This window comes from Microcaecilia unicolor, chromosome 8 (assembly GCF_901765095.1).
Source record: "Microcaecilia unicolor chromosome 8, aMicUni1.1, whole genome shotgun sequence".
NCBI lineage: Eukaryota > Metazoa > Chordata > Amphibia > Gymnophiona > Siphonopidae > Microcaecilia > Microcaecilia unicolor.
In genome coordinates this window covers 95736106-95867824 of record NC_044038.1, presented here as the reverse complement: position 1 = coordinate 95867824, position 131719 = coordinate 95736106, and the positions used below count along the sequence as shown (strand labels likewise).

Sequence of the window (131719 nt, the reverse complement as noted above, 5' to 3'; positions counted from 1 at the left end):
AGATTCTCCTTCCCTCCTTCTTGAGGGGCTGGTTTACAATTTTCTAGCTAGAATTACAATACAAAATACAGAATACATACCCGGCGTATGTTCTCCAGTCAGTTGGGTGCTGGGATTAATGCAGGATTCAGAATCCCACCGCTGCCACCAAGAATTGTTGCAGGAATTGAGATAGGAATTTGTGATACTTCAGGAGTCAGACAGCACACACCAGAATGAGGGAGAAATCTTCTTTATTTGCCAGCAAACAAAGCAGGACATCAGTTCTAGCTCTCTTCTTCTCTCTCTCAGCTCTCTGTGTCTTTGTCTCAGCTCTCTGTGTCTTTGTCTCAGCTCTCTGTGTCTTTGTCTCAGCTGCTTCTCTTCTTATGCTGTCTTCTCCTTCTTCTGTCTGTTCCTTCTGTCCTTCTCTTTCTTCTGAGCTCCTTCTGACGTAAACTGCTTCTGCTCCCACTTAAATAGGGTCCTAAGCCCTCCTCCTAGCCTAGCCTAGCCCAGCCCCCTTTACTCCCAATTGGTTAAGACATTGATTGGCTACCTTGCCTCAACCAATCATTACTTTTGAAATATCAGTTACATAGGTTCCAGACATCCTAAACTGACCTCTGACCTGGGGCCCCTCAAGCCAGACATTTGGTCTCCAGAACTCTTACATTTCTCATTATGATTGATGTCTCATCTATGGCTTAGACTGGATTCCCTTAGAGACCAAGAGGCCCCATCTAACATTGGTTATTCTCATATTCCTAGTCTGGTTCATACTAACTGCTAACTAAACTCTGGCATTCATTAAAGAGGTCAAAAGTCAGTCTTACTTAATTGCATACATATCAGGTTATTACTTCCAAGACCATTTCTGCATTTTACCTATAATTAATCAAGGAGAAGAGAGCTGACTAGTCCTGACCTTTTTCACCTCTCAGCTCCATACACAGAACTAGCTAAGACCATAGTTAATTCAAAACACATGTTGATCTCCTCACAGCAGTCTTTGCTTGAAATGTCAGACAAAGAGTAATACAGGATTTAACAGACATTCTACATAGACACAAAACTTATTAATTTACACAGAATACAGCATATTCTAAAATAAGCATAATCAGATATATCTATATCTAAGCTATCTACATATTAAGCACTTCTAAATAGTATTTCAGCCTATTCTTAAACTACAATATGTCATATGTCTGGCTCGTGCCTGCTTACAAAACTATTCAGTAAGCCTAATAATTTACAGATGTGCCAGCTAGCATTGGCAATTCACAAGGGACAGAGTTTCATTTCTCACTGACCTTTCCTAACCTTAGCTCGGCCAAACTAGACTCTAATTAATTCCAGCCTGCATTCCTTCACTACTTTGCTGGCAGAGTGAAAAGAATTCAAACTTCAAGCTTTTAATATCATTTCTTATATATATATAATTATTTCTCAGAGTTAACACTTTCTTTGCCCATGGCTGCCTCAATACAAATGCAGCAAATAAATAAATACAGTTGTAATTTCTGGCACAGAGAAAGAAAAAACTCAGGAGAATCAATATTTGGCACATAAATATTAACTAGAAGCATGGTGGTTTGACATAGGGAGACTTTCAGTATTAACCATCTGCCATGTACATCAGCATCTGGTTCTAATACCTGTAAAGGAATATCTTTGAGAAACAAAATAGATACTCCATGCTTCCTTCCATCCGAAGGAGCATCATAAGCATTAGCAATCCAACTGGCTTCTTTAATAAAGAAATCATAAGTACATAAGTACCGCCATACTGGGACAAGACCAAGGGTCCATCAAGCCCAGCATCCTGTCTCTGACAGCGGCCAATCCAGGCTTCAAGAACCTGGCAACCCCCCCCCCCCCCAAATTGATAATGTTCAATTGACTTTTCCCTCAGGAATCTCTCCAAACCCCCATTAAATTCCGTAAGGCCAGCTGCTGTCACATGTCTAACTACATGCTGAGTAAAGAAAAACTTTCTTCTGTTTGTTTTAAATCTACCATTTCCTTGTCATCAAGCAGATGAAACCATTACATATGGGTTGTGTCCATCAACCAGCAGGGGGAGATAGAGAGCACTCAACTTTTCACAGTGCCTCATGGCCAGCCAGCTCCACTGCCTCTTCAGTATTCTCTATCTCCCCAAGCAGGGTGGCTGCAGCTTCTTCGAGCTCCATCAAAAATCTGCCTGGGGTGGCTCCTGGCTTGCCAGTTGTTAGCCGGGGTGTTAGAGGCTATAGCAGCTTCACTTTCAAGGCACATAGGTTAGCCCTTTCCCTGCCTTACCCATGCCCCCGTGGATGTGGACATATTAGCTTGCTTTTCCCTGTCCATTCCCACTCAGTGGATGCAGGCACATTGGTTCGCCTTTCCCTGCCTTTCCCACTCATCTGAGCCTCCGGAGTTCTTATTACCTCTGCTTTCCTCACAGCGTTTAAAAAAAAAAAATGGAACAGAGTTTTTCCTTTCATTCTTCTATGGGACCGGAGCTGTGATACTCGGTCCGGTGAGGGAAGAGTGTTTTCTAACTCCTCCGGGGTGGGCCCGCGATCAGGGCGTTTTTGGCGCGAAACCGTTTGAATTTTCCCGCCGTTTTTGGCGATGGCTGCAGAGAATGTAAAGCGCTATTCCCAGTGTGGCAAGCGCAAATCAGCAGCGGGGCTCTGTAAATCATGCTCTACAGGTATAAGAGCCGGCCCGAGCATGGAGAGCGATGATTCTTCCCGCTCAGAGCTGGCAGTGGATGCCATTTTGAATTCTCCACATGGCACGGCCTCCGTAGAGACGGAGAGCCCTGAGCCCGGGGGGGGGGGGGGACCTCGAATTGAGGCTATTCAGGGAGCGGCTAGCCCCGGACAGGATCTGGGTGCCCAGGGCAAGTTTTTCTCCCCTGATTTTGTGTTATTATTGAATAAAGCATACATGCTGAAAAGAGCTCTCCCTCAAGAGTCGTCTGAGGCCCCTTCTATTGTCGTCCCTCCCCCCCCCCACCCCCGCTGAGGCTATTTTCCCTGATAATTGGCATAAAGAAAAGCGTAGAAGGGCTAATTCCCCTTCAGATTGTGGTGCACCTCCTTCCCCCCCCCCCCCCCCCCCCCCCCCCCCGTGGTCGGGCTGTGAGGATTCGGAGAGTTCTGGCAGGCCTTCGTGGTCTGAGGAGCCAGAGTCAGGTGCAGAATTACCACAGGATCTGGATGATCCCTCCGCGGTGAGGATTTTCCACCGTGATGAGCTGCCAGCGCTTATTTCAGATGCCCTACAGGTCCTTTCTGTTGAAGAGCCTGACAGTGGCACGGCCTCCTCTGTGAATCCTAGGATGGCTAGTACCAAAAAGCCTGCTCGAGCCTTTCCTTTGCATGACTCCATCCAAGAGCTTATTTCCGCTCAGTGGGCTGACCCCGAGGGACCTTTGAAAGTTTCCAGGGCTATGGGGCAATTATACCCTGTGCGTGAGGAGCATTTGGCTCGCTTTGCAAGGCCTAAAGTAGATGCCCTAGTCACTGCGGTGACAAAGAGAACTACCCTCCCTGTGGAAGGAGGAGTTGCCCTGAAGGATATACAAGACCGTAGGCTGGAAGCAGCACTTAAACGGTCCTTTGAAATTGCAGGTCTTGCTGTTCGGGCATCTGCATGCAGTTGTTATGCTGCTAGAGCCTGCCTGGCATGGTTGCAACTGGCAGTGGAACAGCCCGGAGATGGAGCGGAGCCCTTCTTGGATGTGGCACCGCGGCTGGAGTCGGCCTTGTCCTTTTTGGCTGATGCCCTTTATGATATTGTCAGAGCTTCGGCTAAACAAATGGCAGTAGCAGTGGCGGCTCGCCGTCTTATTTGGCTACGACATTGGGCAGCGGACATGGCCTCTAAGCAAAGGTTGGTGAAGTTGCCCTTTCAAGGCCTTCTCCTATTTGGTGAGGAGTTGGAAAAAAAAATTGTTAAAGGCCTGGGAGATCCTAAACCCCAGCGCTTGCCCGAAGATAGGCCAAGGCCTTCCTCCAAGGGCCAGGCGGTCCACTCCTCTTATAGACCTTGCTTCCGTGAAGCTAGAAGGTACCGCCCGGGGCGTTCTGCTGGGTTCACTTCTCGTGCCCGTTTTTCAGCAAGAGGAACTCCTTTCGCTCGGACAAGCGTTCCGCAGCCACCGGCTCTAGGCCTGGAGTTCAGGGGCGACCCTCTCAATGATGGTGCGCCGGCCCCCTCCTCGCTTCCTGTCATCGGAGGACGTCGTTCCCTCTTTGCCGAGGAGTGGGCCAATATTTACTCAGATCAGTGGGTTCTGGACCTGATCAGAGATGGCTACAGAATAGAATTCAACGCCCCAGTAAAAGACGTGTTTGTGGAGTCCCGATGCGGTTCTGCCGCCAAACGGGCAGCGGTAGAGGAGACTGCAAGGTCTGATTCAGTTAGGGGCCATGTCCCCGGTACCTCCCGCCGAACACGGCTACGGCCGATACCATCTACTTTGTGGTGCCGAGAAGAGGTGGGTCTTTTCGCCCTATTCTGGACTTAAAAGAATTAAACAAGTCCCTCAGAGTGCGGCATTTCCACATGGAAACCCTGCGCTCCGTCATTGCTGCGGTACAGCCACTAGAGTTTCTCACGTCTCTAGACCTGAAAGAAGCTTACTTGCACATACCAATTTGGCCTCCGCACCAGAAGTTTCTGAGGTTTGCGGCGTTGGGAAAACATTTCCAGTTCCGAGCCTTGCCTTTTGGCCTCGCCACAGCTCCCCGAACCTTTTCGAAGGTAATGGTGGTAGTAGCTGCTTTGCTCAGGCGAGAAGGTATTAGGGTTCACCCGTACCTAGATGACTGGCTCATCAGAGCAGACTCTGTAACAGAGAGCTATCAAACTACAGCCAGAGTGGTCTCAGTACTTCGATCTCTAGGCTGGGTCGTCAATATGGCCAAAAGTCACCTGACCCCCTCGCAATCTCCAGAATATTTGGGTGCCAGGTTCGACACAGACTCGGGCTATGTATACCTACCCGAGCTAAGGCGGTGCAAGCTTCAGAATCAGGTCTGTCTGCTCCTGAGGATGCCCCGCCCGCGAGCTTGGGACATTGTCCAGCTGCTGGGATCGATGACAGCCACATTAGAAGTGGTGCCCTGGGCGAGAGCGCACCTGAGACCTCTACAGTATTCCCTACTTCAAAGATGGTCTCCAGTTTCTCAGGATTATCAATGCAGACTTTCTTGGCTCCCTGCGGCCCGACTCAGCATGGAGTGGTGGCTCTCAGACAGCATGCTGCGGCGAGGAATGCTGCTGGCGCTCCCCGATTGGTGTCTAGTAGTGACAGATGCCAGCCTGAAGGGCTGGGGCGCACATTGCAAGGGGAAGCATGCCCAGGGTCTATGGACACCCGAGGAGTCGGAGTGGTCCATCAACCACCTGGAGTTGAAAGCGGTGTTTCAGGCGCTTCTGGCCTTTCAAGTGACCCTGGAAGGATTGGCTGTCAGAGTGATGTCGGACAACACGACAGCAGTGGCCTACATAAATCGACAAGGCGGCACTCAGTGCAGAGCACTGGCCGCGCAGGCCGAACAGATTTGCCACTGGGCCGAGCTGCATCTTCAGTTTCTGTCGGCAGCTCACATTGCAGGTCAGAGCAACGTGCAAGCCGATTATCTAAGCAGGCATCAGATCGATCCAGCAGAATGGGAACTAGCAGACGAAGTATTCCTGCAGATATGTGCCAAATGGGGCAAGCCCGTGATGGATCTTATGGCGACAAGTTGAAATGCCAAAGTCCCGTGCTTCTTCAGCAGACGGAGAGATCCTCGTTCAGCAGAGTTGGATGCCTTGACTCAGCCCTGGCCTCCGGGCCTACTATATGTGTTCCCTCCGTGGCCCTTGATAGGACGCGTGCTCCTGCGGATTCGGCTGCACCCAGGAGAAGTGGTCCTTATCGCCCCGGATTGGCCCAGGAGGCCTTGGTATGCGGACCTCCGACAGATGCTAGTGGAGGCTCCCCTTCCTTTACCTCTGGTACCGAACCTGTTGTCACAGGGCCCGGTAGCCATGGAGGATGCCTGCCACTTTGGTCTTATGGCATGGCGATTGAGAGGGCGCAATTGAGGGACAAAGGCTATTCAAACACAGTCCTTTCCACTCTCCTGCAGGCCCGCAAGCGTTCCACTTCCGTGGCTTATGCCAGGATTTGGCGCCAGTTTGAGTCTTGGTGTGCTTCAAAAGCGATCACACCCATGCAGGCTCCTGTCTCGCCGATTCTGGACTTTTTGCAGGATGGTGTACAAATAGGCTTGGCCTATAATTCCCTGCAGGTGCAAGTGGCAGCGTTGGCCTCCCTTCGTGGTAAGGTTGAAGGCGTGTCTTTAGCTGCTCATCCAGATGTGGCACGGTTTCTTAGTGGGGTGCTCCGGCCTTCCGTGCGAGCACCCTGTCCAGCTTGGAACCTGGGGCTAGTTTTGAAGGCCCTGCAGGCTTCTCCTTTTGAGCCACTTCAGCGAGCATCGGAGAAAGATTTGACACTAAAGGCTGTTTTTCTTGTGGCCATTACTTCGGCGAGACGGGTGTCAGAGCTCCAGGTGCTGTCCTGTAGAGACCCATTTCTGCAATTCTCAGAGTTCCGGGGTCATGGTTCGGACCGTGCCTTCCTTCATGCCTAAGGTGGTTTCAGCGTTTCACCTAAACCAGCCTATTTTCTTGCCCTCCTTTGATAAGGAGGAGTTTCCAGAATCTTTTGCGCAGTTGCACCTGTTGGATGTGCGCAGGACTCTGCTGCAGTATCTGCGAGTTACTATCTCTTTCAGGATCTATGATCATCTGTTTGTTTTGCTATCAGGTCCTTGCAGAGGGTCTCCAGTGTCTAAAGCCACTATTGCCTGCTGGCTCAAAGAAACTATCTTTTCAGCTTATCTGCTTGCCGGCCGGTCTCCGCCTGTAGCCTTTAAGGCGCATTCTACCAGAGCGATTTCTTCCTCTTGGGCTGAAACAGGAGCACTCTCTCATCAAGAGATATGCAGTGCAGCAACATGGGCTTCTAAGCTCTCTTTTGCCCGACATTACAAGCTGGATGTGGCTGCTAGGAGGGATGTGCGTTTTGGAGCACAAGTGCTAGCGCGTGGTGTGACCTGTTCCCACCCTCTATAGGGATTGCTTTGTTACATCCCATACGTAATGGCTTCAGCTGCTTGATGACAAGGAAGGGAAAATTAGGTTCTTACCTTGGTAATTTTCTTTCCTTTAGTCATAGCAGATGAAGCCATGAGCCCTCCCTGTATGATTGTCTGTATGCTGTGAATCTGTTTCAGGTTCTGTTCTTGTTTCCTGAAGTTCCTTCCTTGGGAGAAAGTTGGAAAACAGTCTTTTTCACTTATAGGAGGATGAGTCCATTCCCTCCAGTTTATGTTTTGGAGGATGAGTTTATTCCCTCCAGGAGGTTGTGTGTATCCCCTCCAGTTATACAATAAGGAGGACGAGTTTATTCCCTCCAGGAGAATGTGTTCATTCCCTTCTTTTGAGTTCATGCCCTTGTTAAGGGGCCATCGTTCGCTTTGAGGAAAGTTCATGTTATTCCCATTGCGGTTTGCCATACTGCTTTGGAAGCTTCAAATACTGAAGAGGCAGTGGAGCTGGCCGGCCATGAGGCACTGTGAAAAGTTGAGTGATCTCTATCTCCCCCTGCTGGTTGATAGACACAACCCATACGTAATGGCTTCATCTGGTATGACCAAAGGAAAGAAAATTACCAAGGTAAGAACCTAATTTTCCCATTCTAGCTTCATCTTGTGTCCCCTGGTTTTGTTGTTGTTTGAAAGTGTAAACAAACGCTTCACATCTGTCCGCTCTAATCCGCTCATTATCTTGTAGACTTCTGTCATATCACCCCTCAGCCGCCTTTTCTCCAAGCTAAAGAGCACTAACCTTCTCAGCCTTTCCTCATAGGGAAGTCGTTCCTTTCCCTTTATCATTTTCGTCGCCCTTCTCGGCACCTTTTCTAATTCCTTAATATCTTGTTTGAGATGCGGTGATCAGAATTGGACACAATACTCGAGGTGCAGTCGCACCATGGAGCGATACAACGGCATTATAACATCCTCGTGTTTGTTTTCCATCCGTTTCCTAATAATACTCAACATTCTGTGCGCTTTCTTAGCTGCCGCAGCACAATGAGCAGAAGTTTTTAACGTCTTATCCACGATGACTCTCAGATCCCTTTCTAGGTCCGTAACTCCTAACGCGGAACCTTGCATGACATAGCTGTAATTCGGGTTCCTCTTACCCACATGCATCACTTTGCAGTTGTCAACATTGAACTTCATCTGCCACTTGCACGCCCAATCCCCCAGTCTCGCGAGGTCCTCATGTAATCTTTCACACTTCTCCTGCGACTTGACGACCCTGAATAATTTTGTGTCTTCTGCGAATTTAATTACCTCACTAGTTACTCCCATCTCTAGGTCATTTATAAATATGTTAAAAAGCAGCGGTCCCAACACAGACCCCTGCGGGACCCCACTAACTACCCTTCTCCACTGAGAATACTGACCATTCAACCCTACTCTTTGCTTCCTATCTTTCAACCAGCTCTTAATCCATAGTAATACCCTACCTCCGATCCCATGACTCTCCAGTTTCCTCAGGAGTCTTTCATGAGGCACTTTGTCAAACGCCTTTTGAAAATCCAGATACACAATATCCACCGGCTCCCCATTGTCCACATGTTTGTTCACCCCCTCAAAAAAATGCAGTAGATTGGTGAGGCAAGACTTCCCTTCACTAAATCCGTGCTGACTTTGTCTCATCAGCCCATGTTTTTGTATGTGCTCTGTAATTTTATTCTTGATAATAGCCTCTACCATTTTGCCCGGTACCGACGTCAGACTCACTGGTCTGTAATTTCCCGGATCTCCTCTGGAACCTTTTTAAAAAATCGGCATAACATTGGCTACCCTCCAGTCTTCCGGTACCACATTTGATTTTAGGGATAGATTGCATATTACTAACAGTAGCTCTACAAGTTCATTTTTCAGTTCTATTAATACTCTGGGATGAATACCATCAGGTCCTGGTACATAAGTACATAAGTAATGCCACACTGGGAAAAGAACAAGGGTCCATCGAGCCCAGCATCCTGTCCATGACAACGGCCAATCCAGGCCAAGGGCACCTGGCATGCTTCCCAAACATACAAACATTCTATACATGTTATTCCTGGAATTGTGGATTTATCCCAAGTCTATTTACTAGTGGTTTATGGACTTGTCCTTTAGGAAACCGTCTAACCCCTTTTTGAACTCTGCTAAGCTCACCGCCTTCACCACGTTCTCCGGCAACGAATTCCAGAGTTTAATTATGCGTTGGGTGAAGAAATATTTTCTCATATTTGTTTTAAATTTACTACACTGTAGTTTCATCGCATGCCCCCTAGTCCTAGTATTTTTGGAAAGCGTGAACAGACGCTTCACATCCACCTGTTCCATTCCACTCATTATTTTATATACTTCTATCATGTCTCCCCTCAGCCATCTCTTCCCCAAGCTGAAAAGCCCTAGCCTCCTTAGTCTTTCTTCATAGGGTAGTCGTCCCATCCCTGCTATCATTTTAGTCGCCCTTAGCTGCACCTTTTCCAATTCTACTATATCTTTCTTGAGATGCGGCGACCAGAATTGAACACAATACTCAAGGTGCAGTCGCACCATGGAGCGATACAACAGCATTATAACATCCTCACACCTGTTTTCCATACCTTTCCTAATAATACCCAACATTCTATTCGCTTTCCTAGCTGCAGCAGCACACTGAGCAGAAGGTTTCAGTGTATTATCGACGACGACACCCAGATCCCTTTCTTGGTCCATAACTCCTAACGTGGAACCTTGCATGACGTAGCTATAATTCAGGTTCTTTTTTCCTACATGCATCACCTTGCACTTGTTCACATTAAACGTCATCTGCCATTTAGCCGCCCAGTCTCCCAGTCTCGTATGGTCCTCTTGTAATTTTTCACAATCCTGTCGCGAGTTAATGACTTTGAATAACTTTGTGTCATCAGCAAATTTAATTACCTCGCTAGTTACTCCCATCTCTAAATCATCTACTATAATAAAACTCACCCTCAACATTCTGAAGACAACGTTCTGAAGTCACTCAGTCACTCCCTGAAGGGTTCGTCAGTTCATGGTGGTGAAGCCACAACATTGACCATGTCTCTCTGCCCCGCCCTTGCATGACGGACCAATCAGAAAAAACACCCTCAACGTTCTGAAACACAAAGGACCATCACAAAACCGTTCCCAGGCAACGCTAGGCAACGTAAGACGGACCTATCAGAGGAAACTATGTGGCAATAAGGGAGGAGCATTCACCAGCAGAATGGCTCATTATCTGTGCAGCACGGAGAGAACAGAAGCACCGCTTGAACGAGAGAATATTCCAGCTGTGGGTATGTGCAAAAATAGACCGGGGGGGGAATTTTTAAATGCCTAATGGGGTACTGAAGAGTGCCGGAGGGCCTATAGCACAGACTATATTTGGGTTCGCTAGACGTGGAGTCGGTGGAGCCGGAGAATAGCGTGCCCCTCATCATCTGGGACGTGGGTGAACAGGACAAGCTGCGGCCCAGCTGGAAGGATTACCCGCGACCCAGCCAGCAGCAAACAGCGACCAAGGAAGGGGGAGGAGTAGGGAAACACACAGAGCGTGTTTCCCTACTCCTTCCCTGCCTAGGAATCGCTGGAGACTGGCTACCAAACTAACGAAACAACCGCACACCGACACACCACCTCCATCATTCGAAAGGCATCCACTCTTTCTTCAACAGAAATGCAAACTAATAATACAAAACAAACAAAGAATACCCGGTTTCTCACGCGGCTGCAGATAACTCCCCACCCCTTCCTCTTCCCCTTTTGCCGAAGCGGCCAAGGACGTGACCAACCATCCCCAGCCTCAGGCAAGCCGTCTCCCACCTCGGGGATTCCCCGAGCACCCCAAAAAAGACGGCGCTGCTTCCCGCAGCGCATAAATGTGCCAGCATTCCTCTGCAGCCGGCCTGAAATGGACTGAACATACCGGATCACCCCCCGATGACCCGAGACCGTGCTCCTCTCCCTTCCGCCAACTTAAAACAACCATCCCCGTCCTCAGGCAAGCCGTCTCCCACCGCCAGGATGCTCAGAACCCCAGCCCAACAGAAAAAGATGACGCTGCTTCCCACAGCACATATCTGTTCCAGCGTTCCCCTACAGCAGCCCTGAAACGGCCAAAAAATACCGACAGACCAAGAACGTGCTCCTCTACCTTCCACCCATCTAAAACAACACTGCTGCCTCAGCACAACACAAAAAAAAAACCCCGGAAAAAACAATCCACCACTCAGCAAAGGCTGACCCCCCTACAACCACATTTACATTTCACCAACAGAAAGACCCCCCTCCACAAACCTCCTTGACAGGCAAAACCACACACACACAATACAACACAACAGAAACACACCCTCAAAGCCACACACCAATCCATCCCACTTTGCCAGCACAGCATAGCACATCACCCAACCCCCCCAAGCAAAAAACAAAAGAAAAAAAAAGACACACATCAACAACCTGCACACACACCCCACCCTCACACACTCACACACACAAACAAAATAACTCTGTGACACATACACACACAAAAAAAGCCACTTGCTAGCGCCCGTTTCATTGGTTTCGGAAACGTACCTTCTTTACTAGTTTATAAATATATTAAAAAGCAGCGGTCCTAGCACAGACCCCTGAGGAACCCCACTAACTACCCTTCTCCATTGTGAATACTGCCCATTTAACCCCACTCTCTGTTTCCTATCCTTCAACCAGTTTTTAATCCACATTAGGACATTTCCTCCTATCCCATGACCCTCCAATTACCTGTGTAGCCTTTCATGGGGTACCTTGTCAAACGTCTTTTGAAAATCCAGATACACAATATCAACCGGCTCCCCTTTGTCCACATGTTTGTTTACTCCTTCAAAGAATTGAAGTAAATTGGTCAGGCAAGATTTTCCCACACAAAAGCCATGCTGGCTTGGTCTCAGTAATCCATGTCCTTGGATGTGCTCTGTAATTTTGTTTTTAATAATAGCCTCTACCATTTTCCACGGCACCAACATAAGACTCACCGGTCTATAATTTCCCGGATCTCCCCTGGAACCTTTTTTGAAAATTGGCGTTACATTGGCCACCCTCCAATCTTCCGGTACCACGCTCGATTTTAAGGATAAATTGCATATCACTAACAGTAGCTCCGCAAGCTCATTTTTCAGTTCTATCAGTACTCTAGGATGAATACCATCCGGTCCAGGAGATTTGCTACTCTTCAGTTTGCTGAACTGCCCCATTACGTCCTCCAGGTTTACCGTGAAGTCAGTAAGTTTCTCCGACTCTCCACTTGAAATACCATTTCCGACACTTGTACCCCACCCAAATTTTCCTCCGTGAAGACCGAAGCAAAGAATTCATTCAATCTCTCCGCTACGTCTTTGTCTTCCTATATTGCCCCTTTTACCCCTCGGTCATTCAGCGGCCCAAACGATTCTTTTGCCGACTTCCTGATTTTAATATATCGAAAAATATTTTTACTATGTTTTTTTGCCTCTAATGCTATCTTTTTTTCGTAATCCCTCTTGGCCTTCTTTATCTGCACCTTGCATTTGCTTTGACACTCCTTATGCTCCTTATGCTGCTTCTTGTTATTTTCAGACGGTTCCTTCTTCCATTTCTGAAGGTGATTTACTACTCTTCATTTAATTTCAGTTTGCAGAACTGACCCATTACATTCTCCAAGTTTACAGAGAATTCGTTTAGTTTCTCCGACTCGCCTGCTTCAAATATGCTTTCCGGCACCGGTGTCCCTCCCAAATCCTCCTCGGTGAAGACCGAGGCAAACAATTCATTTAATTTCTCCGCTACGGCTTGGTCTTCCCTGATCGCCCCTTTAACACCATTTTTGTCCAGTGGCCCAACCGATTCTTTAGCCGGCTTCCTGCTAAAAAATGTTTTACTATGTATTTTCGCTTCTAACGCTAACTTTTTTTCAAAGTCCTTTTTTGCCCTCCTTATCTCCGCTTTGCATTTGGCTTGGCATTCCCTATGTTTTATCTTGTTACCTTCAGTCGGTTCCTTCTCCACTTTCTGAATGATTGTTTTTTGGTTCTAATGACTTCCTTTACCTTACTGTTTAGCCACACCGGCTGACGTTTGGTCTTTTTTCCCCTTTTTCTAATAAGTGGAATATATTTGTCCTGTACCTCCAGGATGGTGTTTTTAAACAGCAACCACGCCTGATGCAAGTTTTTTACCCTGCGAGGTGCACCTTTCAGTCTTTTTTTCACCGTTTTTCTCATTTTGTCATAATCACCTTTTCTAAAGTTAAACGCTAGTGTATTTGATTTCCTAAGTTCACTTACTTCAATGCCAATATCAAAACTGATCATATTATGATCACTGTTATCGAGCGGCCCTCGCACCGTTACCCCCCCCCCTCCCCGCGCACCAGATCATGAGCTCCAGTAATGACTAAGTCAGTAGTAGCAACATGAGTTTCCTGTAAAAATATAATGTGTGGACATAGCTTTTTAAGATATAAGAGAATTTTTTTATGTTTAATTGGATTGCGTAAACCATTAACATTCCAGGAAGCTAGATTAACATTGTTATTAGTATTAAGTGACATAAAAAGTAATACTTAAACCATAATCACTGACTGATAAATGGAAATTGATCAAGAAAAAGACCAAAAAAAAAAGGTGTAGTATATTTGAGAGTGACTAAATTCAAAAGGCATAAAGAACGTAAACAGTTCAATCAGTCAATAGTCAAAAACGGGATTGTTAAGTGAGAACAAGAAGCCACTCATATCGTTTATCGTTTATTTATTTTCTATACCGTTACTTAATTGCATACACAAACCAGAACAGTTTACATTCTTTAAAAATATAAAAAAACTTTAAAATAACCTACAGGAACTCCATTTCTTTGATAGGAAAGCACAGCAAACCAAACCCACTCCTAAAAAAAAAGACAATATACAGAGGGGCATAATTGAACGAAAACGTCTATCTCCATGGGCGTTTATCTCCGAGAACGGGTCCGTGAAGAGTCGGACCGAACCGTATTTTCGGAAAAAATAGACGTCCATGTTTTATTCGACAATTTGTGAGCTGGGCGTTTTTGTTTTTCAGCGATAACGGAAAATGAAAGCACCCAGCTCAAAAACGAATAAATCCAAGGCATTTGTTTGTGGGAGGGGCCAGGATTCGTAGTGCACTGGTCCCCCTCACATGCCAGGACATCAACCGGGCACCCTAGGGGGCACTTTTACAAAACCAAAAAAACAGGTAAAAGAGCTCCCAGGTGCATAGCACCCTTCCCTTGTGTGTTGAGCCCCCCAAATCCCCCTCAAAACCCACTGCCCACAAGTCTACACCATTACTATAGCCCTAAGGGGTGAAGGGGGGCACCTACAAGTGGGTACAGTGGGGTTTGGGGGGGGTTGGACGACTAATAAGCATTAAGCAGCACAATTGTAACAGGTAGGGGGGATGGGCCTGGGTCCATCTGCCTGAAGTCCACTGCACCCCCTAACAACTCCTCCAGTGAGCTGCATACTGCTGCCAGGGAGCTGGGTATGACATTTGAGGGTGAAAATAAAAAGTTGTGAAACATCATTTTTTTGTGGTGGGAGGGGGTTAGTGACCACTGGGGGGAGTCAGGGGAGGTCATCCCCGATTCCCTCCAGTGGTCATCTGGTCATTTAGGGCACTTTTTGGGGCCTTATTCGTGAAAAAACAGGGTCCAGGAAAAGTGTCCTAAATTCTAGCTACAAACGCATACTTTTTTCCCATTATCGGTGAAATGCGCCCATCTTTGTTCGGCAGATAACCACGCCCCAGTTCCGCCTTCGCCACACCTCTGACACGCCCCCATCAACTTTGTCCGCATCCGCGATGGAGTGCAGTTGAAAACGTCCAAAAATCGGCTTTCGATTATACCGCTTTATTCGTTTTTGTGAGATAAACGTCCATCTCCCGATTTGGGTCGCAATATAGGCGTTTTTCTTTTTCAATTATAAGCAGGACAGTGTCTTAAGCACTCATAGCCAGTTAAAGTAGATCTACAGATCTACCCAATGACCTGTTTAAAAACTGAGAAAAATGTTAAAGTATGAAATATAGGCATTAACATCATACACTTTATAAAGTGAAATAAGCAACTGATAAATAAAACATATGTAAGGATCCCATGGAAGTTCAGTCAATGAATGAGTCAACTTAAGAGAATTATGAAGCCAAAGACGATAGTCAAGTGGACATTCTTTGTGACTGATACTGATCCAAATAATTTTGTAATTGTTCAGGAGAATCGAAAGATCTGGTAGAATTATTCAAGGTGATTGTCACGCATGCTGGATATTGCAAACCATATCTGGCTCCCATGGATTTTAAGCGTGCTCGCATTTCCAAAAAAAGACTTGCGTTTCCTTTCTCTGTATTTTGCTAAGTCAGGTACGATAAGAATTTTCTTCCCTTCAAACCGCAGTTCCATGGCAGAACGGGTTGTAGTTAAAATATGAAGTGCCTGAGGAAATCTGAGGAGTTTAGCTACAACAGGCCTCGGGTGTATCAGGCATGCCTTTAACTTTGAAGGAGTGCGGTGAGCTCGTTCAAATTCTAAGATAGGATTAACAGGGACATGGAGAATATTTGGGAGCCATGACAGCAGAAAGGTAATCATATCCGCACCTTCAGCGCCTTTTATTAAACCTAGAATTTGAATATTGTTCCAGTGATGTCTATTAGAAAGATCTTCTATTTCTTGCTCCATCTGCTTAAGTTGTTTTTGCATTTGCACATTTTGCTGCGCCACATGAAAATCTGCTTGATCCATTCTAGTTTCAAGTTTTTCAACTCGGAGCTGAAAGGCTGTCAGCGAATTATTAAGATTTGGTAAGTCCGATTTAAGCTCACATGAGGTGTCATAGTGTTTTGAAGTAAGTTCTCATAGAGCTCTTAGTTCTTCCACCAAGGCGTCTGATGATGAAGAAGCATTTTTCCCCATCGCCATCTTAATTGGGGATAGAGGATCTTGCTTAGTGTGTTTAGCGCCTCGTAAAATCACACTTGAGGCTTCTGATGTCCCCGATTTAGTCGATGTCATTGCAAGAGAAAGCTTAAGAGCAATGAATAGGGTTCCAGAACAACAAAATCAGTTGCTAATCGAGACGCTAAGACCGATTTTCAGCAAAGAAAGACGGATCAGATGATTCAAGCGGCCATCTTTGTGCACAGCTCAACAGCGCCCCAGTGCAAAGTATTCTTAATTCTCAACAGGGTGAAAAAAACATATGTCCATCCTCAGGAATGAATTTAAATATTGTCTATATATTCCAAAATCAGCAATATTTATAATCTATGCCCTGATGTGTCACCACCTCTTTGTAAATTTTGCCTCGTATCAAATGCGCATCTCTGGGTCTCAAGTGTGTCTCTTTTTTCACCCTGTTTGAAAATTAAGAACACTTCTTTGCACTGTATGATAAGTGGAGTTTTTTCCTGACCAATGGTGGAATGGTTTGTTTAAGCTTTTTCACGTTATAGGGTTGAGCAATTGTGCTGTCTTTTTTTCTCCACATTTTTAGTGTTGAAGTGAATATCTCTCATTTAGTGTGTATCCATATAAAAAGATCTTGTGGCCATTTTTAAAAATTACCACTGTACTTACTGCCTCCAAAATTGGTGGCAGTAATGGCTCCCATGCAGTAATGTAGAAGCACCGACTAGTCAGTGTAGGAATGCCCACTCCTCAGCCCCTGACATGCCCCCTAAAATATTCTCCCCAAATTTTATTGCATGCACATCCCAAAACTAATGTATGATATTTTAGCAAGTTTCATGTTAGATATGTATTAGCATCTAACACAGTTCAGTAAAAGGACCCCTAAGTGAGTTGCCTAAGATCACAAGGAGCTGTCGTGGGTTTTGAGCCAGGCTCCTCTGGTTCTCAGCCTGCTTTTTTACAAGGGCTTCTTGTTAGCGGTCAGGTGGTCTCGTTACGTGCCTAGACACCTGGTGACTTTCTTCATCACTGTTCACTTCTATTCACAAGGACTTCTTTTTTTAAAAGGACTTCTTGTCAGCGTTCTGGTGGTTTTGTTATGTGCTTATACACCTTCTTTGCACACCCCACACACTTTCTCCTTCTGCTCGGGTGTTTTTCCTTCTTCTGTATGTATTTTTGTTTCTCTTTTTATACATTGCACCCATTCTTTTTTTTTACAGTTTCATTGTCCTCAGTACTTTTTCCATTTTCCTTTTTTCTCTAGCATACCTTTGTTCTTTTTTTTTTTTTTATAACAACTTAATTTTACTAGCACTAAAATAACTTGCCAGAAATACAGAGAAAATAACACACAAGAATTATTTCAATCAGGTAATTCTATACTCTTCCTTAGACCACAAAATAGGGAGAGTGAAACAAGACAAGGAGATCAATTAAACAACAGTAAACAAAGAAAACGTGGCATTAACCTGATTATCCCCAGTTATTATTTATCTGAATCATTATTCCACATTGATCGTCTGGTTGGCTTCTTCAAACCCAAAATGGTGTATAGTCAATTTATTTAGTTGGAAACATACTTATTGTCCAATATTAGTGGAAATAATACACCTTTCATTTTTTTTCTCTTTTAAAACCAGAAATTATTTAACAATACAAACACTTGAGTCTCTAATCCAATTCCCACTGATTAAGGTAATCCTAGTTTCACAGGCTTCACTTCTTTTGAATTAATATACTAAGAGGAATCATTTCAGAGGAAAAAACTTTGTTGTTTTCCCAGAGTTCCAGGTTTGACTCCCAATCTCGATATTAATCATCTGTAATAATATTTGTTTTGTTCAAATGTTTCTGGTCTATTATCATTTTCAAAATCTTAACCGCTTCCTACTCCTGTAGAACTTCATTTGCTGCATCAAGTTTTCATTCTCAAAGGATTTGATTAGATTATCCATGTGGCTCACTAATAAGATTATATCTGAAGCAAAATTATTTACTAGCACCGTTAGGTCCTGGAGCGCCTTCCAGATGATATTCAATGTAACCTCCACAGGAGCCAACACGGGTTCAGCTGTAAACGACTTCCGTTTCAGCATACACTCCTAACTCACTCCACTGCTTTGGACATGGTGGTTAAATGATTCGGGAGCGATGAAGTTGTTTCCAGGTCCAAGAGCATCAACGCTCCTTCGCCGGCACTAATCAAAGGACTCACCAACCCAGTCATCTGTGGACAGCTCGTCGCGCAGCAGTCCCACACTTGCTGCACAGGGGACAAAACGCTGGCCATCGGCGGCTGACCCCCCATTGTCCCCTTCCTCTCAGTTAAGGTAACTGAAAATGCAGAGAGGAAATTTCAAGTAAACAAAGACAGAACTTCAGAGGTCAGCTGGGCCGTTGAGCGTATGAGCTTCAGGTTGCCATCTTTCCACTCTCCCTAGTTGGGACACTCTTTGTCTGGTTTCTCCTCAGAGGCCTGTCTGATATGAGTAACCCTTTAGCATAGCCTTCTGAGTCATTGAAACAGAGAAGCCCCTCCACCACTACAAGGTGGTGTCCCTTCGGAGGGGACCTTTGTTCTGCTTACTATCTGGTACACACACTTCTTGTTTATATCCCTTCTTATACACACTTTTTTTTCTCCTCCATTACAGACAGCAAGTGTTTTAAACTTTCAATCCTATACACATTGGCTATCCAAATTAAGGTGCGTTTTTTTTTTGTTGTTTGCTTTTTATTTATGATCATTGAAATATGTTCACTTTTTAACTCTTCATTAATATGGTGGTACCTTCCTTTTATATTATGTCACATCAGTTAAATGTACAAACCTTTTTTCATACCCATGTATATGTACCTTTTATGTGTGCTTTTTATCATTACTCACGTTATATATATATATATATATATTTTTTTTTTTTTTGTTATCTTTATATATACATGCATACGTTTTTTTTAATATATATTTTTATTAAGGTTAAGGACACCAAATATTTCAGTACATCACCAATATATCCAATGCAAGAGCAATAACACTGACAGGAACATTATATCAAAATGCATCTCCAGCATCTAGTCCTCCTGCGTGTGGCTTAGCTGACATCTCCTCCTCAATGTGCAACAATTTGAGAGAAATTTGTTTATCGCTTCTTTAGCCAACCCATGTATATAACACATAACAGTTCAGTGTCCCATCTAGCGTGTTTTATATTTATATTCCCCCACACAACCAGCACCCCCTGCTCCCTCCCCCCTTCCTACCCCCCCCCCCTTCCCGCCCACTCCTGGAGAAGTTTGTTTTCCTGGGTTCAATACTGCATAAAGCTGCCACAGCGATCTATATGCTTGGCCTCTTTGTCCAGCAGATTTAGTGCGTTCCTCCTCCCAGCGCACCATCTGTGCCATCCTACCCTTCCAATGTTGTACATTCGGTGGTTCTTCGGTGACCCAATTTGCTAATATAGTTTTCCTAGCCAGCAGTAGTGCCACGCAGGTAAAACGCACTTGCGAATGGGACAACCCCTGTTCACTTAAATGAGACTCATCTCCCAGCAATAGCACCCTGTAGGACTAGTCAACTTGGGCAGTTAGCATATTTTCCAGTATCTCCAACACCCCCGTCCAGAAGGCACCTAGCTTCGTGCACTCCAAGAAGGTATGAATAAGCATCCCCACTCTATGCTTACAGCGCACACAGGTATTATCTTCCCATAACCCCATTTGTTTGCCCTTCTCCCTGGTTATGAAAGCACCATGTAGAAGCTTAAACTGCACTTCTTGTAAGTTTGCACTGGAAGTCACTTTAAACATTCACTTAAAATAATTGGAAAGCATTTCCACTGTGACTTCCTTCCCCAATTGTCTCCCCCACCACCGTGCTAAGCCATCAAAAAAGGACGCCGCCTCCTGCTCCCTTCTTATGGCATACCACAGCGCCAGCTTATTGGCATTCTCTGGAACCTGACAAAAGATCTTGTCCAACTTAGAGACAATCGGCCCCCGCGTCTTTTCAGGGGTTAATGTCGCACAGTAATGTCTCCATTGTAAAAAGGGTAAAAAATCCGATTGCGACAAACTCCATTGCACCCGTGCCTGTTCAAAGGTAGGGAAAGATCCCCCCCCCCCCCAGGGGCTGTGAAATCCCACACGTATCGGCAGCCGTTTAGAGCCCAAGTTTTAAAGCGCGACACTCCCTACCGTGTCGGAAAATGAGGATTATCCACCTCTGCTAAGAATGGAGATGACCCCGACGATCCCCCTAAACTCCTTCTCTACCAAGTCCACGCCCATCTCAAAGGCTGAAGCAGAAAACATAAACCCCCCTTCTTTCTCACTCCCCCTTGCAAGAGGTTGAATGCCGAATGCGGGAGCGCCTCATCTTGCCAAATAGCCTGTGGAGCGAATTTAGATGTCACCGAGTGCAATTTGTAAATCCACCGCAGCATAACCGCCACATGATATAAACGTATGTCTAGTAGATTTAACCCTCCCCGTGCCCTATCCAGCATAAGTTTAGTAAAGCCTATGCTTGCCCTTCGCCCCGCCCATACAAAGATCCCAATGAACCCTTTATAGTACAATTTGTCTCTTTTCGTGATCCAGAGGAGTAACATCTGCAGAGAGTACAGTACCTTGGGCAGCATGATCATCTTAACTAACACTACTCTGCCCAGTAATGAAAGTGGTAAATCTCGCTAGCGATGACACAGCGCCTTGAGGTTATCTAGCTTGTTCTGAATGTTTCTGGGGTATATCACGCTCAAATCTCTATGAAGATACACCCCCAAGTATTTTAAAGTGCCCGATGACCAAGCAAGGGGGAAAGTAGGTAGCTGCCTGCACGCACAGGGCGAAGACACCGTTAGAGCCTTCAACTTGTCAAAATTTATCCGCAACCCTGAGAAAGATCCAAACTGCAAAAGCAAGGCTATCAAGCTGGGTACAGTCTCAGTGGCCTTGTCCAGATAAATAAGCATATCGTCAGCAAACAAATTGATTTTAAATTCCTGAGAACCCACCCTGATTCCCTTGATCTTATCAGACTGGCTTATTTTAATAGCGAAAGGCTTGAGCGACAACACAAATAACATGGGCGATAACGGGCACCCCTGTCTCATGCCACGTTCTAGTGAGAAGGTCTGCGACAATGCTCCATTGATCAAAATCTGGGCTGTAGGGTTGCTATACAAAGCTCTTATGCCCCCCCCCCCCCCCACCAGGAACTCTCCTATTATGCCAAATTGAGGAAGCACCCAAAACAAGTAATCCCACAGGATTTTATCGAAAGCTTTCTCAGTGTCTAAGCTTGTAATAATGGCATCTCCCGGCGTGCCTCCCAATTTCTGCAGCACCGTCAAGGCCCTAAGAACATTGGAAGATGCATATCTTCCCGGCACAAAGCCCGCTTGATCCGTGTGTATTAATGCAGGTAGGATTTTCCCCAGCCTGTGTGCCATGATGTTCGCAAAAAGCTTTATGTCTTGATTGAGAAGAGATATCGGACGGTAAGATCCCAACATTCCCATATCTCTCCCAGGCTTAGGAAGCATCACAATATGAGCATGGGTCAACCCTCCACCAGCCTCCCCAGCAGCACATAGATGATGACATAGCTCCTGGAAGGGAGGTCATACCTTCACACCCAAAATTTTGTAAAACTCGGGCCCAGGTGCCTTTGCTAATTTCAGACACTTAATCGCCTGGCAAACCTCCCTTCCCACAACCGGAGCATTCAGTGCATCCCGCTGCTCCTGCAGCAGCTGAGGGAGGGAAAGGCCCCAGAAGGAGGACTCCCTCTTCTCTCTATCTACCTCTCCTTTATTATATAATGCCTTGTAAAATTTCACGAACTCCTCCTGTCTGCCTTCTATCGATGCCACCACTCTCCCTTCGGACGAGCGGACTTTAGCTATAATCTGCTTTGCCCCTCTATTTCGCACCAACACAGCCAACAGCTTCCCTGCTTTATTGCCCCATCAACAAAGATTGTATTTGTACATATGGATGTCATGAGCTGCCCTTGCATTCAGAAGATCATTGATCTGCCTGTGTACAGCCCAGTATTCCCGCCTCGCTCCCTCCTCTCTGGTACGGATATGCTGCCCTCTCAACTGCGGCAGTTGGTTAGACAAAGTGATCAGTTGTCGGCTCTGCTGTCCTTTTGTTTTCGTTGTGTACGCCAAAATATGTCCACACAGCACTGCCTTCCCCACTTCCCAATAAGTTATGGGATCCACCGACTCAGGATCATTCTCTGCTAAATTGTCCCACCTCTGCAACAAAAAAGTTCTAAATTCAAGGTCTAAGTATAGAGTTGGATTTATGCGCCACTGTTGTGCCTCTCCACCTTGCCGCCAATGCACATCTAACCATATCAAGCAATGATCTGACACCGCTCCATCCACTATATCTGCCACCCCCACCCTCGAGAGAAGGGAGGGGTCTAAGAGCAAATAGTCTAATTGAGAATATACCCCGTGGACCTGTGAGAAAAAGGTATACTCATGGGATTCCGGATGCAAAATCCTCCAAATATCTAACAGCTCCAATTCACGCATCAAAAATTCACTCCCCTGTCTTTCCAGACATGCGATCTTGGTTTTGCTGGCTTACAGTCTATCGAGGGGTCCGCCGTGATATTAAAATCTCCTCCCATTATCAATTGATAACCACCAATCGAAACCAACTGTGCCAGGAGATTTGAAAAAAAAAGAATGAGAGTACACATTCAGTGCATATATAGAGCAAAGGGCAATCTTCTGCCCCGCTACTTCTTCCAGCCACAAAACAAACCGGCCCTCCGGGTCTTAAACCAATTTATGCATGCTAACATGGTGCTTCTTGTGAAATAAGATAACCACACCCCTTTGTCTGCTATTAAACAACGATGTGACCACCTCCCCTATCCAGCCTCCTTTTAGTTTTTGGTGTTCTGTCTGTGAGAGATGAGTCTCTTGCAAAAATAATACATCTATTTTCATCTTAGCACAATAGAACAGAATCTTGGTACGCTTGGCAGGGGAATGGATCCCATCCACATTCAATGACCCAAATCTCAGATTACTCATTGCATAGGATCACCCTAGGTATCAAGCAGACAATGAAATATCCTGAGATGATGTCCCAGCTCACCACCCCCCTCCTTCCCAGCTTTAAGGCGCTTTGCCGAACCCATTTACTCCTTCCCATCTTATTCTTCAATTCTCCAGGAGCAGTCCCCCCTCCCCCTGTCCCCCTCCCTCCCCTCTTCTCTCCCCCTCCACATCCACTCTCTGCAGGCCACTCATACATCTGGCGTCTTCCCCCTTATCCCCCTCCTCCCTCCTCTTCTTCCCTGTAGCCTCATCCAATCTATCCCCCCGCCTCCCCCTAGAACATCCAGTGTTACAACCCCTACTCAAGAAAGCTGCTCCTCCTCCTTATCCACCCCACTTAGGCTCCAGCACCCATTTCTTCTAGTAGTAAACAGTATAACTTTATAACTTTCAAGCCCCCAGGCATGAAGGCACCAATACAGCCAAAATGCCCCCCCCCCCCCCCAAGCTATAATAAACATGCACATGTATAAACGAGATTCTTCTGCCCTTTTAACTGTTTTTGGCCAAATGCAGAGGATTCAAACATGTAAGCATCTGTTAATACAGTAATATACAATCCTAATCCACAAAATTAACATCTTAAGACAACAACAAAACACCTGCTGGCCTCCAGTACTCTCTTCCCGAACTGGAGTATCAGTAACACTTTTTCCAGAAATCTTCCAGCAGGATCCAACTGTACTACCATGTCTCTCACCACAAAGTTTGCCTTTCTTCTCTCCAAAAGTCTCTTATGGTGTAGTTTACTGCCTCTCAGCAGATATCCCCTAGCTTAGAGGGCCACATGTCCACAAAAGTATCCATTGTCCGGTTTAGAACTACCAGGTACCTCGATACATCAACCATCATTAATCAGCAGTTGTCATTGTTGCTAGCACATATGCATTCCCCCATTGGGTCTGCTCCCCTGTGTCGCCTCTCACTTCAATCTGTCCATAAATGACTGGAGCTCCTCTAGATTCTAAATGCTAGGCCACCCTTCAGGAGTGGGGTGATCACTGAGGGACCCACCCCACAATAGCCAGGCCCCCTGCAACCAGTCACAGAATCTATGAAAAGGCAGAATTGGTGTGTAGAGCCTGAGCTCTTTCATTAAAACTTGGGTTCCATGGGTCAGTTTTAGCAGACAATGGAAAAGGTGCCGGTAGTCAGTACCTCCAAGTACCCCCTCAAAAAAAGCCCTGTTGAAAAGTGACAGCGAAAGATAATTTCACTGTTAGAACTCCAGCTGTGCTTCTACCAGGCCTAACCCCCTTTCTGATCATAGCCAGTTTTAGAGGTGGGAGGGGTTAGAGAGCAAGTGAGAAAAATACAGTGATATCACTGAGGCAGAGCTTCTGGGCACCTAGCACCTTTATTTCTGCCCTGGTTTCTAATGTCAGCTCTGCTCTTTCTGGAGCATTTTAAATTGCTTCTTTCCCCAGAGCAGAGAAGTAGCCTAATGGTTAGAGCAGCAGGCTCATGCCCTCTCCCAAATCGAGGTCTGTCTCGTGGCATCCCCCCCCCACTTAGATTGTTCTCATGTGGGGCAGATGAGACTCTCTTATCTAATTCCCTCTTCTGTTTCTAACCTCCTCCCACTACTCCATTTTGTCTCAGCAATGACAAACCTTCCCTCTAACTTCTGCAAAATGTCAGTAGATAGTAGAATCTCCTCCAGGCTTGCCAACCCAAGTGAACATAGCTCCTTGCTCGGGAGAACCTGGGACACTCCCATGGTGACTGTACCCCAACATCGGACTTAAGTATGCAGAGATCCATTGAAAAGTGCAAAGTTGACCCAAGAGGGTGTGAGCTCGATTGGGACACAGTATTTGTAGCCTAACAATTGGAATGATGCTGGGGAAACTAAAACTACAGACCCTTAAGGAGCCAGGGGTTACCATACTCCCCTTTCCTTCTCACGGGGACGAGACACACACGCTACTCGGAACTTTGCCCTTTGGATCACCCAGTTTGCTTTTGATCTGCAGTGTGGGATCTAGAATTGCAACACACAGACATACATGTATGGAAAGATACATGTCACATAGGAAGAAATAACATAAAGACTGGAAGTATATGTTATTTTATAAAGGCTGGCACTTTGTATTCCTCTTATCAGTTGAATGTATAAAGCCGAGAGGAATTAAAAGCAGAATCTGAACTGTGTTGCTACATGCTATGTTTATAGCTCTTGCTGAAGTGATTATGCACTATTCTGGTCTTTCATAGAGGCCTGCTTCATATTGTCTATAGAGACAATTCTTTCTTGGTCCTCTGTACACATAGATGACATGTTTATATACTGCTCTGGCCTGGACTTTCACATACAGTGAGAAGTGCTTCTATACAGCTCACCTGTCTGTGTGATTTTGCAGATTGTTTTCTGGGTGGGGAGGGTTTTTTTTTTTTTACCATGGTACTATCAGCAGATCTTTAAAAGTGAACTTTTCATGACTAGAAATTGTCATCAGAAGCAAAAAAAAAAAAAAAAGGTTTGGAGTGTTACATGGCCTAATACAAGTGCCAAGAGGGAGAAGGCATTTGAATTACCCGTCCTTCTGTATGTGGCCAGTTTGCTGGGTCCCCGGGTACATCATATGCTGGAAAGGGCACTCTGTACTGAAACAGAAGGGTGCGCTACATGCACTGCACAACCGCAAAGTTTACTGCTGGGATTCCCGCTGCTGCAGATTCTCGTCCTTTGATAAGGGAAACAGACTGACTAACCCCAAAGTAGTCAAATAGTTTAAGCAGATACAGCCCTTAGTCAAAGCCCCAATTTCTTCTGATCGACCAGTAACAAAACTACCTCTAGTGACTTTGGAACAGCTATTGCTCGGGCTCAGGGTGGGATCCTCCTTTAAGAAAGGCATGGCTGACTGGCACGCTCCCAAGCTCGTAAAGAGCCAGGCACTTATTCAGTCAGGGCAGGTGCAATTCCAGCCTGTGTAGTCTGGTGACCCTGTGATCTGATGATGGAAGGCTGTGTAGCTGGTCGGATTAGCAGCACACTGCACAGGACAGTGTGCACAGGCTTGATAACATTAAAAGATTTCACGGAGGATGGGTTCTGGCCGTTTAAGAGCTGCAGGTTAGCAAAAGTGTTCTAGTAGTTCACTAGAATGTTGTTATCTTGAGATAAGTTCCCCTGTTCCAATTGATAGGGAAACTGAGTGCTAGAACCTGGTGGAAGGTATCAGAACCTGCAAGAAACCATAGCAAAATCTAAGGCGACAAGAAATGCAGAGCAGTACACCCCAATGATCATTAGCATGAAAATGTGCTGTTTCTTTAGTCTCAGATTCAGTGAAGGATTGTCCTGGCCGAAGGCAGAGGTTTCCTGCTACTTGCCTCTCAGATGGGAGCACATTGGATACGTTTGGACTTGGTTAGTCAGTAGACTTTATTTTGTTAATTAGCACTGAGGCAGGAAATGGATTCCCTCAGCATAATCAATCAATCTCTCGACGTTTTCCTTTTGTGAAAGGGGCGGAGTGAACTGCAGTTCCTCTTCATTATAAACAGGGGATTACTCTCGCTGCAATTTTTAATACTACAGCAAGCTCCTCGGTATAATCTCCAGCCTTTCTCAGGATTAGAAAGACGAGCCCAGGAAGGGTGGCCAATCACAGTGGAGGCAAGCACAGCCGGCCAGGCACCCAGTCTGGTATGCACTTGCCAAAAGGTAAGTCCAGCTTCTACCTTGCCTTCACCTTCAGCCAACGGAGGGAAGGGTCATATTATTAACAGCGCCCAGGGCTCTGAATAGAGCTGTCTTGGCAGAACAACAAGACTAAAAATATTCTTTAACATACTAATTGTCGTTATAACGTTCTAAACAAAATCAGCGTAAATTTTCAAGGTTAGTAAACAGGGAATTTATAAGTATTTCTTAAGGCTGAAATTAATAAAGCCACTGTAGCATTTTTCTAGTGGTTAGGGTGGTGGACTTTGGTCCTGGGGAACTGAGGAACTGAGTTTGATTCTCACTTCTGACACAGCCAGCTCCTTGTGACTCTGGGCAAGTCACTTAACCCTCCATTGCCCTATGTAAGCCGCATTGAGCCTGCCATGAGTGGGAAAGTGCGGGGTTACGGGTACAAATGTAACAAAAAATCAATATTTGTTGTCTGCCAGCGAGGATGATACACTTGCTTTGTTACAGAACACTATATGATATGTGTACGAAGCAGTGTTCACTATGTATAGAGGACTAGGACAAAGAGGTCTGTATAGACAGGTGAGCTGTCTGAAAGCAGTTTTTTCACTAAATCAGGGACTAGGACCGAGATGTTTCTATAGACAGGTGAGCTGTATATTAATTGTCTTTCTGTGTATAAGGAGGGACCAGTACAGCGTGGTTTCCATAGACAGGTGTATATGAAACCAGTGTGTTTTTTCTAGCAAAAAAGGTGCCGGTACTCAAATGCCAGGCCACCCTTCAGGGCTGGGGGTAATCATTGAGAGACCCACCCCATAATAGCCAGGCCCCCTGCAACCAGTCACAGAATCTGTGACAAGGCAGAATTGGTGTGTAGAACCTGAGCTCTTTCATTTTAGCAGACCATGGGAAAGTTGCTGGTATTCAGTACCTCCAAGTACCCCCTCAAAAAAAGCCCTTTATGAAACTATCCATTGTTCATAAAGTGCTAGCACAAAGTGGTATCTATAAAGAAGTGAGCTGTAGGACGGCAGTTTTTTAACTCTATATAGAATGAGAATGAATTGGATCCTATAGATAGGTGAGTTATATACAGCACAGTATTTGAAGTACTTTTCACTGCATGTGATGAAAAAACAGAGTGACCTCTATAGACAGGTAAGCTGTATATGAGCAACATGTATAGAATAAGCCACTGAGATATATTGCAAGCTGCTTGTGGGTTCAATAGTGGAATAGCAGGGGCTGCTGCAGAGCAACAGTGAGGTGCATTGGCAGAGCTGTGGAGACTCAGTAGGGAACTAGCAGGACATGCTGCAATGCAGAACAGATCTATTAGATTGTAAGCTCTTTGAGCAGGGACTGTCTCTCTTTGTTAAATTGTACAGCGCTGCATAACCCTAGTAGCGCTCTAGAAATGTTAAGTAGTAGTAAATGGCTCAGTAAGAAAGTTCAGGAGGAATGAGGTGCATTGGCAGAACTACTTATGTAGGTTTGAGCAGTGGAATGAGATCATCAAAGTGTAGAGTGAAAATGATTTTTTAAAATTCAAACCAGGTGCCCAAGGAATGGTAGAAGCTAGTACAATGTTTCTTGGTGTCAGACATTTCTTTCAGTGGCTATGAAGAGCCATAACTGAGCTGTATAGAGGCAGGGTTGGCGTTTTTTTTTTTTGGGGGGGGGGGGGGGTTAGTGTATACAGAGGATTAGGGCAGTCAGGTGAGCTGTATAGAAGTACTTTTCATTGTATGCGAAAGTCCAGGACCGAGCAGTATATAAACGTGTCTGCTATCTAAAGGCAATTTGCTTTTCTATGTGTACAGAGGACCAAGAAAGAACAATCTCTATCTACAAAACACTTCATTCTCTATGAAAGACCAGAATAGTGTGGTACATAAACTGGCCAGCTATATAGAGGCAGTTTTTTTTTTTTTGGTGTATACCGAGGACCAGGACAGGGCAGTCTCTACGCAAGTGAGATATCTATGAAAGACCAGAACAGGGTGGCCTATAAACAGCTGTATAGAGGCAGACTTTGTACTCGGTGCTTTGTGGTGAGCCGTGTAAAGGCAGATTTTTCAGTGTGTAGAAAGGACCAGAGCAAAGCAGTCTCAATAACTATACATATGGCGGTGATATTCAGTTGCTATCCATATAGCTAAGCTGTTTAATATAAACTGGCAAAAGACTTTCCTAACTTGAACCACTTAGCTGTACAAATAGCAGATAAATACTGCTACTATTTAACTATCAGTGCTGCTGTGGTGCTGAATACATGTGTATTTTTAAACACTATGGTTGGTGTTTTTAAAATCTGATTGACCGCTGCAGCTGTATGTGAACCCAGATGTTCTCTGCAGGAGGTGCTACCTGTCATGGGCCAAAACTGAAGAATAATCCAGAGATGTAGGGTATATATGAGCTTTCAAGACCATGCTGATCCTATCCTTAGAGGCACATTGGAAGAAATGGCCTATCATATATCTCAGCACTGGGTCTATGTAGTCTCAAAACCTTTTGAATAATTCTTTCATTGCTCCAATAACAAGCATCATTATCCCCCTGGTGAACAGACAAGGATAGTAACATAATAGGTGACGGCAGAAAAAGACCTGTACAGTCCGTCCAGTCTGCCCAACAAGATAAACTCATATGCGCTACTTTATATGTATACCTGACCTTGATTTGTATCTACCATTTTCAGGGCACAGACTGTAGAAGTCTGCCCAGTACTAGCCCCGCCTCCCAACCACTGGTGCTGCCACCCAATCTCCGCTAAGCTTCTGAGGATCCATTCCTTCTGAACAGGATTCCTTTATGTTTATCCCATGCATTTTTGAATTCCGTTACCTTTTTCATTTCCACCACCTCCCATGGGAGGGCATTCCAAGTATCCACCACTCTCTCCGTGAAAAAATACTTCCTGGCATTTTTCATGAGTCTGCCCGCCTTCAACCTCATTTCTAGGTCTTGAATCCCAGAGAGGTAGGATGGTAAGAAATCTCACTGAACAGTTCTGCTGTAGTAACCTGTCTCTGATGGCTTGGAGGAGGTCTCTTGAATGATGTCACCTGAGGAGATATTAGGGGTTCCCCCATGGCTGACAGGGTCATTGAAGAGTCTGCACTGCAGCCACTAACTCATTTACATGCCCAGCTGGGGCTAGGTTATCCCCTTATTTGCATCTGCCAGCAGAGTCCTGATGGGATTCCCTCCTCCTACACAATCACTTTCTCTTTCCTCTTTCACTTCTGGACAGGCAGGGAGTTTTATTTCCTCTTTTACAGTTTTCTTTCATGTCATCTGGTATGAACAGAAGTGAAATGCATCTGTGGAACCTAATGCTATACTTAATGCCTTAATTTACTGAGAAAGAGTTTGAATTCTATTTGCAGCCTGTACTGTACCTGTTCTGGGGTCAGTGCATGTGACAGGAGCTGTCACTGCTGCAGCCTGTACTGTACCTGTCCTGGGGTAGGCACTATATGTGAGTGACAGATGCTTGGGTTGCTGCTGCCTCTGCTTGTTTTGAGGTGGCAGAGTGTAAATGAGAAACGTGTAGAAAGCTGTATTCTTGTTTCGAATTATTGTTGGTGTTTTTCATCAGAGTGATCACAGTCGTGTTTCCCATAACATGTCACGCAAGTGCTGTGGCTCTGTCTAGCATTTGCCATTCTTCTGGGAAAAAGTTATTGTATTGAATATTGTGAGATGATTTTTCACATAGTTTAGGTGTGCCGTTTAATCTGTGGCTCAGAGAATGTTACATTAGATCACCAGACAGTTCCAAGTGACGCAAGATGTCTCCTTCCTATGCGCTAAAGCCACCTCTGTGGAAGATATTGAAAAGCAGGAAGCCAGATGTGCCTCTGTCTGTCTGCCTTCCTCTGGCGCTCTTATTTCTGCACTTGTTTCCATAAGTCTTATCAGTCACTTCCTCCTTACAGTGTACCAGTGTTTGGCTTTTTGTTGAATTTCTTATCAAAAAGACAAGAACCTTTATTCAACTTACAAATTAATAATACTCTTGTCTTTAATATAATAAAAGGATGAAAATAACTTTATAAATATGCCAGATCCCTGAGCCCTCCTGTCCTAAAGGTCACAGGCCTTACAGTATGTCTGTATCCAGAGCTCTTTAGTCCTAAAGGTGCCCATCCCTTGAACCCTCCTTTCCTAAAGGTGATAAGCTCTGTACCCCTGAGACCTCCAAGCCTAGAGGTGAAAGACTCTGTATCCCCGTGTCTATCCCCTGAGCCCTCCAGTTATAGAGGTAACTCTGTATCATTGTTTGCCGATAGGTTTTAGGATTTTTGTAAATTAATGGTCCTTACATATTGGATTTATTATGAATGGATTCCGGCATCTTTGGCTACCCTGTTGTTGCCTTACATCCCTACAAGTAATTTGCATTCTTGCATTGCTCTTCTGTGGTTGAAATACAGATGGCGGTGACTAGAAAGGGGGCTTTTTTTTTTTTGCCTTGCCCATGTTCTATGGAATATGCTTTTGCAGTCTTTGCGAGTTACACAGTAAGTCTTTTTATTATGGAGTAAAGCAGTAGCCTAATGGTTAGTGGAGCGGGCTTTGATCCTGGCAAACTGGGTTCAGTTCCCACTGCAGCTCCCTGTGACCTCGGGCAAGTCACTTAACCAGCTCCCTGTGACCTCGGGCAAGTCACTTAACCCTCCATTGCCCCAGGTACAAAAAAAAACAAAACAACTTAATGTGAGCCAACTAGGGACAGAGAAAGTACCTGTATATAATGTGTACAACACTGTGTACATCTAGTAGCACTATAGAAATGATTAGTAGTAGTAGTAGTATGTTGCTGTTTTGGGGCTGCTCTTTCTGGGGGTTAGGGGATCTGTTCTGGAGAGACTTTTATGGATATGGTTTTTTTTAATTTTTTATTTTTATTTCAGCTATTGTGTCAATGTGCTTTGCTATTATATTGAAGTTCTATTTCTTTTTCCGCTAGATTTTAATGTTTTTGGATTGTACACTGTTGTGATTTCCTGTGACTTTTTAGTGGTATATCAAGCTTAATAAACTATAAAAACTTCAAAATCTCTGTTCCATTCTGTATAAAACTCTGTAAAGAGGTTGAGGGGCATAATCGAACGCGAACGCCCTTCTCCATTATGTCCGTGAAGGGGCGGGACAGACCGTATTTTCGAAAAAAAAAATGGGCATCCATCTTTTTTTTTCGATAATACGGTTTGTGCCCGGCAAATGCATCGGATTTGTGCGGATTTGAACTGGGTGGTTTCATTTTTCAGCGATAATGGAAACCAAAGGCGCCCAGCTCAAAAACGAATAAATCCAAGGCATTGGGTCATGGGAGGGGCCAGGATTTGTAGTGCACTGGTCCCCCTCACATGTCAGGACACCCTAGGGGGCACTTGTAACAAAAAAATAAATACCTCCCAAGTCCATAGCTCCCATCCCTTGGGTGCTGAGCCCTCAAATCCTCCCCAAAACCCACTGCCCACAACTCTACACTATTACCATAGCCCTTATGGCTGAAGGGGAGCACCTACATGTGGGTACAGTGGGTTTTGGGGGCGGTTTGGAGGGCTCCCATTTACCACCACCAGTGTAACAGGTGGGGGGGTGGGCCTGAAGTCCACTGCACCTACTAACAACTGCTCCAGGGACCTGCATACTGCTGTGATGGAGCTGGGTATGCATACAGGCTGGCAAAAAAAGTTTTTAAAGTCTTTTTTTTTTTTTTTTTTTTTGGTGGGAGGGGGTTAGTGACCACTGGGGGAGTCAGGGGTGGTCATCCCCGATTCCCGCCGGTGGTCATCTGGTCATTTAGGGTACTTTTTTGGGACTTGTTAAATGCCTTTCTTTTTTCGATTATCAGCCGAAGGCGCCCATCTCTCCTCGGCCAATAAACACACCCCAGTCCCGCCTTCACCACGCCAACGACATGCCCCCATCAACTTTGCCCATTTCTGCGACAGATTGCAGTTGAAGACGCCCAAAATCGGCTTTCGATTATACCGAGATGGGCGCCCATCTCCCGATTTGGGTCAAAATATGGGCGCCCAACACTTTCGAAAATAAGGCTGTATGTCTCTCAAATAGCACAAAGAGACATAAAAGCTTTAAAAATCGGACAAAGGTTTAAACCCTCCTCTGTTGCCTTATATTTCCAGAAATGCTATTCCTAAAAAGCAGATCTTTAAAGGTCATTCTTAAAACAGCCAAGATGATCTGCATCCAAAGATGTTGTCGAAGAGAATCCTATAAAGTAGGGACTAAAAAGTGAAAGGTTGATTTTCTTGTTCTCTGCCTGTGATCATAGTACCTGACCCAGAATATAAGGAATCAGTAAATCTGACACATCATACTAGTGCACAAGCCTGGGGACGTAATGAGGGACATAGGATGAAGGTGAAAGGGGACAGGCTTAGGAGTTAACTAAGGAAATAGTGAATGCATGAAACGGCCTCTTGGTGGAGGTTGTGGATATGAAGACTGTTTCTGAATTCAAGAAAGCTTGGAACAAGTACATGAGGGGAAAGGAAGGTGTAGTTGATGGCATGGAGCATTGTGTTCAGTTTTGGAGACCATATCTTGCTAAAGTTGTAAAAAGACTGGAAGCGGTGCAAAGAAAAGCTACAAAAATGGTATGGGATTTGCATTGCAAACTGTATGAGGAGAGACTCGACGACCTGAACATGTATACCTTGGAGGAAAGGAGAAACAGGGGTGACATGATACAGACATTCAAATATATGAAAGGTATTAATCTGCAAACAAACCTTTTCCAGAGACGGGAAGGTGGTAAAACTAGAGGACATGAATTGAGGTTGAAGGGGGGCAGACTCAGGAGTAATGTCAGGAAGTATTTTTTCACAGAGAGGGTGGTAAATAAGTGGAATGCCCACCCGTGGGAGGTGGTGGAGATGAAAACGGTAATGGAATTCAATCACTCAAAAAAGGAGGAAATTTATTATACCAATCCTGGAAGCGCAGTGTTGCTTTTTTCTGTCTCTGTATTATTTTGTATGCTGTTTTACCCTCTTTTTTGTGACTGTACATACATATAAAGTATCACATACCATGTAAAATGAGTTTATCCTGTTGGGCAGACTGGATGGACTGTTCATGTCTTTATCTGCTGTCATTTACTATGTTACTGTGGATAGGCAGACTGGATAGGCCACATGGTCTTTATCTGTTGTCATTTTTCTCAGTTTTTTTCCTATAATAGACTTATACCTACAGTAATACCAATGTACCCAATTTCACTGTAAACAAGATTAATAGCTCTAGACACTTTCTAAAACGTTACTACTACTACTTATCATTTCTATAGCGGTGCTAGACGTACGCAGCACACTTGGACATGAAAAGACAGTCCCTGCTCGACAGAGCTTAAATTAGGACAGACAAACAGGACAAATAAGAGAGAAAGGAATATTAAAAGTGAGGATAAAATAAGGGTTCTGAACAAGTGAATAAGGGTTAGGAGTTAAAAGCAGCATCAAAAAAGTGGGCTTTTAGCTTAGATTTGAAGATGGCCAGAGATGGAGCTAGACGGCCAGAGATGGAGCTTGATATACCGGCTCATGAAGTCTATTCCAGGTATATGGTGCAGCAAGATAAAAGAAATGGAGTCTGGAGTTAGCGGTGGAGAAGGGTGCAGATAAGAGAGATTTACCCAGTGAACGGAGTTTCTGGGGAGGAGTGTAGGGAGAGATGAGTGGAGAGGTACTGAGGAGCTGCTGAGTGAATGCACTTATAAGTCAATAAGAGGAGTTTGAACGGAAACGGATAGGGAGCTAGTGAAGTGACTTGAGGAGAGGGCTAATATGAGCATAGCGACACTGGCAGAATATTAGTTGTGCAGCAGAATTTTGAACAGATTGAAGAGAAGAGAGATGGCTAAGTGGGGAGACCTGTGAGAAGCAAGTTGCGAGAGGTGATAAGAGTGTGGTTGAGGGTTCTGGTAGTGTGCTCAGAAAGGAAAGGGCGAATTTTGCTTATGATATAGAGAAAGAAATGACAGGTTTTAAGTCTGCTGAATATGTGCAGAGAAGGAGAGGGTGGAGTCGAAGATGACCCCAAGGTTATGAGCTGATGAGACAGGAAGGATGAGAGTGTTATCCACAGAAATAGAGAATGGGGGAAGAGGAGAGGTTGGCTTAGGGGGAAGATAAGAAGCTCAGTCTTGGTCATGTTTAGTTTCAGATGGCGGGAGACATCCAGGACATCCAGGCAGCAATGTCAGACAGGCAGGCTGATATTTTGGCCTGGATTCCTGCTGAGATTTCTGGTGTGGAGAGGTAGATCTGGGAGTCATCATCTCTAAAGTTTGCAATGACCTGCTCCTGGCCAAATCCAGAGGTCACTACTCCATCCTCATCCTCCTCGATCTTTCCGCCGCATTTGACACTGTCAATCATGATTTACTTCTTGCCACGCTGTCCTCTTTTGGGTTCCAAGGCCCTGTCCTCTCCTGGTTCTCTTCTTATCTCTCCCACCGCACCTTCAGGGTACACTCCCATGGATCTTCCTCCACTCCCATCCCACTATCTGTTGGAGTTCCCCAGGGATCTGTCCTTGGACCCCTTCTCTTCTCAATCTACACCTCTTCCCTGGGCTCGCTGATCTCGTCTCATGGTTTTCAGTATCATCTTTATGCTGATGACACCCAGCTATACCTCTCCACACCTGACATCACTACGGAGACTCAGGCCAAGGTATCTGCCTGTTTATCCGACATTGCGGCATGGATGTCCAACCGCCACCTGAAGCTGAACATGTCCAAGACTGAGCTCCTTGTCTTTCCTCCTAAACCCACTTCTCCTCTTCCTCCATTCTCTATCTCTGTTGATAACACCCTCATCCTCCCCGTCCCATCTGCTCGCAACCTCGGAGTCATCTTCGACTCCTCCCTCTCCTTCTCTGCGCATATCCAACAGACTGCCAAGACCTGTCGCTTCTTCCTCCTCAACATCAGCAAAATTCGCCCTTTCCTCTCTGAGCATACCACCAGAACTCTCGTCCATGCTCTCATTACCTCTCGCCTTGATTACTGCAACTTACTCCTCACCGGCCTCCCACTCGGCCATCTATCCCCCCTTAAATCCGTTCAGAACGCTGCTGCATGTCTTATATTCCGCCAAACCGATATACTCATATCACCCCGCTCCTTAAATCACTTCATTGGCTTCCGATCAGATATCGCATACAATTCAAGCTCCTCCTCCTTACCTACAAATGCACTCAGTCTGCGGCTCCTCACTACCTCTCCACCCTCATCTCCCCCTATGTTCCCGCCCGCAACCTCCGCACACAGGACAAAGCCCTTCTCTCAGTACCCTTCTCCACCACTGCCAACTCCAGGCGCCGCTCATTCTGCCTTGCCTCACCCTATGCCTGGAATAATCTTCCTTTACCCATATGCCATGCCCCCTCCCTACCCATCTTCAAATCTCTGCTTAAAGCTCACCTCTTCAATGCTGCCTTCGGCGCCTAACCGCTCGAGAAATATAAAATACCCCAATCTATCCACCCTATCAGATTAACTGGTCACTCGTCCTCTAGATTGTTCACTTGTCTTTAGATTGTTCTCTTGTCTTTTAGATTGTAAGCTCTTTGAGCAGGGACTGTCCTATGTTTGAATTGTACAGCGCTGCGTAACCCTAGTAGCGCTTTAGAAATGGTTGTTGTTGTTGTAAAGATGATACTGAAAACCATGGGAAGAGATCAGAGTACCAAGGGAAGAAGTATAGATGGAGAAAAGAGGTCCAAGGACAGATCCCTGAGGTACACCAACTGACAGTGGGATAGAAGTAGAGGAGGATCCACCAGAATATACATTAAAAGTGTGCTGGGAGAGATAAGAAGAAAATCAGGAAAGAACAGAGCCCTGAAATCCAAGTGAGGACAGCATATCAAGGAGTAGGCTGTGATCAACAGTGTCAAAAGCAGCAGATAGATCGAGAAGGATGAGGATAGAATAGAGACCTTTGGATCTGGCCAGGAACAGGTCATTGGAGACTTTAGCAAGCACTGTTTCAGTTGAATGAAGGGGGCGAAAGCCAGATTGAAGTGGATCAAGAATAGCTTGAGATGAAAAAAAAGGCAAAGGCGGTGAACAGCACGTTCAAGTATCTTGGATTGGAAAGGTAGGAGGGAGATGGGGCGATAGTTGGAAGGACAGGTAGGGTCTAATGAAGGTTTTTTTTAAGGAGTGATGTGACTACAGCATGTTTGAAGGCATCGGGAACAGTCGCAGTGGAAAGTGAAAGATTGAGGATATGGCAGATAAAAGGGATGACAGTAGGAGAGACTAGGTTCCCTTCTCCGCTACTGCCAAATTCACTCCTTCTGTCTTGCTGCGCCCTATGCCTGGAATAGACTTCCTGAGCCCCTACGTCTTGCCCCATCCTTGACCATCTTTAAATCTAGATTGAAAGCCCACCTCTTTAACATTGCTTTTGACTCGTAACCACTTGTATCCACTCGCCTCCACCTACCCTCCTCTCCTCTTTTCTCTACACATTAATTGATTTTGTTTGCTTTATTTTTTGTCTACTAGATTGTAAGCTTTTTGAGCAGGGACTGTCTTTCTTCTATGTTTGTGCAGTGCTGCGTATGCTTTGTAGCACTATAAAAATGCTAAATAGTTTCAAGAAAGAAGGAAAGCCAGGCATCAAAGTCAGAGAGAAAGGAAGGACTTTTATCAGGGGGTCAATAAATGACTGCTACTCGGAGAGGCAGAGGAGCGAATAGACGGATGGAGTGGACTTCGAAGGAAGAAAAGCAGTGATACTGAGGTGGAAGAAGAGGTTGAAATCTACAAGAGGGTGAAAGTAGTAGCCTGACACCACCTCTGCGGCCAACCGGGCGAGGAGTATGGGAGAAAAGATAACCTCCATGGCATAGGGCCACGACTGAAGCAGGGTCTTCAGGGTAAAGCCAAGTTTGTTAGGGTGCCTCAGTTACTGTCACCTCAGTTTTAGATAAATTAAGCATAAGTTGATTAGCATTGAACCAAAATTGCAGTATAAAACTCCTCAAGGAGACAAATTGATTAAACATCAGCAGTTACTGAGATTGGCACAAAAGTAAAAATATCATATGTGTAAATGCAAAACTCGTAATCCATGCTTCACGAGGATTAACAATGGGAGCAGATTAATATTAAATAAGGTGGCTGAAAGGACAAAGCCCTGTCGGACCTCATGTACAAGGCTGAACCAGTGTGAAACTCTAGAACCAACACGTTGTTTGTGTATGTCCATATAAAAAAGACTGCACCCTTGATCCCAAGTTCATTTAATTGGGTCAGCAAGATGCTTTGGTCCATAGTACTAAAAACTGCAGTAATATCAAGGAACAAAAAAGATACATTGAACATGATTGTTTAAAAAGAGGCAATACGGGATACTAAGAGAAGAAGCACCTCTATACTCTGCAGTGGTCTAAACCCAAACTGGTTATTATGAAATTGTTATTCACCTGTAGCCGAGATTGGATAACAGAGCCGGTAGTGGGTGGCGGGGCTAGTGGTTGGGAGGCGGGGATAGTGCTGGGCAGAATTATACGGTCTGTGCCAGAGCCGATGGTGGGAGGCGGGGATAGTGCTGGGCAGACTTGTACGGTCTGTGCCCTGAAAAAGACAGGTACAAATCAAGGTAAGGTATTGTAGGATAAATCACAGATAAAAAATTACCTGTGTCCAGGTTTCCCAGGCAGAACTATCTGCAAGCAAATAATCCTGTACCAGGTCTAGGGTGGGAACCTTGGTACCTAGCCAAATACTTCCGTTAGAAAGAACTGTAGCTGAGAACGCAGGCTGATATATATATATTAGATTTATTAATGGTATACAGGTAAGAAAATATCGCTAAGGTATACAAAATAGAACTCTGCAAAGCTTTGGCTGAATACAAAATTACTGGCTGATAAATATTACACTCATACGTCACACTACTAAACACTAATTCTTACTGGTTACCAGATAATATTACACTCGTACGTCACACTACTAAACACTAATTCTTACTGGTTACCAGATAAAATTACACCACTGATCAGTCACACTATGTTACGAGGTAGTACAGTTATTAGAGGCTTCTCCTGATCAGAAGTATGACGGCACCAGCCTTCTGCTCAGGTAAATACCACTAACTAGCCCCCGACTGATAGGGAATAGATCACCATGTCTCTCACCAAGCTGACCTTCGTGGCAGTCTCTCGGGATTTGCACAGGATACTCCTCAGACTCAAGCTGGATTCACAGCGAGTCTCAGTCGCAGCTGGAAGGGAACTCTGCAGCAGATAAGGAGGGCACAGGTCACTCCGTGCTGATAACAGCTGAACCACGATACTTTCCTCCAGATACACAGTTCATCAGTTGGTGGACCTTATTAGGTCTCACTGGTCTTATTTTCACCTCCACCTTCTTCCAAGGCTTCCGACTAACTTCTCTCTTTGTTCCCGCTCTTCCCGTACCTCTTGGTCCGGTGGCTGCAGGAACCAATCTGGATCTTCCTCGGTTCACTGCGTGGCAAGAACAGTTCGTTGTTCTTGACCTTCAAGTTGTTACATTTTGGTATGCATTTTCTGTTTCTCACCTGCCTTGCTGGAGGCAGCCTCTCAGGGAGATAAGGGGGCCTGCATTGCCCACAACATGTCCTTGGTGTTGAGCTTCTGCTGTAATTTTCCACAAGCTGCAAAGCTGTTTCTTGCTGACACAGAGATGTGCGGGTCAGAGTTTACAGCCTCCAATTTGCTGTCATAGGATTATACAGGCCATGGCCTGCAAGGTGAGACACACAGGGAAATACTCCTACATATTCCCCCCCTTGGAGATGGAATTTACTACAAAAGAGTAAAAGCCTTCTCCAACCTAACTAGTAATACGGCTAGACTGGTTAAGTCAGACTCATGGTCAAGACTGAGGACATAAACAGTAAATGTCATTAACTCAATACTAACACGCTATCAATGATAACTAGAAGCAAATACTTCATAAAGTCATAAGCATTGTTCAAACGTAGTTTCAAAATGCTAATACAGCAAACTACTAATACTAGAACACTCTTAGGGTGTTAGCAGTTATGTCTCAACACATGAAATTATAATGAACATTTAACCATCAATACAATAAAATGCATAGCAAAAGCATCAGCAAAATTAGTACGGAATATGAAAATGTAAACTAAGATGTTGCATAGTGGAGAGTTACACATGGTTGACTTCCACAAAGTCTAACAAAGTCAATGGTATGAGAGTCATTAAACTGTAAAAATGGCATAATGTCCAAAGCAAAGTCAATAGGGTGGACCGTGATGAATGATGAGGTGTAAATGGACAACTTCTCACATCAAGAAGACATCAAACAGGAACAAAATGGTCCACGTAATGGTGATGATGAAGAAAGTCTTCAAACATAAGCATTGGACACAGTTCAACAAGAAAGTCAATGAAATGTCCCAAAAACAACAAACACATCCAAAACTTCACTTTCAGGAACACTGGATTGGTTGAAATAAAAATAAAACCAAACAAATCCCCCCCCCCCCCCCCCCCCAGCAAGAAGAATGATTCTTGGGTAAAGAAAATCCAACAGTCATGACTAAACAATGGAAATCATGAGTAACAAGGGGAAGGAATGTTGAAAACCGCCAATGGATTAGGAAGCAGGGCGTCAGGAACATCTTGAAGAACGACATCAGGAACGGGAACAGGATCAATCTGTTTGGCAACTGCACCGAATCTTCAAGGTTTTGTTTTTTTTTCTCTGTAGCTGAAAAACAAAAGAAAACGAAGCTATTCTGCTTCATGGTTAGTTTGGGTCATTTCAACAATGCATGTATCTGGAACCAAATGACTGGGATGACATGGTCTCAACTGATTGATGTGGACCCATTTAAGGTTATCTTCACCTTGAGAATTTTTCCTGAGGCGAATTTGGTAAGCCACAGGTGAAGCTTTTTCCACTATAGGGAAAGGACCATGCCAACTGGGCAGAAATTTCTTCTCTTTTACCTTGTTTCTGCCAAAATTGAAATAGAATACCTTGTCGCCAATTTGGTATTCTTTGGATGTAGTCCCTTGATCATAGTAGGCTTTTCTACCTCTAGCACTACTTTCCAAGTTCTTTTGGGCAAAGGCAAAGGCACTTTGCAAATGCTGACGCAAATGGGTGACGTACTCATGAAAGGAAGTAGCACTGGACAAGTTCACATCATTAGTCCTGTAAAGCAAATGAATTGGTAACATCATTTCCCTACCTGTCATCATCTCAAAAGGTGACACTCCTGTAGACCGATAAGGTGTGGCACGAATGGCCATGAGGACCAGTGGTAACTTCATGTCCCAATCCTTACCTGAAGATGACACATACTTCTTCAGAATGGTGACGATGGTACGATTAGCTCTTTCCACTTGTCCTGAGGACTGCGGTCGGTAGGCAATGTGTAGTTTACTCTTCACTCCTAGCATCTTCCACATGTGTTGGATCACTTCGGCAGTAAACTGAGATCCATGGTCTGAATCCACTCGCATTGGCAAGCCCCACCGGTTGAACACATGATTCAGTAGTAAACTAGCCGTAGTCTCAGTGGTGCAATTGGGTGCAGGAAGGCACTCCACCCACTTGGTGAACATGCAGGTGACAGTAAGCATGTACTTGTTGCCTCGGGTGGATCGAACCACGGGTCCAACCCAATCAATCTGGATATCTGACCAGGGCATAGCAATACCCTTCTTCCTGAGGGGTGCCCGATGGGATGGTGAAGATGGCTGGAAACGACAACAGGTCAGACAACCTCGAGTATACAGCTTCACATCCTGACGCATATGGGGCCAATAAGCCACTTGCTTCAAGGTCTCATAGGTGATGCTTTCTCCTCTATGTCCTGCACATGGTTCATCATGTGCATGTTGCAACATGATGCCACGATACGTCTGAGGCACAACCCATTGCTCAATGCCATGCTTACTCGTCCGAATAAGCAGGTCCTGTCAGATCTTAAACTTCTCTTTGGATGTATAGAGTATCCTCAGTTCTTCCGTTTGACTCTCCTCTTCTGTCAATGGATGTTCTTGCGGATTCTGGATGTACTCATAAAATCTTCCAACCACCGGATCTGATTTCTGAGCCGTGACAAGATCAAAGGATGGGACTTCACTGCTCCACTGAAACACTGGAGTCTCACAGAGCTGTTTAGTTTGCTGTCGGGTGACAGCCTGAATTGCCAATGTATCAGGTTCTGAGAACCGCCATAGTTCTCCTGTGAGCGCACCTTCCTTCGCGAGTAGATCTGCCAGATCGTTCCCTATCTTGTCAGGACTATCAACCTTTGCATGACCCTTGACCTTCCAATAGATAGTCATGTCAAGGTCCCGCGCCAGTTGATCCAAAGCCAGAATCAAATTTCCATGATGTACTGGTTTTCCTTTAGAATTTAGCATGTTGTGCTGCTTCCAATTGGGGAGATGAGACAAAGTTTTGTCTCACATAATCTGAATCGGTGCATATGACTAGTTCCCTAAGTCCTCACTGTACTGCCACCAGGGCTGCAACTATCTCAGCATACTGGTTTATGGATTATACAGAACGAAAGAGCACAAAGGGCCTTTAAAAACGGGAAGGAACACAGTTTTTTCATTAAAATAATCCTTTAATGGTGAACTTTGATTGAAGAGAGACCCGACATGGGCCGTGTTTCGGTGCTGCTGCACCTGCGTCAGGGGTCTGCATTAAACATATTGTTTATTGTAATATGTTTAATGCAGACCCCTGACGCAGGTGCAGCAGCACCGAAACACGGCCCGTGTCGGGTCTCTCTTCAATCAAAGTTCACCATTAAAGGATTATTTTAATGAAAAAAACTGTGTTCCTTCCCGTTTTTAAAGGCCCTTTGTGCTCTTTCTTTTTGTTCTTGGTTCCCTCTCTTTGTTATATTATGGATTATACAGGCCATGGCCCGCAAGGTGAGACACAGGGAAATACTCCTACAGTATATACAAAAAAGTGGCACATTTCTTGGGCAGACTGGATGGACCGTGCAGGTCTTTTTCTGCTGTCATCTACTATGTTATTATGTTAAGTACTGCTGAAGAGGCATTCTAACCAATTGCTTAATCACTTTACCCAAAAAGGGCAGGCTTGAAATTAGTTAAAATGATAGCAGTCAGCTGGATCACCACTAGACTTTTCAGTATAAGATATCTAGCCGATAACATTCATCAAATGATGAGTTTATAGTAAGTCCTAGATAAGGGGCAATAATCTCTGACTACCTTCAAGGAGGCAACTGGACTTCAATCAATTACTGATATCAATGACTACTGACTTATCTGTTTTAGCAAAGGCATTCCAAGTGCTCACCAACTCATTAGTGGTGATATGAAAGGCCCCAGTATTTCTCTAGGCTACTGGAAGCCTCTCCATTTTTGACTGAAACTGAGTTGCAAATGTTTTGGCTGATAAGAGCTGGTCTCTCATATTACATCTATTACAAGAAGTCAGCCCCAGACACCCACCTCAGGACTTACTAGAGGTAAGCTGTGGTGGTCCAGTGTCTGTGAGCAGAAGCAACGTCCCTCCTGTCCAAACCCCATCCAATACAGGTTCAAAATAGCATTGCTAACCCCTAAGGGGATCGGATAGAGGGAGCTGAGCAAGGAGAGGGATAGGAGTAAAGGAGGGGATCAAAATGGGAGGATCAAATCATAGGGCTGGGGAATGGGTGGCACACTGCCACAGGTACCTATCATGTTGACAGTGCCCAACCTGTTTCATGTCTGGGCCAATAGTGAGGAGGGCCTGTGCTCCTGCATTTACTACAAAGGCTTTGCAATTACCTTACATTAATGTTTGCTGTTAATATGCAGTAAGTATTAAACCCTACTGCCCTTTAGTCAAAGAACCCCTTAGTTGTTTATGCTTTTCCATAATATTGTGTGAAAATAATTTTTGTTGGACAGTTATAGAAAGCAATGTAGAAATGATATAAATATAGATTGGCTTAGCTTGTCCCTAGTCACCTTGGACCCATCTGGTGAAACCGCACAACTTTATGAAAAAAAAAAATCAGGAGGAGTTGAAAATGAGCAAGTCCCATCTTCTGAGGAAACCCCTGATGACTCAGCTAAAACCACAGGCAGGCCTTTCCCTCACTGACCAAGTTAGTTCCTCTTTACTGCTGGGCTAATGATGACTCAAGGCCCAGGTAGGAATTACATTTGCGTACAGGCAATAAAAGGATTTCAACAGACAGAGCAATTATGTTTAAAGAAGTCAAGCAATGCTTGTAGAATAAGCCATTGAGGTATATTTCTAGTGGTATGTGGGGTTCAGTAAGGGAATGACAGGGGCTGAAGCAGGGTAGGCTGGAGGTATATTGGCTGAGCTATTTTGGTGGTGGGGGGGGGGGGTGCATAATGGAATAGTGAGAACTACTGCAGTGCAGAACTGAGTAGCACTGGCAGAGCTGCATGAAGGAGGCTCAGTACTGCAGTTGCAAGGGATGCTATGGGCAGGAGTGAGTGGAAGGGATTCAGTACTGCAGTTGCAGGAGTTAGGTAAATTGACAGAGCTGTGCACATAGGTCTCAGCAGTGGAACAGGACCCTCAGAGTGTGGAGTGAAAATAAGATTTTATTAAAATACAATCAGATGCCCAAAGCACAGCAGAAGCTAGTGCGATTCCGTGGTGTCAGACTTCACTTTCAGGACAGAAGAGCTCAGGTTTCAGGGGATTATATTGCAAAAAACAAAATGGTATGAGGAGAGATAGCTGAACAGCATAAGAAACAGAATAGAAAATGAACAAGACAGAGAATTCAGAGAATCTGGAGATGTGTGTGTTTGTGTATATATACATATATATACCCACTGCTCCTACTGCCAGGACTGATCTGACTGTTGTGCACAAAACTACACAATTGGATTACCTAGCAAAGCCATTTTACAAGAAATGGTCTGTCAGGATAGGGGTCTCTATTCTATGATTCACTCTGGGGTTGCCCCCAAGATTCAGACAGACATCTGTAGGTGGCAGAAGTTTGCATGTTCTAGTCAAACACCATTGAGTCTGTTGTCTGTGTAATTTTCCTTCCTATTAAGAATGTACTTTTCCCATCCCCTGAGCCCTTCAATCTAAGTGGCAGGCTCTGTATCCCTGCCTCCATCCCCCCCCTCCCCCAGCTATCTTCAGGTGACAGGCTCTGTATCCCTGTACCCATCCCCTGATTGGTCCAGTCAAAGTGAAGTCAGGCTCTGTATCCCCTGCCTCCATCCCTGAGCCCTTCAGTCCTACAGGTCACTGGCTCTGTATCCTTGCCTCCATCCTGTCTTAGGTGACAGGCTCTGTTTCCACATACCCATCCTCTGATCCCTTCAATCCAAGTGGAGACAGGCTGTGTAACCCTGAGCCCTCCAGTCCTAGAGGTGATATGGTCTGATCCCTGTGCCATCCCCTGATCTCTCTAGTCCAAGTGGAGACAGGCTCTGTATTCTTGTACTCATCCCCTGAGCCCTCCGGTCCTTGAGGTGACAGATTCTGTATTCGTATGCCCATCCCCTGAGCTCTCCCATATTAGAGATTAAAAAGATAAGTATGTATAGTCATACCCATGCTCCAACTACTTGTCGTGCAGTAACCTGGAAGTAATTAGTTTTTTTTTTTTTTTTTTTTTTCTTTTGGGGGGGGGGGGGGGGGTTCCTGCATCCTGTACAAAATTCCAGGTTTGGTTTGAATCAGAATGTGTTTGTCTACCGCTGACTGAGAGGCTTTAATTAAAACAAAGTTCGGCAATTCTGAGTTATTCATAATTGCTTCTTGCTCTCCACCCCCCCCCCCCCCCTTTATATTAAATGTTAGATCTGAGTCAAGACCTCAGTCCCTTAACAGTATTTTGGCTGAGAATTGACACGCTATTTTAGATAGGTTTTAATGTACTGCTTCCTGACCCTACTAGAGGCATAAAACTATGTTTACCCTGACTAAAAACTCCTGTAAAAATAACCTAGTACTCTCAGGATTTTTTTTCAGTATGCAGCCTGTACATGTGTGGTGTGTACTAGTTTACATCCTGTTACTAATTCACCCGATAATGGTCACCAAGCCTCAGAAATCGTGAGTTAAGTCTTTTCTTCCTTCCTTCCTTCCTTGATTGGAGATTGTCTTTATATATTTCAGTTCTCAGAGAGCAGATAAGTCATAAAGCACACAGTGTACAATGCGAAGTGACTAAAGGAGTTCCTGGGTTGGAAAAGTGGAAACCCCATAGCGTAACGGAGAGAGGCAGGGCTCGCCATGGTGTGATACACTGAGCTTTAAACCGCCTCTTCTACTTCCTGCCTTCCACCCATTGCCGACTGTAGGCCTCACAGCCTCTCACCTGTTTCCGTGCAGAAAAATGTCACTGTTTCTTCCCAAAGAGGAAAGGCAGGCAGGAGGGAGGTAGCCAGGAAGCCTAGATCTTACACACAGCGAATTTCTAAGACACAGTGGATGTTTCTAAGAATAACTGCTTGTAGAGGAGGGTTATTTTTAAGCACCACACAGGTAAGTGAAAAAAAAAAAAAGAATCATGAAAGCGTTATTTATGTCATGGAAATATTGTATGGAGAATTCCACCAATAATGTTCCTCCACAGAGCATTTCCTGTGGTGAGAATATTCCAGTTTTGGAACACCCCTGCAATACAATTTGGTTTTATGGAGAGTGCTTTTATTTTTAGTTATATTAATCAAAAATTTCACAGTAGCTTACAATTTAGATATCCATAATGATTACAATTATATACAGTAACAGGGAAACACAATAACAGATGCCATTCCATTAACTCACAGTAGGATCCACTCATAAGCAGCAAATATAAGATTATTCCACATACATTGCATGGGCAATCCACGTATAGAAGTAATAGCCATAACATTCCATGTGTAAAATGCTCTGCTGAAAGAACATTCCACATATGAAATTTGTTATAAAAACAGTCAGTTTATAAGATAGCTGATTCTAAATGCATTTCATTTTTTACCCCTCTCCTTTTTTTTTCTGTTTTTTTCCATTGTCCATATTCCTTTACTTCTTCCTCCCACTCGTACTTCCCTTTCATGGTCTCCTCCTCTTTCTCCTTTGTATTTTTCAATTTCCAGAATTTCTATGTATTGCCAAAATAATGCACAAAGACTCAAATACACTAAAGAACAGATTATTTTAGTACTACAGAATGAAACTAGCAACTATAGGTTGACCTCTTAAACACCACAAGCCTCGAATAAATTTCCAAAGGTACTTAGACTAGAAATGAATTATATTTTTAGGAAAAAAATTACAAATATGTTTCTCCCCAATTCATTGATCAGAATAATCACTATCATGTTTAGAGAAAACATGAACTACTAGTAAAAAAGGCCCGTTTCTGACACAAATGAAACGGGCGCTAGGAAGGTTTTCCTCGGAGTGTGTATGTTTGGGAGAGTGTATGTGAGAGTGACTGTTTGAGAGTCAGAGTGAAAGTGTGAGTGTGTGAGAGAGAGAGTGAGTCTGGGTGTGAGTGTGTTTGTGAGAGAGTGTGTGTGAGAATGAGAGTGTGTGCATGTGAGACAGTGTGAGAGAGAGTGTGTGTGTGTGTGGGTGAGAGAGAGAGTGTGTGTGAGACACAGATTCTCTGTGAGTGAGTGTACGAGACCAAGCGAGTGTGTGAGTGACTGTGTGGCACATAGAGAGTGAATGTGATACAGTGTGAGACAGAGTGTGTGAGAGTGAGAGTCAGAAAGACATTGTATATGAGAGAGAGAGTGTGAGCCCTGCCCTCCCAATCCATGCCCATCTGTCCCCTGCCCCCTCCATTCATCCTTTTCCAGCAATTCCCCTCTCTCCCTGAGCCCTGCCCTCCCAATCCATGCCCATCCATGTTCCTCTGTCACCTGCCCCCTCCATTCATCCCTATCCAGCAATTCCCCTCTCTCCCTGAGCCCTGTCTGCAATCCATATCCATCCATGCCCATCTGTCCCCTCCATTCATCCCTATCCAGCAATTCCCCTCTCCCTGAGTCCTGCCCTTCCAATCCATGCCCATCCATGCTCCTCTGTCACCTGGCCCCTCCATTCATCCCTATCCAGCAATTCCCCTCTCTCCCTCAGGCCTGCCCTGCAATCCATATCCATCCATGCCCATCTGTCCCCTCCATTCATCCCTATCCAGCAATTCCCCTCTCTCCCTGAGTCCTGCCCTCCCAATCCATGCCCATCCATGTTCCTCTGTCCCCTGCCCCCTCCATTCATCCCTTTCCAGCAATTCCCCTCTCTCCCTGAGCCCTGCCCTCCCAATCCATGCCCATCCATGCTCCTCTGTCCCCTGCCGCCTCCATTCATCCTTTTCCAGCAAGTCCCCTCTCTCCCTTCCATGACCCCCCCTCGCATCCATGATCCTCTCTCTCCCATGTCCCAGCCTGGCCCGCCCTCTTCTCCCCCCCTTCGCATCCATGCCACCCCGCTTCGCATCCATGCTGTCGTTTCTCCCCTGCCCTCCCGCTCCCATTGTTCTACTTTACTGGCCACCCTCTTCTCTCCCCCCAACATCCCTTTTTGTTGTTTTTCTTCTTTTTAAATTTACCTCCGTGGCGGTTCTGGCAGCGAAGCGTCAGGGAAGGAGGCGGTGCTCCCGACGTCTAGGTTTCCCTTCGCTGTGTTCCGCCTTTTTTTGACGTCATCCTTGACGTCAGAAGAAGGCGGAACACAGGGAAGGGAAGGCTACACGTCGGGAGCGCCGCCTCCTTCCCTGATGCTTCGCTGCCGGATTTGTTTGGGTTTTTTTTTTCCGCCCTCGACGTCATGACGTTTGACGCGAGGGTGGGGCAGAGACGGGGCTGGCTGGCTTGAAGTCTTTGTTATTGTGGTCGCGCGCTTCCTGCCTCCCTGGTAGTCGCCTCCCTGCTGGACAGTGACGTCAGGAGTTGTGTTATTCGAACGTTGGAGGAGCATGACGTTGAGGGCGGAGCGATGCGATTGGTTGAGTGTCATTGCTCCGCCCTTGACGTCATCACGTTTGACGCGTGGGCGGGGCAGACACAAAGCGATCTCACCCCCTTCACTTTTAGAATGTTGGGTAAGTGAGGCTTCATTAGAACGTTGGAGGTGCGTTTTATATAGAGATTATAATTTGCTGAAGCTGATTAAGAATTATTTCTATGACATAATTATTTGTTGTTGAACAGGTGTAACAATCTAGTTGCATGATGAGAGAGGTGGGAGGGCTGAATTTTGTTATATATGGGCAATTAGGTGTTTTGTTGTGCAATAGTAGTAAGGTTGAACATGTGTTAAGATAAGTGAATTTTAATTTATACAGTGTTATATAACTGTCTTTTATTGTAAACCACCTCAAACTTTGTTAGATAAATGCCTGATTAAATTAAAGGGTTTTACCCATTTTGTGTCTAGGAAAAATGTTGACTACCTCAGGCTAGAGGCATAGCCAGAAGTCCATTTTAGGGGGGCCAGGGGATGACTGAGGGGACCACGTATTTCATCTCAGGTCTTCCTTCTTCAACCCACCACCCTTAAATCATACCTTTGCTGACAGGGATGACCAAGCCCTGCCAGACAAAGATTTCAGTGTATTGTCCACGATGACACCTAGATTTTTTTTTTCTTGGCTGCTGATCCTAAGGTGGAACCTAACATCGGGTAACTATGATTTGGATTATTTTTCCCAGTGTGCATCACTTTGCATTGTCCACATTGAATTTCATCTGCCATTTGAATACCTAGTCTTCCCATTTCTTAAGGTCTTACTGCAATTTTTCACAGTTTGCATGTCTGATAACTTTTTATATTTTAGTCCTTTGCAGATGGGTTAGTGGAGATTCAGGAATGTGCGTGCTGATCTTTTAGTGTTCCTAGTTGGTAAGTCTATGAGGTCTGACATGTAGACTGGGGCCTCACCGTGAATGATTTTATGAACCAGGGTGCAGATTTTGAACGTAATACGTTCTTAAGTGGGAGCCAGTGTAGTTTTTCTCTTAGGGGTTTGGCACTTTCATATTTCATTTTTCCAAATATGAGTCTGGCTGCTGTGTTTCGGGCAGTTTGGAGTTTCTTAATGATTTGTTCTTTGCATCCAGCATAGATTCCATTGCAGTAATCTAGATGACTTAACATCATTGATTGTACCAGGCTGTGGAATATTTCCCTTGGGAAGAAAGGTTTTACTCTTTTGAGTTTCCACATTGAATGGAACATTTTCTTTGTTGTATTTTTCGCATGGCTTTCTAGTGTGAGATTTTGGTCAATTGTAACTCCAGGAATTTTCAGGCTATCTGAAACAGGAAGGGTATAGTTTGGGGTGTTTGTAGTGGCGGGTTTGTTCATGTTATATTGTGATGAAAGGATGAGACATTGTGTTTTTTCTGCGTTGAGTTTTAATTTAAATGCATCCGCCCATGAATTCATGATTTGGAGGCTGTTTGATTTTATTTGTGATTTCTGTTAGATCGTGTTTGAACAGGATGTAGATCGTGATATCATCTGCGTAGATGTAGGGATTAAGGCCTTGGTTGGATAGTGATTTGGCTAGAGGTGTCATTAGGTTGAAAAGGGTCGGTGAAAGCGGTGATCCTTGGGGTACTCCGCATTCTGGTTTCCATGGTGATGTATTCGAATTTGATATCACTTGGTATATTCTTGCGGTTAGGAAGCCTTTGTTCCAACTAAGTACATTTCCTCCAATCCCGAAGTATTCTAGGATGTTTAATAGTATTTTATGGCTTACTATGTCGAACGCGGTGGACATGTCGAATTGTGGAAAACAGAAGGTAGGGTTATACATTAACCAGTCGCTAATCCACAACAGAACAATTCCTACTATCCCATGGCTTTTTAATTTCCTCAGGAGTCTCTCATAAGGGACTTTGTCAAAAGCTTTCTGAAGATCAAGATACACTACATCAACTGGCTCAGCTTTATCCACATGTTTGTTCATGCCTTCAAAAAAATGAAGCAAATTAGTGAGGCAACACTTCCTTGACTGGATGCCTATTGACTCTGTCCCATTACACCATGTTTATTATAAAGAAATAAAAATTTCACTATTTTGCCCAGCACTGACATCAGGCTTACCAGTCTGTAATTTCTCAGATCACCCTGGAACCCTTTTTAAAAATCAACGTACATTGGCCACCTTCCAATCTTCAGGTACTATGAACAATTTTAATGACAGGTTACAGATCACTAACAGAAGATCAGAATTTGATGTTTGAGATCTTTCAGTACTCTGGGGTATGTACCATCCAGTCCAGGTGGTTTACTACTCTTTAATTTGTTGATTTGGCTGAGTACACCTTCCAGGTTCACCAAGATTTCTTTCAGTTCCTCCATATCACTCTTCCAGAATCTCCCTCCCACATTTTCTTATGTCATTGGTACCAACTACCAAGACAGCTGGCTCCTCCCCAGTACTGTTTAAAATCCTGTCTAGGTGATGCGTGAGGTCTACCACCTTCGCATCAGGCAAGCAAGAACCAAGTGCTCCTCAGTTGTTAACTGTGTGTGAGTGTCAGCCTCTGAGGCTGAAGAACCCTGCCCAACTTCTGTGTTGTTCAGGCAGCATGGGTGGGGACTCAGGCAGCAGACCTCTTCAGCTGGTGGGGTTTGGGCATCCCCACTAGCCATATGCCACAATTTTGGAGGGGTTGGGGCCCAGGCCCCTGAGGTCCCCCACCCTCTTGGCTATACCCCTACCTGAGCCCACAGTGGTTATAATAAGAGGAAAACATATAGGGGGTAATATTCAACCTGCACCAATGAGCAGTTTTTAAGCTGCTTGCCACTGCAAACCCAGGATATTCAATGACAAGGCCATGTAGGGCTCTGGCATTGAATAGCTGGGTATTTACCATCACTTAGAAGTTAATTGAGCACCAGCCAATATTCACACCAATGCCTAGCTAACTCAGTGGATAAAGTTAGAACAGCCTTTTTGATGTCCTAAATATTGCCGCTAACTAGTTAAGTACTGGCTCTGCCCAAGTTGCACCCATGGACTGTTCTGCCGTCTCCAGACAGTGCAGGGGCGGTTAGTGCTAATATTCAGTGGCACTGTACGGTTAAGTGCCAGTGAATATCAGTGGATAGGCAGGCACAAGTGATTTAAATGTGCAGGAGGCTCTCCTAATCGGTTAAATCACTTTGAATATTGACCACATAATCACAAAATAAAATGATAGAGAAGAGAAATAGCAAAGACGATTCCTGCTGAGGTCTGATGCACTTCCTTTGGGGAGGGGGGAATGGAAAGGAGACACAGAGCTGCTGGGCCGTAAAGGAGGAAAGAGGGGGCAGAGAGCTGCTGAACTATGGAAGAGGGAGAGGGGGCAGGGAAATGCTGGACCATAAGGGGGGCAGGGAAATGCTGGACCATTGAGGTGGAGAGGAAAGGAGATGGGATGAAAGGGAAATGCTAGACTATTGAGGTGGAGAGGAAGGGAGAGTAGACAGAGAAATGCTGAACAATGAGTGTGGAGGAGAAGGGCGAGGAGACACAACTGCTTGGACCATAAGGGTGGAAGTAGAGAGAGAGCAAAGGGAAATGCTAAACAATAAGTATGGAGGAGGTGGGCATGGAGACACAACTACTTGGACCATAAGGGTGAAAGTAAAGTGGGAGGGGACAGGGGAATGCTGGGACCATAATGGTGAAAGACAGTGGCAGGGTGATGCTGGACCATAGGTGTTGAGGAAAGAGGGGTTAGGAAGATGCTGGGCTAGAAATGTGGGTGGAGAGAGGGAGGGAGTAGAGATGATGGGACTACAAGCGTGTAGGGATGGCATAGGAGGGGAGATGCTAGGCATGGTGAAACCATTTGGGAGAGGCCATGGGGGTTAAGGATGGTGAGTACAGACGGTAGAATGTAATGTAGTAATGGGGAGTAGGTAAAAGAATGGAATAGGAAGCCAGGGAAGGAGTGAAACAGGAGAAATGGGAGAGTTAAGGTGTGAAAGTTGATAGGTGAAATATAGATGGAGGACTGAAGAGTGAGCAGATGGAATTTGACTGAGAAGAAAGAAAGAGGAAGTATGTCAGAGAATGATGTGAGGGAATGGAAGAAGATAGGAGGAAATTGGAGAAAAGATAGGTATCACCCATTGAATAGAGAGCAGAAGAGAAAACCTGGGACCAAATGCTTGGAAAAATAAAATGACCAGACAGCAAAGGTAGAAAAAGGTAATTTATTTTGAATGTAAGTGAAATATGTTAGCTTTGGGAAGCTTTGAGAAATGTGCTTCACTGATGTCTTTGTATTTTGTTCAGTACAAGAGGAAGTTCATTTTTTTTCCCTTGTGGTACAAGCCTAATTTGACTTCTTGAGGTTCCCAGTTCTATTTCTATTTGTAATTTGTGATCCCTTGTTCTGTATTTGGTGAGGGTCTGTCTGTGTTTTACCTGTGATTGAGAGGAGGTATTCTGTTTGTAAGCAGTTTCTGTGTAGAACTCTGTAGCAGTTTCACTTGTATGCCTGGTGACTTGCCTGCCTGGTGCGAAGGTGGCGGACCTCACGTGTCACCTAGACAGGATCTTAGTGCTGGGGAGGAGCCAACTGTCATGGTACATGTAGGTGTATTAGTGTTCTAGAGACCTGTGTAATATTTATAGTGTTGCCTATTCATAGGTAGGCTTCATGTTGTCTGAATAATAGGAATTTGTGCTATTGTTGCATGTTAGGTTCACTACATGTATGTTTGAGTTAGTATTTTGTATTTAACAATGTGCCTGGTAGTGGAGAGATTTATGTTACTATTAGATTCCATGAGAATAAAAAAAAAAGTATATATAAATATAACATTTAAAAAAAAATATTTTGTGTAATCATTTCCATTCTGATCTGCATCTGTTGGGGGGAGAGAGGGTTTTTATAGATGTAGAGCATGTTTACATTTAACTCACGAGAGCTGTTATACTGTGTTAGACCAAAGGTCTGTGAGGGTCATATATTCAGTGTGTCACACATGTGAGCATTGACCATCAGGTGTGTAAGTTGAGAATCACTGCCCAAAGATAGTCTTATTACTCATTCTTTTGTGGTATGTCTTCTTTAGGAATTGTATATTTCTTAAGCCTTTTGTATTTTATATTTATTTAGCTTTCAAACAAGACAGGTCTTGCTGCCCTGCCCCTCAGACAGTGAAGAAATTACTGGAGCAGAAGCGTCAACGTGAGACTAGTCCTGGATATGCTACCACATCTCAGGTAAGACACCCCCCCCCACACACATATATGCTGTCACTCAGATCCAAGCCAGGACTCTCAATGAGGGGATTCCCTTCAATTATCTTGGTTTCACATACAGGGGAAAAAGAGACAAGTAGCAGGTTGGTTAGATCCTCTGCTCACAGTAAATAATATACTTTGCTAGCCTCCTAGAAGGAGAACATCACCCTGGTGAAATAGGAAGTACTCCTGTAGCTAGGACCTGCCCACCAGGGGATGTACTATCCTCTCGCACCAGGATATGTCTACAAGAACTGCCCAGGAGGGAAGGGTTAGGACAGCTGTTGTAGTTGATGAGTCGATCATTAGGCATATAGATAGCTGGGTGGCTGGTGGACATGAGGATTGCCTGGTGCGAAGGTGGCGGACCTCGAGCGTCACCTAGACAGGATCTTGGATAGTGCTGGGGACAAGCCAATTGTCTTGGTACATGTGGGTACCAATGACATAGGAAAATGTGGGAGTGAGGTTCTGGAATCCAAATTTAGGCTCTTAGGTAGAAAGCCGAAATCCAGATCCTCCAAGGTCCCGTTTTTAGAGATGCTCTCCATTCCACGCGCAGGACCCAAAAGGCAGACAGAGCTCCGAAGTATCAAAATGTGGTTGAGACGATGGTACAGGGATGAGGAACTGCGTGACTTTCTGGGAAAGGGGGAGACTGTTCCGAAAGGATGCTCTCCACCTTAACTGGAATGGAACCAGGCTGCTGGCGCTAACTTTTAAAAAGGAGATTGAGCAACTTTTAAACTAGAACGGGAGGGGGGGGGGGGGGGGGGGGGGGAGAGCCGACAGTTGCCTAGGAGTGTATGGTTCGAAGTGGAGTATCCTTTAAGGATACTATTGAAACAGGACATTTTAGGGAATCCCAGTAGAGAGGTTTCAACAATGCTTAAAGTAAGCCAGGTGTGCTTAATGAAAGAGGCAGGATAAAGGATGCACATTATCCCCTTTGACTTCTAAGCAGCTTGAAGAAAAAAAAAACACAATTTGAAGTGCTTGTAAGCAAATGCTAGAAGCCTAAAAAATAAAATGGGAGAGTTAGAATATATAACAGTAAATGATGAGGTAGATATAATAGGCATCTCAGAGACTTGGTGGAAAGAGGACAATCAATGCGATGCTGTGTTAACAGGGTACAAATTGGATCGCAATGATAGGATCAAATTGGAGGGGGAGTTGCGCTATATGTTAAAGAGGGAATTGAGTCAAATAAAACAAACATTCCACATGACATAGATAGCATGGAATCATTATGGATAGAAATTCCATATGTGAAGGAAAGGAGTATTCCTGTAGGGCTGTACTACCATCCTCCGGGACAGAACGAACAGCCAGATGAAGAAATGTTTACAGAGATTAGGAAAGCTGGCAAATTGGGCAATGGGATAATAATGGGTGATTTAAATTACCTAATATCAAAACCGGAAGGTAGAATATCAAATCAAACAATATCACTTTCTACCAAGATTGCAGACTGTTGGCAAGCAACCCAAGTTAATATCAAACCATGCAAAAAATGCGGAGAAAAAAAGACATCAGGTGTGACAGTCTACCTCTTTGTCAAAGGGCAAGCCTTTAGTATAACGGGGAGACTGTCTCAATCACGTGTCTTTAAAAAAACTCCACAATTACTTTGTATTTAACTACTGCTGTCTTTATAATGGTTACATCGCATAGCTTGCTTGACAACAACTGCAAAGGAGATTCAACTCCTACTTTAAATTTCAAGAAGAACTTGGAAAGAGTACTTATCTTCACCGGAAAATCTTTTGATTAATTAACTCCGATTTCATCTGTTTGTACTCCACATATGAATAAAGTCCCGACAGGGAAACCCTGTTTCGCCAACAATAAGCTGCTTCAGGGGAATGCTCAAAAAATCCAAGCTTCTGAATCTCTCACCATCTCCATAAATCACAAGATCAAAACATGGCGGACGGTCTCTCTGTTCCCATAATGCATTTATATACTCAGCGTCTGACGTCACTTCAAAAATCTTCCAATTAAAGAAACGCCTTCCATTCTAGCGCTATATTCAACCCACCGGGTATGACAGTCTTTAATTCAAAGATCCATCGTTGTTCTCTCTGTCGTAAAAGGCGTCTAATATCCCCTTTCCTTTCCGAAATTCTTATCTGATCGATCACTATACATCGTAATTCAGAAAATTGATGACGATATTGCATGCAATGAGACACCATAGGTTCATGTGTTTTCTCCGCTTGAATGCAGTGCCGGTGCTCTATCAATCGGGTCTTTAAAGCACGGGAGGTCTGACCTACATAGCATAATGTACAAGGGCATATTATAACATAGATTACATTCATGGAAATGCAATCTGTGTTAAAGTGCAGCCTATATCTCTTACCAGAAACAGGATGCACAAATTGGTTTGAACTTAACATGATCTGACAAATGGAACAATGTCCACAAGCTCTATGGGACCCATCCTCATGTCTTTTGTTTCGCTCTAAGTTCCAGACTTCCGCTGGACATAAAGAGTCATTCAAGTTATTATTGCGTTGGTAAGCAAATACCACTCTCAAATCGCGAAAGCATGGGTGCACTTTCAACATTGCTAAATGTCTTCTCACTATGTTAGATATTCTCTCGGAATGAACATTATATCGTGTTACAAAAGTTAACACTTCTTCTGACTTGTGTGTTTTCGAATCAGGATGTAACAACCACGCTCTATGGTTCTTCCTAGCCCTCTTCTTGGCTGTAGATACCAATTTTCTAGGATAGCCTCTATTAATCAATTTTGATTCTAGTTGTTTAGCCTGTTGTTGATACCCCACAGTGGAAGAACAAATTCTCCTGTATCGGAGAAATTGGGCAAATGGAATGTTAGTAGTACAATGATGAGGATGCATACTCGTGAACTGTAAAGTCGTGTTGCGATCTGTAGGTTTAATGTATACAGAAGTGGCCATACCTTGCTCTTGTAAAGTGACCCAAATATCCAAAAAGGCAATGGCTGAAGTACTCTGTTTTGCTTCAAACTTTATCGTATCATGACATAGATTTAATTCAGCGACAAATTGGTCCAGTTGGTCTACTGTTCCTCCCCAGACCATAAAAATGTCGTCTATATATCTATACCAACAAATAGCATGTTCAAATAAAGTAGATGTATAAATCCATCTTATCTCAAAATATTCCATAAAGAGGTTGGCGATGGTGGGAGAACAAGCAGCTCCCATGGAGACACCCGTCTTCTGAAAATAAAATTTCCTATTCCAGGTGAAATAATTCTTAGTCAAAGTAATACGAATTAAATCAATGAAATTACCCCAATATTGACTGGATAAATGTTACATCAAGGAGTGCCAGGGAGATAAAATTTCTAGATGTAATAAATGACTGCTTCTTGGAGCAACTGGTCCAGGAACCAATGAGAGGGGGAGCCATTTTGGATCTGGTCCTTGGTGGTGTGCAGGGCATATTTAGATTGTGAGCCTTCCTGGAACAGAGAAATATCCAGTGTACCTGAATATAACTCACCTTGAGCTACTACTGAAAAAGGTGTGAGCAAAATCCAAATAAATAAATAGTGCGAGAAGTGGCGGTGTTGGGTCCCCTGGTAAACAGTGATCATAACTTGATCAAGTTTGAGCTACTATCTGGGATGAACCCGCAAAAGAAATCTACTGTTGCTGCATTTAATTTTCAAAAGGGCGACTATAATAAAATGAGGAAAATGATTAAATGGATCGGCTGCAAAGATTAGGACACTAAATCAGGCATGGACGTTTATTCAAAAATACCATCTTGGAAGCCCAGTCCAGATGCATTCTGCATATTTGCAAAGGTGGAAAGAAGAGAAAATGTCAGCCAGTGTGGTTAAAAGGTGAAGTAAAAGAGGCCATTACAACCAAAAGATTGTCCTGCAAAGAATGGAAAAAGGACCCAAACGAAGAAAATAAGAAGCAACATAAGCACTGGCAAGTCAGATGCAAATCATTAGTAAGGAAGGCTAAAAAAGAATAGGAAGAGAAACTTGCTGTAGAGGCTAAAACTCACAGTAACATCATAAGCAGAAAGCCTGTGAGGGAATCTATGGGACTGTTAGATCATGAAAGAGCAAAAAGGGGCGCTGAGGGAGGAAAGGCCATAGCAGAGAAACTGAATTCTTTGCTTCTGTCTTTACGGAAAAGATGTAAGAGATCTGCCTGTACCGGAAATGGTTTTCAAGGGTGATGATGCGGAGAAATTGAAAAAGATCTCGATGAACCTGGAAGATGTACTGAGCCAAATTGGCAAATTGAAGAGTAGTAAATCACCTGGACTGGATGGCATACATCCAAGGGTACTTAAAGAACTCAAGCATGAAATTGCTGATCTGCTGCTGTTAAATATGCAACCTGTCATTAAAATTGTCCATAGTACCTGAAGATTGGAGGGTGGGCAATGTGATGCCGATTTTTTAAAAAGGGTTCTAGGGGTGATCCGGGAAATTATAGACCGGTAAGCCTGACGTTGGTGTCAGGCAAAATAGTGGAAAATATTATAAAGAATAAAATTAGAGAACTCGTAGACAAACATAGTTTAATGGGACAGAGTCAGCATGGGTTCAGCCGAGGGAAGTCTTGCCTCGCCAATTTGCTTCATTTCTTTGAAGGCATGAATAAACATGTGGATAAAGATGAGCCGGTTGATATAGTGTATCTAGATTTTCAGTAAGCTTTTGACAGTGGCGTAGCAAGGGTGGCTGCCACCCGGGGCGGTTCGCCGCTACGAACCCCCCCCCCCCCCCCCCGGAGTGCATTCTTACATGCTGGAAGCTGCGTCGGTTTTGCTGGTTCCCTGCTCTCTGCCCCGGAACAGGGCAGAGGGAACAGGGAACCAGCAGAGTCGACACCCCCCCCAGTGGCGTGCGCCCGGAGCGGACCGCCCCTCCCACCCACCCCCCTTCCTACGCCACTAGCTTTTGATAAAGTTCCTCATTACTACTACTACTATAAATCACTTCTATAGCGCTACCAGTCGTATGCAGCGCTTTACAATTGAACATGAAGAAAGACGGTCCCTGCTCAAAAGAGCTTACAATCTAAATCAGGACAAACAGACAGGATCAATAAGGTTAAGGGAAGGACAGACAGAAGGACACAAGGATAAGATAAAAGTGACACGTCAGGAGTCGAAAGCAGCATCAAACAGGTAGGCCTTTAGCCCGGATTTGAAGGCAGCCAGGGATGGAGCTAGACGTAATGGCTCAGGAAGCCTATTCCAGGCATAAGGTGCGGCGAGATAGAAGGAGCGGAGTCTGGAGTTAGCGATGGAGGAGAAGGGTGCAACTAAGAGAGATTTGCCAAGTGAACGGAGTTCTAGGGAAGGAGTGTGTGGAGAGGTAGTGAGGGGCTGCAGAGTGAATGCACTTATAGGTCAATAAGAGGAGCTTGAATTGTATACGGAAATGGATAGGGAGCCAGTGAAGCGATTTCAGGAGAGGGCTGATATGGGCATAACGACTTTGGCGAAATATTAGTTGTGCGGCAGAGTTTTGAACAGATTGAAGAGGAGAGAGATGGCTGAGCGGAAGACCTGTGAGAAGCAAGTTGCCGTAGTCTAAGCGAGAAGTGATGAGAGTGTGGATGAGGGTTCTGATAGCGTGTTCAGAAAGGAAAGGGCGCATTCTGGCGATGTTATAAAGGAAGAAACGAAAGGTTTTAGCAATCTGTTGAATATGGGCAGAGAAGGGGAGGGAGGAGTCGAAGATGACTCCAAGGTTGCGAGCAGACGAGACAAGAACAATAAGCGTGTTGTCAACAGAAATAGAGAATGGGGGAAGGGGAGAGGTTGGTTTAGGAGGGAAGATAAGAAGTTCAGTTTTGGACATATTGAGTTTCACGTGGTGGTGAAACATCCATGCAACAATGTCAGAGAGGCAGGCAGATACCCTGGATTGGATTTCTGCCGAGATTACTGGTGTGGAGAGGTAGATCTGGGGGGAGTCAGCGTAAAGGTGATAACTGAAATCCGTGTGATGAGATCAAAGCACCAAGGGAGGAGGTATAGATGGAGAAAAGGAGAGGTCCTGGAACAGATCCTTGAGGTACACCCACTGACAGCGGGATAGTTCCTCATGAGAGATTCCTGAGAAAATTAGTCTTGGGACAGGAGGAAAGGTTCTGGTGTGGATTAGGAACTGGCTATTGGAAAAAAAAACAGAGTGTAGGGTTAAGTGGTCGGTTCTGTCAATGGAGGAGAGTGAACAGTGGAGTGCCTCAGGGATCTGTACTGGGACCGGAACTATTTAACATATTAATATGGAAATCAGAACGACGAGTGAGGTGATCAAATTTGCAGATGATACAAAACTATTCAAGGTTGTTAAAACGTGCAGACTGTGAAATATTGCAAGAAGACCTTAGGAAATTAAAAGATTGGGCGTCCAAATGGCAGATGAAATTTTAATGTGGACAAGGAAAGAAATAATCTGAATCAGTTACCTGATGCTAGGGTTCACCTTGTGGGGAGGGGTCAGTGCTCAAGAAAAAGATCTGGGTGTCTTTGTAGATAATATGTTGAAATCTTCTGCTCAATGTGTGACTGCAGCCAAGAAAGCAAGCAGGATGCTAGGAATTATTAGGAAAGATGGTGAATAAGACCAAAAATACTATAATGCCTTTGTATCGCTCCGTGGTGCATCCATACCTTGAGTATTGCATTCAGTTCTGGTCGCTGTATCTCAAAAAAGATATAGCGGAATTAGAAAAGGTTCAAAGAAGAGCTACTAAAATGATAAAGGGGATAGAACTCCTCTTGTATGAGGAAAGGCTAAAGAGGTTAGGGCTCTTCAATTTGGAAAAGATGGATGAGGAGGAGATATGATGAGGTCTACAAAATCCTGAGTGGTGTAGAATGAATAGAAGTAAATAAAAAAAAAATTTAACTTGTTCCAAAAGTACAAAGACTAGGGGACACTCGAGAAAGTTACATGGAAATACTTTTAAAACAAAAGGAAATATTTTATCACTCAACCAATAGTTAAGCTCTGGAACTCTTTGCTGGAGGAGGTGATAACAGCAGTTAGCATATCTGGGTTTAAAAAAGGTTTGGACAAATTCCTAGAGGAAAAGTCCATAGTCTGCTATTGAGACAGACATAGGAAGCAACTGCTTGCCCTGGGATTTGTAGTATGGAGTGTTGCCACGATTTGGGTTTCTGCCAGGAACTTGTGACATGGCTTGGCCACTATTTGGAAAACAGGATACTGGGCTAGATGGACCATTGGTCTGACCCAGTATGTCTACTCTTAATGTTCTTATGTTCTCTCACTGGTCTTCCTCTGCTACTGAGCTAAAAAGAGAAGAGGAAAAAACACTCCACAACTTCAGTAGCTGGTTTCAGTCCATGTTTGTATCTTCATTGGGGTTCCTATGCATTTTCTCTCTGGGGTCTATTTCCATTTCTCCAAAGTTTTCCTCTGGCCAGTGGAGTAAGTGAACTAGAGAGCTCACAAGCATTCCATGCACGTCCCTCCTGGGTTGCATCACGTACTGCTTATGGGCCCATGGGAACTCATCTGCCATGCCCTCTTCCTGGGTTGCTGGGAAGACTGCTGAGTTTGAGTTTTCTCTATTAGTTAGTAAACCATTCTCCCTTCAGGGACCATCTCCAGCTCCAGCCCCTAGAAGGCATCTGCTGTCATTGACTTGGTCCTAATTGTTCTTTCCTGGGTCATATGAATTCCTTAGCTTAGCGTCTACATCTCAGTGTCTAGCTGGGATTGGATAGGGATTCTTTAGTCTTGTAAGAGTTCCTTCCTGCCTCTTATTTGGGGCTTGGAACATAGTACGCTGCTTAGGACATAGGCGCCGACTCCGTGGGTGCTGTGGGTGCTCGAGCACCCCCAAAATTTTCCCGGCCGTCGGTCATCCGAAGTTCCGGTTCCAACGTCCCCAGCCCGACCTACCCACCCTCTTCTCCCTCAACAGCCCTCCTTGCTTTCCTGCCACCCAGCCAGCGCTTAACTCATTTTACCTGAAGTCGTGACTGCATAAGAAGCAGAATAGAGCAGGCTTGCCTTCAGCCTTCCCCTTCTCTCTCAATGTCCCGCCCTTGCGGAAAGAGGAAATGAGGGCGGGACGCTGAGAGAGAAGGGGAAGGCTGAAGGCGAGCCTGCTCTATTCTGCTTCTTTTGCAGTCATGACTTCAGTCACGTAAAATGAGTTTTAAGCGCTGGCTGGGTGGCAGGAAGGCAAGGAGGGCTGTTGAGGAAGAGGTCGGGCGGGGGGGGGGGGTTGGAACTGGAACTCGGGGGCAGGTGGGGTTTTGGGGCATCACTGTATATGGAGGGCAAGGGAGAGAGGAGAAATCACTGGACATGGATGGGAGGGAGGGGAGAAAGGAGAAATCACTAGACATGGAGGGGAGGGCAGGGGAGAGAGGAGAATTGCTGGATATGAATGGGGAAGAGGGCAGGGGAGAGAGGAGAGTTGCTGGACATGAATGGATGGGGGGAGAGCAGGGGAGAGAGGAGAGTTGCTGGACATGAGTGGATGGGGGGAGAGCAGGGGAGAGAGGAGAGTTCCTGGACATGAGTGGATGGGGGGAGAGCAGGGGAGAGAGGAGAGTTGCTGGACATGAGTGGATGGGGGGAGGGAAGACAGGAAGGAGATGCACATGGATGGAAAGGAGAGAGGAGAAATGCTGGACATGGGTGGAGGGGAGGGAAGAGAGAGAGGAGGGAGATGCATACTGACAGAGATGAGGGAAAGGGAAAAGAGGAGAAAAACTACACATGGATGGTGAAAATAGATGCTGGATGGATAGAGGGAAGAGAGGGGTTAGATGCTGGCTGGAAAGGGGGGAGAGGGGGTAGATGCTGGATGGATAGAGGGAAGAGATGGGGTAGACACTGGATGGAAAGGGGGAAGAGTTAAGATCGAGGAAAGAAGAAACAAGAGACTGGGACCAACACAATTAAAAACGGTAAACAGCCAGACCACAAAGGTAGAAAAAAATGAATTTTATTTTTATTTTAGGATAAATTAGTGTGGTAGCTGTGTTAATAAATACAGGAAATGGAAGTAAGGTGATATCTTTATTGGACTAATTTTAATACATTTTTGACTGTTTGGAGACCAAACCCTCCTTTCTCGTGTCAGAACAGTATAACAGCAGGATACTGTCCTGACCTGAGGAAAGAGGTTTTGGCCTTTGAAAGCTAATTGAAAAATGTATTTAGTCCAATAAAAATGATACCATATTTTCCATTTTTTGTTTTATTTGTATTTGTTAACCTATAGTATAGTGACTGAAATATGTCAGTTTTTTTTTTTAATTTGTATCTCTTTATATTTGCACAGTACAAGGGGGACTGAGGGGTGGGACTGTTCAGGGAAGAAGTCCTGGTGTAGGTTGCAGGCAGCCTATGAGTGGCGCTGCCACTGCCCAGGTGAAGACTGCAGCAGACAGGATTTTAAGGTGGGAGAGGGAGAGAACACACTGCCTGTAAAAAAAAAATAATAATAATAATAATAATAAATCACCCCCAATCATTTTGAGAAGTTGGCTCCTATGGCTTAGGAGTTCCTGACTCTTATTCCTTCTCGGCCACACAGGCAATGTGCTTGTCACAACACACACAAGAAAGAGCTGGAGCAACTTCAGGCAGTCACATAGTTGGATAAGGGGACTCTCGGGGAAAATTGATACGAGACCTTCAAAGTATTAAAATTTAAACATTTAAACAAATTTTTGCCTGCTGCAAATGTCTATTTTAGGAGACTGTCCAATGGAAGTCAGTAATACAATACACACATTAGCATAGCATGGCATTGCAAGTTTGTCTTCAGCATTCTATCAAACTGTGTGCATTCTTGTATAGTTTACAGACAAAGGAACATCTGTGATTTTAATTAAAGCAGAAAAGCTACTATCTTATCAAGTTTTTCTCTCTTAAGAGCACATTCAAAAAGCTTGGGACAAGTACATAAGATCTCCTAGGGAGAGGAAGGGGATAGTAGAAGGCAGACTGGATAGGCCATATGGTCACAATTAGCCCTTACTTTACCCATGGACACTGAGGCCTAAATTCACATTTACAGAGGGATCCTTAAAATATAGATAGCTGTAGCCACCGATATACGCATACACACAAGTCTGGTAGTGCTGCGTTATAAAGAGTAGCTGCCAAGACCAGCTACTTCTCCCCCCCCCCCCCCCCCCCCAAGCCCTTCTGCAGTGCTTCCCAGGCTTCTGGGTACTGTGCTGTCCATAGGACTAGATTTAAGAATTGGGCAAAATCCCTGCAGAGCAGATTGCTGCACAGTTCTGAGATGGTTCCACTTTCTGCCCAAAGATTTAAGTTCTGGAAAGGAAAATAAATATGCAGATAACACTACCCACAAGATTTTTCTCATGTTTTTTGTTTTTTTGTGCAGAGTAGTAGGGTGGCCAAATTTGAGCCAGACCAGGGCCGTGCCAACACGGTAAGCGAGGTAAGCACGGCAGGAGGGTGCCGTCCTCTGGGGGGGTGCCCCGCCGCGCCATGCTTACCTCGCCCTCTCCCATGTCCCAACTGCCCGCCCTCTTCTCCCCCCCCCCCAAACAAGATCCCTTTTAAATTTACCTCCGTCCGGCAGCGAAGGCGCAGCGTCAGTGAAGGAGGCGGCGCTCCCGACGTCTCTACTAGTCTTCCCTTCGCTCAGTGTTCCGCCTTCTTCTGACATCCAATGAAATGACGTCAGAAGAAGGCGGGACATTGAGCGAAGGGAAGACTAGTAGAGACGTCGGGAGTGCCGCCTCCTTCACTGACGCTGCGCCTTCACTGCTGGACGGAGGTAAATTTTAAAAGGGATCTTGGGGGAGGGGGGAGAAGAGGGCGGGCAGTTGAGACATGGGAGCGGGAGGGAAGGGGAGAGAGAAGCGTGGATGGGAGGGCAGCGATCACCTTCACGGGGGGGGGAGGGGGCGCGCGCGCCAACTGTTCGTCTGCGGGTGGGTGCTGGGGGTGCCAACTGATCCTCTGCAGGGGGGCGCCACAGACCCTTGGCACGGCCATGAGCCAGACAGTCTTGTTTTCTCCCTCCTCCTCCTCCTCCCCCACCCCTGCCAGGCTTCCCTTCCTCTTCCCCAGCCAAATGATGGGTAAGGCAGACAGCAGCCACAAAATTCTGACGCCACGTCCTCTGCATCATCAAGAGAGCCCGTTTCTGTGCTCCACACTGTTTTCCCTCTTCAGTCATCGTGAAGCAGTGTGCAGACACTTTCTTTTGCTAGTCAGGAAGTGTCTGCACATATGTCTCAAAATTTCTGCCGGAGTAGGGTGGAGTAAAGGGTCAGCTTTCCACAGGTAGGCAGAAGGAAGCTTGCAGGTGGCAGATGCCGCGGGACTAGAAGGCAGATGCTGTGCAGGAGGGAAAAGGTAGGTGCAAATAAAGGATGCTGGGGGGAAGAGAAAGGGGGGTGACAGAGAAGGAATGAATGAGTCTTTTTTGAGGGGAGGACAGAGAGGAATGAACCTTTGATGGTGGTTAAGAGAGGATGACTTTGGGGAGCTGATCCTAGAGTGGTGGAGGAAGAGAAGGAATGAACCTGGAAAAGATGAAATGAAGGGATGTGTCTAAGATATGAGAGGTGAATTGGGGAGCAATGATTGAGTCTGGAGCAGCTGTGAAATGAGGGAAAGGAAGGGCAATGGAAGAATTTGGGAGGAGACAGAATGGAGAGAAAAGAAATAAAGTAGGTTAGGAGGGTGAGATCAGACAAAATGGGCGAGTAGAGGAGAGAGGGAAAGAGTCGAACATCACACCCCTCAAAAAAATACCCACTTATTCACTGCCCACTCAGTGATATACATATTTTATTTATTTACTAGTAAAAAAGGCCCGTTTCTGTAAGAAACGAAACGGGCGCTAGCAAGATTTTCCTTTGAGTATGTATGTTTGAGAGTGTGTGTTTGTCAGTGACTGTGTGTGACAGAGTGAATGTGAGAGTGTATGTGTGTGTGAGAGAGAGAGAGACTGTGACAGTGTGTGTGGGATAGAGAGACAGAATGTCGATTGATTGTGTGTGTGTGTCAGTCATAGAGACACAGCGAGGCTGTGAGAAAGAGAGTTTTGTTGTGTGTGATATACCGACAGTGTGTGTGTGTCAGAGAATGTGTCTGTGAGACAGAGAGAGGTAGGGGTGCGGGGTAGGCAATTTTCAAGGAGTGGGGGGGCGACGTGCACAAAGGGGGATCGGCGAGGCCAGTCAGGGGTGGGGAGGGTAGCAGCATGGGTGTAGGCATTTCAAGGAAGTTTGTGTGCGTATGCGACAGACATTGTGAGTGTGTGTGCAACAGAGGGGTAGGGGTGGGCTTGGCGATTTGGGAGGGGGATAGGTCAACGTGCACAGAGGGGGATCCGCGGGCCCAGACTCGAAGGGTGGGAGTGTGAGAGAGTGTGTGTGTTTAACACCCTAGCAGTGTGTGTGATAGAGAGAGAGTGTGTGTGTGGTCTGAATTCTTTACCTTCATATGGAAATATTAAACATTTCATGTCCTATTCTTTTTCTGCATCCCTGTTGAGAGCCAAACTTTCTCCCCATACCCCATCCTGCAGATATTTTGTTGAATGTAATCATAGAAGAAAAAAAGTTATTGCACATCCATTTCTGAAGAAACTACATTTGCTGAGTAGAGTTCCCATTCCAAGTGTTGTGCCTTTTTTTTTAAACTCATCTCCACGTTTCTCTGACACTCGAAACTGGTTAGTAAAAGATGAGCCGTCTGAAAGGTGGGATTGAATTCTGGCTATTGCACTTCTGTCCTTCAGAGCAGCTTCTTTCCTAGCTTCTATTTTAATCTGTTGCACCTGCCAAGCTGCTGCTTTCAAAGCTTCAGCTTCTTCCTGTGTTTTTGCAAATCAAAAGTTCTCTCAGAACGATCCAAATTCAATCTGCTGCCTGATACGCTGCCTTTGCTGGGTTCCTTTCCTCCAAGTCCATAGGCGATTCTTGACAGGAGGGGGGAGATTATGGAGGGGTGGGGTTAACGGTGAATCGGGAGGGAGTCGCTGGGGGAGGAGGGGGAGAGTGATGTTTCGAGGTTGGAGAAGAGGGAATTATGCGAGTGCGTTTTGGGGAGGAGGGTGGGTGAGGGGGGCTTTGGCCGGTGACGACTTTGGATGAGCGATGGATTGTACCCCGGGGGGGGGGGGGGTTGTCGCGTGAGTGGTTTGAGACGTCATCATCTCAGGTGATGGGTACAGAAGCACGAATGCCTCAGCGAAAAGGAAGCTGAGAAGGGAGATAGCACGTACCAAGGAGACTGAGAGGACGGAGAGATCTGAAAGGACGGGTGGGGTGATGCAGCGGCGCGCTCGCCATATCGGCGGCAGAAAGGACGTAGAGCTATGAAAGGAAGGGGGGCGCTCGCCCTTCTCTATAGGTTACAGCGCCCACCTCAGTCCCAATCTCCCCTCTTCAGAATGTACTGTCCCGAGCCTGTTTAAAGTCTGTTGACGGTGGCTTGCGCTACTATCTGTGATAGGGCAGTGTCGTTGGTGATGCACCCTGAAGTGGGAGACGTCATCATGTAAGGATATGGATAGAAAGCACGAATGCTTCAAGGTTTTTGTCCACGCTGCCAGCTTCAGAACGTTGGAGGTGCGTTTTATTATATAGTAAGCCGCATTGAACCTGCTAATAAGTGGGAAAGCGCGGGGTATAAGTGTTAAATCCTATATTTTATTTATTTTTAACACATGTATAGCCCACATTTTCCCACTAGTTGTAGGCTCAATGTGGCTTACACAATACCGTACTGCAGGCTACAGTTAGTAAAATACAATTAAACAATGTAATAATAACATAGTAATCGAATATGCAACATATAAAACATATAAAGATAATAGAGTCCATGAATTTTGCGGTAAGAAATAAGTTAGGTTGAGTCTGGAAGGTAAGCCTTCTTGAACAGGGTGGTCTTCAGTAATTTTCTGAAATTTAGATGGTTCTGAATTGATCTTAAGATTTTGGGTAGTGCATTCCATAGCTGTGTGCCTATGAAGGAGAAGCTGGATGCGTAGGTAGATTTGTATTTAAGGCCATTGCAATCTGGATAATGTAAATTTAGGAAGGATCAGGAAAAGCAGGAACTGTTTCTGGGTGGTAGATCTATTAGATTTAACATATATCCAGGAACTTCTCCGTAAATAATCCTATGAATCAAGGTGCAAACCTTAAAGGCAATACGTTCCTTAATGGGAAGCCAGTGTAATTTTTCAAGAAGGGGCTTAGCAGATTCGAATTTTGATTTAGCAAAGATCAATCTCGCTGCTGTGTTCTGGGCGGTCTGAAGTTTCTTGATTAGTTGTTCTTTGCATCCTGCATAAATTCCGTTGCAGTAATCTAAATGACTTAATACCATTGATTGTATTAAGTTGCGGAAGACATCTCGAGGAAAGAAAGATTTTATACGTTTAAGTTTCCACATCGAGTAAAACATTTTCTTTGTGGTGCAATTTACTTGGGTTTCCAGGGTCATGTTCCGATCAATTTTGACGCCAAGTAGTTTTAGGCTATCTGAAATAGGAAGAGAGTAGTTGGGAATATTTAAAGTTGTAGGGTTATACTTATTATACATAACTAGAAAGAATGTGTGTGAAAGTGAATGGGAATAAGTGTATTTGAGTGAGTAGATTTGGGGAGATATTCACTCTCTCTCTATCACACACTCTCCGAGGAAAACTTTGCTAGCGCCCGTTTCATTTGTGTCAGAAATGGGCCTTTTTTTCCTTGTGTGTGTATATAGATATAGATAGATATGTGTGTATATATATATATATATATATATATATATATATATATATATATATATATGTGTGTGTGTGTGTGTGTGTGTGTATACACACACACACACACACACACACACACTAGGAAAAAAGGCCCGTTTCTGACACAAATGAAACGGGCGTTAGCAAGGTTTTCCTCAGAGAGTGTGTTCCTCGGAGAGAGTGAATGTGTGAGTGTGTGTGACAGAGTGAGACTGTGTGTGAGAGTGTGTGCCAGAGGCCCCCTCCGTCCCTCCCAGTTTCAGGGTCCGCCCGCCCCCCTCCCAAGTTCCAGGGTCGTTTCCCCCCTCCCCCTCCCTCCCAGTTTCAGGGTCCACCTGGCCCCCCTCCAAGTTCCAGGGTTGTTGCCCTCCCTCTCTCCCTCCCTCTCAGTTCCAGGGTCGTTTCCACCCCTCCAGCCACCCTGCGATGTTTAAGTGAAAAATTAGGGAGCTGTGAGTGTGTGTGTGAGAATGAGTGTGTGCCAGGGGCCCCCTCCCTCCCTCCCTCCCTCCCAGTTTCAGGGTCCGCCTGCCCCCCCTCCAAGTTCCAGTCATTGCTCCCCCTCTCTCCCTCCCTCTCCCCCTCCAGCCACCCTGCGATGTTTAAGTGAAAAGTTAGGGAGCTGTGTAGTGTAATAAAACGCACCTGCAACGTTGTGAAGCTGACTCCGTGGCTTCATTGAAGTGAAGGGTTCGTCAGATTTGTCAGTCTGTCACCATCTCTTTTGGCCCCGCCCTCGCGCCTCTGATAGGTCCGCCGCCCTCGACGTCAAAACGTGATGACGTCGAGGGCGGCGGACCTAGCAGAGGCACGAGGGCGGGGCAGAGAGAGATGGTTACAGAGCGACGAACCTTACAATCCTTACGAGCCATTCACTTCAGTGAAGCCACGAAGTCGGCTTCAAAACGTTGAAGGTGCCTTTTATTATAGTAGAGATCTCCCCAAATCTACTCACTCAATCAAATACACTTATTCCCATTCACTTTCACACATTCTTTCCAGTTATGTATCTGCAGATATTCCCCACTCAGTAAACACCCTGCACCCATACGGTCACACACACCCCTATACAATTCCACTCACACACAGGCCTCAGCTGCACATAGATTCCCACTTCCCTGCCCTCAGCTCCCACCTCCAGTCTACCATCTATTGCACCTACACCCACTCCCAAAAGCAAGCTAAAAAAATCCTAAGAGAGATCGGGGCCTTGGGAGACTCAACAAGTCAGTACCTGGATTGGTGCCTAAGCAAGCGCCTAAGTTAGACCAATAAAAAAGGTATCATTTTTATATTTGTTTTATTTCTTTTTATTACCTTTTAAAATGGACTAACACGGCAACCGCACTATTTTATCTAAGTTACCTTGGTCAGAATCTCTTACAATATGCTGATTTGTATTTTTATTTAAATTATAGTAATGATTAATATTATTGCTTCTTTGTAAATTTATATATACAAATTTTATCATTTTTGGAAGAAAGTATCCTTCTTTTGAGGCAGTCTTTGAGCTGGCTATTGCATTTGGTAGTATCTTCCTCTTCTGTATGCAGAACACTGGCTGTCTGTACATGTACTTAGGATATCTCACAATGGAAGTGTTCCAGACGCTAATTAAAAAAAAAAAATCTCTCCTAACAGGCTTCTACGCCCATTGTGCAAGCTTCTCAATCAGGTAAGCTGAATTGTATTAAACCGCATTTCTGCAAACCCTGTCAAATATTAACTTCACAAAGCATACAAAAGTGCCCTGGGGCCTTACAAATAGATTTCAAAGTTTCTCGCATGTTACTGTAAGAAAGTCTTGAGGGGGTGTCATTTACTAGTGCATTTAAACACTGCTGTGCTCAGCTTTGAACTGCTAGTACATGTAACTTTGTAAGTCTAAGTGCTTTGGAAATAGGCCTCATGGCTTCTGAACATAGCTCTGCTTAGTTTTTTTTTTTCTCAATTGTTTCCTCTGTCTGAAGGTGATCTTTTCTGCCACTATTTCAATTTGTGGTTGTTTTTAATCTGTATTTTATGCCTGCCATTCATGCATATCTTTTGTTTCCTTTCTTTCCTTTTCATGCATCCTGTGTGTCTTTGTCTATAATCACCCCCTCTGTTTTATCTTGCATTCTTTGTCTATTTTTTTTTTTTCTTGCTCTTTCTCACTCTTTGTTTGGTACCAAACTATTGTAATGACTCTTGTTTATTTCCTTTCAGCCAGTAACCTTTTCTCTGAGCCCATGGCCTCCACCATGTCTTCATACCCAGCCTCTTTTGACACCTGGTCTCATGCAGTGTCCCACCGCAGCACCACTACATCAGAGTATCTGTACCATTTCTCATCAGCAGAGGGCTATGTCGCTGCTCCCCACTCCCTGTATTCCACCACTGTACCATACCCCAGCCTGGAGGGCTGTGGAGCCACGCATTCTGATACAGAAGTGGACTACGGTGCCATGCTAAGCCCACCCAGTGAATTTGCAGTAAGCTCTTCTGATTTCTTCGAACTCTCAATTCCTTTAATGGCTAGCGTGAAGCAACGTTTGGCAGGACTAGCGTAAATGCTGTAGTAGTTTTGGGAAAATAGTTCAGAACCTCCCCGGGACTGGATCACATCAGTATTTTAGTCCTGGTGAGTCTGGGATCCAATGTACACAGGAAACAAACAACATTTGAAGCCAGTCTAAAATTATCAGATGATTCCATGCAGTGGCATACCTAGCATATTTGACCCTTGACCCTCTGGTCAAAGAGGGCCCAAGCCTGCCCACACCTGAAAAATGCACAGTGTGGTAGTGGACTTTGGGGGTCCCCCTCCCATTCCCAAATTTCTGCCCTGGACCCCAGCTATGTCTAACACTGGCTCTGACAGATATACATTCCAAAAACTGATAATATTCTAATCACTAAATGGAAAAAATATTTTTTTACCTTTACCTGGTCATTTTATTTTAATTGTATTAGTCCCAATCTCTTGTTTCTGTTTTCCTTTGACTTCTCTTAACTCTTGAGTCTCCTGTCCATTGACATTTCTCCATTATGCATCGTCCATCTTCCCTCAGTTTCCCTATCCTCCTCCATGTTCAGCATCTCCCTTCCCTGTGTCCCTATTCTCCTATGTCTGCATCACCCCTGTGTCCATAACCCCCCATGTGTGCAGCATTGGCCCTCTGTCTCTTGACCCTTTTCCTGTCCAGATTGGACCCTCTGTATTCCTGTATCAGTGTTCCCACCTCCCTTACCCAGCATATCCCTTGTATTGTATTGTACTACTACTACTACTATTTAGCATTTCTATAGCGCTACAAGCCATACGCAGCGCTGCACAAACATAGAAGAAAGACAGTCCCTGCTCAAAGAGCTTACAATCTAATAGACAAAAAATAAATAAAGTAAGCAAATCAAATCAATTAATGTGAACGGGAAGGAAGAGAGGAGGGTAGGTGGAGGCAAGTGGTTACGAGTCAAAAGCAATGTTAAAGAGGTGGGCTTTCAGTCTAGATTTAAAGGTGGCCAAGGATGGGGCAAGACGTAGGGGCTCAGGAAGTTTATTCCAGGCGTAGGGTGCAGCGAGACAGAAGGCGCAAAGTCTGGAATTGGCAGTAGTGGAGAAGGGAACAGATAAGAAGGATTTATCCATGGAGCGGAGTGCACGGGAAGGGGTGTAGGGAAGGACGAGTGTGGAGAGATACTGGGGAGCAGCAGAGTGAATACATTTATAGGTTAGTAGAAGAAGTTTGAACAGGATGCGAAAACGGATAGGGAGCCAGTGAAGGGTCTTGAGGAGAGGGGTAGTATGAGTAAAGCGACCCTAGCGGAAGACGAGACGGGCAGCAGAGTTTTGAACCGACTGGAGAGGGGAGAGGTGACTAAGTGGGAGGCCAGCAAGAAGCAGATTGCAGTAGTCTAAACGAGAGGTGACAAGGGTGTGGATGAGGGTTTTGGTAGAGTGCTCGGAAAGAAAGGGGCGGATTTTACGGATGTTGTAAAGAAAGAAACGACAGGTCTTGGCGGTCTGCTGGATATGAGCAGAGAAGGAGAGAGAAGAGTCAAAGATGACCCCAAGGTTTCGAGCTGAGGAGACAGGGAGAATGAGAGAGCCATCAACAGAAATAGAAAACGGGGGGAGCGGGGAGGTGGGTTTGGGGGGGAAAATGAGAAGCTCGGTTTTGGTCATATTTAATTTCAGGTGGCGTTGAGACATCCAGGCAGCAATGTCAGACAAGCACGCTGAAACTTTGGTTTGGATGCAAGGTGAGATATTAGGGGTAGAAAGGTAGATTTGGGAGTCATCAGCATAGAGATGGTAGGAAAAGCCATGGGATGAGATTAATGAACCAAGGGAAGAAGTGTAGATAGAAAAGAGGAGGGGACCAAGAACAGAACCCTGAGGTACGCCGACAGGCAGAGGAATAGAAGTAGAAGAGGATCCACCAGAGTGAACACTAAAGGTGCGGAGGGAGAGGTAGGAAGAGAACCAGGAAAGGACAGAGCCCTGGAATCCAAGTGAGGACAGGGTATCGAGAAGTATGCTGTGATCGACAGTGTCAAAAGCAGCGGAAAGATCAAGAAGAATGAGGATGGAATATTGACCTCTGGATTTAGCCAGTAATAGGTCATTGGAGACTTTAGTAAGCGCAGTTTCGGTTGAGTGGAGAGGGCGAAAACCAGATTGTAATGGGTCAAGAATAGCATGTGAGGAGAGAAAATCAAGGCAGCGGCGGTGAACAGCACGCTCAAGTAATTTGGAGAGAAAAGGAAGGAGGGAGATAGGTCGGTAATTAGAGGGACAAGTAGGGTCAAGTGAAGGTTTCTTAAGGAGAGGTGTGACCACAGCATGTTTAAAGGCAGCAGGGACAGTCGCAGTGGAAAGTGAGAGGTTGAGAATGTGACAGATAAAAGGAATAAGAGTAGGAGAGATGGCATTAAGAAGGTGGGTGGGAATGGGATCAGAGGAACAGGTGGTACATTTTGAGGAAGAAAGGAGAAGTGTAGTTTCCTCAATAGTAACTTCAGGAAAGGAGGAAAGGGAATGAGGGGAAGGCAGAAGAAGCATTTATACCCCGCGCTTTCCCACTTATTAGCAGGTTCAATGCGGCTTACAAATATAACAGGTTTACAAGATAACGCAAAATGGATAAAATAGGTGAATATAGTATATAAAGAGGTGGACAATAAAAAGTGGGTAAGTAAGATGGGTAAGGGAAGAAAGTGGTGTCCCTATACTTCCCTGTTTCCAGCTCCTACCTTCTCTCTGCCGTCTCCGCCCAACATGGTCCAGGATCTTTCTTTTCTCCCAGTCTCCATGTTCAGCATCTCTCTCTCCTCTCTACCCCTCCCCCCCCATTAACATTCCCCTTCCTCCTCTGGCATCTCTCTCTTTCTCTTTCCCCCATACCCAGTGTCCATCGTTTCTTCTGCCTTCAGCACGCTCACCTTCATTCCCTCCCTCCCTCCCCCCACCCATGGGTCTAGAACCTCCCCCTCCACCCCACAGATACAGGGCCTCTTCCTTCTGCCTCTCCCACCATATGTCCAGTATTTCTCCCTCGCCTTTTTTTTCCTTCCCTATCCATGGGTCTAGCACCACTCCCTATCACCCCTGCCCCCTCCCAGTTCAGCACCTCTCCCTTATTCCCCTCCCTCATGAGTCTACATCTTTCTCGCTCTTTGTGTGACCCCTCTGATGTAACTTCCTGTTTACGCATGGGCAGGATGTGGCAGAGGGGAAGCTTCCTGGCAGTGTGTTATGGCTACCACGGCTGTGAAGAGCCGAGGTTTGAAGGACCTGGGAGTGGGGGAGAGAGAGACGTGTGGACTCATGAGGGGGCACAAGGAAGAGGTGCTGCATCTGTGGGGAGGTGGCCAGGCAAACAATGCACCCCCCCCCCCTTATTGCCTGTACCCGGGATGGACTACCCTACTGCTCTTGATATTAGTGAAATATTCCATATCACGTAGGAGAGACGGAGCTAGCTGAGCTACCATTGCTCATTTTTGTTTTTATAAATCCTAATAAAGTATAGTGTCAGAATGAGTACAAATATTTTAGTTTACCTAACTCAATTGTAAACATTTTCTTTCTTCAAAAACTCATGGTTTGTCAATTTCAGCAGCTTATTGCTCACTTTAGACCAGGGGTTCTCATCCCTGCCTCTACTGTATGCAAATTTATCTCACGCATATTCATTGTGGGTATTCTGAAAACCTGACTGTCTAGGTGTGTCCTGAGGACTGGCTTGAAAACCCCTGCTTTTAAAACATAAAACTCAATTTTGCATAGGGGCTCAGTATGTGAAATGGGATGTCCAAGTTGGTAGATTTTACATTTCCCTGGTGTTTTACAAAAGACTCTGTCAAACATGGAGTCCTTTCATAAAATACTTAGAAGAATGGCACCAAATGCTTGTATATTTGTAGACATGTACACAGGGAGCATCAATTTTGCACAAATATGCATTAAAAAAAAAAACCAGCCATCATATGGCAGCTTCCAAGTATATGTGCCAGTTTTGCAATCTCCATGTACAAGTGTGTCACATGCAGGTATAGGGGCAGTTCTATAGGCAGGTGCTCAATGGCACATGGTAAGATCCTATTCTATAATGGCAGAATCTGTTATAGAATACTAGTATAACCCGATATTACGTGCCCACACCAGCCATTGAACTGGCAGAACTGTAACTGTATAAATGCGACAGATGTACATAACTTAGTGTTCTGTAAGTTGCGTGTGTTAAATGGGAGCACCACCCATGTATACAGGCCTCTTGCATTTACAGGCTATGCCACTTATGTGCACCCCAACAGGATGATGCTTAGGCACTTTGATGGATAAGTGTACACTTAGCATGTGTAAGTGCTAGTTTTCTGTATATTAACTTGCAGGAATTGCCCTTATAATGGCCTGGTATGGCACTTATTTTAGAAGATCTTCATCAGCTTATACATATTTAGATTGTCATACATATGTAAAAGCACTTTTAGAAAGTTGCTGTTTACAAATGAAGATCCCACTACATCTAGATGTTAAGGGGATACAGTTGGGGCATGAGGAGGGGTGATTTTGGATGGGCCTACAATACCATTTTTCAAGGAGAATCATGTCAATTATAAACATTCTAGACATTGGCATTTGCACATGCTCCAAGGCACATACGTGCTTTCTTGAAGGGATAAAAGGCCAAGGCCGGCCCCTACTCCCAATCCCTTCCCCTGATAGAGACCAATACTTGATATTCCCCCTGATAACTGTACCTCAACATGACCACCCCCCCCCCCCCCACACACACACTCTCAACCATATGCTAACTAACCACTTTCCCCGACAGCCATACCCCAGTACACACACACACACACACACACACACACACACACACACACACACACACACACACACACACACACACACACACACACACACACACACACACACACACACACACACACACACACACACACACACACACACACACACACACACACACACACACACACACACACACACACACACACACACACACACACACACACACACACACACACACACACACACACACACACACACACACCAACACACACACACACCTCTTGGTCCACATCCTCCAGTTCCTACCAGCGTTCTGTGTAGTCTAATGGGAGCTGGAGTGACTCCCAATTGCTGTGCTACTCAGTACACCCAAGTTTGATTCCCAAATCTGCAGACAGGGTTCAGAGCTCCTGAAAGGGAGGGAATCTCAGCTACTATGCAACAATGAAACCTGGTGGCTAGGCTCAGTATACCCAAGTACTGAATTCTTAAGGGAGCCATAGTCTGTGATTCTTTGTTCCAAAGACTGTTGCTCCAGTAGCTGAGCTATAAAGAAATAAGATTTTAAAATCTTATGGTAAAAAGAATAACTAAAACAAGAATGACAAAATTATTCAAAGAACTTAAATAAACTATGAGGAATTACAGGATTTGTAAATGTTTGTATTTCTTGTAATCAGCTTTGAACCTTAAAAGTAAGACAGTATAAATTGAACTGAACTAAAGGCCTTGCGAGATGAGGGGACAGGGAGTCTAAATAGCAGATGAAATTTAATATGGATAAATGCAAAATGATGCGTAAAGGGAAAAAATAATTCTAACTATAGATTCACAATGCTGGATTTCATGTCAGCGCTCATCACCCAGGCAGAGCTAGATATAGGTATGGGCAACATAGGCAGCAAATACCCAGGCCAAAGGCCTACTCCCTCCTAGTTTAAGGCCTTACACATGTGCTGCTTCAAAGGGGCATAACACCTGTGACACTGTGTCCTTTCTCTGTTCCTCTCCTAGCTTTCCAATCCTTGTAATCTCTAGCCTATCTATGGAATACGCTGTCTTGGAGCCATTATGGCCAATACAATGAAATCCTCAGCTCATTTGGTGCAACGATCAGAAAAGCAACTACAATGTTAATTGATGCACTTTACTACACCGCTCTTTACAAGACATCCAAACAGTGTACAATAGTACGAATAGATCATTCAAAAGAAAAGAGAAAATGGTTTACAGTTTAATCTTGGAGAAAAGAATAAGAATTATTCAGATGGGAATGGAGGTTGAAAGGGAGAATATCACAATTCCTCTCTATCAATCCATGTTGCACTCACAACTCAGATAAAATCCAGCTTTATTTGTAATCTGCATCAGAATGTATCATATGCTTGACTCCAACTCATAGGGCCCTTCATACTGCCCCCCCCCCCCCCCCCCACCCCACCTTGCAACATTGTTTGCTCACTATGTCCTTTTTAGGGCCCTTTCTTCTGCATTGGCTTGTAGTCATTTTAATTCCCATTTTCGCCTTGAAGTAGAGTGCTTTTCTTTCTTCCTTGCCGCTTTCCTTTGGAACTCTCTTCCCCCTTCCCTTGAGCTGAGTTGTTGTATCCTAATTCCGGTCTACTCTGAAGACGCATCTTTTCTCCTTGGCATTCCTGGGATGACCTGGTCAGTAGGGTGTGGGCAGACAGTAGCTGAGTCTTTCTCCCTTTTTGACTGCCTCTTCTCTGTCCTATTTAATATTATAGTTCCTTTCTCCTTACCTGTTTTCTTTTTTAGTCTGTACACTTCTTTCCTTTTTTTTTTTTTTTTTCTGAAAGACGGTATTTCAAATACTCGGTAAACATAAATTATAAACTGCTTTCCTTTGGCAGCTTTAGGCACTGACATTCATATCGGACCGACCGTTCACTTGTCTATTAGATTGTAAGCTCTTTGAGCAGGGACTGTCTCTCTTTGTTAAATTGTACAGCGCTGCGTAACCCTAGTAGCGCTCTAGAAATGTTAAGTAGTAGTAAGAAACCTATAAATACCATAGTGTATGATTTTTAAAAATATGCTACCATAAACCCAATTCGAGAATACAATAGATAAAAGTATAATAAAAGAACAAATCCAAATAGAGAATACAATAGATAATTATATCTTGTTCTTACTTTTAACACATTATATATACTCTTCTACTATTTTCTATAGCATTGCTAGATATACTCAGTGCTTTGCAAGTATACATCAGAAACTGTCTTCTCTTTACAGCTTACAGTAATAATCATGAAAAACTTACAAGACTAAAAAAGAATTTCATTCATTACAACCAAAAAGGCTGAAGTTAATTAAAGTAGCCTCACAAAAGTGGGGACTTTAGACTGGATTTTAATAAGGCTAGGGAAGGAACATGACGCAGTTCCATCAGGAGCTGGCGGTGGAGGAGTGAGACTAGGGGTCAGATCTTCTAATTTCATTTTACTTCCCAGAAGCCTTAGTCCAACTTGGATTAGCTGAACAGTGGGGAAGGTTTACTGAACAGCACTGTGTACTGCTGACATCTCCATTTCCACAAGTTTCACTCTTCTTCAGGACTGTGAAAAGCTCCTATGATGGACAGACAGATGAACAGCTGAAAATGAATAGCACATTTCAGATTTTTGAAAAGCACTACAAATAATTCCAAGATAATATTGTCAGTGATGCTTTGAGGTCTCATAGGGCCAGGGCTTTTTTTGAGGGGGTACTGAGTACCAGCACCTTTTCCAGTGTCTGCTAAAATTGACCCATGGATCACAAGTTTTAATGAAAGAGCTCAGGCTCAAGACACCAATTCTGCCTTGTCATAGACTCTGTGACTGGTTGCAGGGGGCCTGGCTATTGTGGAGTGAGTCCCTCAGTGATCACCCCCACCGCTGAAAGGTGGCCTGGCATATGAGTACCGGCACCTTTTTTGCTAGAAAAATTGCACTGCATAGGGCACTTGTGTGCGTGCTCAGAAATTATGTAGATAAAAGATCTTTGAATGATGCTTACATTGGCCCAAGCAAAAGTATCAGAGCATGAAGAATTTGACATTTAGAAGAAAAACAGGATTGTGTATGATGCAGAAAACACAATAGACTTTAAAGACAAAGGCTAATCCAAGGACTTGATTATTGTATTAAGGCTGGTATAGGAGTGGAAGAATCAAGTTTGACCTAAATATTAGACTTTGCTGAATCGCCATGAGTCAGATGAAATTTCCTAGCTGTGATTTTCTAATGACATATAATTTCACCATAATTACATCTACTGGCAATATACTGATGGATCACTGTCAATGCTGCCTGTGTGCTGCCACATCATTGACTGAAAAATTCAGCATGGCCTGCGTTTTACTTGCAAAGCATCACTGCTTCTGTAACTCATTGTCAACAGGTTGTTGGCAGCAGTTCTTCAGTGGAAAAGATATTCTAGAGCGAGGTGTTATGAAATGAGCCTAAGGGAGAGCACACTTGAGAGTAATATAAGGAAATATATTTTCACAAAAAGAGCAGTGGATGATACATGACTCAAGCCCCCCTCTTCCCAGGGATGAGTTTTAAAGATGCAAGGTACAAGTCCCTCCCCATACACACACACAGGGTGAGTTTTAAGAATTTATGGTACAAGCCCCCCCCCCCCCCCCCCCCCCCCCCCCCCCCCCCCCCCCCCCCCACACACACACACACACATACAGTTTGAGTTTAAGGATGTATGAGATGAGAATAAAGAGCCTTGAATGGTGGGGAAATGAAAGTAGAAGCAGAAACCCAGTTGTAGGAAAAGATGGGCAGAGACTTTGCTTCCATGGTTCTCCCTCTGTGTTCAGTATATTTTCCACTTACCTTCCCAGGCAGTGTCGGTTCATTCCCTGCACTACTATGGGCCTGATTTTATAACAGGACACCTGGAGGAAGTCCAAAACGTGTCTATTTGAAGTCTATTTTATAAAAACAACATAGGTGCCTTTATAAAACAGTTACCCAGAAGTAGCCTCAGTAATGCAAATGGTAATGAACACATGTAACTTGTTCTGAAGCAGTGTAAATGTGTGTGTGCATTCTACTTGTGTACTCGTGTATTTTATAAAATGTGTGTACACTACAGTGCCACACAAACAGATTCGCCAGGAACACCTACTTGCTGTGTGCATCTTGTCAGCATATGTATTTAACGTGCTCATACCATAGGGCAGTGGTTCTCAAACCTGCCCTGGGGACTCCCCAGCTAGTCAGATATTCAGGATATTCACAAATGAATATTCATGAGAGAGATTTGCATACAGTAGAGGTAGTGCATACAAATTCTTTGTAGATATCTTGAAAATCTGACTAGCTGGGGATCCTCCAGGACAGGTTTGGGAACCACTGTCATAGGGCAATTTTAGAAAAGGCCTTTACATGCAGAAAAAACTTCATATAAAAATAAATCCCCAGAAACTGAAACACCCTTTTTTTTCTCCCCCACAGACACAATCAGCATCTCCAGGACTACCTCCACACTGTGTTTTTGGGGGGTCCCAAGGTTCAGCTTCCTCCTGGTTGGAACTGCCAGGCCCTTCCTGCTGTCTCCCAGGACCCATGTCTATCACAAATACTGAAATGACCTTGGTCACAGAGCCAGACCCTGCACTGCTGGAGCAAGCCAGGGCCGAGATCCGCAACATGGACGTTGTACAGCTGCTTCACCAGGATGGGGATGGCGACACGTGAGTTTGTCTCAACTAACATGGGGGGATGGTGTCAAGATATCGAAGTCTCATGTATGTATGCTTGATTGTGCCTTGCTGTTTCATTATAATCTTTTTAAAGTACATAAGTACATAAGTAATGCCATACTGGGAAAAGACCAAGGGTCCATCGAGCCCAGCATCCTGTCCACGACAGCGGCCAATCCAGGCCAAGGGCACCTGGCAAGCTTCCCAAACGTACAAACATTCTATACATGTTATTCCTGGAATTTTGGATTTTTCCAAGTCCGTTTAGTAGAGGTTTATGGACTTGTCCTTTAGGAAACCGTCCAACCCCTTTTTAAACTCTGCTAAGCTAACCGCCTTCACCACTTTCTCCGGCAACGAATTCCAGAGTTTAATTACACGTTGGGTGAAGGAAAAATTTTCTCCGATTTGTTTTAAATTTACTACACTGTAGTTTCATCGCATGCCCCCTAGTCCTAGTATTTTTGGAAAGCGTGAACAGAAGCTTCACATCCACCTGTTCCACTCCACTTATTATTTTATATACCTCTATCATGTCTCCCCTCAGCCGTCTCTTCTCCAAGCTGTATAGCCCTAGCCTCCTTAGTCTTTCTTCATAGGGAAGTCGTCCCATCCCCGCTATCATTTTAGTCGCCCTTCGCTGCACCTTTTCCAATTCTACTATATCTTTCTTGAGATGCGGCGACCAGAATTGAACACAATACTCAAGGTGCGGTCGCACCATGGAGCGATACAATGGCATTATAACATCCTCACACCTGTTTTCCATACCTTTCCTAATAATACCCAGCATTCTATTCGCTTTCTTAGCCGCAGCAGCACACTGAGCAGAAGGTTTCAGTGTGTTATCGACGATGACACCCAGATCCCTTTCTTGGTCCGTAACTCCTAACGTGGAACCTTGCATGACGTAGCTATAATTCGGGTTCTTTTTTCCCACATGCATCACCTTGCACTTGCTCACATTAAACATCATCTGCCATTTAGAGACATCAAGGCAGTGCAAATGTTTGTGAATGGATCTGAATTCACCCACTTGCACTGTAAAAATATTCTTATTCTTATTTCACAGGATTCTCCATCTCTATGCAGCGACAGGCATGCGCTGCCATGCCTATGCAGTAGCAGAGCGGTACCAGGAGCTGTGGCAGCTGGATGTGAAGGAACACAAGGGCAAGGTGAGGGGGTAAAAGCAGATGCATAGGTGGATTGTCTGGTGGAAACACAGGAAAGGATGGCACCTCATGAGGAAAGCCCCTGAACAAGCATAGATGGCATTTTCAAAAGATAAAACTAGGACCTTAAACAAATAAAGATGGAAGTGGACCTAAACTTTAAAGAGAACTTGATTAAATTTGGTGGATTTTTTTATTAACCAAAATCTACAAAGTATCATACCTTGCTGTAGTAGCACAAAGGCAAGGTGTAATTACTCTAAGGAGCAAGGAGGCACACAAGGAATGTCTAGGAATCTCTTGCAAGCTAATACAAGCTATAAAACAGATATCTACGATAAAACAAATTTCTTTTCTACATAGGATCAGCACAAAATAAAGCTAGTGTACCAAAAAAATGTTTCTCTTTGGCAACAGTCTCAAAATATAGATCTGAGCTACTACAGTGCACTGATTGTCTCTAAATGGGTTACAATTAGATAATTCCTAAAAGTAAATATTAGAAAATACCAGCAGTTATAATTAAATATATCCTTTTGCTTGGCAAAGACCATTATCTACTTTTCCCAACCCATATGAGTGATTCCTGACTCACCTTTATGGGTTTCTGCATACAATGATTATCCCCTTTCTCAGGTCAGATGACTTTCTCGTCCCTCGGCTCCAGCTGGTTTCAGATCAGCTAGCCAAGATTGCTGAACCAAGATGTTCAGGAACGTATTGACTTCTCTTTCTACTGGGTCAGGAATGTCCAACTTCTCTGGTGTATGGGGGTCAGAGGCACCATCATAAATCTTCTCTTTTTGTACCTACAGCACGTATAATCACCGTGGAGACGAGGACTGTATCAGAATTTGAAGAAAATGTGGGACAGACGTGGGGTCCCTTAGGAAAGGAAGAGTTAGTGGCTACTGAGGATGGGCAGACTGGATGAGCCATTTGGCCCTTATCTGCTGTTATATCCCTTCTGCGGTGTTTTCTCTATTACTGCACAGACAGTCTTTACAGAGAGGCTGGGAACTTAGTTATCCTGATGTGGCACAGAGTCTGGTGTGTCAGCAATGAATCCACTAATTCCTTCTTACAATTCCCCCAAGTACCTGTCACAGGACAGAAACAACTTCTTTGACTAGCTGTGACACTGGGTCACCTCTCTGCCCTGATCAGGGGTCTGAAAACTGTTCATAATGGTCGGTGGTCCAGATGCTTCATCCTGTGTCCAGGGTGGAACTGGTTCTAACTGGTGCAGATACAGTGTGGCCTATCCATGGCTGGGAACAGCTCCTGGCCAATTAATTAGTGTTGAAGCGCCTAACCATGAATATTCAGCGGGAGATAGTAACATAGTAGATGACGGCAGAAAAAGACCTGCACGGTCCATCTAGTCTGCCCAACAAGATAAACTCATATGTGCTGCTACTTGTGTATACCTTACCTTGATTTGTATCTGCCATTTTCAGGACACAGACCGTAGAAGTCTTGCCCAGAAATAGCCCCACCACCCAAACACCAGCCCTGCCTCCCAATCTCGGCTAAGCTTCTGAGGATCCATTCCTTCTGCACAGGATTCCTTTCTGTTTATCCCACGCATGCTTGAATTCCGCTACCGTTTTCATCTCCACCACCTCCCGCTGGAGGGCATTCCAAGTATCTACCACTCTCTCCGTGAAGAAATACTTCCTGACATTTTTCTTGAGTCTACCCCCCTTCACTCTCATATCATGTCCTCTCGTTCTACCGCCCTCCCCATCTCCGGAAAAGGTTCGTTTGCAGATTAATACCTTTCAAATATTTGACCGTCTGTATCATATCACCCCTGTTTCTCCTTTCCTCCAGGGTATACATGTTCAAGTCCGCAAGTTTCTCCTCATGCGTCTTGTAACGCAAATCTCATACCATTCTCGTAGCTTTTCTTTGCACCGCTTCCATTTTTTTTTACATCCTTAGCAAGGTACAGCCTCCAGAACTGAACACACTACTCCAGGTGGGGCCTCACCAACGACTTATACAAGGGCATCAACACCTCTTTTCTTCTGCTGGTCACACCTCTCTCTCCACAACCTTCAGCGGGAGATAACTGGTTATCTCCTGCTGAAGATCCCAGTTAGCAGCTAGCCGGTTAGCCGTGGATATTCAGTTCCAAACCGGCTATATTGATTGATCAAAATAGGCCACTTAAATAGCAGGCCTATATTTTGACCACTAAAAGTTAACCAATTAGCACTGAATATCAGCATAGCAATTAATGTTTTAACGGCCAAAATAAACCTAGATATTCAATGCTGGTCACTGAATATGGCCCCGGCATTGATTATCCCAGTTTAAAGCTTGTGGCAGACGACAAACACACTGCCTGCCACCAGCTAAATATTAGACCCTTTCTTTTATTTATATATATTACCTATAAAATGGACTAATATAGCTACCACACCATTTTACTCAAGATAGAATACTGAGTAAGGTTAGTTACATACCTAATTGCCAATTAGAACCAATTAGTAACTGATTAAACCAATCAGCAATAATTTGTTAAAGCCAATTAGAATATCACTAAAACATTAAGGGGTCCTTTTACTAAGGTGCGCTAAATAAGATGCCCATAGGAATATAATGGCCATCTTATCATTTAGCACTTGCTAATTATTAGCATGCACTAAATTCATTAGCACACCTTAGTAAAAGGACCCCTAAGTTAGGTATGGAACTGACCTTATGCTATAAATTGGGTGTCCAACTTTATAGAATTAGGAGGTATCATTAGGACAGCTTTTTTTGCTAGATACCTATCCGGATAGTAGAATAAGTATTGCTGCTGTCTGGATAACTTGCCACTCCATAGTGACACTATTCAGTGAGTATAGAGGGAGTCTGAAAGGATTTACAGCAAGACTATCTCTATTGTGCTACTGAAAATCTATAGAGTGTTAACTAGTGCAAATATCCAGATAGTCGCTTCAGTTATTTATTCATTTATTTATTGGGATTTATTACCCGCCAATGCGGTGTACATCAGTTTATTTGGATATTTGGTTTTGAATATCTGGGGTAAAGTGGAAGAATAGTCTGATGGTTAGAACAATAAGCTGAGAACAAGGGAAGCCAGAATTTACATCTTTCTCACCTTTGTGACCTTGTACAAGTCACTTAGGCCTTCACTGCCTCGGGTATAAACTTAGTGGTAGATATTCAAAAGAATGTAACCAGGTGGAAAGACTGCTGCCTGGTTAAATCCTACTGTCCAGCCCCAGAACATATATTCAGTGGCATGTAACCAGTTAGAACACATATTTAATACAGCTTCCTAACTGCCATGGCATAATCAGGTTAGTGCCGGTGGTCCAGGGACTAAGCCAATTTATCGATTTTCAGTCCGCTAAATGATACCCATCTAAAGTTAAGACGGCAAAAAAGTCTGAATCTTTGTGCGTGAATTAGGCTTGGCATTAATTATCCAGATCAAATTCAGCCCACGGTGGTCATCATCCTTAAATTCGCTGACCAGCATGGGCTCAATATTGAGGAGTTAAACCGCAAGCCCTCCAAAAGCAGAAAAATACCTGCTGTACCTGAATGCAATTCCCCTATGAGCTAAATCAGAACAAAGTGTTTTCCTTAGCTGACAGGTCTCCGAGCTGACCTTCATGACTACAGGATTTCTCTGCAGTGCCTGTAAGGATTTGGTTTGTGTCTGTCAGCCCTGACTGACTGCAGCACATGAAGGTGTAAGGATTGAATAATAGTAATACTTCTAGGGGTCGATATTCAAAAAAGATTTAAATAGCTGTGATCCAATTGCTTATCCGGGGCTAACTGGGCATATTCAGTGGTACACGACTGGATAATGACACTGAAAATGCCTGGTTAGAGCTTAAGCATAAACGGCTACTTTGTGGGCATTCCGGGTGCGGAGTCTGCACTTAGGCAGTTAAATACCAATGTTCTGCACTTAACTGGCTAGGAAAAGCACATAAATTGGACCACAAAACACATCTTTATGTGGTTCACCTTAACTGGTTAAGTGCTGAATATTGCACTTAACTGGCTGTTTTATCCTGCACTGAATATCGAGGTATAAAGCCAGCAGCAGATAAATGCTGGCCGTCGTCAGCCGAACATCTACCCCATAATATTTTATAGTTGTACTGGATGTACACAAGACTGGATAAGGTACAATAAATATATCCATGCCACAAGGAGCTTAAGCTGGTCTCCTTCTCTCCCCTACTTCTTTGTCTACTGTAAATGCTGGAAGATGTAAAACCTCTTGTTCTGAACTACACCTTTTACCTACTCGACTCCTATTCACCCCACTCCTACCCTAGTCTATTTATCCCCCTTTATAACAGTGCAAACTGCTTAGATATTTGGCAATATCTCAAAATAAATATGAACTATGAGCAGATGCACCCAAAAAATAATTTGGTGCAGCTCCTGAACAGAACTTGCACTCCAGTATACACTTCACTATGAAGGAGCAGAGTTAGAGAAGCATGTGTGACAGTAAATGTTGGTGTCTGACAGGATTTCCTTCCATCCTGCATGTGCCTTCCTGAAGAACAGGTGCTTTAGGGGTGCGGTGTGTGCAAGGTCCCACAGAGAGATCTCCTTCCCCTTCACAGAACCACAACAACCTCTTGGTAATAATCACATTTAGGCTACAAACAATAAATAAAAAGCATATTGTGTATTTCATAGGACCCAGAGAGGACTTCCTAACCACAGGCTTGATTAGACACTTGATTCAGCTGCAGCTCTGTGATCTTTATCTAATCTATCATAGCAGGACAATTTGTACATGAGATAAGAATAGCCATACTGGGTCAGACCAATGGTCCATCTAGCCCAAAATAGTAGCAACATTCCATGCTATCAATCCCAGGGCAACCAGTGGCTTCCCCATGTCTTTCTCAATAGCAGAACCTGCTTCTGGGGTAATTTAGATCAGGTTGCTGAAAGAGCTTCAAGCCGCAATGCTCAAGCGGCAACTGATTTTCACCACTGTTGCTTGGTTTGGACCCTCCTCTTCGTTTTTCTTATTTTCCTTTTAGGAGTGACATATTTTCCCTTGTTTTTCCTGTCTACATAGTAAATGACGGTAAATAAAGACCAGTATAGCCCATCTAGTCTGCCCAGTAAGATGGCTAGAGTTGTATCTGCACTTTTACATTCCTCTATGCCAGGGGTCCTCAACCCAGTTCATGGGACACCCCAAGTCAGTCTGGCTCTCAAGACATCACAATGAACATGCATGTGGGCTGGATTGGTTTGGTATGGCCCTAGGACTGATTATATGGAAGTCTAAAACAATTTTTGGAAGTTGATTTTGGACGTGTTCTACCAGTGCATTCATTTTGCTGATTCTTAGGCAGATACAGAAAGTTACCTTTGGCAGAAGTGTGTGGTTAACAAGAGGTCTGTACACATGTTACTGGGTGCACAATGCAGAGAGGGGTTCAGCACAGAAGTTAATTTGCATAGTAGACATCGGCGCACAGCATATTACAATGAATGCCATCAAGGCTATTAGTTATTCTGCTGTGATGCAGAAAAGTACACAGAATTTTAAGGCAAACACATGCAAGAAATGTACTTCCAGGTCTGAGGGAGGTATAGAAGGCTTAGCTGAGAAGATTTAATGTCACTTTTTTTTTTTTTTTGTCGTCTGTGACCCTTGCCTCAACACTCAAAATGCCCTGGTAGTGTAGTGGCCCCACAGCTCCCCCCCCCCCCACCACCCAACATATAAAACTGAGTGGTCCTTTTACTAAGCTATGCTAAAATGTGGCCTGTGCTATTTTTAGCACGTAGATTTCCCACATGCTAACGCCACTTATAGTGTAGGTGTAAAATGCCCACAATTTTTTATTTTTTTCCTGTTAATGGCCGCATGCTAATTTCTCAATTAGTGCATGGACATTAGTGTGGGAGCCCTTACCTCCACCTCTTTACTAGGTGGTAAGGGCTCCTGTGCTAAACCCATGCTAATTGGCAGCGCCCAGTGATTTGCCAGTTAGCGCAGGGCATGCCTACTCTCCGCCCTCATTTTGTTTTTTAGTACGGGATTGGTGAGCGCCGATCCACAGGTGTCCTGCAGTAGTGCCTTGTAGCATGGTTTTAGTGCTTGTGATACGTATGTGATAGTGCTTACTGCCACTTAGTAAAAGGGCCCCTAAATCCCGGCTACGCCCTCCAAACTCAGAAATTTGAAAGGCAGGAATGATGCCCATCGTTTCTACCTCCAGTGCCACTGTCATTCAAAAAGGCAGGACCTGACTCTTAGTGGTGCATTCTGAGGCACCGCTAAGGGTTAGTCTACTAAATAAAGTAATAGAATAAAACATAATAAGATCATACCTTTATTTTATTGGACTAAATACGTTTTTTTTGACAGCTTTCAAAGACAGTACCTCCTTTTTCAGGTCAGATGAGGTCAAGATGACAATCTTGGAATATTTATTTTTGTACATTTGTATTCCACATTTTCCCACCCATTAGCAGGCTCAATGTGGCTTACATATTACCGTAAAGGCGATCACCAGGTCCGGTAGAAGATAAATACAGTATAAAATAAGGGTCAGGTAAGGTTAGGGTATACAAGTACACTAAGGGTCAAGGAAATAAAGAATATATAATGTCCAGTACGATGTAAGGTTTTGATGCATTGCAGAGTTGACATTTAAGTTGGGTCAGTAGGGTAGACCTTGCAAAACAGGTCTTTAATGATCGCCTGAAGTTTAGATGGTCATGGATCGTTTTCACACTCTTTGGTAGTTCATTCCACATTTGTGTACCTAAGTAGGAGAAATTGGATGCATAGGTTGATTTGTATCTGAGTCCAATGCAGCTTGGATAGTGGAGGTTCAAATAGGTACGTGACGCTCTGGTTCTGTTTCTGGTCGGAAGATCTATCAAGTCAACCATGTATCCTGGGGTTTCACCGTAGATAATCTTGTAGACTAAAGAGCAAATTTTAAAGATAATGCGTTCCTTGATTGGGAGCCAGTGCAGTTTTAATCGGAGAGGTTAACGCTATTGAATCGTGTTTTGCCAAATATCAGCCTGGCAGCTGTGTTTTGGGCTGTCTGGAGTTTCTTCATAAGCTGTACTTTACATCCCGCATATATTCCATTGCAGTAATCTGCATGGCTCAGAACCATTGATTGTATCAAGTTATGGAATATATCCCTCGGGGAAATAAGGTCTAAGAAGTTTGTTTCCACATAGACTATAAAGCGAATTATCTCGCATAAAATTTTGTTCAAAGTCTGGGTGCATATTATATGTAGGTAGGAAATGTTTTGCCAGTATGATGTTCCTGATGTTGGGCTTCATCGGAGTTGAAAAGTTCATGAAAATCGATAGGATCATTGGCTGAACCTCCTTTATAATCTGCATAAAACAAATCATCATCATCACCACTGTCTGAATCATCATTGCTGTTGACCACTGTAGCAGTCTGTTTAGCTCCATGACGGGCATGGATTTCTGACCACACCACATCGTCTTCACTGCCGTCCATGTCATTTGAAAAAAAATGTTAATTTTGGAACCAGATTTTGCCAGATTTCTTTGATCCATTGGGTTGTTTTGAGCATTGTTGGTGCATTTATCCATCTGCCTGCTGTGTAGGAATGGGAACCATAAATGAATCAGGAGTTCTATTTACACCTAAGTGCATCTTTTATAGGCTCGTTTACTGCGACATCCAGTGGCTATGAAAGTTTTGTCATTCTAGTGCAGATAGTGGATAGATCATTTTAGCCTTCTGTAGCACTTTTTTGTTGCTGGTATTCAGTGACACCAAAATGCATCCAAATACCAGCAGTGAAGGCTTTTTTTAACAGCCCACCAGGTTAGCCAGTCAAGCATAAGGTGTCCGTCCATCTACCGCTTTTGATGGACGTAGACATGAATTCCTCACAGAAAATCAACGCCTTTCTGAAGGGTCTTTCTCTTATGTTTCAACATTTTTATTGATGATAAACATATATTATCACAACAATAGTCAGGGGTACACTCAGTGTTGCCTCAAGACTTCCAATCTTACAAAACAATGATAACATCCATCATCAAACTTTTTGTACATTTTCTCCCCTCCTCCCTCCCACCCATCCCATGTATCTCCCAGCCGAGCCTTGTGTTCTTATAGACTCGGTGGTGTCCCTCCCCTTTCCCCCCTCAGAGTTACATCTAATGTTTCAACGCTTTTTCCGATGACATTACAAAATAGTTACCACATTCCATTTGAAAAGATACCTTAACTTAACCATGGATAAACAAACAACTAATACATTTGGTTATCTTCTGTCATCAAACTTGTATCGTTTCCCCCCCCCCCCCCCCCCCCCCCCCCCCCCCCCCCCCCCCCCCCCCCCCCCCCCCCCCCCCCCCCCCCCCCCCCCCCCCCCCCCCCACCCCCCCCCCCTTCCCATGCCCATCCATTCGTTATCTTTCTTCAATTAGTAATGCTCTGCCAATTTGCATCATTTAAATTCCAGAGCCATTGATCATACCATGACACTTCAGATATTTAACAATTCATTATCCGTTATATTGTCGTTTTGGGCTTTCCTCTCTTCTCCCCTTTTCCCATAAACCCCCACCCTTCCCCCCTCTTTTATCCCCCCCCCTTTTTTTAACCATTGTTGAAGGGTACATGTTTTAATAACCGGTGTCGTATCCAAAAAAAAAATCATAGAATCATATAAAGTTCCCAAATCTCACAAACAAGAACAGTAGTGATAAGAGCCTCAAATCATTTATTGAAGTCTACCCCCCTCCCCTCTTTACCAGGGAGCTCGTCCACCCATTAGTGATGCCTGACTTTTGATTGTATCTCATGTTTCTAATTATATTCTTTCCATATATACAGACTAACCCAATGTGTTCAAAACGTGGCTCCGTGTTCGTGGTGATATTTTGTGTAGGTATGCCCCCCAAATTTTTATAAATCGTTGACGCCTCTTTGGTGTATTACGGGCGTCCTGCATTTCCCATAACATAAGTTCATGGAGCCTATTTCTCCAATACCAATATGAGGGTCCTCTATCCATTGTCCAGCAATTTAGGATACATTTTTTCCCCAAAATACAAAGTTTACTAAGGAACATCTTTTCTTCTAATGTTCCTTTGTGCCATGTCGTCATGGAGCTCAGTATCACCCTTTCAAAGGACAGGTCCACCCGGTATCCTAGAACCCAGCCCAAAAACCTGGAGAGAGCTGTCCAAAACCCCCGTATCTCTCTACATTGCCACAAACCGTGGCTAAATGATGCATTTACTTCTGCACATTTGGGACACTTATGTGTTTCTACCACTCCTGCATGCCATGTCTGCTTAACTGAAAAATATGCCCTATGTATGGTGCGAAAATGGCACTCCTGCAACTCAGCACTATGCACCACCCTTACCCCTCCTTGGAGCGCCGCTAATATCTTCCCTTCTGTTATTTGGTCTTTCACCTCCCGACTCCATCTTTCCACGACCATCTTAACATCTCTTTGTGGTTGCTTCCCCTCCAGTACCTTGTGGAACCCTGACACCGAGATCTGTCCTACTGCATCCCCAGCTACAAGCTCCCTAATGTCCTTCTCAAAGCCTGGTAGGAGACTTACGGTGGGAAGCTCATGTATATAATGTGAAAGTTGGAAATAGGCTAATTCCGCCAACATTCCCCCCGCATAGTGCCTCTCAAACTCTGAATAAGCCATAACGGTCCCATCCGCTTGTAGAAAGTTTTCCAATAGTATGACACCCTGCTTCCCCAGGTCTCAAAAATTTACTTTCTCTCCCAGGTGAGAACTCCGCATTACCCGTAATTGGCAGCAGCACACTACTCTCTGAGCTGTGCTTCCAAAGTTTCGTTATCTCTGTCCACAGATATCTTAAAGGCTGTAAAAGTAGACTATGCTTTACTTGCTGTGGAAGATTTCTGACTTTTGCTTGCTGTGGAAGATTTCTGACTTTTGCATGTAATAAATAATTGAAATGCCAGGGGCTGAAATGCATTCTCTCTAATTGTACATCTGTGTAAGTGTTCGTGCCCATGACCCAATCTCCTAAATGCCTTAAGAGGCATGCTTGATTGTATATACGCATGTTAGGGATCCCCAAGCCCCCGTTCGCCTGGGCCCCACTAAGATACTCCCATTTGAGTTTTGGTTTCCTTCCAGCCCAACAAAATCGTGCCACCTGTCTCTGGTGTACCCGAAGGTCTTTTTTCCATAGCTGTAGTGGTAATACCTGCAGTACATATAACCATTTCGGGAACACCAACATGCGGTACAAATGGATCCGGCCCAAGAGTGTCAATGGCAGAGAACTCCACCTGTTTAACTGCTCCCTCGTGTCTCGCAACAAGTGTGGAACATTGGAAGCGTATATCTGAGCCGGGTCCAATGTCAATTGAATGCCTAGATATCGGAATGACCCCGTCGCCCACCGTAATGGGAACTGTTCCCAATCTGCCTTCCTAATGTCTGGGCTCGCTAAGGCCTCCGATTTTATCAAATTTAAATGAAATTCTTGGGATTTGTTATTAACACCAGTAAGTCATCTGCAAAAGCTGCTATTTTAAATTCCCGGTCTTGTATCTGTACTCCCTTTATGTCTACGTTGTTACTTATCTCCCGTATCAACGGGTCAAGTGTTAGGACAAAAAGTAAGGGTGAGAGAGGACAGCCCTGGCGTGTACCTCGACCAATGGGGAACCAGTCCGAGGCTAGACCATTAACAAGAACTCTCGCTCTAGGAGCGGTGTACAGAGTTCTAATCGCCTGCATGAAGAACCCAGTCACTCCATATGCTTTAAGTGTTTCTAGTAGGAATCTCCAATCCACCCGGTCAAAAGCCTTTTCGGCATCGAAACTAATTAACATGGTTGGCTGTCTTTCCCTTTGTGCTTTCTCTAGCGCTAAAAGTATTCTCCTCATGTTCTTTGCTATTTTCCTACCCTGGACAAATCCTGCTTGTGGCTCTTCTACCAAAGAGGGGAGGTATCTGGCCAATCTATTAGCTAGCAATTTGGCCAAAAACTTGGCCTCTGAGTTTATAAAAGTGAGATTGGTCGGTAAGACTCCGGGTGTAGAACTGTTTTACCGGGTTTAAGCAGTACTGTTATATGGGCCTGGTTAGGGTCTTTCTCTTAAAAATGACATACGGAGCTAACTTTGAACCATTGGCCATGACTTGTTGTAGCCATAGAAATTGTCTTCACACCTTTAATGTTCAACATCCAATCGTACAGATTGACAATGCTGTTCAAATGCTTCTTAAATTTTGACAGTCAAGGAGAGAATATGCAATTTTTCTCATTTTTATAATAAATTTTTGAAATTCAAGCAGTTTTATGGTTCAGATCATCAGGTAACTTTTGGACTGTTGTTGTCCGGTATCTAACAGATTATGGCGCCCCATAAATCTTTGTGCCCATCCATACAAAGTCTAAAACTCTTTCATATTTCTCAAAGCTTTGACAGTACTAAGGGCCTTCAAGCATAACTCTGCAATATCGACAGCACTGCCATGTTGCCAGCGCTCTGAGCGCCATTTTAGTAGTGCCTCTTGTAGCTCAGGAGAAGCTGGCATTTTTATGCAATTGGTCTGTTTTGAGCAGGGCACTTTTATTCTAGCTTTTCTTTATCATTGTGCCATAAACAAATGTTTTCTTCACTTACATCAAATTTGGCCAACTTCCTTATTTTTATTTGCTTCAGCTTAATTTTCCAGCTGCTGTATATGTATGTCATGATGCCATGATTCTGTATTTCTAAAAAAAACATATCAACAAGAACACTGCTGCTTTTAATTCTTAAACTTTTAAACTATGAACTAGATATCAGTCAATACCAGTACTTGGGCGTTCTTTCAAAAGCTGTTTTCACATCTAGCACGTGGGAAGGACAAGCGAACAATTTTAAATGGCGTTTTTCTGTTTGGCATCACTTCCACTGAATTGTTTCCTCTGGCATTTTAAACATTTATAGCGCTAGTAGTAGTTTTATATAGTGCTTCTGATCTTGCTCTTAATTTGCATGGACATCCAGAACTTCACCTTCGTATTATACAGAGTTAAATAGATTTTTACATTAAAGCAACGTTTAGAACTCAGGGTGCACATTATACACAGGTGTGTATTATACATGAGATAATATGGTAAGTGAAACTTAAAAGTAGAGCTGTACCGAATAGCATATTTTACTATTCGGTCAAATACTAAATAATATTATACACAATCTATACAAAACCGAACTTTTTATCGCATGACTGCTTAACCTCTTCGCTATTAATGATCAAACACTACCACTTTAAACCTTATATCGAATAGGGTCTCTCTATAATCGATGACCTAATGTATGTTACAATCCAATTTATTACTCAGGAACCTTCATGCAATACCATAATGTATTCTTCTTAACCATATATTTATGCACATGGTGTGTGTATATATATATACATATATATATATATATATATATATATATATATATATATATACACCATGATCTGTTCCATATACATTATGTTCCATGTATGTTATCATGTATGTATGCACCTTAATGCAATATCACTTGTAATTTTGTTACCCGGAAATGGCAACCGCCATTACGGCAAATGTAAGCCACATTGAGCCTGCAAATTGGGAAAATGTGGGATACAAATGCTATAAATAAATAAGAATACCGAATACGAATAATGGGCATTGAGTTGTAACATAACAAATAATAAAAGAAGCAATGTGAAATCGGAGATCGTGTTTACTTACTACTACTACTATTTAGCATTTCTATAGCGCTACAAGGCGTACGCAGCGCTGCACAAACACAGAAGAAAGATAGGCCCTGCTCAAAGAGCTTACAATCCAATAGACAAAAAAAATAAAGTAATCAAATCAATTAATGTGTACAGGAAGGAGGAGAATAGGTGGAGGCGAGTGGTTACAATCTGCGTAGAAATGCTGTAACTATTGCAAGATGCTTGGTGAAAATCCATGGAGCTGATGCAAGGCCGAAAGGCAGCATGTGGTACTGGAAGTGATGTGTCCCCAGCCAAAATCGAAGATGCTTCCTGTGACCTGGAAGTATCAGGATGTGAGTGTAAACATCCTTTAAGTCAAGAGAGCATAGCTAATCATTTTCCTGAATCTTGGGGAGAAGGGTGCTAAACCATCCTGAACTTTTCTTTGACCAGGAATTTGTTCAGGGCCCTTAGATATAGGATGGGACACATCCCTTCTGTTTTAGTACCTGGAATAGAATCAGTGGTGTCAGTATGTTTCTTGATGAAGTCAGAAATCTCCACCTCGTCTCCAAAAGGGTTCTCTCTCTGATACATGGCATCTCTCAACCTTTGCTGGACTGCCGGGTCCAAGTCAGAGACACGCAGCCATGATAGTCTGTACATTGCTATATTCTGGACAGAGATCCTGGACACCACATCAAAGGTGTCATAAGTGCCCCTGGTCAAGAAATGTCTACATGCCTTCTGCTGCTTGACCAACTGGCGAAGAGATTCAACTTGCTCCTGTGGGAGAGAATCTGCCAAATCAGACGTATTGCACATCAAGTTCCGCAAGTATAGGCTCCTGTAGAGCTGGTAAGATTGAATGCAGGAGATGAGCATAGAGGCCCGATACATCTTCCAACCAAATGAATCCAGGGTTCTAGCTTTTCTGCCAGGCGGCGCCAAATCATAGTCCCTAGAACTCCTGGCTCTTTTGAGCACAGATTCCACCAAGGAACGATGAGGCAACTGAGGCTTGTCAAACCCTAGGGAACTCTGAATCTGATACATGTCATCTTCTTGGGCAAGACAGGGACCGACAGAGAGGACCCCCAGTTCTTCACCTGAACTTCAGTAGGATTTAGCACAGTAGAGCCCCAGCTGAACATTGTCAGGACATGCATAACTTCTTTTTTTTTTTTAATTTAAGCTCCTGATGCATCTTCCTCTCCACCTCCCACTCCCAAATGCGTCAGTAGTTCAGGTAGGGGTCCCCTGGGTCTACCTTGATCCCTGGTGATTCTGTGGTGGTTGTTGGGGACAGGAGCGCAGCCCGCTCGCTCCTGCCCCTTGCGCCACCTTCCCAAAATGGCTGCCATGACCTTTTGTGGCAGTTCACGGTACTATGAAGTGCTGCGAGAGGTTGCGGCAGCCATTTTGCAAAGGTGCCACAAGGGACAGGAGCTAGGGGGCTCTGCTCCTACTTCGAATGACCACCAGGGATCAAGGTAAACCTGTAGGAACCTACCTGAACTGCTGAGGGGATGAGGACAGGGGGTGTTTTAGAGAGAGATGGGGAATACTTTGGGGGGTGGGGGATCAAATTTTAAAAAATAAATAAAAAGCTTATGCTGGTACCAGCCTGATATTGAGCAGAGGCCCACTTAAGCTACGCAGGTGAATTTAGGACAGCTTTTGAGCTGTCCTAAATTTACCCACTTTGCTTATGCAGGCCTCGACTAAATATTGCTGGCACCTAGATAAGCCCTGGCTCCACTTTTTTGGGGGGCAAGTCAGAGGCGATATTCAGCGGCACTACCTGGTTTAGTGCCGCTGAATATTGGCGGTTGGGTGGCGACAGGTGATTTAAGCTAGTCAGAGCCTCTCCAGCCCACTTAAATAGCTCTGAATATCGGCCCGGGTTAAAAAGAAAAAAATAATCACTATGTAAGCACACAGCCACACATGCAATGGTAGATGTGTACTCTTATGACCCAGGCATGCTTGAGGGCATCATTTGTGTGGAGATGCAAATTGCAAGTGTTTATAAACTACACATGTGTATTTACACCTACTCCCAAGCAGATGTAAATGTATGCAGTTCATTATAGCGGCAATTTCTGCATGTTTTATCCTGGTATTTTCTAAAGGCACATGGATAGCTATTTGTCTTTATAAAACAGGTGCCTATTTATTTATTTTTATTTATTGCATTTGTATCCCACATTTTCCCACCTATTTGCAGGCTCAATGTGGCTTACATAGTTTTGTTAATATAGTTATTCCAGTATATCACGTACAGTTAGTATTGTGTAGAGATTAATTAAGGGAAGAAAGAAGAAGGAGGGATTTATTAGGGTAATTATAAAAGGTGGGCTTTCATGACTGAATGGGTTGGTGAAGTGGATTGAGGATATAGGTTCTCGTTGTAAGCTTTGTTGAAGAAATGTGTCTTCAGAGATTTGCGAAAGATAGTTGTTTCGTTGATTGTTCTTAGATCTGTGGGTAATGCATTCCATAACTGCGTGCTCATATAAGAGAAGGTGGTGGCGTGCATCTGTTTGTATTTTAGTCCTTTACAGCTGGGGAAGTGCAGGTTGAGAAATTTGCGAGATGATCTTGTGGCGTTTCTGGGAGGTAGGTCCACGAGGTTTAGCATGTAGGTTGGGGATCTGCGTGAATGATTTTGTGTACAATTGTGCAGATCTTGAATGCAATGCGTTCCTTAAGTGGGAGCCAGTGAAGTTCTCTCTTAAGGGTTTTGCACTTTCATATTTACTTTTTCCAAATATGAGTCTGGCAGCAGTATTCTGGGCAGTTTGGAGTTTTTTGAAAGTCTGTTCTTTGCAGCCAGCGTACAGTGCATTGCAGTAGTCCAGATGACTTATTACCATTGACTGTACCAGAGTACGGAAGATGTATCTCGGGAAGAAAGGTTTTACTCTTGAGTTTCCACATGGAGTAGAACATCTTTTTCGTAGTGTTTTTCACGTGAGCATCGCGTGAGGTTTCGATCAATGGTGACTCCAAGAATTTTCAACAGGAAGAGAGCAGTATGGTGTGGTTCTGGTGGAGAGGTTTTTTGTGTTATATTGTGAGGTAAGTATAAGACATTGTGTTTTTTCTGCCTTAAGTTTTAGTTGGAATGCATCTGCCCAGGTGTGCATTATTTGGAGGCTTTGGTTGATCTCGTTGGTGATTTCATTTAGATCATGTTTGAACGGGATGTAAATTGTGACATCATCTGCATATATGTATGGGTTGAGGTTTAGGTTGAATAAGGTTGGTGAGAGGGGGGATCCTTGGGGGACTCCACATTCAGGTGTCCATGGGAGTGATCTGTCCGCGTTCATTGTTGGTATGATCTTGTGGTCAGGAATCCTTTGAACCATTTGAGAACTGTTCCTCCTACTCCGAAGTATTCTAGTATATGTAGTAGTATTTCATGATTAACCATGTCAAAGGCGCTAGACATGTCGAATTGTAGGAGGAGTATGTTGTTACCAGTTGCAATTACTTGTTTAAATGAGTTCATTGCGGACACTAGAACAGTTTCGGTGCTGTGGTTTGATCGAAATCCTGATTGAGACTCATGCAGGATTGAGTGTTTAAGTTTTCAGTAAGTTGTTTCGTCGCTATGCCTTCCATGAGTTTGGTTATAAGTGGAATAGATGCTACTGGGCAATAGTTGGTTAGATCTATTGTGCTTTTCTTAGCCTCTTTCGGTAGCAGAGTAAGTAGGATGTTTCCTTTATCCTTGGGAAAGAGCCCATTTTGGAGTCTGTAATTTACGTGGTTCGTGAGGTCTGTTTTGAATTGTTTGGGTGCGGATCTTATTAGACTATTAGGGCAAATGTCTAATTTGCATTGCGATTTGGCATATTTTCCGAGCCAATGTGAGATTTCATTTGATGAAAGCTTGTCAAAGTTGGTCCAAGATCAATCTGTTGGGTATTCCCCGGGTTTTGGGTCTAGACATTCAAGGATATTTGTGTAGTCCGTTGTATTGGATGGCTGGTGGATGGGAGGCGAGGTTAGTGCTGGGCAGACTTATACGGTCTGTGCCCTGAAAAAGACAGATACAAATCAAGGTAAGGTATACACAAAAGTAGCACATATGAGTTATCTTGTTGGGCAGACTGGATGGACCGTGCAGGTCTTTTTCTGCCGTCGTCATCTACTATGTATCATGAGTCGGAGCTTTATGATTTTTTCCTTGAAGTAATTTGCAAGGTTGGTTGCTGATGGGGTATCTGTGTTGTTGGAGGTAACTGTATTAGTATTTAGGAGATTGTTTACGAGTGAGAAGAGTTTGTGTGTATCCTTGTAGTTTGGTCCTATTTTGGTTTTGTAATATTGTCTGATAGTGTATTTGTATTTCCTTTATTTAGCCTCCCACCTAGGCAACAAGTTATAAAATTACGCTGTGTATATGAATTTGTAACTTGCCATGAGCTTGGCTGTAGAAAAGCAAATAAATAGATATTAACCCTGTACCTGAGGATTAGATAATAGCCTTGTTTCAAAAACTGCTTCAGGTATGATCCAGGGGGAACTTCATTAACAGTGGATTTTCTCCATCCAACACACAAATGCCCTATGGCAGTGGTTTCCAAATGTGGTCCTGGGGGCACCCCAGCCAGTCAGGTTTTTCAGGATAGCCAAAACAAATATTCATGGAAGAGATTTGCGTGCAGTGAAGGAAGTGCATATAAATCTCTCATGTTATCCAAACTCGTCTCCACCAGAGAGAAAATCAAGGAGGTCTTTTGTGGTCTAAGCTAACAGATTCCCTCATTACTGAATCTCCTACACATGGTTCGATCAAATCTCACTGGGACACCAAAGTGAAAGCCGCACTAGACAATTGCTCCATTTACCACCAAATAGGTCAAGACATCCAGAAATTTACCATGGTCTACAGAGGAGCTATCCATCCTAAAAAAGAAATGTCAAAACCTTGGAAAGCAATGGAGAAAGAATAAAGATACTACTGATAAATCCAAATGGAAGTCAGCCTTCCGATGCTACAAAAAGAAGGTAGCTGGATCAAAACTCCAATACTATAGCAGCCTAATAGATCAAGATGATCTTGAGAACAAAAAACTTTTCTCCTTTGTTAAAACACTGGCTTCCACTAATAAGGATAAACATTCACAGAAAACATGTTCCACCACCCAAGATCTAGCTGATCATTTTGCCAATAAGATCCTCCAAATTAGGTATGAATTATCTAAAGCTACACCAACAGAGGAAAATAGTCCGACTCATAGCTCAACCTTAATCGTCTGAGATCCTGCAACCCAAGGACTCAAAACTGGGAATCTTTTCAACCACTAACAGTTGAGGATGTAATATCAATGCTGTTGAAATGCTCCCGAGCCAACTGCTCCCTGGATCAATGCCCAAAACACTTACTCAAATCCATCCCTATAGAAGCAGTAAACTGGCTACTCAATGAGCTGTTAAAAACTGGCTCTCTTCCTCCTGATATGGGGAAAATTGTTCTCGCTCCACTACTGAAGGGATCTGGGCTAGGCGTAACATCGCCTGCAAACTACAGTCCAGTGGCAAGCATACCCCTTTTTTACTAAAGCATTAGAAACCTACATTAGTAAGCATCTCTTTATTTCTGGAAAAGTTTTCTAATTTACACTGGCCACAATTTGGCTTCAGATTGTCACATAGTACGGAAACATTGCTGCTAGTTCGAACCACATATGCCAAACAACATCTATGGAAAGGTGACCAAGTAATTGTTCTCCAATTCGATATATCTATGGCGTTCAAGGCGGTTGACCACACATGGTTACTCGAACGCCTGGATCAGATAGGAATAACAGGAACTATGTTCAAATGGTTCAGTGAATTCCTTTTAAATCAAAGTTAATCTGTTAAGTAAAACAACCCGGTCCCACAGGGATCTCCCCTATCACCTATTCTGTTCAATCTCTTTATGCCATCCCTTGCCTCAAGACACCTGGGACTTAATAAACTACTATTATCCTATGCAGATGACCCTGCTTCTCTTACCAGTGACAGCATCAAACTTAGATCCAACTCGATCTGTAGCGAATGGTATGACTGCTGTCGGCACCTGAGCCCTGACCAATAAACTGAAATTCAATGCACAAAAAAACCAAGGTCCTGTGGTTCTGAAATCAAGGAGTTGAGGTCCCATCAATATCTTTGAACAATGATCAAATCTTTACAGTCTAATCTGAAACCAGAGTACTAGGGGTCCTGCTTGACTCTTCAAATGAGACAGCTACGTCTAATCAGATCATTCTTCGACTAAAAAGCCTTTGCACTACTAGTCCAAACGTTAGTCCTACCTCACTTGGATTACTGTAACATTCTATTTCTTGGTATTGTCAATATCAGAAAAAATGGCAAATCATACAGAACACAGCTGCTAGACTAATATACAGATTGAATAGATATACTAGTGTTTCAACTCATCTAAACAAACTGTACTGGCTTCCCATATCAGGAAGACTCGGGTTCAAAGCTACATAAGTATTGCCATACTGGGACAGACCAAAGGTCCATCAAGCCCAGCATCCTGTTTCCAGCAGTGGCCAATCCAGGTCACAAATACCTGGCAAGATCCCAAAAAAGTACAAAACATTTTATACTGCTTATCCCAGAAACAGTGGATTTTCCCCAAGTCCAATTTAATAATGGTCTATGGACTTTTCCTTTAGGAAGCCGTCCAAACCTTTTTTTAAACTCCGCTAAGCTTAACCGCCTTTACCACATTCTCTAGCAACGAATTCCAGAGTTTGTTTATACGTCGAGTGAAGAAACATTTTCTCTGATTTACTACTTTGTAGCTTCATTGCATGCCCCCTAGTCCTAATATTTTTGGAAAACGTAAACAGACGCTTCATGTCTACCTGTTCAACTCCACTCATTTTCTAGACCTCTATCATATCTTCCCTCAAGCCGCCTTTTCTCCAAGCTGAAGAGCCCTAGCCGCTTTAGCCTTTCCTCATAGGGAAGCCATCCCATCCCCTTTATCATTTTTGTTGCCCTTCTCTGCACCTTTTCTAATTCCACTATATATTTTTTTGAGATGCGGCGACCAGAATTGAACACAATTTTTGAGGTGCGATCACACCACCTGTGGAACCCCATTAACTACCCATCTCCATTGAGAATACTGACCATTTAATACTACTCTGTTTTCTATCCTTTAACCAATTTTTAATCCACAATAGGGGACAGTACCTTGTTTTGTTTTTCAAATCCTACAGGGCTTCACATCTGAACTTCTGACTGATACCACTTCACTATGTCTGGTCCAGTCTAACAGACTGAAACAATAGTTGATGCTAGCATCACCATTCCAAAAAACAATAGTTCTCTATTCCCCGTACTTGGAGTCAAGTGAAAATATGGAACTCTCTACCTATTCCCATCAGAACAGAAAACAGCTACCTCAACTTCAGAAAGAGTCTAAAAACTTTTCTCTTCCCAAAGATGGCTTCATAACAATCCATCATGACGACTACCTCCTAGTATCATCCGTTATCCTTTCCTTAATATTTGTAGTCTCATGTATTAATCCAGTGGGCTCTGTTTCTCAGACCTTGCACTAACACTATTTGCTTTTGTCTCACCTAGAATGTAAACCATACTGAACCCCGGAAAGGGGATATTAGTGGTAATCAAGAATTGATTTGAATTGAAGTGAATATTCATTGTGGATATCTTGAAACACTGACTGGCCGGGGTGCCTCTAGGACCATGTTTGGGAACCACTGCCCTATGGTCTAATCTGAAAATCAAGCAAACTCAAAAGCATGCTGTGAAAAAAAGCTCTCAATTAGAGTTCTGGTATACATAAATTACACTGATGTCATCTTTATTGATATTTTAATTGAGAATTGCACTGTGTGGAATCATCCCTGATCCTGGCTGATTCCCCTGATGCTAAAGTGTAGAGTATTACTCATCCTAATTCTTCTGCAGAGGATCACTTGCAGTTTGAAAAGTTTTTCTTTTCTTTCCTTTCCTTCAGACTCCACTCTTGGTTGCTACTGCAGCAAATCAGGCAGAAATTGTCCATGATCTCATTGCTTTTGGCGCAGATGTCAATGCTGCAGACCAGAAAGGGCAGACGGCACTGCATCTGGCAGCGACTTATGGCTTCCCCAACATTATTCAGGTGATTATTTCCTCTGCTGAGGATCTTCTACTCAATGGCTCAGCAATCATGGTGAGGATAAAAAGAGAAAAACAGTTAGCTCATTTATAGCCCACTGAAACCAATGATATACTTCATAGTGGGTTACAACAAAGAAGATAGATTAGGAAACATCTAGAATGTAACAATATATGAATCAAATTTATCATCTTTACACTGCACTGTGTTAATACATATTTGTAAAACAGCAATGTCTTCAAGCCCTTCTTAACATAGTAACATAGTAGATGACGGCAGAAAAAGACCTGCACGGTCCATCCAGTCTGCCCAACAAGACAAACGTATGTGTAAACCTTACCTTGATTTGTACCTGCCTTATTCAGGGCACAGACCGTACAAGTCTGCGCAGCAGTACTTCCCGCCTCCCATCACCGGTTCTGGCACAGACCGTATAAATCTGCCCTCCACTATCCTCGCCTCCCAACCACCAACCCCTCTTCCCCCCACCTGCTCCGCCACCCAATTTTGGCTAAGCTTCTGAGGATCCATTCCTTCTGCACAGGATTCCTTTATGCGTATCCCACGCATGTTTGAATTCCGTTACTGTTTTCATCTCCATCACCTCCCACGGGAGGGCATTCCAAGCATCCACTACCCTCTCTGTGAAAAAATACTACCTGACATCTTTCCTGAGGCTGCCCCCCTTCAAACTCATTTCATGTATCTCGTTCTACCGGCTTCCCATCTCCGGAAAAGATTTGTTTGCGGATTAATACCTTTCAAATATTTGAACGTCTGTATCATATCACCCCTGTTCCTCCTTTCCTCCAGGGTATACATGTTCAGGTCAGCAAGTCTCTCTTCATACGTCTTGGAACGCAAATCCCGTACCATTCTCGTAGCTTTTCTTTGCACCGCTTCCATTTTTTAACATCCTTCGCAAGGTACGGCCTCCAAAACTGAACACAATACTCCAGGTGGGGCCTCACCAATGACTTGTACAGGGACATCAACACTTCCTTTCTTCTGCTGATCACACCTCTCTCTATACAGCCTAGCAACCTTCTCGCTACGGCCACCACTTTATCACACTGTTTCGTCGCCTTCAGATCCTCGGATACTATCACCCCAAGATCCCTCTCCCCCTCAGTACCTATCAGACTCTCCCCGCCTAACACATAAGTCTCTCTTGGGTTTCTACTCCCTAAGTGCATCACTTTGCATTTCTTCGCATTGAATTTTAATTGCCAAACCTTAGACCATTCTTTTAGCTTCCTCAGATCCTTTTTCATGCTTTCCACTCCCTCCCGGGTGTCCACTCTGTTGCAAATCTTAGTATCATCCGCAAATAGGCAAACTTTACCTTCTAACCCTACGGCAATGTCACTCACAAATATATTGAACAGAATCGGCCCCAGCACCGATCCCTGAGGCACTCCACTACTCACCTTTCCCTCCTCCGAGCGAACTCCATTTACCACCACCCTCTGTCGTCTGTCCGTCAACCAGTTCCTAATCCAGTTCACCACTTCGGGACCTATCTTCAGCCCATCTAGTTTATTTAAGAGCCTCCTGTGAGGAACCGTGTCAAAAGCTTTGCTAAAATCTAAGTAGGTTACGTGTATAGCACGTCGATGATTTAATTCTCCAGTTACCCAATCAAAGAATTCAATGAGATTCGTTTGGCACGATTTCCCTCTGGTAAAACCATGTTGTCTCGGATCTTGCAACTTATTGGCTTCCAGGAAATTCATTATCCTTTCCTTCAGCATCGCTTCCATTACTTTTCCAATAACCGAAGTGAGGCTTACCGGCCTGTAGTTTCCAGCTTCTTCCATATCACCACTTTTGTGAAGAGGGACCACATCCGCCGTTCTCCAATCCCTCGGAACTTCTCCCGTCTCAAAGGATTCCCGTCTCTCTGAGCTCCCTCAATATTCTGGGATGGATCCTGTCCGGTCCCATGGCTTTGTCCACCTTTAGCTTTCCAAGTTGTTGATACACACTCTCTTCCGTGAACGGTGCTCTATCCACTCCATTCTCAGGTGTACTTTTGCCAGTCCCTCGCGGTCCTTCTCCAGGATTTTCTTCAGTGAAAACAGAACAAAAGTATCTATTTAGTAAATTGGCTTTTTCTTCATCATTATCTAACGTTTTGCTGTATCTTTTAGTCTCACAATTCCCTTTTTAGTCATTCTCCTTTCACTAATATACCTGAAGAAATTTTTGTCTCCCCTCCTTACCTTTCTAGCCATTTGTTCTTCCGCTTGCGCCTTCGCCAGTCGTACCTCTCTCTTGGCTTTTTTCAGTTTCATCCGGTATTCCTCCCCGTGTTCCTCTTCTTGAGATTTTCTATATTTCTGGAACTCTTTAGCTTTTATTTTCTCACTAGTAAAAAAGGCCCGTTTCTGACACAAATGAAACGGGCGCTAGCAAGGTTTTCCTCTGAGTGTGTATGTTTGTGAGAGTGTATGTGAGAGTGGCTGTTTGAGAGTCAGAGTGAAAGTGTGAGTGTGTGTGTGTGAGAGAGAGAGTGAGTCTGGGTGTGAGTGTGTTTGTGAGAGAGTGTGTGTGTGAGAATGAGAGTGTGTGCAAGTGTGTATGTGAGACAGTGTGAGAGAGAGAGTGTGTGTGTGTGTGGGCGAGAGAGAGAGTGTGTGAGACACAGATTCTCTGAGAGTGAGTGTATGAGACCAAGCGAGTGTGTGAGTGACTGTGTGGCACTTAGAGAGTGAATGTGATACAGTGTGAGACAGAGTGTGTGAGAGTGAGAGTCAGAAAGACATTGTATATGAGAGAGAGAGTGTGAGCCCTGCCCTCCCAATCCATGCCCATCTGTCCCCTGCCCCCTCCATTCATCCTTTTCCAGCAATTCCCCTCTCTCCCTGAGCCCTGCCCTCCCAATCCATGCCCATCCATGCTCCTCTGCCACCTGTCTCCTCCATTCATCCCTATCCAGCAATTCCCCTCTCTCCCTGAGCCCTGCCCTCCCAATCCATGCCCATCCATGCTCCTCTGCCACCTGTCTCCTCCATTCATCCCTATCCAGCAATTCCCCTCTCTCCCTGAGCCCTGCCCTGCAATCCATATCCATCCCTATCCAGCAATTTCCCTCTCCCCTCTCCCTGCCCTCCCAATCCATGCCCATCCATGCTCCTCTGTCACCTGCCCCCTCCACTCATCCCTATCCAGCAATTCCCCTCTCTCCCTGAGCCCTGCCCTGCAATCCATTTCCATCCATGCCCATCTGTCCCCTCCATTCATCTCTATCCAGCATTTCCCATCTCTCCCTGAGCCCTGTCCTCCCAATCCATGCCCATCCATGTTCCTCTGTCCCCTGCCCCCTCCATTCATCCCTTTCCAGCAATTCCCCTCTCTCCCTGAGCCCTGCCCTCCCAATCCATGCTCCTCTGTCCCCTGCCCCCTCCATTCATCTCTTTCCAGCAATTCCCCTCTCTCCCTGAGCCCTGCCCTCCCAATCCATGCCCATCCATGCTCCTCTGTCCCCTGCCGCCTCCATTCAACCTTTTCCAGCAAGTCTCCTCTCTCCCTTCCATGACCCCCTCGCATCCATGCTCCTCTCTCTCCCATGCCCCCCCCTTCGCATCCATGCTGTCGTTTCTCCCCCCAACTTCCTTTTTTTTTTTTTTTTTCTTCTTTTTAAATTTACCTCCGTGGCGGTTCTGGCAGTGAAGCGTCAGGGAAGGAGGTGGCGCTCCCGACGTCTAGCCTTCCCTTCGCTGTGTTCCGCCTTCTTCTGACGTCATCCTTGACGTCAGAAGAAGGCGGAACACAGCGAAGGGAAGGCTAGAGACGTCGGGAGCGTCGCCTCCTTCCCTGACGCTGCGCTGCCGGAATTGTTTGGTTTTTTTTTCCGCCCTCGACGTCATGATGTTTGACGTGAGGGCGGGGCAGAGACGGCTGGCTGGCTTGAAGGCTTCACACCACGAATCCACGAACCCTTCAGCCTGGGAGTGACGTCAGATGGCTTCAGAACGTTGTCCTCAGAACGTTGAGGGTGCGTTTTATTATATTAGATAACTAGAGATGCGCCTTAACTTCAGTGGCAAGATGTTCCATAAAGTAGCTGCCTGATAAGAAAACAAACATATAAACAATTTCTTTTGAAACAATTCCCCAAGGACTAGGAAAGGAGATTAGAGATAAATTATGAATGTTATATTGTTGAACTGAATTTGAATAGCATACCAGAGGGAGCATATATTAAGGGCTTAAACCACATACAATCTTTTTAATAAGCACCTCAGTAAATCACATGTGAAGAAATGTATGGGACAAGTGAAAGGAATGGTAATAGAGAGGACCTCAGGTCCAGTCCCACTGTTGCCACCAGATTTGCTTCACAATATGTCTGTTCAATAAAAATATTACTTCTGAACTCTTTCTGTGGTTTCTTTTGTTTCAAGGTTATTTTTGCTAGTGGCCTGAACACTGTGAATGTGGAAGCCAGAAATTTTGAAGGTAAGAAAGCTATATAAAGGAATATACTATCATCTTCCTATAGGAAAAAAGGTTGCATTGGAGGCCAAAACACATAGTAAAAATTTTTTTAGGTATATTAAAAGCAGGAAGCCGGCAAAAGAATCGGTTGGACCACTAGATGACCGAGGAGTAAAAGCGGTGATCAGGGAGACAAAGCCGTAGCGGAGAGATTAAATGAATTCTTTGCTTCAGTCTTCACCGTGGAAGATTTGAGTGGGATACCGGTGCCAGAAATGATATTTGAAGCTGACGAGTCGGAGAAACTTAATGAATTCTCTGTAAACCTGGAGGATGTAATGGGGCAATTCTACAAACTGAAGAGTAGCAAATCTCCTGGACCGGATGGTATTCATCCCAGAGTACTAATAGAACTGAAAAATGAGCTTACGAAGTTATTGTTAGTAATATGTAATTTATCCTTAAAATGGAGCATGGTACTGGAAGATTGGAGGTGGCCAATGTCACGCCAATTTTTAAAAAAAAGTTCCAGAGGAGATCCGTGAAATTATAGACTGGTGAGTCTGAGATCGGTGCCAGGCAAAATGATAGAGACTATTATAAAGAACAAAATTACAGAACATATTCAAAAGCATGGATTAATGAGACAAAGTCAACATGGATTTAGTGAAGGGAAATCTTGCCTCACCAATCTACTACATTTCTTTGAAGGGGTGAACAAACGTGGATAAAGATGAGCCGGTTGATATTGTGTATCTGGATTTTCAGAAGGTGTTTGACAAAGTACCTCATGAAAGACTCCAGAGGAAATTTGAAGAGTCATGTGATAGGAGGTAGTGTTCTATTGTGGATTAAAAACTGGTTAAAAGATAGAAAACAGAAAGTAGGGTTAAATGGTCAGTATTCTCAATGGAGAAGGGTAGTTAGTGGGGTTCCCCAAGGGTCTGTGCTGGGATCGCTGCTTTTTAACATATATTTATAAATGACCTAGAGATGGGAGTAACTAGTGAGGTAATTACATTTACTGAGGACACAAAGTTATTCAAAGTTGTTAAATCGCTGGAGGATTCTGAAAAATTACAAGAAGACCGTACAAGACTGGGAGACTGGGTGTCTAAATGGCAGATGACATTTAATGTCGGCAAGTGCAAAGTGATGCATGTGGGAAAGAGGAACCCGAATTATAGCTACGTCATGCAAGGTTCCACGTTAGGAGTCACAGACCAAGAAAGGGATCTAGGTGTCGTTGATACGTTGAAACGTTCTGCTCAGTGCACTGCTGTGGCTAAGAAAGCAAATAGAATGTTAGGTATTATTAGGAAAGGAATGTAAAACAAAAATAAGGATGTTATAATGCCTTTCTATAGCACCTTGAATATTGTGTTCAATTCTACTACTACTAATCATTTCTATAGCGCTACTAGACGTACGCAGTGCTGTGCACTTGATCATGAAAAGACAGTCCCTGCTCGACAGAGCTTAAATTAGAACAGACAAACAGGACAAATAAGAGCTAAGGGAATATTAAAAGTGAGGATGATAAAATAAGGGTTAGGAGTTAAAGGCAGCATCAAAAAGGTGGGCTTTTAGCTTAGATTTGAAGACGGCCAGAGATGGAGCTTGACGTACTGGCGCAGGAAGTCTATTCCAGGCATATGGTGGAGCAAGATAAAAGAAATGGAGTCTGGAGTTAGCGGTAGAGGAGAAGGGTGCAGATAAGAGAGATTTACCCAGTGAACGGAGTTCCCAGGGAGGAGTGTAGGGAGAGATGAGTGGAGAGGTACTGAGGAGCTGCAGAGTGAATGCACTTATAGGTCAATAAGAGGAGTTTGAACTGTATGCGGAAATGGATAGGGAGCCAGTGAAGTGACTTGAGAGGGCTAATATATGAGCATAGCGACCCTAGCAGAATATTAGTCGTGCAGCAGAATTTTGAACAGATTGGAGAGAGATGGCTAAGTGGGAGACCTGTGAGAAGCAAGTTGCAATAGTCTAAGCGAGAGGTAATAAGAGCATGGATGAGGGTTCTGGTAGTGTGCTCAGAAAGGAAAGGGCGAATTTTGGTGATATAGAGAAAGAAATGACAAGTTTTAACAGTCTGGTGAATATGTGCAGAGGAGAGGGAGGAGTCGAAGATGACCCCAAGGTTACGAGCTGATGAGACAGGAAGGATGAGAGTGTTATCCACAGAAATAGAATATGGGGGAAGAGGAGAGGTTGGTTTAGGGGGAAAGATAAGAAGCTGAGTCTTCGTCATGTTTAGTTTCAGATGGCGGTGAGACATCCAGGCAGCAATGTCCACAGGCAGGCTGATACTTTGGCCTGGATTTCTGGTGTGGAGAGGTAGATCTGGGAATCATCAGCGTAAAGATGGTACTGAAAACCTTGGGATGAGATCAGAGTACCAAGGGAAGAAGTATAGATGGAGAAAAGAAGAGGTCCCAGGACAGATCCCTGAGGTACACCAACTGACAGTGGGATAGAAGTAGAGGAGGATCCACCAGAATATACACTAAAAGTACGCTGGGAGAGATAAGAAGAAAACCAGGAAAGAACAGAGCCCTGAAATCCAAGTGAGGACAGCGTATCAAGGAGTAGGCTGTGATCAACAGTGTCAAAAGCAGCAGATAGATCGAGAAGGATGAGGATAGAATAGAGACCTTTGGATTTGGCCAGGAACAGGTCATTGGAGATTTTAGCAAGTGCTGTTTCAGTTGAATGAAGGGGGCGAAAGCCAGATTGAAGTGGATGAAAGAAAATCAAGGCAAAGGCGGTGAACAAGCACGTTCAAGTATCTTGGATTGGAAAGGTAGGAGGGAGATGGGGCGATAGTTGGAAGGACAGGTAGGGTCTAATGAAGGTTTTTTTTAAAGGAGTGATGTGACTACAGCATGTTTGAAGGCATCAGGAACAGTCGCAGTGGAAAGTGAAAGATTAAGGATATGACAGATAAAAGGGATGACAGTAGGAGAGATAGTGTTATGTAGATGGGTGGGAATAGGATCAGAGGAACAGGTAGTTAGTTTCGAGGAGGAAAGAAGATATGTAGTTTCCTCTTCAGTGATTTCAGAAAAGGAAGCAGGGGTTGGAGGATTGAGAGAATGGACTAAGGGAAGGAGAGGTGGAGGTGACCTGGTTGAGAATTCGTTTAATCTTGTGAACCTTATCATGAAAGTACTCAGCCAGAGTCTGGGGAGAAAGTGAAGGGGGAGTATCTCAAAAAAGATATAATGGAATTAGAAAAGGTGCAGAGAAGGGTGATGAAAATGATGAAGGGGATGGCTAGGGCTCTTCAGCTTGGAGAAAAGACGACTGAGGGGAGATATGATAGTGGTCTATAAAATAATGAGTGGAATGGAATGGGTAGATGTGAAGTGTCTATTTACGCTTTCCAAAAATACTAGGACTAGCGGGCATTTACAATATAGTAAATTTGAAAGGAATCTGAGAAAATGTTTCTTCACTCAACATGTAATTAAACTCTGGAATTTGTTTCCAGAGAATGTGGTAAAGGCGGTTAGCTTAGCGGAGTTTAAAAAAGGTTTGGACAGCTTCCTAAAGAAACAGTCCATAGACCATTATTAAATGGACGTGGGGAAAATCCACTATTTCTGGGATAAGCAGTATAGAATGTTTTGTACTTTTTGGGGATCTTGCCAGGTATTTGTGACCTGGATTGGCCACTGTTGGAAACAGGATGCTTGACTTGATGGACCTTTGGTCTTTCCCAGTATGGCAATACTTATGCACTTATGAGACACTGCAGGGAATGACACAGTCTTTGTAAGATATGTGTATACTTAAAGAATAGAGGTCCAGACACGAATGGAAAACCAGCACTTCCACAGGCAGTCAACAAGCAACAAAAGAGCGAAAGCAGACAGTAACCAGATTGATCCAAAGGCATAAAGGAACCTTTTATTGATAGTTGTAACTCTTACAGTCTCAGTTGGATCTAGGTGAGGATATATAGTCACATATGATGAGAAACCAAGAGGTAAATCAGTTACATACTTAGATGGAAGTAGACCTGCTAAAGAGAAGGAAGTCTTTGCTGAAGAGACCACCTCTACTCAGAGTGAAAGAAGTAACTAGACTATAAGCATTGCATGCATGCAGACAAGATAAGGAGTAACCCTTCAAGCCTTAATCTTTTATAATAGGTAATGGCAGAGGCATAGGGAAGCTGTAATGTGGGGTATCCTGAGGTGAGATTTCTTTGGCCAGTAGGCCGTGGATGGGATGTAGTGTATTTGTGGATTGGTGGGATGTATTGGAGTTTAGGCAGAGTGGCTGTAGATAATGTTATGATGCACTGTGTAACTTGAGCATTATCAGTCTCATTCTTGTTTTTTTTTTTAATTCCTTCAGGTCTAACACCTTTGCACTGTGCCATCATTTCCCAGAATTCTACATTTCGGAAGCAGAGTGCCATGTGCCCAGTGCCAGAGTCAATCCAGATACGCAACCATGAAAATCAGTGCTGCATCCAGCTACTTCTTCAGCTGGGGGCAATTTACACCAGCCAGGTGTGTACAAAGTATTAGTAACTGCACACAACTGTGCTCTGTCCTACCACCATCATCCCCTTGCATCCCTGCTCAATTGCACTCCACCTTACCCTGCCAGTGACTACTCTGCCCGTACCTACATATCACTAGCATCCCTTTCCGTCCTACTGATACTCCATTCCACCCACCTGCACCAAAATCCTCAACCAATCTCTGTTCAGTAACATATCTGTCTGTCACAGATCTCTTTACACAAGTTCCGTGAACAACCCCTTCCCTTTCCACTCTACCTTCCATGCAACACCCACTGAACCACATTGCTGTGTCCCATATTACACTCTATCTAAACACTACTTATGTTCCACAATTCAAACTATATTCATTTTATCCTACAGCCAAAATTTCTTTGCCGTGCCTGTCTTCTTAAATAAAGCTACATTATGCTTCACCTGCCCAACCACAACCAATAGTCTCTATAGTAGTCTAGCCATATTTGGCCACACCCCATCCCCCTTATTTTAATTCATTTGAAAAGCATAAGGAGAATTCTTACAATGAAGGACAAATGTAGAACAGACTTTAATTCGTTTCCCTCTTCCCAGCTCCAAATTTACTGATGCTCTGGAGTGGAACCGAGTGATAACTCGTGAGGATAATATCTCCAAATGGGATTATTTGGCATACTACAGCAGCAATGAATCTCATTTGTAAGCCAGGGTCAGTTGAACTCAGTCTCAAATTTACTGCTAGTGTTTGTCTTAATACTTGCATTGTGCCAAAGAGGGCTTCCTTCTAAAGTTGGTATAGTGTAGTGAGGTAAATAATCAAACTAGACACATTTCAGCAAGCCCTATGAGTTGTTTTATTAGCAGGTAGTTTGGTTTGACTATCCCCCACCAAAAACTACTGCAAAAATGTGCATGTTGAAAAAAGAATATAATAAATAAAATGGCTGATAGGGCACAGGGCAACCGAATAAGCAAGCAGGAATGCCTGTCTAAAGAACTCTATATGTAATCCTATATAATAATTCTCACCTCCAACATTCTGAGGCTGCCTGGAACCGTGGATTCCGCTGGATGTGGTCTGCTTCATGGAGTAGATCAAACTGACGTCAGCAGCAAACAGCGACGCAGCCCGCCTAGGAATCGTTCCACACTGGCTGCCAACCTCCGAGTTCCGAACCACCCACGCATCCTAACCACCCTGGAAAACCCCCCGCCGCCCTCCCTGTCCTCTCTAAGTACGGCCCTAGCCACCCGCAACCCCCCACCGGCCGGTACAAAAAGAAAGAAGAAACCCAAAACAAACTGCAAAACGCGGCTCCATAGACAGCCATCTGCCATTCGCTGTCGTCTGTGCAGCTGCTCCTCCTCTCCCCTACACGTCACTGCCCCTGGAGGAAGACCCCGGAGGAGCGCTGCGACATCAGAGGGGAGAGGAGGACCGGCTGCAGAGAAGACAGCCAATGGCAGATGGCTGTCTACGGAGCCGCGTTTTCCAGGTTGGTTTTTTCACCCCCCCCCCCCCCCGTTTTTGTCCTTTTTTTCCGCCGCTGCTGCTCAACAGGAGAAGCAGCGGCGGCCACACACCGCTACTATTGGGCGTTGACGGTGGTGGGGGGGGGAGGGTAGGGGCTTGTGTGATGCGCAGGGGGGAGGGGCTTGGGGGATGAGGCGGGGCAGGGGGGAGGAAGCATTGCTAGCGCCCGTTTCCTTCACAACAGAAATGGGCCTTTTTTACTAGTAGTTAATAATTCAGAGGATCTGGAATGACACCAGAAGCTAGTGTTGCTCCACCAACAAAGAAACATGGTTCTACTGTACTTGTGGCTGGGTGAGCAATAATAATCAGAGAGCCCATATCCATAATATAGTTTTACTAATGGAAAGGGCTTTCATGAATGAATGCCATCAGTATGTACAGTAAAACCACTCCACAGCAATAGAATAATGTTCAATAAGTGGGCATAGATCACTCAAAATCAAAAGACATATATAACAAGTATACAGGGCAAGTAACCCACAGTAAATTATAATTTCAAAGCACCTTCAAATTGTATTAGCTATTTTTGTTACGACCTCAGTAGTGCAACTCAATGGACTTACTTTACCCAAGAGCATTAGGCACTTTAATCGTCATAGGTCAATATTTTTATCTTTATAGTTTCTATATTTAAAGAGATTCTTCATAAAAAATTGTACTTATCTGATTTATCAGTATGTACAGGCTACTAATCAAGATTCACTTGAAAGTTCCCTTTATTTCAAAATGGCACTCGATAAAATTAGGACTATTTCTGAATCTTTTTGTCACATTTTCTTGATCTTGGATTGCTTCTTTTTTTTTTGGCACTTGAGGATCTTCTCTCTCTACGTAAGCTGACCAGAATAGTCACTTGGTTTTGATATTTCTAGCAGCTCTTGACTATGTAGAATTGTGACAGCACTTCAGAGGCTAAGATGTAAACTTGACCGTGGTGATATTTTATTTTTATTTTTTTCTTACATTTGTACCCCGCGTTTTCCCACTCATAGCAGGTTCAATGCGGCTTACATATTATATACAGGTACTTATTTGTACTTGGGGCAATGGAGGGTTAAGTGAGTTGCCCAGAGTCACAAGGAGCTGCCTGTGCCTGCAGTGGGAATCAAACCCAGTTCCCCAGGACCAAAGTCCACCACTCTAACCACTAGGCCACTCCTCCACTCCCTGATTCCTCCTCCTAAGGAGATGGCTAACCACCAACTCCCTGGTTTGCTTTACAGCTTAGTTATGTTTTCTAATTTTTTTTTTATTGCACCAGGACATTAAAAGCAACAAAACTGTTCTCCACTTTGCCGTCCAAGAAGGGAATTTTCCATTGGCCAAGTTCTTCTTGGAGCTGCCCAATATGGACACCAAGACATTTGTAAACATGAAGGTGAGTGTGGGGGAAGAGGGGTGCTCAGGTTGTGCCTGAGTCCATGTTGGTGAGATTGTCTTGATGTTTATTGAATCTACAGTGTCTCCAAAATGGTATCAGCTCCCTAAAGGAAGCAGCCATGTAACAGATCCAAGTGCCTGCCCCATTAGTAGTGCCAGAGAAAACTGGAATCTTGCAGGATCTCAAAAGTTTGCATATATTATCTGTGGATAAGTCTTATCTTGGTCCAATTAAAAAAAAAAAAAAAAAAGTCATGGCCAAAGAATCCTGGCTCCAACTTAGATTCTAGAACAGCTGCACAATAAAATATAATATATTTATATAAATAATTCTCACCTTGCTCTGTGGCAGGGAAACACTGAAGCCCTGCACTTAGGCTGTCACCACTCACTGTCACTCATGCACCACTCACTGTCACTGAGACCCGCCCACAGCCACGCCCCTTCCGCACATAATTCGCTACCTCAACGTTCTAATGAAGCGCTGCAACTTCGTTTTTTGAGGTGGCAGACATCGGAATGTTCCCTGAGGTGGCAGACATCGGAATTTCTCCCCATGCATGTTTGCCCCGCCCTCGCGACAAACGTGGTGATGTCGAGGGCGGAGCAATGACAGTTAACCAGTCGCATCACTCCGCCCTCGCCGTCATCACATTTGACGCGAGGGCGGGGCACACATCGATCTGCAACACTACATGAGGCACCCAGGCAGCAAGGGAGCCAATGAGCCAGCCAGCCCCGACCAACGGAGGGAATGAGGCAGGCAGGCAGAAGGTCGGAGGCAGCGAGGCAGCCAGCCAGCCACTCTACGTGGCACTGCGGGGGGGGGGGGAGCACATGACCCTAAAGCAAGGAGGGTAAGTCCACGAAAAAGGTGATGGGAAGGAAAGGGTCTTGCTAGCGCCCGTTTCATTGGCCTCAGAAACGGGCCTTTCTTACTAGTATTATAATATATAGTCAAGAATCAAGCACAAGCATATATATATCAACAAAGTACATTAAAAGAGGTCAGTTTTAAAGTAGTCACGCTCATTTATTTCCACAAGAACACACACATTTCTCTGTAGCCAAACTATGCAAATCCTTAGAACCTATACGAGAAGCTTGCAATCCCAAAGAAATTGTCGTCTTTCAAACTCTCCTGTGCTTCTCTCCCTGATACCTTCTTTCTGTATCGTGACCTGTTCTCCTTTTTCAAACTTGTTTTCTCTTTTCTCGGTTCTTCCCCTTTCTTTTTACTTGGCAGTCGTCTTTCAGCTTCTTTGCATCTCCATTTCACACAGTATCAGAGCTGGGATCTGACATCACAAGCCTTCATTTGCATCTTCTCTGGGATTTTTCCCTATTTTCGATCCCCTTCTCCCCAGTCTAGTCATTACTGTCACAATATTGGGCCAGGACTGCTTTCAGAACCTTGAATCCAGCTACTAAGTGTCACCCTTATGCAGTAACCAAAACTCCCTCCCTCTATTTAGAAGCTCTAAACTTCCCCCACATCATCCCCTCCCTCAGTTGGAGATCCACATGGGACCTTTCATTGGGTCACCAAGCCAACCACTCCCTTCTCTTCTATTCATTTTTCCGTTTTATTTCCATCATTAGTTTTACCTTTTTCTTTCTTCCGGTCTCTTGCCCCATTCACACACGCACACATTTCTTCATTTCTAGAATCTAGCAGTGTGATGCATTGGATGAAAGAGAGATATTTTAAGAAGACCTAAGGGTTCATTTTTGTGCTGTTCTACCAGTCCCATAAATGACTTATTTCTCTTTGTTGACAGGCCCATGGTAACACTGCTCTCCATATGGCCGCCGGCCTCCCTGAGCACCCCTATCAGGAACACATCATTCGACTATTGCTGAGTCATGGTGCAGACCCAACTATCCGTAATCTGGAAAATGATCAAGCAGTGCATCTGCTGCCACCAGGAAAGGCAGGAGAGCAGGTAGGATATTGCCATAACCACTTTTTCACTGCCCCTTTGTCCATAAAAAGTAGCATATCCCTACAATGCCCCTCTTTTTCTCCATGGATAAACATGAGAGTCAGTTCTACATGTGTTGTCTAGGACATTAAACCATCATGGGGTAAAGGGGTGACAAGGCCATAGCACAAACTAAGGCGCTCATTTTCTAAGCATGCTTGTAACGTCCAAATCCTGATTTTGCAAACAGAGGAGGAGGAGGCAGACTGGCTGCAGGCCTCTCTGATGGCTTAAGCATTATTTCAGTCCGCTTTAATTCAATTACAGCTCCTGGTCGCTCTAGAGCCTCCCTTCTGCTGTACTGAAACACTGCAAAATGAGGGCCGGGGAAATATTATGGTATTTTGGCAGATACAGAAAAGGGAATACCCACAGCTAACAAAAATGGCTCTTTAGAATTTCTTCCTTTTGCTTCAGTGTACTTATGTGAAACCAACTTCTTTCATCTAATAGTTCTCAAAAGTAAATTTAGAAACCTCTTGTGTCTGAAAAGTGACACATGTAGAAATCAATACACTGAAACTGAGATTTAGAATGCTTATTTCATCCAAAAAGCTAGATCTCCCATTAAAAATGTAAAAGTAAACATGTGTGCCTGTATCTCAACATGTTTTAAGACAGTCCACATTTTCAGTTTAAGTGGCTGTAGTTGCATTCCTTGTATGTTCTGAAGGCAGTTTCTACTTCTGTGTTACTATGTGCTATCTATTTTCATTTGGTATGTGCATAAAAAAGTGCCTTGGTTCATTGATCCCTATTTATTAAAAAAAAAAAAAAGTACTTCACTAAAATACAAATCCTCATACTCGTCCAGCTTCATATACATCTGTCCCAAGATTTGGAACACATTACCAAAAGCTCTAAAGTTCACAAATGACTACAAAACCTTCCGGAAACACCAGAAAACCCACATCTTCAGAAAATTCTTCTTCGACAAACCTTCATAGCAGACATGAACACCACTCAACAAAACTCGACACTCGACCTTTAACACCTTCTAAATATAGCTCGCATCTACACCAAACAGCATTGTAACTTGTCTATCCAATGTAAACTGCAAGCCACATTGAACCAACAACTAGATTTGGAAAATGTGGGGTATAATTCAGAAATAAATGGAAAACTTGCCGATAGTGACCATCAGATTTCTTGTTTTATTTTCCCAGAGAAAAGATGAAACTAAATTGATCACAATGTCACAATGGGCAACTATTGTGGAGAACTTTCGTTTCTACTGTTTTTATTAACAGGAGAGGAGCATTACATAACATCAACATGCATCAAAATAACCGCATCTCTCTGCACCCCATACAGATACATAAGTATTGCCATACTGGGAAAGACCAAAGGTCCATCAAGCACAGCATCCTGTTTCCAACAGTGGCCAATCTAGGTCACAAATACCCGGCAAGATCCCAAAAATGTACAAAAACATTTTATACTGCTTATCCCAGAAATAGTGGATTTTCCCCAAGTCCATTTAATAACGGTCTATGGACTTTTCCTTTAGGAAGCCGTCCAAACCTTTTTTTTTTTAACTCCGATAAGCTAACTGCCTTCACCACATTCTCTGGCAACGAATTCCAGAGTTTAATTACACGTTGAGTGAAGAAAAATTTTCTCTGATTCATTTTAAATTTACTACATTGTAGCTTCATCGCATGCCCCCTAGTCCTAGTATTTTTGGAAAGCGTGAACAGACACTTCACATCTTTTTAAAAATTTTGTATTTACTGAAATGTTTAAATGATCATACAAGTAAAATACTAATTATTCCAAAACAATACAATAAGTATAATACATAAACTTTTAACTGGCCAAGAGCAGCTTCTGGCCGGTTAAATAGAGTTTAAATTCCTAATCATGGATATTCAGTGGAAGATAACCAGTTATCTTTTGCTGAATATCCCAGTTAAGTTCAGATATTCAGTGCCTTACTAGCTATGGTGAGCTGTCAAAAAAGGCCACTTAAATGGCAGGCCTATCTTTGTCTGCAAAAAAGTTAACTGGTTAGCTCTGGATATCGACATAGCTGGTGTCCACTCAATTCCTTCCCAGAGTCTACCCAGTTTTGTGGGTTGTTTTGTGGAGAACTTGGAATGGAGTAGCCTATTGGTTAGAGCACCAGGTTTGACATCCATGGGGACCTGGTTCAATTCCCACTGCTGTTCTTTTTAATCTTGGGCAAGTCACTTAGGGTCCCTTTTAACAAGTTGCAGCAAAAGGGGATCTGTGCTAGCGTCAGCGTGTGTTTTTCACATGCGCCAAGGCTCCGTTTACCACAGCAGGTAAAAGGGAAGTCTCTCATTCCTGCAGGAAATGGCCATGCTTGCCGTGCAGCTATTTCAGGCGGGAGCCCTTACCGCCTCCCATTGAGGTGGCAGTAAGAGCTCCTGCGCTAACCCAGCAGTAACCGGGCAGCGCATGGCACTTCCTGATTACCACTAGGTACACTCTGGTGCTACAAAAATAAATATATATAAATATATATATCAGTAAGCCCCAAAGTGGGCTTACTGATCGCTAAACAGGAAGTACCGCCGGGCTACCTCAGCAGCCCAACGGTAGTTCCCACCCCTATATATTTTTGTAGCGCTGGATATGACGGCGGGCTAGGGGTGGGAACTACCGCTGGGCTGCTGAGGTAGCCCGGCGGTACTTCCTGTTTAGCGATCAGTAAGCCCACTTTGGGCTTACCGCTGCTTAGTAAAAGGAGCCCTTAAACTTCCATTGCCTTGGGTACAAGGAAATACTTAGTGTACCTGAATTTAATTTACCTTCAGCTACTACTAAAAAAGGCGTGAGCAAATTAAAAAAAAAAAAAAAAAACAGGAAAAAGCAGTTCAACTCTTGAGCTTGGGCTTTCACACACATGGGACTGAATTTCCTGCTTGCCTGTAACTGATGATCTCCTCTCGTGGGCAGCTGAATAAGCCTAGTGGTTAGTGCAGTGGACTTTGATCCTGGGGAACTGAGTTCAATTCCCACTGCAGCTCCTTGTGACTCTGGGCAAGTCACTTAAAGCGAATGCTACATACCTGTAGAAGGTATTCTCCGAGGACAGCAGGCTGATTGTTCTCACTGATGGGCGACGTCCTCGGCAGCCCCTCCAATCGGAATCTTCCTAGCAAAGTCCTTTGCTAGCTCTCGCGCACCCGCGCGCACCGCGCATGCGCGGCCGTCTTCCCGCCCGAAACCGGCTCGAGCCGGCCAGTCCAGTATGTAGCAAGACAATATACTTCAAGGGAAGACACAACTCCAAAGGGGAGGCGGGCGGGTTTGTGAGAACAATCAGCCTGCTGTCCTCGGAGAATACCTTCTACAGGTATGTAGCATTCGCTTTCTCCGAGGACAAGCAGGCTGCTTGTTCTCACTGATGGGGTATCCCTAGCCCCCAGGCTCACTCAAAACAACAACCATGGTCAATTGGACCTCGCAACGGCGAGGACATAACTGAGATTGACCTAAAAAATTTACCAACTAACTGAGAGTGCAGCCTGGAACAGAACAAACAGGGCCCTCGGAGGGTGGAGTTGGATCCTAAAGCCCAAACAGGTTCTGAAGAACTGACTGCCCGAACCGACTGTCGCGTCGGGTATCCTGCTGCAGGCAGTAATGAGATGTGAATGTGTGGACAGATGACCACGTCGCAGCTTTGCAAATTTCTTCAATGGAGGCTGACTTCAAGTGGGCTACCGACGCAGCCATGGCTCTAACATTATGAGCCGTGACATGACCCTCAAGAGCCAGCCCCGCCTGGGCGTAAGTGAAGGAAATGCAATCTGCTAGCCAATTGGATATGGTGCGTTTCCCTACAGCCACTCCCCTCCTATTGGGATCAAAAGAAACAAACAATTGGGCGGACTTTCTGTGGGGCTGTGTCCGCTCCAGGTAGAAGGCCAATGCTCTCTTGCAGTCCAATGTGTGCAGCTGACGTTCAGCAGGGCAGGAATGAGGACGGGGAAAGAATGTTGGCAAGACAATTGACTGGTTCAGATGGAACTCCGACACGACCTTTCGCAAGAACTTAGGGTGAGTGCGGAGGACTACTCTGTTATGATGAAATTTGGTGTAAGGAGCCTGGGCTACCAGGGCCTGAAGCTCACTGACCCTACGAGCTGAAGTAACTGCCACCAAGAAAATGACCTTCCAGGTCAAGTACCTCAGATGGCAGGAATTCAGTGGCTCAAAAGGAGGTTTCATCAGCTGGGTGAGAACGACATTGAGATCCCATGACACTGTAGGAGGCTTGACAGGGGGCTTTGACAAAAGCAAACCTCTCATGAAGCGAACAACTAAAGGCTGTCCCGAGATCGGCTTACCTTCCACATGGTAATGGTATGCACTGATTGCGCTAAGGTGAACTCTTACAGAGTTGGTCTTGAGACCAGACTCAGACAAGTGCAGAAGGTATTCAAGCAGGGTCTGTGTAGGACAAGAGCGAGGAGCTAGGGCCTTGCTGTCACACCAGACGGCAAACCTCCTCCACAGAAAGAAGTAACTCCTCTTGGTGGAATCTTTCCTGGAAGCAAGCAAGACGCGGGAGACACCCTCTGACAGACCCAAAGAGGCAAAGTCTACGCTCTCAACATCCAGGCCGTGAGAGCCAGGGACCGGAGGCTGGGATGCAGAAGAGCCCCTTCGTTCTGCGTGATGAGGGTCGGAAAATACTCCAATCTCCACGGTTCTGCGGAGGATAACTCCAGAAGAAGAGGGAACCAGATCTGACGCGGCCAAAAAGGAGCAATCAGAATCATGGTGCCTCGGTCTTGTTTGAGTTTCAACAAAGTCTTCCCCACCAGAGGAATGGGAGGATAAGCATACAGCAGGCCTTCCCCCCAATCCAGGAGGAAGGCATCCGATGCCAGTCTGCCGTTGGCCTGAAGCGTGGAACAGAACTGAGGGACTTTGTGGTTCACTCGAGATGCGAAGAGATCCACCAAGGGGGTGCCCCACGCTTGGAAGATCTGGCGCACCACTCGGGAGTTGAGCGACCACTCGTGAGGTTGCATAATCCTGCTCAACCTGTCGGCCAGACTGTTGTTTACGCCTGCCAGATATGTGGCTTGGAGCACCATGCCTTGACGGCGAGCCCAGAGCCACATGCTGACGGCTTCCTGACACAGGGGGCGAGATCCGGTGCCCCCCTGCTTGTTGACATAGTACATGGCAACCTGGTTGTCTGTCTGAATTTGGATAATTTGGTGGGACAGCCGATCTCTGAAAGCCTTCAGAGCGTTCCAGATCGCTCGCAACTCCAGGAGATTGATCTGTAGACCGCGTTCCTGGAGGGACCAGCTTCCTTGGGTGTGAAGCCCATCGACATGAGCTCCCCATCCCAGGAGAGACGCATCCGTTGTCAGCACTTTTTGTGGCTGAGGAATTTGGAAAGGACGTCCCAGAGTCAAATTGGACCAGACTGTCCACCAATACAGGGATTCGAGAAAACTCGTGGACAGGTGGATCACGTCTTCTAGACCCCCAGCAGCCTGAAACCACTGGGAGGCTAGGGTCCATTGAGCAGATCTCATGTGAAGACGGGCCATGGGAGTCACATGGACTGTGGAGGCCATGTGGCCCAGCAATCTCAACATCTGCCGAGCTGTGATCTGCTGGGACGCTCGCACCCGCGAGACGAGGGACAACAAGTTGTTGGCCCTCGCCTCTGGGAGATAGGCGCGAGCCGTCCGAGAATCCAGCAGAGCTCCTATGAATTCGAGCTTCTGCACTGGGAGAAGATGGGACTTTGGATAATTTATCACAAACCCCAGTAGCTCCAGGAGGCGAATAGTCATCTGCATGGACTGCAGGGCTCCTGCCTCGGATGTGTTCTTCACCAGCCAATCGTCGAGATATGGGAACACATGCACCCCCAGCCTGCGAAGTGCCGCTGCTACCACAGCTAGGCACTTTGTGAACACCCTGGGCGCAGAGGCAAGCCCAAAGGGTAGCACACAGTACTGGAAGTGGCGTGTGCCCAACTGAAATCGCAGATACTGCCTGTGAGCTGGCAGTATCGGGATGTGTGTGTAGGCATCTTTCAAGTCCAGAGAGCATAGCCAATCGTTTTGCTGAATCATGGGGAGAAGGGTGCCCAGGGAAAGCATCCTGAACTTTTCTTTTACGAGATATTTGTTCAGGGCCCTTAGGTCTAGGATGGGACGCATCCCCCCTGTTTTCTTTTCCACAAGGAAGTACCTGGAATAGAATCCCAGCCCTTCTTGCCCGGATGGCACGGGCTCGACCGCATTGGCGCTGAGAAGGGCGGAGAGTTCCTCTGCAAGTACCTGCTTGTGCTGGAAGCTGTAAGACTGAGCTCCCGGTGGACAATTTGGAGGTTTGGAGGCCAAATTGAGGGTGTATCCTTGCCGGACTATTTGCAGAACCCACTGATCGGAGGTTATGAGAGGCCACCTTTGGTGAAAAGCTTTCAACCTCCCTCCGACTGGCAGGTCGCCCGACACTGACACTTGGATGTCGGCTATGCTCTGCTGGAGCCAGTCAAAAGCTCGCCCCTTGCTTTTGCTGGGGAGCCGCGGGGCCTTGCTGAGGCGCACGCTGCTGACGAGAGCGAGCGCGCTGGGGCTTAGCCTGGGCCGCAGGCTGTCGGGAAGGAGGATTGTACCTACGCTTACCAGAAGTATAGGGAACAGTCTTCCTTCCCCCGAAAAATCGTCTACCTGTAGAGGTAGAAGCTGAAGGCTGCCGGCGGGAGAACTTGTCGAATGCGGTGTTCCGCTGGTGGAGAGACTCTACCACCTGCTCGACTTTTTCTCCAAAAATGTTGTCCGCACGGCAAGGCGAGTCCGCAATCCGCTGCTGGATTCTATTCTCCAGGTCGGCGGCACGCAGCCATGAGAGCCTGCGCATCACCACACCTTGAGCAGCGGCCCTGAACGCAACATCAAAAGTGTCATAAACTCCTCTGGCCAGGAATTTTCTGCACGCCTTCAGCTGCCTGACCACCTCCTGAAAAGGCTTGGCTTGCTCAGGGGGAAGAGCATCAACCAAGCCCGCCAACTGTCGCACATTATTCCGCATGTGTATGCTCGTGTAGAGCTGGTAAGACTGAATTTTGGCCACGAGCATAGAGGAATGGTAGGCCTTCCTCCCAAAGGAGTCTAAGGTTCTAGAGTCTTTGCCCGGGGGCGCCGAAGCATGCTCCCTAGAACTCTTAGCCTTCTTTAGGGCCAGATCCACAACTCCAGAGTCGTGAGGCAACTGAGTGCGCATCAGCTCTGGGTCCCCATTGATCCGGTACTGGGACTCAATCTTCTTGGGGATGTGGGGATTAGTTAAAGGCTTGGTCCAGTTCGCCAGCAATGTCTTTTTGAGGACATGGTGCAGGGGAACAGTGGACGCTTCCTTAGGTGGAGAAGGATAGTCCAGGAGCTCAAACATTTCAGCCCTGGGCTCGTCCTCCACAACCACCGGGAAGGGGATGGCCGTAGACATCTCCCGGACAAAGGAAGCAAAAGACAGACTCTCGGGAGGAGAAAGCTGTCTTTCAGGTGAGGGAGTGGGATCAGAAGGTAGACCCTCAGACTCCTCGTCAGAGAAATATCTGGGGTCTTCTTCTTCCTCCCACGAGGCCTCACCCTCGGTGTCAGACACAAGTTCACGGACCTGCGTCTGCAACCATGCCCGGCTCGACTCCGTGGAGCCACGTCCACGATGGGGGCGTCGAGAGGTAGACTCCCTCGCCCGCATCGGCGAAGCTCCCTCCGCCGACGTAGTCGGGGAGCCCTCCTGGGAGGGGTAGGGCGCAACTGCTCTCCCAGAATCTCTGGGAGAACGGCCCGGAGGCTCTCGTTCAGAGCGGCTGCAGAGAAAGGCATGGAGGTCGGTCTCGGGGGGGCTGTACCGCAGGAGCCCTCAGGGTAGGAGGAGACCCACCCGAGGGCTCACCGCCACCAGCAGGGGAATGGACAGCCCTCACCTGCACTCCACTCGATGCACCACCGTCCGACGACATCAGGAGACGAGGTCCCGGTACCACCGACGTCGATGCAGCTATCCGATGTCTCGGCGCCGATGCAGAGGGCCGATGCCTCGATGCACTCGATGCACTGTCAGCCAAGGAAGAAGGTCTGGACGCTGATGACGTCGATGCACACGATGACCCCGGTGCCGATGCCGACGAAGAGCCCGAGAACAAAACGTTCCACTGGGCCAATCTCGCTACTTGAGTCCGCCTTTGTAAGAGGGAACACAGACTACAGTTCTGGGGACGGTGCTCGGCCCCCAGACACTGAAGACACGAAGAGTGCCTATCAGTGAGCGAGATTACCCGGGCGCACTGGGTGCACTTCTTGAAGCCGCTGGAAGGCTTCGATGTCATGGGCGGAAAAATCACGCCGGCGAAGTCAAAATCCGAAATTTGGAGCACCAAAACTTTAAGGGAGAAAAATCTCGACCGAGGCCGAAAAGAGGCCTACCCCGACAACGAAAGAAAACTTACCGGGGCAAAAACTGGAAATACGGGAAGGGGCAAACGAAACCCAAGGGGGTTTCCGGAGCACTTTCCGAACGAAAAGAAACTTTTCCGAAGAAAAAACACGTCGATTAGATAACGGACGCGCGAGGTCGACTCTCCGGGGCTCAACACGGCAAAAAACACAGCCGTACCGAGTGCGGACGAAAGAAGACTGGCCGGCTCGAGCCGGTTTCGGGCGGGAAGACGGCCGCGCATGCGCGGTGCGCGCGAGAGCTAGCAAAGGACTTTGCTAGGAAGATTCCGATTGGAGGGGCTGCCGAGGACGTCACCCATCAGTGAGAACAAGCAGCCTGCTTGTCCTCGGAGAACCCTCCATTGCCCCTGGTACAAAATAAGTACCTGAATATATGTAAACCGCTTTGTGTAGTTGCAAAAACCTCAGGCGGTATATCAAGTCCCATTTCCTTTTCCTTGGAGTTGCAACAAAACATTCTTATATACAGCTGAGCAAGCCTCCAAGCACTAGCTGGCATGAGATGTCTTTCACATATACGCAGAAGACCTTAATGTTTACCAGCTGTCGCTCAATGTTGTTGCACACATCATCTCACGTATGTAACTGACTTATCCTGCTGTCAACAGAGAACATAATCTACTGGCAAACAACTTCTTTCCTGCCCTGTTCCCTTGGGAAAGACAAGACAACAGATAACATACCCCCAACACCCCTTCTTTACTCACCCTCTTCACTTGATAGAGATGGAAGTGAGTTTGCCCACTTTCCCCTTGAGATTTTGCACTAACACTTATGTACATACTGACACAGAGGTGCACAGTGGACACTGATGTGCAGTTACTTCTATATTCTTTATTAACTGGACTGAAGAATTGCTTTTCTTTAATAGGTTGATGTTCTCTTGTTTTTTTTGGCAGATGAAACCCTTGTTGAAAAGGGGTCGTTCGATGTCTTCCTCTCGAAACCCGTCCATCTCCTTATAGGAATGTAACAGACCTGGACTACTTTTTTAGTCCCGAGTTCACTGCTTCCACCAGTGGAAGGATACTGTACCTCCTGTGATGGAACCTTTATGTTTTAGCAGATATTCTCTTCTGCATTTCACTTCTGTACATTTCAGGTTATTTATGTTTATACTCTGTTAATTTATTCTGTGTTCTTGGGAACTATTAACAATAGGTTGTTTGAATCAAATGCAGTTAAAAATGACTAATTAGTAATATGTGAGCGAAATGTGATGAAGGCAGCCATACGATGACCAACAAAACTGTACACTGACTGATACAATGACACACAAATTCACACAGGAAAAAAAATGCAGTTTTTCATTTCACAAGTAATTGTGCAGGAAGTTAGGGCTTTATGCCTTTTTGTGAAAACTTTCACCATAGAATTTACTATCAAATCTCTTGGACAAGTACTGAAATTTGATAAGTGGGCTACCATTGTACATCCACAGTCAAGAAGTTTAGCCTTGTATGGCTTTGAGTTATCCAATATTCAGACACTCGCTCATGATGAATCACTTGATTTCTGTGAAATCGTCACTGACGATGCAATAAGCAAACTTATTTATCATTTCTGTGAAATGAGACCCTAAGAACAAAACTGAATACACTGCTTTATGGTTTCAGTATTTTCTCTTTAAGGAAATGAATCATATTGATTCTGCAGGTCCTCTAATTCCTGAGGCCCTCACATCCTCCATCCTGTGGATGGCCCCCTCACCAACCAAAACGACACCAGATATCACCTGAGAGCAGCTGGCATCATACACTCTAAATGGGTGTGGGGTAGGGTACAGCCAAAAAGTTTATTTTCATATATACATCCACCCAGTCAGTGAGAGCATCTTTCATGATGCCTGATGAGATCACAGGCATTGAAAGGGCAACTCTATAATGGGGAGCCTATATTAAAACACCTAGAAGGCACCTAGTGGGAGCCTATTTATAATGGAAAGTAGGTGCCAGTTTTTCTTCTTGTATTCTATGACAGGCAGTGCTGATATGCACTTATATTTTACATCGTAGCACATATGCCAGCCATACAGCAGGTTTAAATGCTCAAGCCTAGATTGCCAAGAAACGTGTGTAAATTATAGGGGGTCGATATTCAAAGCAATTTAAATGACCGGGAGAGGCTCCTGGCTATTTACATCACTTGTTCAGAGCTATCTGGGAATATTCAGTGGCACTTAACTGGCCAGCGCCCCTAAATAATCCCCTGTAACCACTTATGCTGAAACCAGCTAGTTTGTGGGCAATCCAGGGGTGGAGTAAGGACAGAGCGGAAACTTAGCGATTTTCAGTGCGTAAAACAGCTGTCCTAACTTTATGCAGTGAGTTAACCAGGCACTAATCTGAATATCAGCTAGTGTCTGGTTAACTTGCAGGTCATAGGTCATAAATAGATATTCAGTGCTGGGAGTTACACATGCCCTGGTATTAATATCCAGAGCAGAGTTAGTTCAACCTGTGGACTGAATATCGGCCCCACAGCATTCTATAATTTACATGTATAACTGTGCACCCCACCCATGCCCCAACTATGTGTAAGCCCACCTCGAATTACGCACCATTGCATTTTTAAGCACCAGGTTGTAGAATAGTGCGTACTCAGAATATTGGCATTTACACACATATGTGATGGTATTCAAGACATTTATGTATTTTCCTGGTGCCAAAATCTTGTTGCCTTTATAGAATTACCACCTTGATGGTGCACTATGGAGTTTCCCTTTCTCAAAATGCCTAGCTGCTGGCTTCTATGGAGAGGCTTTTCCCCCCACAATGAAGCTGGTGTAATGATTTCAAAATGAATCCCCCTCACTTACTTCTAGTAGTCCACTCCAGCCCTACTACCAGTGCCACTTGTTTTGTCAACAAATGACCTAAGGCAACTTTCAAGGGTATTTTTTCCACAGGTGAACCAGTATTTATTGGTTGAAATCTCTTTGCAAATTGCCTTCATTAGTTCAGGCTCAAGCTATCCAGACATCTGTCTATTTGTAAGCAAAATGGATTGTAACTCACTGCAAAGCTAATTGCAATACAAACTGAATACAAGTCCAGTTTATATACATGAATGTTGTTGCCTCTTCTCTGGATGTTTTGTGAGCTAGTGCAATGTTTGAAATTCAGAATAATTCTATAATTCTTGTTCTTAATAATAAACTAATTTTTGTTCTGATATATAAATGTGTTCTAAATAGACGCTTAGGTTGTGATCTGTTCTCTCACATCTGGAATGATTATGAAAATTCTGGGGAGGGAGAAGGGCACAGATACCTAATTACCTTTGAGATCAGAGGCTTTCTGGAAGAAAGGGTTGTGGAGAGTGCGAGTCCACGTCGCTGTTTACTGGCTGGAACCTGGGATGAGTGGCTGTATGAAGCAGGGAAGATAGTGATAGAGAGAGCCCATTTGCTCATTTGTGTCCCATTCACTGCTACCACTTAGATCTTGGAAAATAAGCAAGCTCGGGTCTGGCTTGGACTTGGGTGAATGACCACCTATGAAGGCTGGGTACTATGAGCTACAGGTGAGGAGCCAGTATCACTATTATGCTAAGAAAATAACAATCACACAATGTGGCTGTGATCACCAAAGTCTGTGAAAACAGATACAATACATACAATTTCAGTTTATTGATATTTATGCTACATTTTACAACCATGTTTCAATGTGGCTTACATAGTTTTACAAGAATATGCAAAAGAAGGTTCATATCTGTTTGATTTATGTAGTATTATGAGGATTATACAAAAGTTGGTTTGTATCTTTGTGGTTTACATAGTGCTAAGAGAAGATGTGCAAAGGATAGAAGAGAGAAATGTGTGGAGAGGCACATTAAGTGATAGTGGGAACGGAGGATTGGGAGTAGACTGGCTAACCATTCTCTATCAGAAATTTCATGTAGAGGTGAGCCTTCGGCTCCAGAGGGCTTCTGTGGTGTGCCACCTCTTCATTCTTGCCACCCCTATCCGAGGTCACCCTCTCTTCCCCATCTTCCTTACATCACATTTTTGTTGAAGAGGGGGTGAGTAGGCAGTGCAGCAGCAATTCTTATATACTGCCTGTGTCTGCCTCGGTGCTGTTTCTCTGTCGCATTCCTCCAAGGCTGAAACATGCATTGCAACTTCCTGTTTCAGCCTGGGATGGAATGCGTTGGAGTTTTAGAGACTGGCACATGCCATATTGGGATTGGGGGGAGGATATGGAAGAAGAAAAGAAGGGCTCGGGGAGGAAGAGAGAGATGACAGACAATGGGGTGGAGGGAAGAAAAGAGTGGGAAAGATGTTGGACCCAGGAGTGCTGGGGAGGGAGGGAGAAATGCTAGATGGGAGGGCAGTTGGGAAGAAGGAGTAAGATGTTGGACACAGGTAAGCAAGGGAGGAAGAGGCAGATGCTGAACAAAGGGAGGGAAAGATGCTGGCTCGTGATGTGGGGTGGTGGAACAGCAGGAAAGTGGGGAGAGGCAGCAGACGAGAAGAGAGATAGGATAGGAAGAGGAGAATGTGGACACTGTGGAGAAAAACGGACAGGAAGCAGAGATACTGAGCTACAAGAATGGAGAGAGGAAGGAAATGGTGGGACCATGTGGGAGAGGCCAAGAAGGGGTGGCAAGATAACCATTGAGAGACTGATACTGAATACAGAGGTAGTAATGGAGGGTAGATGAAAGATGGAAAATCATGAGTGGTGTGGAGCGGGTGGAGGTGAATCAATTTTTCACTCATTCAGAAAGTACAAAGACTAGGGGAAACTCAATGAAATTGCATGGAAATACTTTTAAAACAAATAGAAGGAAATATTTTTTCACTCAAAGAATAGTTAAGCTCTGGAACTCGTTGCCGGGGGATGTCGTAACAGCGGTTAGCGTATCTGGGTTTTTAAAAAGTTTGGACAACTTCCTGGAGGTAAATTCCATAGTCTTGTTGTTGAGGTGGACATGGGGGAAGCCACTGCTTGCCCCGGGATTGGTAGCATGGAATGGTTCTACTAATTGGGTTTCTGCCAGGTACTTGTGACCTTGATTGGATACTGCTGGAAGCAGGATCCTGGGCTAGATGGACCACTGGTCTGACCCAGTATGGCTGTTCTTATGTATTTAACGTGTGTTGTCATGTATACATAAAACCCTGTATTCTATATATGGTGCTTTGAGTTGCGCATGCAAATTTGGGCACGCACAACCTAATTGAATGACAAAATTAGTGATGATAGTTTGCATCCCTACAAGCAATAGCACTAATTGTATTTAATTAGCAGTTACGCGTGTAAATTTAGGCTCCAGATCTGTACCTAAATTGTATGTATGTCTGAAAAGGGGGCGTGGAAATGGCAGATCGGGGGCATTTCTAGAATTTCCGCATCGTTATGGAATAAGGGGGATCTGCACCTAATTTAGGCATGAGGATTTGCACCATGTATTAATAGGTGCAAATGGCCACACCCAAAGTTACATGTGATTCCTGGGCGTAAGCGCTATTCTATAAACCACATCTAAATCTAAGCGTGGTTTCTATAATAGTGCTGAGCATTATTTTTGTCACTGCTTTTTTTTTGTTTACGCACTATATATCTAGTCCAAAGTGTGTGCCTACTTCAAACAATCAGTGCGTTGGCACTCTTGGGGGCAGAGGGTGAGCAGTGTGCAGCAGCAATGTATGCACATATTTACAAACTACAGGTGGAGCAGGTGGAAATGTGTGCAGTGGAATTTGCGTGTTATTGGGGCTGGTCTGGGTGTAAACCTTATGAAAACACATAGGAACCTATGTTGCCTTTTATAAAAATAGTGATCATTATGCACTTTTCACCTATGCACCCTGTTACAAAATTAACCTCCAAGTGTCCATCCCATGCATGCTTGTATTCTATGACTTTGTGATACCTATTATTGCCTCTGATGGAGTCTGCTGCAGGTATCCTCTTACATTCCTTCAGCACTTACATATGTTTCTGTATTGGAGGTAGAAGTCAAAATAATAGCTCTGACTTTGAGAGAGATGTGATTCAGGCCTGTGCATGTCAGGGAAAACCTTGCGCCTTGGAAAACAATTCTAAGAATTTATAACCATAAGGTTATGGTTGCTCTTCATGTGTGTGTGTGTGTCTCTCTCTCTCACTCTCTCTCTCTTCCCCCCCCCCCCCCCCCCTTACAAACAAGGAGCTCAAGTCTTACAAGAAATTCAAGGTTTTCCTTTTCCAAAAAAGGGTGTATGCATAGCGCCACCCAGTGATGTTCTTTTGATCTGCAAACAAGTTGACTTTTCTGTTGTGCATGCTCTGTGCAGAACACCTAAATATAGAACCTCTTTGTATACATAAAGCCAGAAAGTAGCAGAAAAGCTTCAGCTGAAGCCTTCTCTACAAAAGTTCTTTTGAATAGCACATCCATGCTTTTTTCATTTGCTTACCACATCTTGTATCCTGCAAATAGGATTCACTGAAGTTACCAGTATTCAGCTTCCCTCA

The 131719-nt window shown here is 44.6% G+C and overlaps 1 protein-coding gene across 1 annotated transcript; it reads left to right on the top strand.

Moving 5' to 3' along the window:
• Positions 1–26698: 26698 nt before the first annotated feature.
• Positions 26699–128355, top strand: NFKBID (NFKB inhibitor delta). Its single transcript, XM_030212047.1, has 12 exons — positions 26699–26819; positions 53931–54037; positions 70471–70504; positions 71038–71303; positions 80608–80846; positions 81928–82033; positions 102777–102923; positions 107330–107384; positions 111735–111892; positions 114681–114797; positions 116581–116745; positions 126155–128355. Exons 1-12 carry the CDS (start codon positions 26804–26806, stop codon positions 126218–126220), a joined length of 1476 nt encoding a protein of 491 aa, XP_030067907.1. The 5' UTR covers positions 26699–26803; the 3' UTR covers positions 126221–128355.
• The last annotated feature ends 3364 nt before the right edge of the window (positions 128356–131719 follow it).

Bases quoted from the DNA above. Each gene is read 5' to 3' on its own strand.
- NFKBID (XM_030212047.1), top strand. The intron at 54,038-70,470 runs GTAAGACACCCC...CTCTCCTAACAG, and splicing joins GATATGCTACCACATCTCAG to GCTTCTACGCCCATTGTGCA. The intron at 70,505-71,037 runs GTAAGCTGAATT...ATTTCCTTTCAG, and splicing joins TGTGCAAGCTTCTCAATCAG to CCAGTAACCTTTTCTCTGAG.